Source organism: Geotrypetes seraphini, chromosome 13, assembly GCF_902459505.1.
Source record: "Geotrypetes seraphini chromosome 13, aGeoSer1.1, whole genome shotgun sequence".
In the NCBI taxonomy this organism is placed as follows: Eukaryota; Metazoa; Chordata; class Amphibia; order Gymnophiona; family Dermophiidae; genus Geotrypetes; species Geotrypetes seraphini.
The window spans coordinates 162669-284564 of record NC_047096.1 but is presented as its reverse complement, the minus strand read 5'-3'; the positions used below and the strand labels follow the sequence as shown (position 1 = coordinate 284564).

The 121896-nt window shown below is 43.7% G+C and overlaps 1 protein-coding gene across 1 annotated transcript; it reads left to right on the top strand.

The window, feature by feature from the left end:
• The first annotated feature begins 16178 nt into the window (after nt 1–16178).
• SLC6A17 (solute carrier family 6 member 17) lies at nt 16179–105142 on the top strand. The gene is made up of 12 exons (XM_033918436.1): nt 16179–16212; nt 39794–40158; nt 50723–50880; nt 61157–61283; nt 67546–67727; nt 74519–74629; nt 75012–75253; nt 79576–79768; nt 83176–83368; nt 84593–84752; nt 93607–93769; nt 103034–105142. The coding sequence occupies exons 2-12, from the start codon at nt 39873–39875 to the stop codon at nt 103400–103402; spliced, it is 2184 nt and encodes a 727-aa protein (XP_033774327.1). The 5' UTR covers nt 16179–16212; nt 39794–39872; the 3' UTR covers nt 103403–105142.
• The last annotated feature ends 16754 nt before the right edge of the window (nt 105143–121896 follow it).

The following is a 121896-nucleotide window of genomic DNA, read 5'->3' as shown; positions in this document are numbered from 1 at the left end:
TCCTATCGCTTTCTTCACTTCTTTAGTTATCCACGCCGGGTCTTTTGTTCAGTTCTTTTTGCATCCTTTTCTAAATCTGGAGATATACAGATTTTGCGCTTCGTTTACCATGTCCTTGAATAGAGACCAGGCTTGCTCCACAGTCTGCGATTTCTTTAAACTGTTCCTAAGTTTCTTTCTTACCATTTTTCTCATCGCTTCATAGTTGCCTTTCTTGAAGTTGAAGGTTGTCGCTGTTGTTCTCTTCCCCTTCGATATTCCTACTTCAACTTTGAACTGGATCATATTGTGATTGCTGTTTCCTAACGGTCCCTCTACTTCCACTTCCTTTGCAGGTCCTCTTAGCCCATTGAGGATCAGGTCCAGAGTGGCATTCCCTCTTGTCGGCTTTCTGACAAGCTGCTCCATAAAGCAGTCCTGTATAGTCTCCAGGAATCCGGTTTCCCTAGCACATTTTGAATATCCAAGACTCCAGTCTATCCCAAGATAGTTGAAGTCTCCCATAACAATGGTGTTACCGTTTTTGCATTCCTGCCTCATCTCGGCTTCCATTTCTTCATCGTTTAAGAACATAAGCAATGCCTCTGCTGGGTCAGATCTAAGGTCCATCTTGCCCAGCAATCCGCTCACGCGGCAGCCCAACAGGTCCAGGACCTGAGCAGTAATCCTCTATTTATACCCTTCTATTCCCTTTTCCAGCAGGAAATTGTCCAATCCTCTCTTAAATCCCAATTTACTTCAGTTTGCCCAGGTGGACGATAGTACAGGCCCATCTTTATCTCGGGCCCATTTCTTTCTGGTATTTTAACCCATAGTGATTCCAATTTGTCGGTCGTCGTCGCTGTGTCCACTCTGGTCGAGTGTATGTTATCCTTTATGTATAGAGCTATTCCGCCTCCTTTCTGATCTGACCTGTCTTTGCGATAGAGCTTGTACCCCGGCAGTACTGTGTCCCATTTGTTTTCTTCATTCCACCATGTTTCAGAGACCCCAAAGATGTCTAGGTTCTCTTTTTTGGCCATGACTTCTAATTCTCCCATTTTGTTCCTTAGACCAGTGATTCCCAACCCTGTCCTGGAGGAACACCAGGCCAATCGGGTTTTCAGGCTAGCCCTAATGAATATGCATGAGAGAGATTTGCATATGATGGAAGTGATAGGCATGCAAATTTGCTTCATGCATATTCATTAGCGCTAGCCTGAAAACCCAATTGGCCTGGTGTTCCTCCAGGACAGGGTTGGGAACCACTGCCTTAGACTCCTTGCATTAGTATACATGTAATTTAAGTCCTGGTATTTTCTTGTCTTCATTGCATTAAGCTAAAGGTTATTAATGATAGGACTGCTATTCGCGAGGGCCAGTTTGGTCACTAAACCTGGTCAGTCGACACTGAAAATTGCCAGTTATCTTTATAAATGGTTATCTCACACCAAATATTTGCATTTAGCTGTTTTAGTGCTATTTAACTGGTTAGCACCATATCTATCCAGTTAATTAGCACCGAATATCTGCTAGATTATGTAGAAACCACATCTGTATTTTTAGGCTCAGGTTTATTGAATTTGATTAACTGGTTAGAGCAGTCTCTCGCAAACTTTTCTGACCGGCGGCACACTAAAACCAGTGCCCTGGCCGGAAGGCACCCAGAAGTCGATGTGATGATGTCACGTGCATGCGTGATGTTATTGCATCAACATCTGCGTGCATGGAGGCCAGTCTGGCAGCGACCCCACCGTAACAGGGATCCAGGAGGTACGGGGAGAAGAGGAAAAACCCCAGTCAGGAGGAGAGTCAGCTGCACCAGCTGACTTCCTACAAGATGTGCCTCTCGCTGCGAGAGGCACTTCCTGTAGGCAGGCAGCTGGCATGGACAACTCTCTTCGCCAGTGTGTCGCGGCACACCAGAATTCTCAGGAGGCACACTGGTGTGCCGTAGCACAATACACTAGCCTAGAGACAAACTTACAAGGCAGCAATTTTTAGAATTTGCTCTTTGGGTGTATTTGTTTACCCTCTTCTTTATAATTTGCCAATGGCTAGAGGTAGGGTGCCAAAATGTGATGACAGGGATTTGATCTACCTTTCTATTTAGAAGGGTTAGGAGTGGTTAGTGAGGGAACTGTGTGGAAAATAAATGCATTCAAGAAGCATTGAACAGAAATGAGGTTGTTTAGAGTTTGTTGGGTTTTAGATATCCAGTTATTTGACATTTGAATCCTGGTGAGTTATTCCTCTAATCTTTTCTTTTTTTTTTCCAAGTTTTAGTTGAAGGTTTTTCCAATACCAATGTATAAAGTACAATGAAAAATGAAGAAATGTGCTATTGTACAAAAACCATGCAAAAGGTTTTGTCCTTCCAGGTCCTCACCAAGTTACCAGACAACTTATAGAGTAGTTTCATCATAATCATAACCGCCATAATTACTATGCTTTCGCCATTGAACATATACATCCCAGATTTTATGAAACTCCTTCAATCGGCCCCTCCTATGAACAGTCAACTGAGATATTAAATGCACACAATCTACTTTATTGTATAATGATGTCATGTTAGGTGTATGGGGTGTCTACTAAAAGCTTTGCAGCCATAAAAATATGAACAGCTAGGTGATGAGTCACTTTTGAGATGCCCTTCACTGGGAAGTTCCATAAACAGCATCCTGCCTTCTTGGGATAAGATACAACAGTCTGGTAATTTAACAAGAAGGTATCTCTGAAGGAGTAAATATACGGACAATCCCACCAAATATATATAAAACAAGATGGCGGCCAGTTAGGTCATCAACTGCTGTCTCCCTCATCCTATTTTTGTTTTTGTTTCTATTTTGCCTTATTTCTTTTTCTTTTGAATTTCTTTTTTACTGGTATTATTTTTGTTTTTGTTACTTTCATTTGGGACTTCTATTCTTGTTTATATTTGTTTTTAAGCTCATTTCACTGATTCTACAGTTTGACAGTTGCTCCGGTTCAACAGCTGAGGGGGTCTCTTACCTGCGGCTCGACTGGTTCCTTGGTGGCGGTTGAGTGATGTTGGATTGGGTCCTGATTCTTTCATGGAGGATGAGAAGAGGTCTGGTTTCGGCTCTTTGTATACTTCCGTTTCACTTCATTTGTTGAAGTGCTGTTGGGGAGGAGGACGGCGTATCGGAGTGGACTTGGAGGTGGTGCTATTAAGGAGAGGGCGGCCTCAGAGGGATCCCCAGCGTGTGCAGCCGAGGAAGCAGTTGTTCTGCCCGGAAAGTCGCATTATTTGTTGGAGGGACCCTGGGATCCTAGGTGACAGCCGTTGGATCTGAAGATGATGGCAGTTGGTCGTTTAAGGCAGTGGATACATCGAGATGATAGTGGCGGCTATCCAGCTGTTTCAATGGTCACCTGATCCTTACAACTCGTCTGCATTTGCCATTGCCGTACCTCCGATCCAAATGTCAAGCCTGTATTTTGACATTGTCCTGAATCAGATCCAATTTGACTAGCCTGCAATTTGGTATTGCTCTGACTCTGATCCATTTGTCTACACTGACATGTAATCTTTATGATCATTTTCATCAGAACATATTGGCTGATTGGAATTTATTTTATCTTATATATTCTTTATTTTTATTTTTATTTGTATTATTTTATTTTTACCTTTACTACTTAATCCTAATTTAATATACTTACTGAATACTTGTTAGAATGTTCATATTCTCGTCTCTATCTCTATTTCTGTCTTTTATATTATATATACACGGTATATATAGATTTTGCACCTCAGCGACTGTGTCCTTAAAAAGGGACCACGCTTGCTCTATTGTTTTTACAGCACTTATCCTCTTTTTAATCTTCTTCCCCACTATGAATCTCATCCCTTCGTAATTCCCTTTTCGGAAGTTCAGTGCCATGGCCATCGTTCTGGATCGTTGATTCGCCCCCCCATGACCAGGTTGAAGCAGATCATATTGTGATCACTGTTTCTCAGCATCCCTTCTATTTCGACATCTCGCGCCAGTCCTCATAGTCCATTTAGAATTAAGTCCAGAATTGCATTTCCTCTCGTGTTTTCCTTGACAAGTTGTTCCAGGAAGCAATCACCCACTGCATCCAGGAACTTGGTTTCCCTACTGCAGCCGGAGGTGCCTAGGTTTCAGTCTATCCCTGGGTAATTGAAGTCACCCATGATAATTTAATTGCCTCCCTTGCAGTTGTATTTAATCTCAGCTCTCATTTCTTCATCAATTTCTTCGGACTGCCCTGGGGGACGGTAGTAGATGCCGATCTTCATTTCCGTTCCTTTTGTTCCCGGAATTTTCACCCATAGAGATTCTAACTTATTCTTCGTTTCCGGCGTGTTCTCTCCGGCAGACTCTATTCCCTCTTTGACGTACAGGGCAATGCCCCCACCTTTTTGACCCACTCTGTCTCTGCAGTATAGCTTGTATCCCAGTAGCACAGTTTCCCAGACGTTTTCTTCGTTCCACCATGTTTCCGTGATGCCGATGATTCAAGGTTATCTTTTTGTGCCATAGTTTCTAATTCACCCATCTTATTCCTTAGACTCCTTGCATTCATGCATGAGTTTGCGGCATGTTACTTTCTTGCACTTTCTTCCCTCTTGTGTCCCTTTCGATCTGTCTGGATTTCTGTCCTGTCCATGATCCGCTGAGTCTTCCCTGCTAACTTCTTGCACGGTATCCTCTGGGTATAAAGGTTCCTGAACCATCGACTCTCAGTCGATTGTTGACTTTTCCCTTCTTCCTAGTTTAAAAACTTTTCAATTTCTCTCTTGATATTGCTTCCAAGTAGCCTTGTTCCGTCTCCGCTGAGGTGGAGTCCATCCTTCCTGAATAGCTTGCTCTTCCCCCAGAATGTCGTCCAGTTGCACACGAAGTGGAATCCTTCATCCTCACACCAGTGTCGCATCCACGCGTTGACTGCTTGCAGCTCTGTCTGCCTCTTCTCATTGGCCCTGGGTACCAGCAGGATCTCTGAGAACGCTACCCTCTGCGTTCTGGTCTTCAGCTTCTTTCCTAGCAGCTGGAACTGGTTCTTCAGTACTTCCCTGCTATAGTTCCTGTTGCTCACGTTGTTTCTCCCCACATGGATCACCACTGCTGTATCGTCCTCTTCCACACTGTCGATGATCCTGTCGATGCAGCTCACTATGCCTTCTACCTTGGCTCCCGGTAGGCAGGTCACCAGCCGATCCTGTCTTCCTCCCGCTATGTGGCTGTTGACTTGTCTGATGATGGAGTCCCCCATGACGATTGCTGTCCTCTCTATCTTCTCTTGCCTTTCTAGCCACAGGTCCGTGTCCCTGGTGTATGACCATCTCTCCAGCCATAGGTCCGTGTCGTCTGTGCACTTCCATCTTCCCTCATCCTGGCATTGGCTTGCACCGGACTCATCTTCTTGTGGGTTCATTCTGCTGCTTCCAGATCTTGCTGCTGTGTCACCCATTTCTTCCTTGTGGCTGTCCTCCAGGTGGTCCTCATTCCCTTTAGGTGTATCTTGGCAGTTCCACCGTTGCTGGTGATTTTCCACGGCCTTCCTGTATGCCTCCTCAATGAACTTCTCCAGCTTCCGGACTTCATCCTCAATGGTTTCCTCTGTTTTGATGTTCTCTGCATCTCTGTCCTCCTCCTCCACTTCTCGAAGTGCTTCTAGTTCCAGTATTCTGTCCTGTAGGAATCTAAATGGTTTCTTCAGGCTCTCCAGTTCTCCACTTCGAGTGCATACATAAGACCGCCTACCAGAGGGGAGTTAGTCATACATATGGCAGACAATACAGAAAACTGGATAGCTCATCTTCTTGCTTCTGTCTGCTGCTTCCATAGCTGCTGGTGTTCCTTGTGTCTGCTGCTGGTGTTCTCTGTGTCTGCTGCTCGTGCAGTGACTTGCCCCTTCTGAAGGCCCTTCGCAAAGGGCACTCTCGCTAAGGCGAGTGCCTTTAACGCTCGCCTTCGACGCGCGCTGAACAGCTGAGTGCCAATGACTCCTCCCCTTTTAAGGGGAAGCTCCGTGACAGTGGTTTGCTGATGTCGGAGGGGTGGGCGGAGCTACCTCTCGCTGCTGCCCCTCACTCTTATCTGCCTCCTCTGACTCTTTTCCCCTCTTCTCTCCTTCCTTGGGCTCTCTCCTGTCTTCCGACTCCCTTCTCCTGCCTGCCCTGCTCTCTGGGCTCAGCTGTTCAACTCAACTCGCCGCCATTGGCTCCTCACCTTTTAAGGGGGAGCTCCAGATTGGTGGTTTGCTGATGTCAGAGGGGTGGGCGGAGCTACCTCTTGCCGCTGCCCCTCACTCTTTTCTGCCTCTTCACTCCTCTTCTCTCCTTCCTCGGGCTCTCTCCTGCCTCCCGACTCCCTTCTCTTGCCTGCCTTGCTCTCTGGGCTCAGCTGTTTTTACCCCTAAGGGAAGGAAATGTAAGTTTTAATTTATTTGAACTCCTAGCGTTATGAGATCTGTGTACATTCCAATCTAAAGGAACCAAAGTAATAAAAATGCCAGACACTTAAATTGAATTCTAAGATACACTGGAAGCCAATGTAATTCCTTGAGCAATGGGGTTGCGTGATCGAATTTACTCTTACCAAAAATGAGCTTGGCACTGTCTGTTTCAATGCATGTGGTCATACCTTCATGTATATTTATATCTGTTTATTTCTTTTGATATCCATCTGAATAAGTTCTTATCATGTGTTTTACACAGTTGAGTCACAATTATGAGCACATGCTAATATCCAGAATAACTGCCTCTGGCAGCAAAGGACAGCAGCCAGATGCCATGGAAATGATTCAATAAGAAGCTGGCTAGTTTCTAGAGGTATCTGAGCCATGCAGACTGCAGTGCGTCCAACAGTTGCTGACTGGCGCATGGTGGTGAATGTCGATTGAGGTGGTCCCAAATGTGTTTGATTGGTTTAAGGTCTGGAAAATTTGGAGGCCAAGGAAGTAGCTGGAAGTCTTGGTCATGCTCTGCGAACCACTCATCGGAGAAGGCAACTCTCTGCTAGTTGGTGCAAGTCCAATGTTGATACTTCTGTGCAAACTGCAGATGTTTTTTTGTGATGAACATTCGTGAGCATGGGTGCAGTCACCAATTTTCTGCTTCAGAACCTCATTCGCAACAGGGTTTGCCATATAGTCATTTTGGACACACATCTGGAAGCCCTCTGGTTCATTTGGATGGTGAGTTGCTGCACAGTAGCATACCAATCAGCTTTCACCAACATAGAAAACATAGAAACATAGAATATGACGGCAGAAAAGGGCCACTGGCCCAACAAGTCTGCCCACTCTAAGGACCCTCCCCCCTAAGCACTTCCACAAAGTGAACCCACATGCTTATCCCATTTTTTCTTAAAATCGAGCACGTTGCTTGCCTTAATTACCTGAAGTGGAAGATCAACCACCCTTTCAGTGAAGAAATACTTCCTAGTGTTGCTATAAAATCTCCCACCCCTGAGTTTCAACGGATGCCCTCTTGTTGCCGTCTTGTTGCAGCTGACGTTCACCTCTCACATTGATGGCTCATGCTGCCCTACAGTTACCACGTTAGGTCATTGAAAAGGTTCTATTTGTCCACTCAGTACACTTTTAAAAAAAAAATTGTTCTTTATTGCATTTCAATGATTATATGATCACAAACATTCAATATAACATTTAAGTCTTTACAAAAAATAATTTCAAACAAGCAAAATATTTTTACATTGCTCAATTGCTAGTCCACAATATGTAGGGGAGATAGCTTTAAGAAGTCAGATTAATCAAAATCAAATCATCACAAGAAAACTAATTGGCACACCTAGCTCTCAACTCATGAGCCTTCCTCCTGAAAATTAGCGGGGGTACTTGCAGAAATCACATCTTTAACCATAATAAACCTTGAAAGCTGTGAAGACTCAAAGAAAATATACTTAGGGCTCCTTTTACTAAGCTGCGCTAATGGTTTTAGCGTGCGCGCTAGATGCTAACGCCAGTATTAAGCTGGTGTTAATTCTTGTTGTGTAGTGTGGGGTTAGTCTGCGCGGCAATGCTGCGCATGCTAAAAACGCTAGCGCACCTCAGTAAAAGCCCTGACCTCCTTGAAACTTAACTTAACATTTGCAGGGAAATCTAAGTACAAAGGTACCCCCCAGTTTTAAGGGTGACGGAATAATCTCGCGCCAGACACCAGTGCGCCGACAAGCCAGCACTGACAATTTGGCACAAGAAAGAAGTGTGCCACGAGAAAATTTTAAAGAGCTCCTATGGGGGGGAATCCCCCCACTTTACTGCATCGTGTTCACGCTGCCGTGGGGGAGGGTGGGGGGGTGCAACCCCCCACATTATAGAGAAAATGGAACTTTTCCCTGAAAAAAATCTGAAAAAGTTCTGTTTTCTCTATAATGGAGGGTTCCAACTCCCCCAAATCCCCCCAACAGCAGCGCAAACATGCCCAAATCATCAGCTTTGAAACCAACAATTGAGATACAGGAAATGGCTAGCGGCACTGACTCCTGGTGACCTCCACGGGCAAACATTGGAGGACCCCCCCCCCCTTTTTCAATCTCTTCATCTTCTTCTTCTTACAAACAGGGCAGCTATACATCAACCCCTCAACTCACCCTACGGAACAGATTCCAGATTCTTCAGGAAGGAACTGCCGATGAGGAACAGGAGCAGGCCCAACACACAGCTCCATCTCCAGGGACAACTGACCGGCTCCCCCCAAAGAAGCGCAGAGTAATAGAAATCGGGGATTCCATGCTGAGGGGCACCGAGGGACCAATTTGCAGACCGGATATGCAATCTAGGGAGGTCTGCTGTCTGCCTGGAGCCAGGATACGAGATGTTACCGCCAGTCTGGATAGATTACTCACGCCCCGAGACCACTTTCCTATGCTTCTTGTCCACATAGGAACCAACGACACTGCCAGGAACACACCGGAGACCATCACCAGAGACTTTGGAGCACTGGGTGAGAGGCTGAAGCGGACAGGAGCGCAGGTGGTTTTCTCATCGATCCTCCCAGTTAGAGGCAAGGGAAGAGCCAGAGATGAACGTATCCTGAGGACGAACGAGTGACTACAGGGATGGTGCCGGGATATGAACTTCGGATTCCTAAACCATGGGGAAGCGCTACAAGGACTTCAGGGACCAGACGGACTCCATCTGACCAGTAGGGGTAAGAACGTCTTCGGACACCGACTAGCCCGCCTACTTCACAGGGCTTTAAACTAGGTAAGTCGGGGGAGGGTACCCATTCACATATTAGTGCAGAAAGGAATTATCCTGATGAGGTGAGTCAAAACTCCGCTTCCATGTCCAAGGTAAGTACTCACATTGCAAACAGTTCTTTAGGAGTCACACCGACTCGGGTAGGATACACCTCACAGGGACTTAGCAAACACAAGATATGGAGGGCCATGTATGTCAATGCACACAATTTAGGTAACAAAATTCTAGAATTAGAGACTGAAATAAGGAATGCCGACCTAGATGTGGTGGCAATATCTGAAACTTGTTCACGGACTCACATGGGTGGGATATGGCTATACCGGGCTACAATCTACTTCGTCAGGACAGAGAGGGCAGGTTAGGAGGGGGGGTAGCTCTATACATTAAAGAGGACATCAAAACCACCATGATCACAGATGTCAAGTACACCGGGGAGTCCCTCTGGGTAAACCTGGCAAGAGGCAGAGAAAAATGCCTGTATCTAGGTGTGGTATACAGACCCCCAAGACAACTGGAAGACATGGACGCAGAATTAATTGAAGACATAGAGAATATCACTCTACGAGGAGAAGCTGTACTGCTAGGGGACTTCAATATGCCTGATGTAGACTGGAACTCATTTTCAGCGACAACCAGCGGTAGCACGAGGCTCTTAACCTCCATAAAGGGAGCACGTCTCAAACAAATGGTAACGGAGCCCACTAGGGCCCAGGCAATCCTCGATCTGGTACTCACAGACGGAGAAAGCATCTCAGAGGTCTCAGTAGGAGATACGCTAGCCTCCAGCAACCACAACATAGTATGGTTCAACCTTAGGAAAGGCTTCCCTAGATCAAACACGAAAACAAAGGTACTCAATTTCCGGGGCACAGACTCCGCACGCATGGGAGATTTCGTCCATTGGACGCTGCAGGACCAAACGGAGACCGTTGATGTAGAAGCTAAGTGGTTAACACTGAAATCAACCATACATGAAGCAACTAGCCGCTTCATAAAATCAGTAAATAAACGACAAAGAAACAATAAACCCCAATGGTTCACCGCGGAGATCTCGCACCTCATTAAGGAGAAGAAAAAAGCGTTTCTCTCCTACAAGCGCACGGAGAAAAGAGAGGCAAAGGTAGAATATAGGACCAGGTCTACAGCGGTCAAAATGGCAGTTAGGGAGGCAAAACTTTGAGTGGAAAAAATTCTGGCAAAAAACATTAAAAAGGGGGACAAATCCTTCTTCAGGTATATTAGTGACAGAAAAAGGAACACAGGCGGGATAGTACGCCTTAGAAGACTGGACGGAAGTTACGTGGAAGCAGATTCTGATAAAGCCGAACTACTGAATGAATACTTCTGCTCATTCTTCACCTGTGAGGCACCGGGACACGGTCCGGAGTTGAAGGCAACACAAAGCACAGAAGACCCATTTCAGAATTTTGAGTTCACACCAGGTGAAGTTTACAGTGAACTGGCAAGACTCCAGGTGAACAAAGCCATGGGACCAGACAATTTGCACCCAAAAGTGCTCAGAGAATTGAGCGATGTCCTGGCGAAACCATTGGTTGAGCTATTCAATCTCTCCCTAAGTAAGGGGAAAGTTCCCCTGGACTGGAAATTAGCTAATGTCGTTCCTCTGCATAAAAGGGGTTGCAGGGCAGAGGCTGCGAATTATAGACCGGTGAGTCTCGCATCAATAGTGTGCAAACTCATGGAAACACTAATTAAAAGCAAATTGGACACGATCTTGAATGAAGGGAATCTTCGGGATCCCAGTCAGCATGGATTCACCAAGGGTAGGTCCTGCCAATCCAATCTCATCAGCTTCTTTGACTGGGTAACAAGAAAGTTGGACTTGGGAGAGTCTTTGGACGTCGTGTACCTAGACTTCAGTAAAGCTTTTGACAGTGTCCCACACCGCAGGCTGCTAAGCAAGATGGAATTGATGGGGTTAGGAGAGACACTAACTGCATGGGTCAATGATTGGCTGAGTGGCAGACTTCAGAGGGTGGTGGTTAATGGTACCCTCTCTAAAACATCGGAGGTGACCAGTGGAGTGCCGCAGGGCTCGGTCCTGGGTCCACTCCTTTTCAACATATTCATAGGGGATCTGACTCAAGGGCTTCAAGGTAAAATAACACTATTCGCCGATGACGCCAAACTATGTAATATAGTAAGTGAATGCAGTTTACAGAATTATATGGCGCAGGACCTGCTTAAATTGGAAAGTTGGTCCTCAACCTGGCAGCTAGGCTTCAATGCTAAGAAATGTAAGGTCATGCACCTCGGAAGCAGAAATCCATGCAGGACGTACTTCTTGAAAGGAGAAACTTTAACTAGGACTTCAGCAGAACGAGATTTAGGAGTAATCATCAATGCAGACATGAAAACTGCCAATCAAGTGGAGAAGGCTTCATCTAAGGCAAGGCAGATATTGGGTTGTATCAATAGAAGTTTCGTCAGCCGAAAGCCTGAAGTTATAATGCCGTTGTACAGGGCCATGGTGAGACCTCATCTGGAGTACTGTGTGCAATTCTGGAGGCCACATTACAGTAAAGATGTGCGCAGAATTGAATCGGTTCAGCGGACGGCCACCAGGATGATCTCGGGGCTCAAGGGTCTCTCGTACGAAGAGAGACTGAACAAATTGCAGCTCTACACTCTCGAGGAACGTAGGGAGAGGGGAGACATGATCGAAACATTTAAGTACCTCACAGGACGTGTCGAAGTGGAAGATGATATTTTCTTTCTCAAGGGACCCTCGGTCACAAGAGGGCACTTGCTCAAACTCAGGGGCGGAAAATTTCATGGCGACACCAGAAAGTATTTCTTCACAGAGAGAGTGGTTGATTATTGGAACAAGCTTCCAGTGCAGGTGATCGAGGCAGACAGTGTGCCAGACTTTAAGAATAAATGGGATACCCATGTGGGATCCCTACGAAGGTCAAGATAAGGAAATTGGGTCATTAGGGCATAGACAGGGGGTGGATAAGCAGAGTGGGCAGACTTGATGGGCTGTAGCCCTCTTCTGCTGTCATCTTCTATGTTTCTATGTTTCAGTAAAGTGTGTGTGTGGGGGGGGGGTTTCCCACTCACACCCCGCTTCGGAGCTCTTTAAAATTACGTTTTTCCACAGCGCGCTTCTTTCTTGTGCCAAATTGTCAGCACTGGATTGTTGTTGCGCTGGGGTCTCGTACGTGACAGACTATGAACTGTTTTAAGACCTCATGTCTTAAAAGAAGAAATTGCTTCCTCTTTTTGGGGGGTAACTCTGGAAACGTCTAGATACATTCTAACTTTCTAATTCAAAAATAATTTATCTTTATATTTAAAGAAAATTCTCAAAAGTCAATCTCTGTCCAAGTCCAGTGCTAACTGAACAAAGAGTGTAGCTACTATTATCTGCTCTGTCTCAGAACTTTCCAAAATATTTGTTAAATTCAACTTGTCCAAAGCTGGAGTTTGTTGATCTTCAGGTTTTTTTCTCTTTCCTTCTGGGAGATAGTAAAATTTTGAAACTGGAGGGTAAGCATTTTGAGGAATTTTCAAATTCTCAGTAAAATATCTCTTGAACATGTCAAGGACTGTTATTAATTTTGGAAAATTAATTAATCTTAGGTTATTTCTTCTTGATAGATTCTCCATTTCTAGTTTAAAGCTAATATTTCCATTTTCTTTCATCAATAGTTGGTTTTCTATCCCTAGTTTCCACTTTTTGTTCCACTAGATCTGTTTCAATTTTTTCTAGTCTTTGTTCAATACTCATTGATTCCAAAAGTAATCCAGAGCAGTAAGTGGTTAAATTTTTCATCTGAGTTCCCAACGAGAATTGTAACTCAGAAATTGCTTCCCAGATAGAGTTCAGGTTTATAACTGGAGGTTTCTTTAAAGAAGCAATCTCAAAATTTACCGCAGACACTTCAGAATTCACAGTACCTGCTGAGGAAATTATTGAAGACTAGTGTTTAAGTCCATTACATTAACGGGTGCTAGTAAAGCCTCCTTTCCCTCACATGTCCCCTATTTTCAGCACCAGCTCCAGCTCCAAACCCATTTTTATCCCCCCCCCAGCCCCCTGCTCCCATATTTTCCCTTTCAGTCCTAGCCCCCTTTTCTCACCAGCAGCATTTCCCTCCCCACCCCACTTCCCTGTGCAGTAGCAGCATACCCTCCCCCTCCATTTCCCTGTGCAGCAGCAGCAGCAGCATTTCCCTCCACCACCCCACTTCCCTGTGCAGCAGCACCTCTTCCCTGCTCCCCCTGTCCAGCAGCACCTCTTCCCTGCTCCCCCTGTCCAGCAGCACCTCTTTCCTGCTCCCACTGTCCCTCTTCCCTGCTCCCCTGGTCCAGAAGCACCTCTTCCCTGCTCCCCCGGTCCAGCAGCACCTTTTCCCTGCTCCCCCTGTCCCTCTTCTCTGCTCCCCCGGTCCAGCAGCACCCCTTACCTGCTCCTCTGGGTCCTGCTCCCCCTGTCCCTCTTCCTTGCTCCCCCTGTCCCTCTTCCTTGCTCCCCCGGTCCAGCAATACCTCTTCCCTGCTCCCACTGTCCCTCTTCCCTGCTCCCCCGGTACAGCAGCATCTATTCCTTGCTCCCCCCAGTCCAGCAGCACCTCTTCCCTGCTCCCCCAGTCCAGTAGCACCTTTTCCCTGTCTCCCTGTCCCTCTTCCTTGCTCACCCGGTCCAGCAGCACCTCTTCCCTGCTCCCCCGGTCTAGCAGCACCCCTTACCTGCTCCCCCAGGTTCTGCTCCCCCTGTCCCTCTTCCTTGCTCCCCTGGTACAGCAGCACCTCTTCCCTGCTCCCCCGGTCCAGCAGCACCTCTTCCCTGCTTCCCCGGTCCAGCAGCAACCCTTACCTGCTCCCCGGATCCTGCTCCCCCTGTCCCTCTTCCTTGCTCCCCCGGTCCAGCAGCACCTCTTCCCTGCTCTCCCAGTCCAGCAGCACCCCTTACCTGCTCCCCCTGTCCCTCTTCCTTGCTCCCCTGGTCCAGCAGCACCCCTTACCTCCTCCCCTGGGTCCTGCTCCCGCTGTCCCTCTTCCTTGCTCCCCCACGGTCTAGTAGCACCTCTTCCCTGCTTCCCCTGTCCAGCAGCACCTCTTCCCTGCTCCCCCTGTCCCTCTTCCCTGCTCCCCCTGTCCCTCTTCCCTGCTCCCCCAGTCCCTCTTCCCTGCTCCCCCAGTCCAGCAGTACCACTTACCTGCTCCCCCAGGTTCTGTTCCCCCTGTCCCTCTTCCTTGCTCCCCCAGTCCAGCAGCACCTATTCCCTGCTCTCACTGTCCTGCTTCCTTGCTCTCCCGATCCAGCAGCACCCCTTACCTGCTCCCCCAGGTTCTGTTCCCCCTTTCCCTCTTCCTTGCTCCCCCGGTCCAGCAGCACCTCTTCCCTGCTCCCCCTGTCCCTTTTTCCTGCTCCTTCAGTTCAGCAGCACACCTTACTTGCTCCCCCTGTTCCTCTTCCCTGCTCCCCCAGTCCAGTAGCACCTCTTCCCTGCTCCACCAGTCCAGCATGGTCGTTTGCAGCCTGGTGAGGATCGCGGCCGGCTTTTGCAAACCTCGCAGACTGCTCTACATCTCGATAGCATGTTCCCTTTGACGCGATCACGTACGTCAGAGTTAATGTGCTACCGAGGTGCTGTGTGGCCTGTAAAGTTTGCTACAGCCAGCCGCTATCCTCACCAGGCTCCTTTGAAGGTGTCGGCAGCGGTTGGTGAGTGAGGGCGGGAGGGGGGGAAGCTCCGGAATGTTCCCTGCCGCTGTGTTCTATAACAGAATTCAGCCATGGAACAGAAAACACGGCGGCAGGGATCACGAAACCCTAAGTGCGCATGCGCACTTAGGGTTTTATTATTATTGATAAGTTCTGCTGCTCCTCTGCCAACTCCAGTTCACGCGGTGAAAGTTGTTCCTTGAAAACAACTGAAGCCCATTGTGCAGCAAAACCTTCACCTTCTTTGCTGCCTGTCAACATCGCTGCCTCTCACTTGCTGTGCTGAACACTAATGGCTGGGAGTGTGGCTGCACCAGCGTTTTCTCCTCCAGAGAGAGGCTGACCGCCACGAAAGAAACTAAAGTGTCCTCTGACCGACACTCGCCTCGAACTTCTCATTCGGTTCCCCTCTAGGTTGTCTCTTGATGAAGGCATCCATCAGACCTGATTGCAAAGATACTTGCCTGGGTTCAGAAGGGAAAACCTTGCTCTTTGATTTTCGTTTGACCATCAAAATTAGGAAACAGGTTCGGCAGCGTTCCACCGAGATCGATCAGGGCGCCATCTTAGCTAGACTCCTGCCCTCACGGTACACTTTAACCACATCAGCCCGTGAACAGTTCACAAACTGCACTGTTTCTGAAATGCTGCTGCCCTTGGTAGCTGATGATTGCGCTTTATTCCCCATGACAGCCACGGTTGCTATATTGGCAATTTGCTGGCATACCCACCTGCATCCCTGACGTCAGAAGTCATAATGTGACTTGACTATGTAACATCTAATGATCTTAAGGTAACATGCCAATGTGTTAAAAGTGGTGGCCAATCTGAAAGAAAACCAAGCTACAGTGAGAGTCATAACCAGCACAGATAAGAGATGATGATATCACTGAACAAGCCATTGGTGAGGCCTCACCTGGACTATTCTATTCACATTTGGAGGTCCATTCTCAGTAAAGAGAGAAGGAGGCTAGAGGTGGTCCAAACTAGTGTGGAGAGGAGGGAGATATAAGAACATATGAATAGCCTTACTCTGTCAGGCTAATTGTCGATCAAGCCCAGTAGCCCATGCTAGCAAGCAGAGAGATACTTTTCATGCATTAATGCAAGAAACTGCAGAGGTGCTGCAATGGCAAACGCAATGAAGCACTAAGCAGACGGGGGCTCCTATTGGGCAGCTTCTTGAGCGCTCAGCCGCGAGGGATGGAACGCCAGAGACCCGGGCTGGCTGACGTCAGGGGCAGGCGCGCGCGCATCGCACGTTTTCGCTGCTCTTGGATGCTGTGGGATTTTGGCCGCCGGAGCTCAGCCCTGCCAAGGTGAGAGGCGCTTGCGAGGCACCGGGGAAGCTCGGAACTGCCTCCTCTTGCATGCAGCTAGAGGCGGGAAGGGTCGTCGAGACCTTGACGGGGATGGGGGTGGTTGTCGTGCCTTTTCGGATCGTGGCGGTTGCTTGGTGCCTGCTAGCGCGGTTTGACCTTGCGAGCAGGATGAGGGAAAGAGCACCGGTCTCCATCCCTAACAGATGCAACGACATCTCTGCAAAGTCCCCTCAGATCAAAAAAAGTTTGCTTGTAATTAGTCTCCTCTTTTTGTGCTGTATTGTATTTAGAGTTTCATGAAAATCGATTTGGTACCTGGTTTTTACTTTGACACATTGAATTATTTTGAGGCTTTCGTGGAAGTTACTCACTTGAAACGGAATTATTCTGAGGCTTCCCTGGAAGTCACCCTTCTGAAACATTGAATTTTATTCTCAGATTGTGCAGGAAGTTGTGCCTTCTAAACATTGAATTATTCAGGTTTTGCAAAGAAGATTACTCTTCTGAAACATCTAATTATTCTGAGGGGTTCTTGGAAGTTACGCTTAAAATACATTGAATTCCATGCTACCAAGCCCAGTGGGGAAGTCTGTCTCAGTAGCAGACTATGGACTTTTTCAAACCAGGATTTTGTAGACTTCAATCATATTTCTCCTTGGCTACCTCTCCTCCAAGTTGAAGAGCCCTAACCACTTTAGTCCTCATATGAGAGGAGTTCCATCTCCTTTATAATCTTGGTCACTCTTTGAACCTTTTATAATTCCACTATACAGTATCTTTTTTGAGATACGGCAACCAGAACTGAACAGAATACTCAAGATGAGGTCGCACCATGGAGTGACACAGAGACATTATAATATTCTTAATCTTATTTATTATCCCTCTTCCAATAATTCCTACCATCTTGTTTATTTGTTGTTTCCCCCCTCCCCCTTTGCTGCTGCCACACATTGGGTGGAAGGTTTCAGCGTATCATCTACAATGACATCCAGATCTCTTTCTTGGGTGCTGACCCCCAAAGGGGACCCTAGCATCTGGTAACTATGATTTGAATTATTCTTCCCAATGCACATCACTTTGCATTTATCCACATTTAAATTTCATCTGCCATTTGGAAGCCCAGTCCTCCAATTTCCTTCCTGCAATTTTTCAGTTCGCATGCATTTTAACAGCTTTCAGCAGTTTAGTGTCATCTGCAAATTTAATCGTCTCCATTGTCATTCCAATTTCCAGATCATTTCTAAATATGATAAATAGCACATTCCAGTATAGATCCCTGTGGCACTCCACTATTCACCCTCCTCCAATGAGAAAAATGTCCGACTATTTAGTGTAAAGTCAAACAAAGAAAAATCAGAACCATGGTCCAACCCCTATGGCGTACCCCAAGGATCACCTTTATCTCCCACACTCTTCAACCTCTACATTGCATCCCTCAGCACCTGCCTAGACAAATTAGGCCTAACCTCCTATAGCTATGCAGACAACATCACCATTCTCCTTCCTTTTGATCAACCAGCGCCCTTCATGACAGACACACTACACAGAACACTAGAAACAATAGCAACATGGATGAAAGTGCACAAATTGAAACTGAATCTGGACAAAACAAAATTCATCCTCCTTGAAAATAACAAAACCCAAACCATAACAAACCTAGTAATAAATTCAATCACATACCCCATTCAACCCATTCTAAAACTTCTGGGAATGCTGATAGACAGAGGCTGTACCATGCAGCCACAAATCAACAAAACAATACAGAAATCATTCGCAGTCATGAGAAACTTAAGGCAAGTTAGAAAATTCTTCAACAGAAAACAATTCCAGCTCGTGGTCCAGTCCTTAGTCCTGGGTCTTCTAGACCACAGGTCTTCAACCGCCGGTCCGTGGACCGGTGCCGGTCCGCAAAAAAATCTTGCCAGTTCGCGAAGGATTTGGTCCCCGCTGCAATGAAAGGCCGGCGTCAGCTGACTTGCAACTTCCTGTTGCAGTCGCTGTGCCGTGACTGCTGCCTTTGCCGTGACTCCTGCCTTCCACCGCGTTTGCCTTTCTGCCTTGTCTCCGCACCTCCAGACCAGCAGCAGCAGCTCTGTGTACTTTTAACTTCGGCACAGAGCTGCCCCTAAGCAGTAGTTTAGCGCGGTTTCATGAGGCAGCCTCGGGGCCTTTGCTAGGCCGGCCAACATTGCATCATCGAAGCGGGCCGGCCTAGCAAAGGCCCCGAGGCTGCCTCATGAAACCGCGCTAAACTACTGCTTAGGGGCAGTTCTGTGCCGAAGTTAAAAGTACACAGAGCTGCCGCTGTTGGTCTAGACTCTTGCGCCACTGAAGGAAGGCAAAGAGCAGCTTCCTGGAGGTCTTCCTTCCTCTCGCCTTTGCAGGTCCCTTTTTTTTTTTCCTTCAAATGGCAACGGGCCCCAGCATCGACATCAATCAAGTAAGTTCCACTGTTCCTTGCAAGCGGTTCTGCTCAGCCAAAGCTTCCCCTCTGACATGAGCCACCCTCAGGGGAAAGAAAGTGACCCGCAAAGGTGAGGGGAAGGGGGGCAGATGATGGAAGTTGGGGGGGGAGAGAGAGAGAGAAGGGGCAGATGATGGAATGGAGGAGATGAGAGAGAGAAGGGGACAGATGATGGAAGTGAGAAGAAGGGAGATGGATGTCAGTTGAGAGGGGAGAGCAGATGCTGAATGGAAGTGGGGAAAGAACACATACTGGATGGAAGGAGGAGATAAATAAAGGGGGAAGAAAACAGAGTTAGTAAGATAATGGAAGGGTGAGGGAAAGGGGTGACAAGCTGTGGGTAGACACAGTGAAAAGAGGGAAATGGGACTAAATAGTAAGAAAGAATTTAATTTAGATGGAGGCAGAAAATAGAGAAGGAAGACCAGAGAAGAAAAGGGAAGAGAGAGCAGAGAATGATATCAGATCTGAGTGGAGGAAATGAGAAGAGAGAGATGCTAAAAACCTTAGGGGGGAGGGAAGGACAGAGATGTCAGACCATGAGGGGAACAAAAGGAAGATGATGGATACCAGACCAAATTGGGGGGGGGGGGGGCAGGAGGAGAGATGGCAGGGAAAGACAGACAGTGAATGGAAGGGGCAGATGCTGGACTGAAGAGACAGAGAAGGTTATCATGCCGCTCTGGGCCAGGGTACGCCCTCACCTGGAGTACTGCGTCCAGCACTGGTCACCGTACATGAAGAAGGACACGGTACTACTTGAAAGGGTCCAGAGAAGAGCGACTAAAATGGTTAAGGGGCTGGAGGAGTTGCCGTACAGCGAAAGATTAGAGAAACTGGGCCTCTTCTCCCTTGAGCAGAGGAGATTGAGAGGGGACATGATAGAAACATTCAAGGTACTGAAGGGAATAGACTTAGTAGCTAAGGACAGGTTGTTCACCCTCTGCAAGGCAGGGAAAACGAGAGGGCACTCTCTAAAGTTGAAAGGGGATAGATTCCGTACAAACGTAAGGAAGTTCTGTGGTAGAAAGCTGAAACGCTCTTCCAGAGGCTGTTATAGGGGAAAACACCCTCCAAGGATTCAAAACAAAGTTAGACAAGTTCCTGTTGAACAAGAAAGTGCGCTGGTAGGGCTAGTCTCAGGGTGCTGGTCTTAGACCAGAGGGCCGCCGCATGAGCGGACTGCTGGTCATGATGGACCTCTGGTCTGACCCAGCAGTGGCAATTCTTATGTTCTTAGGGCAGACACTGGCTGGAAGAGAGTGAAAAGGCAATGAAAGCAGAAACCAGAGACGACAAAAGATAGAAAAAAATAATTTTATTTCTATCTTGTGATTCAAATATATCAGATTTGAAATATGTATCTTGCTAGACATAACTGGGGAGTGCAAAGCCCAGGCAGTGCTTCTTTAACTTCCAGCTGGCTTAGGGCTCTCTCTGACTAGAGGGCAGTTGCCCTAGTTCCACTCCCCTAACACCATTCCTGTCATGTGTGACTGTGGTATTCTGTTACATGATATTTGTGTAGCATTCTGTAATAATTTGGCTTATTCAGTTTTCTTGATAGTAGAAGGGATATATGTGAAGGGGAGGGGAGACAGGGGTTTTGTTGATCTTTGCCCTGTATTATTTGTATTTATAAAAGACAATTGTATAGAATATTGTTTCTTTTTATACTTTAATAAAATATGTTCAATATAAAATCATAACTATTTGAGGCTTGTTCGGATGGGATCAGATGGTTTGTGGGACCGACCTCATGGGGACGGGGCGGCGATGGTTTTTAAAAAAAAAATTCAGTCTTAATAGTTTGCCGGTCCACGAAATAATTATTTTATTTCCGCCGGTCCATAGGTGTAAAAAGGTTGAAGAACACTGTTCTAGACTACTGCAACATCCTGTATCTCCCCTTCCCTACAACCTTGATAAAACAACTACAAACAGTACAAAACACAGCTCTGAGACTTATCTACTGACTGAGGATACACGACCACATCACATTGGCTTACCTCGATTCACACTGGCTCCCAATACAAGCAAGAATACTATTCAAATTCTACTATTAACTATTTAAGACCATAAACAGAGACTACCCAGCCTACTTGAACAACCGACTAATACAAACAACCACAACCAGACATAGGAGGACCCACACTCCATTCACACACCCTCCAATCAGAAACGTCAAATGAAAAAAAAATGTGTGATGGCCTCCTGGCCACTCAAGCTGTAAAACTAGACTACCAATTCTCCAATTTACTGATCATGACCCCAGACTACAAAACCTTCAGAAAAGAAATAAAAACCCTGCTATTCAAGAAATCCTTAAAGCCAAACTAACACAGCAGGAATCATCTCAATCCCCAATAGTAACCTTCTCCACTCCATAATACCACTAGAAATGTCCAGATAACTCCTTATCTATTCCTAAATATTCAGATAACTCCTTATGTAATCCGCCTTGAACCGCAAGGTAATGGCGGAATAGAAATAAGTATTGCCGCTGCTGGATAAGACCAGTGGTCCATCATGCCTAGCAGTCCGCTCATGCAGTGGCCCTCAGGTCAAAGACCAGCGCCCTAACTGAGACCAGCCCTACCTGCTTATGTCTGTGTTCAGCAGGAACTTATCTAGCTTTGCCTTGAATCTCTGGAGGGTGTTTTCCCCTATGACAGACTCTGGAAGAACGTTCCAGCTCTCCACCACTCTCTGGGTGAAGAAGAACTTCCTTACGTTTGTATGGAATCTATCCCCTTTCAACTTTAGAGAGTGCCCTCTCGTTCTCCCTACATTGGAGAGGGTGAACAACCTGTCCTTGTCTACTAAGTCTATCCCCTTCAGTACCTTGAATATTTCGATCATGTCCCCTCTTAATCTCCTCTGTTTGAGGGAGAAGAGGCCCAGTTTCTCTAATCTTTCGCTGTACAGCAGCTCCTCCAACCCTTTAACCATCTTAGTTGCTCTTCTCTGGACCCTTTCGAGTAGTATCATGTCCTTCATGTACGGCGACCAGTGCTGTACGGACTATTCTAGGTGAGGGCGCACCATGGCCCGGTACAGTGGCATGATAACCTTCTCCGATCTGTTCGTGATCCCCTTCTTTATCATTCCTAGCATTCTGTTCGCCCTTTTTGCCGCCGCCGCACATTGCGCGGACGGCTTCATCGATTTGTCGATCAGAACTCCCAAGTCTCTTTCCTGGGAGGTCTCTCCAAGTACCCCCCTTGACATCCTGTATTCGTGCATGAGATTTTTTTTACTTACATGCATCACTTTACACTTATCCACGTTGAACCTCATCTGCCATGTTGATGCCCATTCCTTGAGCCTGATTATGTCACGTTGCAGATTTTCGCAATCCCCCTGCATCTTCTCTACTCTGAATAACTTCATATTGTCTGCGAATTTAATTACCTCGCTCATCGTACCTATGTCCAGATCATTTATAAAGATGTTGAAAAGCACGGGTCCAAGCACCGAGCCCTGCGGCACTCCACTGGTGACGCTCCTCCAGTCCGAGTATTGTCCATTTACTCCCACTCTCTATTTCCTATGCTCCAGCCAGTTTTTAATCCACGTGAGTATTTCACCCTCAATTCCATGGCTCGCAATTTTCCGAAGTAGTCGTTCATGTGGAACCTTGTCGAACACCTTCTGAAAGTCCAGATATACAATGTCGACTGGGTCGCCCTTATCTATCTGCCTGTTTACTCCCTTGAAGAAGTGCAGTAAGTTTGTCAAACAAGATCTGCCTTTGCTGAAACCGTGCTGGCTGGTCCTCATCAGCCCATGTCCATCAAGGTGATCAATGATGCGGTCCTTTATCAGCGCCTCTACCATCTTTCCCGGTACCGAGGTCAGACTCACCGGTCTGTAGTTTCCCGGGTCTCCCCTCGAAGCTTTTTTGAAGATTGGCGTAACATTCGCCACATTCCAGTCCTCCAGAATCTTTCCTGATACGATTGACAGATTGGCTATTAGTTGAAGCAGTTCAGCTATGGTCCCTTTCAGTTCCTTGATGACCCTCGGATGGATGCCATCCAGTCCTGGGGATTTATCGCTCTTAAGCCTATCAATCTGCCTGCATACCTCTTCTAGCCTGACCGTTAACCCTGTCAGTTTCCCATTTTCACTCCCAGCATATAGCCTAAAGGGTTCCGGTATGCTGTGTATATCCTCTTCGGTAAATACAGACATAAAAAACGTGTTCAGTCTGTCAGCGATTGCTTTGTCCTCCTTTAGCGCTCCCTTTATTCCTTGGTCATCCGACGGTCCCACCACTTCCTTTGCGGGTCATTTCCCTTTGATATATCGAAAGAACTGCTTGAAGTTTTTCGCCTCCTTGGCTATTTTCTCTTCGTAGTCTTTTTTGGCCCCTTTTACCGCCTTATGGCACCTGCGTTTCTGCTTATTCCAGTTTTCATTTGTTTTTGATCTTTTCCATTCCTTAAATGAGTTATTTTTGTCTCTGATCGCTTCCTTTACCTCTACAGTGAGCCACGCTGGTTCTTTATTCTTTTTCCTCTTTGATCCCTTGTTGATACACGGTATATATATATTTTGCGCCTCGGTGACCATATCCTTAAAAAGAGACCAAGCTTGCTCTAGCGTCTTTACAGTGTTTATCCTCTTCTTAATCTTCTTCCCCACCATGCGTCTCATCCCTTCATAATTCCCTTTTCGGAAGTTTAGCATCGTGGCCGTCGTTCTGGACCGATGTTTCGCCCCTGTTTCCAGGTTGAAGCGGATCATATTGTGATCGCTGTTTCCCAGGGTCCCTTCTACTTCTACATTTTGTGACTATCCTCGCAATCCATTTAGAATTAGGTCCAGAATTGCATTTCCTCTCGTGTTTTCCTTTACAAGTTGTTCCAGGAAGCAATCGTCTACCGTTTCCAGGAACTTGGTCTCTCTAGCACAGCCAGAAGTGCCTAGGTTCCAGTCTATCCCCGGATAATTGAAGTCATCCATGATAACTGCCTTGCCTCCCTTATAGTTGCGTTTCATCTCATCTGTCATTTCTTCATCAATTTCTTCGGACTGCCTTGGGAGTCAGTAGTAGATGCCTATACTTGTTTCCGGTCCATTGGCTCCCAGAATTTTGACCCATAGAGACTCTAACTTATCCATCTGTTGTGGCATGTTCTCTCTAGTAGATTCAATTCCCTCTTTAATGTATATGGCAATGCCTCCTCCTTTATGAGTCTCTGCGGTATGGTTTGTATCCCGGTAGCACTGTGTCCCAGACATTTTCATCCATCCACCATGTTTCCATGATGCCGATGATGTCAACGTTTTCCTTTTGTGCTACAGCCTCTAATTCACCCATCTTACTTCGAAGGCTCCTTGCGTTCGTGTACAAACACTTGAGTTTGCAGCCTGTTCCCTTCTTGAGTGTCTTTCCCTCTTGTGCCTTTTTGGTCTGTCTTGTCTGCGATCTGGTGAGTCTTCCCCTCCATTTTCCTGCCCATTATCCTCCGGTATACCAGTTCCCGAACCATCGACTCTCTTTCTTGGTTGAGTTTGCAACCTGTTCCCTTCTTGAGTGTCCTTCCCTCTTGTGTCCCTTTTGGTCTGTCTTGTCTGCGATCTGGTGAGTCTTCCCCTCCATTTTCCTGCATGGTATCCTCCGGGTATACCGGTTCCCGAACCATCGACTCTCTTCCTCGGTCGACTGTCGGCTTTCCCCCTTCTTCTTAGTTTAAAAACCTCTCAACTTCTCTCTTGATATTGCTTGCAAGTAGCCTCGTTCCATCTCTGCTGAGGTGAAGTCCGTCTTTCCTGAATAGCTTGCTCTTCCCCCAGAATGTCCTCGCACCAGTGCCACATCCATATTTTTTAATTAGGATTTATTTATTGCCTTAACCATACCAATTCCTAATCCACAAGAGAACATTGTCTCATATCTCATGAATCTTTAATTTTCTCAGGAGCATCTCATGAAGAACTTTATCCAAAGTCTTCTGAAAGTCTATGTTAACTGGCTTTCCTTTATCCACATGTTTATTCACACTTTCAAAGACATGCAGCAAATTGGTGAGGCAAGATCTCCCTTGGCTGACCCCATGTTGGCTCTGTCCCATTAAAACATATTTGTGTATGTGTTCTGCAATTTCAGTACATTGGGATATAACATACAGTCTAGGTTAGGGGTGCCCATCCTGGGCTATGCGATAAACTCGTGTTGCCTTTGCATTCTGTTCTTCCTGCTTCCCTGATGCCAGGCCAGGTGCATACAAGTGCCGGGCCCACAGCCTTCCTTGCCGACACCAATTCTGAAGTCAGAGAGGAAGTTCTGGGCCAGCCAATTGCTGCCTGGCTGGCTCGGAACTTCCTCTCCAATGTCAGAATTGACATCGGGGAGGAAGGCTGTGGGCCTGGCGCTTATACGCGCCTGGCGTTGGGGAAGCAGGGAAAAATCGTCGGCGGTGGCTTGGGGGGGCAGGGAGAGAGAAAGACAGAAAAAGAAGGGGGGCAGGGAGAGAGAAAGAAAGGCATACAGAAAGAAAGGGGGGCAGGGAGAAAGAAAGAAAGAGAGGGAGGGGGAAATTTTGGGTTGGATAGTATTGCCGTATACTGAAGAGTACCAGTATGACTGTTTATGTTTTTGGGGTAGGGATTTGGCTATTTTGGATTTGGTGTATTGGTTATATTGTTTTTATTGTTTTGTGCTTTATTTGCCATTGTGAAAATTCAATAAAACTTGTTAAAAAAGAAAGAAAGAAAGAAAGAAAGAAAGGGGGAGGGGCAGGGAGAGAGAAAGAACGTCAGAAAGAAAAGGGAGGGGGCAGGGAGAGCGAAAGATAGACAGAAAGGGGAGGGGGCAGGGAGAGAGAGAAAGAGAGACAGAAAGGGGAGGGGGCAGGGATAAAGAAAGAAAAATTTGGACCCATGGAGGGACAGAGAGAGATATTGATTGGGGAAAGGAATGAGGTCTGGAGGAGAAGCAGCATGCAGGAGGCAGAAAGAAAGATATATTGGATTTACAGTCAGAAGAAGGAAGTGCAACCAGAGACTCATGAAATCACCAGACAGCAAAGGTAGGAAAATGATTTTATTTTAAATTTAGTGATCAAAATGTGTTCAAATTTATATCTGCTGTCTATATTTTGCACTAAGGCCTTTTTACTAAACAACGAAAGCAGTTTTTAACGCAGGGAGCCTATGAGCGTCGGGAGCAAAGCAGGGCATTCAGCGCAGCTCCCTGCGCTAAAAACCTCTTTTGCGGTTTAGTAAAAGGGGAGGGGGTATATTTGTTATTTTTGTATAGTTGTTACTGAGATGACATTGCCTTGACCTCTTTGAAACCCCCCCTCAATATAAATGATAATTAACATTTTCTCTGCGTAATGTGCTTTGTGTTTTTTACAATTTTATTATTGGTAGATCATTTTGACTTGGTTATTTTAAAAGTAGCTCGCAAGCCAAAAAAGTGTGGTCTAGGTGATTTATCACTCTTTAATTTGTCAAGTTAGCGCAGTATGTCTTCCATTTTCCCCCAGATTTCTTTCAGTTCTTCGCATCATCCCCTTGAAAATCATTTCCAGTTCAGTAAAAATCAAAGCAAAAAATTCATTCAGTCTCTGCTTTGGCCTTATCCTCCTTTTTGCTTTTTGATGATCCGACAGATTCCCTCCCAGGCTTTCTGTTACTATGAGTTTTTCCTCTTTGGCAAGTTTCTCTTCGTATTATTTTTTAGCTTTCTTTATCAATGCTTTGCATCTAGTGTGCCAGTGCTTCTGTTTCTTCATTTTTTCATTTGGATCCTTTTTTAAAGGATGTTCTTTTGTCTCTAATAACCTCTTACTTCACTTTTTAACCATGCTGGCTCTTGTTTTCTCTTCTTTCCACCTTTGTTAATACATGGAATACATGTGGTCCAGGCTTCCACAATGGTAAGGGATTGGACAATTTTCTGAAGGAGAAAGGAATAGAGGGGTACAGATAGAGGACTAATACACAGGTCCTGGACCTGTTGGGCCGCCGCGCGAGCGGACTGCTGGGCACGATGGACCTCTGGTCTGACCTAGCAGAGGCACTTCTTATGTTCTTAACCTTTCTGCTGATCCTTTTAGCTTCTTTTTAACCATTTTCTCATAGACGCCTTTCTAAAATTAAATGCTGCTACAGTATATTTCTTTAGTGACATCAGCTCAGATTTGATCATGTTATAATAACATAAGAACATAAGAAATGCCTCTGCTGGGTCAGACCTGAGGTCCATCGTGCCCAGCAGTCCGCTCACGCAGTGGCCCAACAGGTCCAGGACCTGTGCAGTAATCCTCTATTTATACCCTTCTATCCCCTTTTCCAGCAGGAAACTGTCCAATCCTTTCTTAAACCCCAGTACCGTACTCTGCCTTATTACGTTCTCTGGAAGCGCATTCCAGGTGTCCACCACACGTTGGGTAAAAAATAACTTCCTAGTATTCGTTTTGAATTTGTCTCCTATCAACTTTTCCGAGTGCCCTCTTGTTCTTTTATTATTCGAAAGTTTGAAGAATCTGTCCCTCTCCATTCTCTCTATGCCCTTCATGATCTTATAAGTCTCTATCATCCCCTCTAAGTCTCCTCTTCTCCAGGGAAAAGAGACCCAGCTTGAACTGCATTATCTCCTCCTTCAACCGCACCAGTTCCCACTTCTTCCACTTTGCCTTACTTGCTGCATAATTTATCACCACTCCCTGCAGAATAGCCTTATAAGCATCCCACCATATAGCTACAGCTTTATAAATGTACCAGATATCAAGATTGTGTTCTTTTTTTTCTTTTGAGCAGAAAATGCTTACTAAATTAGGAGGTAAATATAGAAGTTCTTCTTCACCCAGAGAGTGACATCTGGAACGCTCTTCCGGAGGCTGTTATAGGGGAAAACACCCTTCAGGGATTCAGGAAAAGGTTGGATAAGTTCCTACTGGAACAGAACATACGCAGATAAGGCTAGACTCAGATAGGGCAATGGTCTTTGATCTAAGGGCTGCCGTGTGAGCAGACTGCTGGGCACAATGGGCCACTAGTCTGACCCAGCAGTGACAAATCTTATGTTCTTATCCATACATTAAATTTAAAGTTCTATAGGTTGTTTTGGTGCGACCTCCACTTACCTGACAACAGAAAGAGAAAACTGTACTATTATTTCATATATAGAATTGGAGACAAATTGACCCTAGTTCTTGTTCCCAGAAAAATACCTACCGTATGTGTATATCAGATGCCTGATAACACAGACAAAAGTTGTGGAGTTATGTTCTCTTAGGCTTGCTTCCTTCCTTAGCTGATATCATGATTGTTGCTGCTGTCCAGGTCTCAGATTTAGCACGTCTTATAAATGTTTGTTAATTCAGCCTCATTTGTGTGTAATTAAGGGAAAAAATACAATTCAAGCCTTCAAAAAAAACTTCCTTAAATTAGAACATTTTACAGTGTATAAAAATATAGAAATAGGCCTCAGTCCTAAGGCCAGATTCAGGACCATAGACAGCAACATCCATTTTCATAGGTAGTTTTCTTAGAAGGCTTTCACTGATGTCCACACTACTGCTGCCCGATTCAGGAAAAAAAAATTTGATTCGATTCAGCCTATTGAATCGATTTTTTTGATTCAATTTTCCTACCCAATTGGTTGTTTTTTCAAACATCCTGGTGGGTTTATTTTATACCAAAAATATGAGGAAACACCACTTATGAAGGAGCTACAACCACCAGAGCTTATTTTTCAAACTTTTTTTATAGAACTTTTTTTCAATTTTTTCACAAGAATTATACTAATTCACTCAGGAAAAAGCCTCAGAATAGGAGCCCACGCTCAATCCTGTTACAGATTTAACTTTCAGCGTGGTTGTTTTGCTCCGTGGTTCCAATCATAGGCTAAAAACCCCCGAGATTTTTAATAATAGATAATTCAGATCATTTTTATAATAAATATCTTTACATACTTTTAAATAGTTTTAAATATTTAAGATTACTGCTATGGATGCGACACTTCCTTAGTCTGAAAAAGCTAGCAACTAAGCACTTATCTCAGCGTTTGTTTTATGTGCTGTCATGCTGTCAAATTACTGCCACTGCCTGCCAACGTTTCGTGGATATAGCGTTTAGTCCACTGCTTCAGGGCTGAAGGCAGAAGCATTCAAGCATCTAAAATATAATAGAAAAAGAAACAGGCTTAGTAGCATTTCTCATCTACATTCACCTAAAACAGAGTATAACTTACTGTTCTCAGCTGCAAAGGATTTTCCAAACCGAGGCAAAATGGCCCCGGCATTCATTTTATACTTTAACAGTAACGTGCTGACAAGAGACGTTATACTACGTGCTGACGTCATCGTTCCAGACATTAACCCTTACAGGGAATACAGTTGAATGAATCTATTCACATTATCATTCAGTAAAAATGCTGCCACTCTACATTCTTATTGAGACCACCAGGCGCTAGAGAACCCAGTCGATCAATCCAACGTTGTTCCCGCTGGGCTAGATAGCGTTTAAAGTTTCCCCCTCTACTACTTTGATGAACAATTTCAATAATTGTGGCTTTGAGAGAGAAGAAATCATGAGATAAGTGCTTAGTTGCTAGCTTTTTCAGACTAAGGAAGTGTCGCATCCATAGCAGTAATCTTAAATATTTAAAACTATTTAAAAGTATGTAAAGATATTTATTATAAAAATGATCTGAATTATCTATTATTAAAAATCTCAGGGGTTTTTAGCCTATGATTGGAACCACGGAGCAAAACAACCACGCTGAAAGTTAAATCTGTAACAGGACTGAGCATGGGCTCCTATTCTGAGGCTTTTTCCTGAGTGAATTAGTATAATTCTTGTGAAAAAATTGAAAAAAGTTCTATAAAAAAAGTTTGAAAAATAAGCTCTGGTGGTTGCAGCTTCTTCATAAGTGGTGTTTCCTCATATTTTTGGTAGAATCTTTTTCAGAGCCACTTTGGGTGATAATTTTTGAGGGGTTTATTTTATAGTCTCGTCACCCCTTTTATAGCCTCTTCACCCCCTTTGCCCTCTCCTACTCACACTGGCGCTGTGGTGTAAACAAACAAACAAAAAGACTTTTCCACTCTGTTAAATCCTAGCTCACGTTCGCGGTCTAACACCAGCTCTGGCAGGATACACATTTCAAATCTGACATATTGTAATCACAAAACAGAAAATAAAATTATTTTTTCTACCTTTTGTTGTCTGGTTGTTTTCTGATAACTTGCTTGCCAGGGTCTCCTGCCCATTTGTTGTTTCCTTATTTCTCTGTGATAACCATCTATCTTCCATCTCTGCCCTCACCTTCTGTTTCCCTTCCCTCCCCTGGAGGTCTGGCATCTTTCCTTTTTTTCATCTCCATCCCCACAGCTGCAGCGATAGACCTCCACCATCCCCAGATCCACCATCTCTCCTTTTCTCAATTACCCTTTCATCCAGCATCTCTCCTTCCTTCCCCACCACCCCAGGGTCCACCAGCTCTCCCTTTCTCTTCCCAACTACCCTCCTATCCAGTATCTCTAAACCCACCCCACTCCACACCATCCCTTGTGTCCAACTTCTCTCCCTTTCTGTTCCTTCCCTCCTTAAATCCCATTGTCCATCATCTATCTTCCTCTCCTCTGTTTTTAGACCCATTATTTCTTCCCCCTCTCCCTCCCCCCCAGTCCGGTATATGCACAACTTTTTGAACCCTCCTTCCTCCGTGTACTTCTACACCAGGGCCCCCCTACCCCTGAATGCATGCCCCCCCCCCTTGTCCAGCATTTGTTCTCTTTTCTTCCAGGTCTTTCTATGCCTCTCTCTCCTTCCTCCCTCAACTGACTCACATGCAAAAACAGGAAGCCAATGGCGTGACTTGAGAAAAGGTGTGATGTGGACAGCTGTATTTTGGACCAAATGCAATCCTTTCATGCCTAAAGTAATACTTAGAAACAGCGAATTGCAATAATCAAGTCTTCTTGTAATCATGGACTATCTTGATCAGATTGTATTGGTCCAAAAATGATCTTAATTGACGGACCATGTGCCACTGATAAAAAAAAAAAAGCATTTGTCCAAGGCATGTAATGCGTGCTGGGTTTAGCACGCCTAACCATTCTGAAACATTACCTCCTTATGGTGAAAAGGAAGCAGCATATTTTCCCAAAGTATAGCACCTATCTGAAAGTTGCACTGACTATTAAAACCGCGCGCTTGTCCATTTTCCCATGTGAACCTCAGGAGCCGATTACTGCAAGAGCAGAGACTTATTAGTAAATAGAGTCGTTGGATTAAATTAAATTCGAGCGAGAAAGAGACAACTGCCACACGAGAGCAACAAGTTGAAAAACAGCTCACCAGCGCACAACCCTCTGCACTGGGCAACCAGACTCACGCACCGCAAAGCATCCGCCTGGGTTGCCCTCTCTCACCATGGCAATGCTCTGCCTGCCTCCTCCACCCAATTGTCAGTCAGGTCTCACTTCCTTCCCCCAGCACGCCTTCACCATTGGACGTTTCCACCATTTGCAGCCGCAGGAGAGGGACAGTGGGAGGCATAAGGTCATCACTCTCTCCACAGTGGCAGCCGTTGGTGTGTGAAGGAGCTGCGGCAGGAGCAGGATGACAGGAAGGGAGTGAAAGTGACACCAAGCTCAGCGCTGCTGCCACAACCATCGCTGCGCATCACGATCTATGTCATCCGACCTTGTTGGCCTTTTCCTTCACTTTGGCCTGAAGGGTCGTTGTAGGAACGTTTTGCTTTGGTATCGGTCTTGTTATCCTTGGCTGGTGACTCAGTCACTGAATTGGGAGGCCAGTTTTTTTTAAAAAGGAATCGATTCTAATCAATTCACCCAAAGTAAATTGGTGAATCGATTCGAATCAATTCACCCAAAATGAATTGGTGAATCGATTCGAAACGTGAATCGTGCAACACTAGTCCACACAGCAGTGCTCATCATAGTCAATTCTATTATTACTCAAGACATATTTCATAACTAAAAATGAAGTCATACCTTGATATGTTCCCTGATAATTATAGATGTCTCGTGGTTTATGGTGCCTGAACTCTAAGATTCATCATCTGAACGGGTTTACAATTGTAGCATATGTTAAAGTTCAGTTCTTAGTAAGCAGAAAAAATTGTTTAAAAAGATGTTAACAATGGATAATTTGCTTTATACTTCACTGTTTTCCTTAAAAATGATCAACGTTCACACATTAGAGTCTTGCTTTCATCACACTGCTATTTTAAGCTGTGCTAGGCCTTGGTTGCTAGGCTACAGTACTGAATGTGTGTGTCCTCTATGACTGAAGAAGGTTTTTAGGTAGCTAAATTAAATAACTTACCTATTGCTTCTTTCTATACCTATGTAAACATGGGTGGAGACTATCTACACAGTTTCTGAATGTTTGATAAGGCATAAAAACAATATATTTTCATATAGACACCAAGGGTAGTCACCTGTTTTGTATCTCTCTAGTTGTAAGGCTCTTATGTTTCTGGCCTTGATGTGAATATAGAAATAGCTGCTAATGAGTGAATTCCAGGGATGCTTGGCGATTGCTTCAGTGTGACTCATGAACCTGCAGGATGATTCCGGTTATTTCCATGCCTGCAGTATTCACAGTCCTTCTATTTAACTTATTCATAAGAGATATGACGCAAGGACTTAGAGGAAGGGTATCACTGTTCGCCGACGACGCCAAACTTTGCAACATAGTAGGCAAAAGCTTATTACCTGATAATATGACACACGACCTACTGTTGTTGGAACAATGGTCAACTACTTGGCAGCTAGGCTTCAATGCTAAAAAATGCAAGATAATGCACATGGGTAAGAGAAACCCGCGTAGAACTTATGTACTAAATGGTGAGACCTTGGTTAGGACCACAGCAGAACGCGACCTAGGGGTGATCATTAGTGAAGACATGAAGGTTGCCAATCAAGTGGAGAAGGCTTCCTCCAGGGCAAGACAAATGATGGGGTGTATCCGCAGAGGTTTCGTCAGCAGGAGACCTGAAGTTATGATGCCGTTGTACAGAGCCATGGTGAGGCCTCACTTGGAGTACTGTGTTTAGTTTTGGAGACCACACTACCGAAAGGACGTGCTGAGGATCGAGTCGGTTCAGCGAACGGCCACCAGGATGGTCTTGGGGCTCAAGGATCTCATGTATGAAGAAAGATTTAAAAAAATTGCGGCTGTACTCACTTGGGGAAAGAAGAGAACGGGGAGATATGATTGAAACATATAAGTACATCATGGGACGCATCGAGTCAGAAGATGATATCTTCTGGCTCATGGGACCCTCGACCACCAGAGGGCATCTGCTGAAAATCAGGGGCGGGAAGTTTCATGGCGACTCCAGGAAGTACTTCTTCACCGAAAGAGTAGTGGATCATTGGAACAGACTCCCACTCCAGGTGATAAAGGCCAGCAGCGTGACGGATTTTAAGAGAAAATGGGATACTCACGTGGGATCTTTAAGGGAGTAAATTCAGGGGAGGGGATACTTGGAATGGGCAGACTTGGTGGGCTATAGCCCTTTTCTGCTGCTTTTTTCTATGTTTCTGCTGTCCAGCTCCTGTCTTTTACTGAGGTTTATAGATTTTCATAGTAAATAAACTTTGTACCCAAATGGACAGAGACCATATACAACAGTAGCTGAAGCAGCAAAAACATATCCATATCCATATCAATATTTGACCTAGAGACTAATACCGACTTCTCTAAACTGAAGAGGCTGCAGAGGAAGACAGGACAGTTACTTACCGTAACAGGTGTTATCCAGGGACAGCAGGTAGATAGTCTCACGAATGAGTGACATCACCGACGGAGCCCCGGTATGGACCACTTTAAAAGTGCATCGCCACTTTAAATCTTTAGATAGTTTGCGATATGACAGAACATATACAAATGCATGGATTAATGAGAGAAAGCCAATTTGGATTTAGTCAAGGGAAATCTTACCTCACCAATCTACTGCATTTCTTTGAAAAGGTGAATGAACATGTGGATAAAGGAGAGCCGGCTGATATCATGTATTTGAATTTTAAAAAGGCATTTGACAAGAAAGACTTCATGAAAGACTTCTGAGAAAATTAGAGAGGCATAGATTATGAATTAAGAGCTTGTTGAAAAACAGAAAACAGAGTAGATTTAAATGGTCAATATTCTTAATGGAAAAGGGTAAATAGTGGGGCTCTAAAAAATACCCTTCTCAAATGTAATTTCAAAATTCTTAGTCCAGATTATTCAGAGGTGCTAATCCGCTGTGAATAGCTCCTAAATATTTAAATCATTTTTAATTACTATCAGAGGGGCAGAGCCTCAGATCCCCGTGTGTTGTGTATGCTTTACAATCACACTAGAAAGGGAATTAACCTCACTGGCTCATGCTTCCCTCCTGCCCTGTTGTTAACCAAAAATACTCAGAGTTCTTAGAGAAACAAGGACTTAACTTTGAATCCCGGGCAGGGTGTGTTGAAAGTTAGCAGTGAAAATTGTTATTCAATCTTTCCTGCTGTCTCTGCTAGTCCTCTCGCCGAGGACTAGCAGTATATGTTCTTTCTCATCCTGTATAGAATTTTGGTAAATAGTGGGGTTCCCCAGGGGTCTGTGCTGGAATCGCTGCTTTTTGATATATTTTTGAATAATTTAGAGATGGGAATAGCTAGTGAGATAATTAAATTTCCTGATGACATGAAGTTATTCAAAGTTAAATCGCAAGAGGATTGTGAAAAATTGCAAGAGGACCTTGTGAGACAGAGAGACTGGGCATCAAAATGTCTGTTGATGTTTAATATGAACAAGTGCAAAGTAATGCATTTGGGAAAGAGGAACCCAAACTATAGCTATGTGATTCAGGACTCCATGTTAGGAGTCACTGCCCAGGAAAAGAATCTAGGTTTCATCGTTGAGGATATGTTGAACCCTCAGCTCAATGTGTGATGGCGGCTAAGAAAGCAAATAGAATGTTAGGAATTATCAGGAAAGGAATGATGAAAGATGAAAATGTTATAATGCCCTTGTATTGCTTTATGGTACTGCTACACTTCGAATAGAGTGTGCAATTCTGGTGCCGTATCTCAAAAAAGATATAGCGGAATTAGAAAAGGTACAGAGAAAACATAGAAACATAGAGCATGAAGGCAGAAAAGGGCCACGGCCCATCTAGTCTGCCCACACTAATGGCCCACCCCCTAACTATCTCCATGAAGAGATCCCACATGCCAATCCCATCTTTTCTTAAAATCTGGCACGCTGCAGCCTCAATTACCTGTTGTGGAAGATTATTCCAGCGATCAACCACCCTTTCGGTGAAGAAATATTTTCTGGTGTCGCCATGAAATTTCCCACCCCTGATTTTCAAAGGATGCCCTCTTGTTGCCGTGGGTCCTTTAAGAAAAAAGAGATCCTCTTCCACCTCAATACGGCCTGTGACATATTTGAACGTCTCGATCATGTCTCCCCTCTCTCTGCGTTCCTCGAGTGAGTACAGCTGCAACTTACCCAGTCGTTCCTCATACGGGAGATCCTTGAATCCTGAGACCATCCTGGTGGCCATTCGCTGAACCGACTCAACTCTCCGCACATCTTTTTGATAATGCGGCCTCCAGAATTGTACACAGTATTCCAGATGGGACGACTTCCCTATGAGGAAAGGCTAAAGCAGCTAGGGCTCTTCAGCTTTGAGGAGAGACAGCTCAAGGGTGATAAGAGGTCTACAAAATACTGAGTGGAGTGGAAAGGGTAGATGTGAATGACTTGTTTACTCTTTCCAAAAATACTAGAGGGGGCATGTGATGAAGCTACTAAGTAGTAGATAACAAGACTAAGAATGTTATAATGCCCCTGTATAACTCCATGGTGCAACCTCATCTGGAGTATTGCATTCAATTCTGGTCTCCTTATCTCAAGAAAGATATAGTGGCGCTAGAAAAGGTTCAAAGAAGAGCGACCAAGATGGTAAAGGGGATGGAACTCCTCTCGTATGAGGAGAGACTAAAACAGTTAGGGCTCTTCAGCTTGGAAAAGAGATGACTGAGGGGAGATATGATTGAAGTCTACAAAATTCTGAGTGGAATAGAACGGGTACAAGTGGATCGATTTTTTGCTCCGTCAAAAATTACAAAGACTAGGGGACACTTGATGAAGTTACAGGGAAATACTTTTAGAACCAATTGGAGGAAATTATTTTTCACTTGGAGAATAGTTAAGAATGTGTTGCCAGAGGATGTGGTAAGAGTGGATAGCGTGGCTGGTTTGGGGAAGGGTTTGGACAAGTTCCTGGAGGAAAAGTCCATGGTCTGTTGTTGAGAAAGACATGGGGGAGGCACTGTATCAGTGACATGGAATGTTGCTACACCTTGGGTTTTGGCCAGTTGCTGGTGACCTGGATAGGCCACTGTGGGAGCGGGCTACTGGGCTTGATGGACCATTGGTCTGACCAGTGAGTCTATTTTTATGTTCTTAGATTTAAAACAAACCGGATAAAATATTTCTTCAGTCAACATGTAATTAAACTCTGGAATTCATTGCAGAAGCATGTGCAGTTACCTTAGCAGGGTTTAAAAAAGGTTTGGATAAAATGTCTATAGTTTCCAAAAATACACACAGAACCCTAAGCAATTTAAATTTTTTGATTATTTTTGATATTTTTAAATTATTTTTTAAATTTCAGGTGAATGATCAGTTTCTAGGGAACCATCTTTGCAATCAATTTTTAGGTCTCCACCAAGGTATGTCCCACAGGGAATGTGCACCCTAGAGCACACTATGGGTATTACCCAAAAACATCATCTGTATTCACCCAAATTTATGTTTTAGTTTTCAAAAGTGCTGTGTGAAATAAGAAACTTAAAACATTTGAGTCTATGTCACTTATTCCCATATTGGTATCAACGAGATATAATAAATTCTCATCATCTGATCGCAGCTGTCCATATCTCATCAAGGGGGGGTGCCTTGGTTGATTGCCCTACAGAGTACTGTAACAATTCCGGATTTGCATGACTAGCGAAGGAAGTGGGCTCCTAGCCATAAATCTCCCGGCACAGCAAAGTTTGTTTCTTTTTTTCTGTGCTGCACTGTTCTAGCTGTAGACTTGGCCACAGGGGTAGGGCAATCTGGGTCCAGCATTTCAACATCAGGAGAGCGCAGTGCAGGGTCCCTGCTACACCGGCTAATAAATTTTGATGGATCTGACTACCAGAACCATTGTCAAACCTTTTCTAATACTACCAATGTTGACCACATTATCTTGCAATAAATTCCCCAGTTTAAGTGTATAATGTTGGATAAAATGTTTTAAATCTGCCACTTTGTAGAATGTCTCTCAGTTCTGGCCCTATTTGATAGAGTAATTAATGGCACCACCTCATTCGTGATTTTATAACTGGCTATCACAGTCCTCTCACTCGTCACTCCAAGCTGAAGAGGCCTAATTAGGGATGGCTGTTGTTTGTAATACTGGAAATGTCAGTGACATATCCCATGCTGTTTGCTCTTTATTAACAAACAAAAATAAGCAGGAAAAAACATAGAACACTGAAACTGATGACAGACAAATATGATGGAGTAAATTCTCAAAAGGGAAAGGGACTTGTATACCGCAGTTTACATATATACATGTACTTATTTTGTATATGAAGCAATGGAAGATAAAGCGATTTGCCCAGGGTCACAAGGAACAGCCCTGGGATTTGATCCTGCAACCTCTGGGTGCTGAGGCTGTAGCTGTAACACTAGACCACTCTTCACCAAAATTTAGGTACCAGGATGAAATGCTATTACCATAGGTTCACAGTTCTGCATCAGACTTTAGGAGTGAACACCCAATGGATGGTGTAAACGCTAATTAGGCGTGTAACTGCTAGTATTCTGTAACGCACATGAGTAACTCCCAGTATCACAATTATAATGAAAAACGCCATAAAATCGCCATTCTAATAACATCATCATAATAAAATATTATAACATTAAGGACATTGTTTGGACGTCTAACTCTCATGTAAAACCCAATTCTCTAAAGGACGTCTAAACGGTGCTGAGTGTGATTCTACAAAGGATGCCTCTCTTGGATGCCTAACTTTAGGCGCACTTTGCAGAATCAGGGCCTAAATGGAAGTGGAGATAATGCTGATCCCTGCGGGACTCCACAGCTAAAAGGGTTTTGAGTACTGTACTGTACATCCCCTTTCAATATATAAGTCCTATTGAATAAAAAGGACTAATCCTTGTCCTCTAACTCCCATGTAGAAGATGAGTCTGATCAACCACTATCTAATGCCTGCCAGATCTCACTAAGAACTGCAGCCAATATGGTCTCTGTTCTCTGCCCCCTACAAAAACCGATCGCTTGGGATGGAGAGCATTAGTGCATTCCAGATATGAATCTAATTTCTCCAGTACTATTCTCTCCACTACCTTCACTGGGAGACTAAAGTTATATATAGGCCTATAACTTTCCATACCACCTGGATCAAATGAACGTGCCTTAATTATTGGGCATGCAGTAGCACATTTCCAGTTCGTTGGTACTATTCCTTCTTCTAGACCAGGGATGTCAAAGTCCCTTCTCGAGGGCCGCTGTCCAGTCATGTTTTCAGGATTTCCCCAATGAATATGCATGAGATCTATTAGCATACAATGAAAGCAGTGCATGCAAATAGATCTCATGCATATTCATTGGGGAAATTCTGAAAACTCGACTGGATTGCGGCCCTCGAGGAGGTACTTCAACACCCCTGTTCTAGACTGTTGTTAACCATAATAATAGTAGAGTGGATATCTCAAGACTAGATATTCTCAATCAAGCTGGTGGCAAGAAGTCTACCATGTTTGAATAATGTGTAACATGTAGAATTAATTTATCCTAGCCATAGAGCAGGATCTAAATTCCTTCAATGTTGACATGGAGATTACTTCCTTTTCTGAGTCATCTAAAGCCATGGCCATGGAGATTTGTAAATCAGTAGTTGCATGGAGGTTACTGACTTTTTTTCTGACAAAACTGTCCTAAATCTCCCGGGGTTATCTTACTTTGAGTTTTTTCAAAATTAGCACCTGTTAGTTCCCTTACTAAAGAAAACAATGAATTTTATATATTGTTACTTTTCATTAATCAAACGTGAGCAATAATCTTGTTTTGCCCTTTTTCCATTGTAGATTATAATGCTTTTGTAATTGTCTACATTCAATGAGTACTGATTCAGTTTTATGCTTCCTCCACAATCTTACTACCTCCTCATAAGACTTTTTACAAGCTAAAGTCCCTCATTGTACCAACGACGATCCATAGTTTAGTTTTTAATGACTTTTGGATACTTTAATGGTACACATTTATCTTGTATCTCCACTAAATGCTGGGACCAAAGCTCAGCTTGCTTTTCTACTGTCTCATCTAAAAATCCTGGGGTTATTGTATTATAGATAGGAGGAATTAAAGCAGAATCTGCCTGTCCCCATGCTTTTCCTAAACCACAGCCTTTCGTGTTTACCTTATTCAGTCATATCAATATTTAATAGACAGGTAATGAGATGATGATCTGACCAAGATAGTTGAAGTGTGATTGTTGCTGTTGTCTGGGTCTTGCCACATCTGGGGCGAGACCCGGACAACAGCAACAATCTTGGTGCTAGCCAAGGAAGCCTAAGAGAACCGAGTTGAAGTATTTTCATTTCAGTGAACAAGTATTTTTCTTTTGCAGGTACAAAAATCAAATCTAGAGTATGGCCCATAATCCATTGTTTCATTTCCAAATCTGACAAAAATTGTACAAAATAGATTGAGCAAACATTGGAGGGATCCTCAAAGTGTACGTTAAAGTCCCCCTTGAACCATTAAAGTCTGCCTTGAACCGCAAGGTAATGGCAGAATAGAAATCTCTAATGTAATGTAATTATGATAATGTCTGGGTAAGTCACAATTAAATGTGCTATAGTTTGACATTTTTTTCCCTGGATAATCCTGGTGGATAGCACAATAAACCAAAGTACATATTTAGGGATCCCAAAAGCTTAAGAAGAAGTACTTCCTCAGATATAATGAAAGTAGAAAGGAGGAGAAAATGAGATGAAGGAGAGAGTGGGTCATATAGAGGATTCTATTGTTAATCTGTCTTTGATGTTTATCTTTTGCAGGATATATTACATGCGACAGCAGCGATCATCTCTCCTCACACTCCTACCCTGCCTCTTTCAAGAACAGAACCAGGCCTAAATGCCTAAACACAGCAAAGTGACTCAACGTGAACAGAGCATTGAGCATGTCACGGAGTCTGTTGCTGACCTTCTGGCCCATGAGGAACCGGCAGATTACAAGCATAGTGTCTTAAGTGTAAGCGGTGAAACTCACAGCAAGGACAAGGAAGTGGAGGAGGATTCAGACTCAGAAGACAGACCAGCTTGGAACAGCAAACTACAATATATTCTGGCTCAAATTGGCTATTCTGTTGGGCTTGGAAATGTCTGGCGTTTTCCATATTTGTGTCAGAAAAATGGAGGAGGTGAGTGGGTATTTCTGCCCCTTCATCTGATTCATGACCTACATCACAGCTCTTCATATCCCCTAGACTGGGATAAATAGATGCTTCAGTGAAAATTAGGGACAATATTCATCCCATGATGGTAATCGGCCTCCAAGCCACTTCCAGTGGTGGGCTGAACTAACCCGTGAATATTCTTTGCTGGGACATATATAGCTCAGAGTAGTGAACAGTTGAGTATGTGTGCTGACCTGGATATTCAGACCAATGACTGGATTAACTTGGCACATATAGTTAGGATAGCCTCTTGATCTGCTCATTTGCCCATTTAGTGGATTGAATATTGATGCCAACCAGCTAAATGCTGGCTCTGTCCCTGGACCACCCTTAATCTAGCCAGATATCCAACAACATTGCCCAGTTAAGTGCCGCTGATTTCCAGCAGTTGCCAGTTCAGTGGGGTTTAAGTAGTAACCCCTTATTGTTTTCTCCCAGCTCTGTTCCATGAAGTCTCTCTCTGCTGACTCTTTGGGTATCTTAGCATTAGCCAGTCAATATTCAGTGAATGTTTATAACACTGGCCACTGACGTTGAATTAGATCAGCTCCTGTCTGGATACTGGCATTGAATTTCTGGGTCAGTGGTAGGCACAGGTTTACCCTGGTAGTGCCAGTATTCAGTGACACTATCTGGATAGCTGTCCAGTTAACTTAGGACAGTCTTTTTTCTCTCCTAAGTTAACTCGGTAACTATATGCTTACCATAGAAGAATATTGGTGGAGCCTAGATAGCTCCTGGCTCTATCCTAACTCCACTCCAGGCTGCCCTGACACTAACCAGACTACCTTGGCATTCTACCTGAATTTTCTGCTACACTGAAAGTCCTGGTTGGACCTGATGAGCACAAGTTAGCTGGTAAAAGCCACCCTGACCCCAGAATCAAGAAGCATCATTTTCAGTAACGGAAACAGATTGTAGCTTCTGAAAAGGGCATTGTATTGTGTCTATAAGGAGTGTCTATTACTGGTGCTGTTTTACCTGGTTGCTTTTTCGTGATGTCTGTTGGCCAGTTTATTAAAAGAACCCAAGAATTAGAACCTTACAGAGCAAAGCTGGAGACTGCAGGTTCTAATGAAATTGATAAACAAAGAACTTGTTCTCCACAGAGGTAGCAGAGTGGGAGACAAAAGTCCAAGAAGTTCTGGTCCAGACTAAACAGCTGTATAGCAGCAAAAGAAGAATAAAAAGGTTTCCCTATACTTTGGATCTCTGCTATACGGGTGTCTTAGTGTGTGTGATTATGGCACTCTGATGTTGGTATATGTCCTTACTTATCCATTTAAATTTCTTTGCCTATGCTGCTGATATGTACTATTCGGAAATATACTACTTTTTGGGATCAACACTATAAGTTAGTTTTCTGCTTGTATATTTCTCCGAAGAGGGCATATTTATCTCACCTTCGTGAAAATGCAGCCTGTTTGAGATGCCAAACTCTTGAAGCGGGTTTGGGACATATGTTTTGTACTTGCCCTGCTATTCAAGCTAATTGGAATGCTGTTTTTGTCTTTGTGGAGCGCATCTGGAAAATCTCCATTCGTCGTTCTCCTTTGCTATTATTTGGGACTGTTCCTCATTTTTTCCCTCGAGTGAGGGGCGCTGCTGATTTTCTGAAATGGACTGTTTTGGTGGCCCTGAAATATATTTTGACCCATTGGCTTGAAGAAACAGCTCCTGATTATTCTTTTTGGCGATGTCAGATGATTACCCTTTTGATGTGGGAACGGAGAGATGTCGGACCTTTCTTCTCTCCCAGGCCGGGTCTTTCAACGGACTTGGGAACCTTTCTGGACAACAATGACCCCGCTGGCCCGAAGTCGCTTGCTAAATTGTTGAATTTCTGTATTTTGTTTTCCTTTGTTTCACCTGGTTAGAAAATTTTTCTGGGCTGAGATGTGCTTGGAAGGAGGACCCTGGGAGGGAGGGGGGTTATTTATTTTGGGGTGGGTTGTGTTGGGTTATTTATAAGTATATGTTTTGTTATTCAAAATGCTGAGCTTGCTTGTTATTGCTTGGTTACTTGTTACTTTTGTTGAGCTCAATAAATATATTTGAATAATATTTTGTGACTCCTGAAGCAAGTAAATCTGTCGAAACATGGCCTATGTCAAGTTGAGGTGAGGCGTGGCTTGGTGGTAGACCTGCTGCTTCACCACCCTAAGGTCATGGGATCAATTCCAGCACTACTTCTTGTGACCTTGGGCAAGTCACTTAATCCTTCATTGCCCCAGATACAAAATGGATGGATTATGCCACCAAGTTGGCAACACACAATGAGGAAGCCACCCCGTGTTGTTTCCTGGCAGAATACAGGAGTGGTTTGCCATTGCTTTCTGCATACTGTGTGGCTCCACTATGTTGCTGTTGCCCAACATAGGGCCCCTCAGCCTACAGCACCTGGTATTCCCAGGAGGACTCCCAGCCAGGCCTGACCCTGCTTAGTTTAAGAACAAAAAAATGTGTTCAGTTTGTCACGATGGCTTTCTTCTCTTTAGCACTCCCTTTATTCCATGGTCATTCAACGGCCCCACTGCTTCCTTCGCAGGTCGTTTCCTCTTAATATAATCGAAAGAACGGCTTGAAGTTTTTCGCCTCCTTGGCTATTTTTTCCTCATAGTCTCTCTTGGCCCCTCTTACCGCCTTGTGGCACCTGCTTTGATGTGGTTTGTGCTTTTTCCAGTTTTCGTCCGTTTTTGACCTTTTCCATTCCTTAGAAACATAGAAATAGACGGCAGATAAGGGCCACGGCCCATCTAGTCTGCCCACCCCAATGACCCTCCCCTACCTTTCTCTGTGAATAGATCCCATGTGTCTATCCTATTTGGCCTTAAAATCAGGCACACTGGTGGCCTCAATCACCTGAAGTGGAAGACTATTCCAGCGATCAACCACCCTTTCAGTGAAAAAGAATTTCCTGGTGTCCCCGTGCAGTTTCCCGCCCCTGATTTTCCATGGATGCCCCCTTGTTGCCGCGGGACCCTTGAAAAAGAAGATATCTTCTTCCACCTCGATGCGGCCCGTGAGATACTTGAATGTCTCGATCATGTCACCCCTCTCTGCGTTTTTCGAGTGAGTACAGCTGCAACTTATCCAGCCATTCCTCGTACGGGAGATCCTTGAGTCCCAAGACCATCCGGGTGGCCATTCTCTGGACCGACTCCAGTCTCAGCACATCCTTACGGTAATGCGGCCTCCAGAATTGCACACAGTATTCCAGGTGGGGCCTCATCATGGATCTATACAATGGCATAATGACTTCAGGCTTACGGCTGACGAAACTCCTGCGTATGCAACCTATGATTTGCCTTGCCTTGGATGAAGCTTGCTCCACTTGATTGGCAGTCTTCATGTTCTCACTGACGATCACCCCTAAGTCTTGTTCTGCTTCAGTTCTTGTTAGGATCTCGCCATTAAGGGTGTAAGTCTTGCATGGATTTTGGCTGCCCAGGTGCATGACTTTGCATTTTTTGGCATTGAAGCTGAGTTGCCAGGACCTAGACCAGCGCTCCAGTAGGAGTAGATCGTGAATCATGTTGTCGGACATTGAATTTATGTCTGTTGTGCTTTTGCTCACTACATTGCTTAGTTTGGCGTCATCGGCGAATAATGTTATTTTACCTCGCAACCCTTCTGCCAAGTCTCTTATAAAGATATTGAATAGGATCGGGCCCAGGACCTTAAACGAATTCTTCTTGTCTCTGATTGCTTCATTCACCGCTACAGTGAGCCACACCGGTTCCTTGTTCTTTTTCCTTTTGGATCCCTTGTTGATACACGGTATATATAGATTTTGCACCTCGGTGACCGTGTCCTTAAAAAGGGTCCAAGCTTGCTCTAGCGGTTTTACAGTGCTTATCTTCTTCTTAATCTTCTTCCCCACCATGAGTCTCATTTCTTCATAATTCCCTTTTCAGAAGTTCAGTGCTGTGGCCATCGTTCTGAATCAATGTTTTACTTCCGTGTCCATGTTGAAGCAGATCATATAGTAAGAGTGGGCAGCCAGGCCATAGACTCAGGTACAAAATAAGTGCCTGTATACAAGTAAACTGTTTTGAATGTGTCACCACAAAAAGGCGGTACACAAGTTCAATCCACTTCCCTTTTATCTGCTGTCCATATCAGAGATTTTTATTGCATTCAGTAAAGGCTTTTAAGGTATAAAGCTCCTTGCAACTTTTCTTAGTTGTCACTACTGATTTTTTTACAGGTTGTCATGAATAACATGGGTCTCAGTTTCAAAGCACCTTAGTAACTTTGTGTGTCTAAGTGCTGTGAAAATGAGCCCCCATATCTGTTGTCTCTTACTGAGATGGATTACTTTCAATAACAAGTTTCAAATTTATTATAAAGTTTAATTAATCGCCTATTCCAAATTCTAAGCGATGTACAAACTGATAAAAATTACAGAGTTAGGGGAAACAAACATAACTAACAAAAATACTAAATCTACTAAACATTAAAAAAACTAACTTATACAAACATAATAAAAACACAAGGAAAGGCTAGGGGGGAAATACAATTTGATTATAAAGAAGAACAATTAAGGTTAAAAACAATAGGAAAGGGAAAACTATCAAAAGATATATAGATGAAATGAGAGTCATAAGCAATTCATTTAGTCATTGAATGCATCTTTAAAAAGAAAACCCTTGAGTTTGCTCTTAAATTTTTCCAAGTTCTTTTCCTCATCAGCAGGTATCACCGAGGGCTCCTGGGATCAAAATGCTCCAGCCTTCAGAGGGAATACAAATAATCTCAACTAAACATAAAAAAGTTTTAAAAAATAATTTTTGTGCTTAGTCAACCTTACACTATCGCATCTGGCAACAGTGTCATTAGAACATCATAGCACCTCCTGCCTTCCTAGCCTGTATGATTCTAAAGTCTGATGTCTATCAGGGAAGCCTTAAAGAAACAAGATGTCTCTTGTCGGGGAGGAAATGATTTTGTAATATACGTCTGCTGACTGTATGTGATAGATTGTTTCTGTGTCTGATAAGATAACGTAAGAACATAAGAATTGTTGCTGCTGGGTCAGACCAGTGGTCCATCATGCCCAGCAGTCCGCTCACACGGCGGTCCTCTGGTCAAAGACCAGCGCCCTAACTGAGACTAACCCTACCAGCGTATGTCCTTGTTCAGCAGGAACTTATCTAGCTTTGCCTTGAATCACTGGAGGGTGTTATCCCCTATATCAGCCTCTGGAAGAGCATTCCAGTTTTCCACCACTCTCTGGGTGAAGAAGAACTTCCTTATGTTTGTACGGAATATATCCCCTTTCAACTTCAGAGAGTGCCCTCTCGTTCTCCCTACCATGGAGAGGGTGAACAACCTGTCCTTATTTACTAAGTCTATCCCCTTCAGCACCTTGAACGTTTCGATCATGTCCCCTCTCAATCTCCTCTGTTCGAGGGAGAAGAGGCCCAGATTCTCTAATCTTTCGCTGTATGGCAGCTCCTCCAACCCCTTAACCATCTTAGTCGCTCTTCTCTGGACCCTTTCAAGTAGTACTGTGTCCTTCATGTACGACGATCATTGCTGTACGCAGTACTCCAAGTGAGGGCGCACCATGGCCCGGTACAGCGGCATGATAACCTTCTTCGATCTGTTCGTGATCCCCTTCTTTATCATTCCTAGCATTCTGTTCGCTCTTTTTGCTGCCGCCGCACATTGCACGGACGGCTTCATCGACTTGTCGATCAGAACTCCCAAGTCCTTTTCCTGGGAGGTCTCTCAAAGTACCGCCCCCAGACATCCTGTATTTGTGCATGAGATTTTTGCTACCAACATGCATCACTTTACACTTGTCTACGTTGAACCTCATCTGCCATGTCGCAGCCATTCCTCGAGCCCGATTATGTCACGTTGTAGTTCTTCGCAGTCCCCCTGTGTCTTCACTACTCTGAATAACTTCATATCATCCACAAATTTTATCATCTCGCTCATCGTATCTATGTCCAGATCGTTTATGATGATGTTGAAGTGCATGGGTCCAATCACTGAGCCCTGCGGTACCCCGCTGGTGATACTCTTCCAGTCCGAGTATTGTCCTTTTACCCCCACTCTCTATTTCCTATGCTCCAGCCAGTTTTTAATCCACGTGAGTATTTCACTCTCGATTCCATGGCTCGAAATTTTCCGAAGTAGTCGTTCATGTGGAACCTTGTCAAACGCCTTCTGAAAATCCAGATATACAATGTTGACCGGTTCGCCCTTATCTATCTGTCTGTTCACTCCCTCGAAGAAGTGCAGCAAGTTTGTCAAACAAGATCTGCCTTTGCTGAAACTGTGTTGGCTGGTCCTCAGCAAACCATGTCCGTCAATGTGATCAATGATGCGGTCCTTTATCAGCGCCTCTACCATCTTTCCCGGTACCAAGGTCAGAATCACCGGTCTGTAGTTTCCCGGCGTAACATTCGCCACCTTCTAGTCCTCTGGAATCTTTCCCATTTTGATCAACAGATTGGCTATTAGTTGAAGCAGTTCAGCTATGGTCCCCCTCACTATGAGAAGGTGGTGGTATTTACTCAGATTCATGGTATATTGAAATGGAAAAATCGAGTGGATTAGAGTGATGACTCTGGACTCTAAAATGGCAAAACAGAGACTGGGAGCTGCTTGCTTAAAACATACCGTGCCTTTAATGATGGTTGCTAAACTGATTCCAGCCGGTGTAGCGTTCCAGTATTTTACCACCTGATTATCAGAATTGGTTCACCATGGTCTTTTCTGAGCTTCCTAGTTGCCTCCGACTCTACCATGCAAATGTTTACAACGAGGTCATTACTAGTAAAATGGCAGTAAAATGGGCTCATTAATATTTAAATGAGCACTCCTGGTGATTTTCTATCATTATTGCCAAAGATCATAAATAATTCAATACTGAAAAGAATGGTAAGGCTGAGCTTTCATTCAAAATAGAAAACTCATTTGTGGTGAGACCTCAGAAATTCATTCTCGAACTCACTATAGGGCATCCTAAGCTGATCCATTCGGGGGATTAATTTATCAGTCACCGGTCACCAACCTTAATGCAAAATATCATAAACATTCTTTGAACATTATAAGTGTGGAACTTAGCTTCAAACAGCAATGAAACTTCGTGATCATGATCGTGAATTTCTGAGGTCTCACCACAAAAGAGTTTTCTATTTTGAATGAAAGCTCAGCCTTACCATTCTTTTCAGTATTGATTAATGAATTATTTATTTATGATCTTTGGCAATAGTTATTTCACCCCACATTTTTGCTGTTTATCATTTATGATTTTTCAGTGAGGTTTTTTTTTGTCTTTTTTGATTCTCTATCATTTCCAGGTGATTCTCCAAATGAAGTGCTGGCTTTTGGGACCAAACATTACCGGATGGTCTGGGGGTGCCGATACTGTGAAAAGTGCATCTCAGGCATGTGTTTCTTTCTGTAGTTCATGATAAAAATGAAAAACACACTTTGTTGGAAGCCGACAATTGCACCTCCCCTCCCTTCCCCTCCATCCAGTAGCATTAGCGTGCCTAAGATTGACACAATGAAGTAGCGTTGCTGTTGTTCTCCACCCCTCCTATCCACCCATACCTCTTTCCATTGACTATTCTGACGCATGTGTTGATGGCTATCACCAAGGACTGATCTCATGTAAATTTGGTGAACTTCATTTGCATGGGCAGTTCTTTGAGAAAGGCTCGTCTTTTTTGAATCGTTAGATTTATGGCCGCCACAGCAACCCATTGGATTTTACCGGCAATATTAGAGAATCTGGCCCTGGATCTTTTTCTTTAAAATACAAAGACCTTTACCATTAATTAGACAATTTTTCTATCTTCAGTCTCAGCTGCCTCTAACATCACTTCTCTCCTCTTCTCTCTTCGCTGTTGTAATTTTGTAAAGGCAGGGTATCAAATAAAGTAAACCATAAACCCAAACCTCATGAATTCAGTTCAGACGGTACAGTCTTTAAAAGCCACACCATGTGTGAAATTCTTTCTTTTTGAGTTGGCTCAGTGGAGCTGATCTGTACTAGGTATGGCACTCCTAGGTCCCCTTTTACAAAGCAAGGGCTGTGATGCACGTGATTCACTACCATGGCTGTGTAAAAGAGGCCCTTAGTGATCTAGTACAGAGCTGCTTTATCTTCGGTCCATGGATAGATTTCAGGGGCTATATGAAATGGGATGGAAGAAAGAACAATTTTATTTTCACTAACCTCTAATACAAATTTAGCTTTATTCAGTAATGAATATGAGCAACAAAGTCATGGATGGCCTCTAAAGTGCAAAAATATTGGTATTGAAAAGAGTGTTTCTGATGTTATTTAATTTAGTTTAATTGAATACAGACATTAATATTCCACTTAACCAAAAGTTCTAGGTGGATAACAAATATAAAGCCTAAGAATACATCTCATCATCTCATCAAATAGTTGCATCAGATACATCTATTCACAGAAACAAAGACTGAAATATATTGAAATAGCAAGTACATATTCCTCTTCTATAGACGATCAGGTAAAATATTTTTGAAACGGCAGCAAAAAAACATAATAATAATTTTTTTTTTGTATACCGCTATACCAAAAAAAGAAGGCAGATAAAGACCGCATGGCCCATCTAGTCTGCCTAACCATGCCATCTACTATTCAATCCTCTTTCGTAGAGATCCAACATGCTTGTTCCAAGCTTTCTTGAATTCAGATACATTTTTGGTCTCTACTACCTCCTATTGGTTTTAAAAGTATTTCCCTGTAACTTCATCGAATGTCCCCTGGTCCTTGTAATTTTTGACAGATTGAAAAATCAATCTACTTGTACCCGTTCTACTCCACTCAGGATTTTGTAGACTTCAATCCTATCTCCCCTCAGCCGTCTCTTTTCCAAGCTGAAGAGCTCTAACCTTTTTAGTCTTTCCTCATATGAGAGGAGTTCTATCCCTTTTATCATCTTGATCGCTCTTCTTTGAACCTTTTCTAGTTCCGCTATTTCTTTCTTGAGATGAGCCCAGAATTGAATGCAATATTCCAGGTGAGGTTGCACCATGGAGCGATACAGAGGGATTATAACATTCTTAGTCTTGATAACCATCCCTTTTTTAATTATTCCTAGCATCTTGTTTGCTTTTTTGGCCGCTGCCACACTTTGGGCAAAAGGTTTCATCTTATTGTCTACAATGACACCCAGATCCTTTTCTTGGGCATTAACCCCCAAGGTGGATCCTAGCATCCAGTAATTGTGATTTGGGTTATTCTTCCCAATGTGCATCACTTTGCATTTGTTCACATTAAATTTCATCTGCCACTTGGATGCCCAGTCTTCCAATTTTCTAAGGTCTGCCTGCAAATATTTCACAATCTGCATGCGTTTTAACAACTTTGAACAGTTTAGTGTCATCTACAGATTTAATCACCTCACTCATTTCAATTTCCAGGTCAAGTTCTCCTGACAGCACTGGAGCCTTGTGGCTTTCTGACATGGCATCAGCATTCTTGGAACCCATCTTGCACTAACTTTGGACATACCCAACTTTTCATGAATTATTTTCCAAACTGTACATGCTAGGAAGCCCATTTCTTCAGCTATTTAGGAAACCTTAATCCCTGAGAATATTCACCAACAGCAGAATATACAGAATTTCAAGAGATTACTCAACGGCATCTGTTTTGTCAGATGAAATACAGGGACTAAGATTGAATAAATAAGAAGAGTAGAGATTGATGATAGTAGGGTACTGGTCACTGATATTTTATTGTCTGGATTGTTTTTCCTGTTTTGTAGTTATGTTTGTCATTGATTCGACTTATCTGTTATATGTAATTTTACATTTTTGTATGTAAGTGTGTAACTCGCCCTGGATAAGGGCGGGGGTATAAATAAATAAAACAAACAATAAGCAGTGGATTTCCCCAAGCCTAAGGACTTCCCTTTTAAGAATTTATCCAAACCTTTTTTAAACCATTCTCCATTGATGGTTGTTGGGAGATTGTTCCAGATCTTGGTACTGAGGGAGGTGAGAAGTGAATTAAATATGCATTTATATTCAATGCCTTTGGTGAGAGGAAAGGATCAATTGAAATATTTTTGAGCTTCATGGTCAACGTTGACCTATGAGTAGTTCTGCAGAGTTTGCATTTAGGTTGTAGAACATTACACATGATCGATTTAAGGTAAGGTGAATTTAGGCGTTCAGATCCTAGCTTTATAAAATGAGGATTTAGACATCTATGCAATATGGATGTCTAAATGCTGGTTATCCAGACATCCAAAACATGAATAAAACTTCTCGAGTAAGAGGCCATAGTCTGTCTAATGACTGTCAAACCTGCTGCTGAAAGCCAACAGCTGAGGAGGGAATCGAGCCTAGGGCCCTCTGTGTGGCAGCAGCATTGTCATTGATCCATAGAGTCTAATGGCCTCTTGAGCTCTGATTCTTTCCTTTCTGACACACTTCATCAGGTTCTGTTTTCTTTTGCTCTCACTTCTGTATCTTTGGGTTTTTTCCTTTCTTATCATTCTTTTCTCCTCTTCTTACTCCACAGGTGCCTTCATGATTCCCTACTTTGTTCTCCTGATCGTCATTGGAATCCCACTGTTCTTCCTGGAGCTGGCTGCGGGTCAAAGGATCCGTCGTGGTAGCATTGGTGTTTGGAATTACGTCTGCCCTCGACTGGGTGGCATTGGATTTGCCAGCTGTGTGGTAAGTGTTGTACTGAATTAGAAGAGTACAACATTATTTACTGAGTGTATAACTTTTCATGAATTTTGGTTAGGGTTATGAAATGATTCCAGGCTATAAGGAACAAACTGAACCAGTACTAGATTTCATAATTGAATTTAAATGTTTTCTGAGTTACAAAAATCCATAACCTTCAGCTTTTGACGGATATTTATTTATATAACTTATTTATATAACTTATTTATATCACTTATATTTCACTTGATCTAAATATCCTCAGTGGATCACATAAGATGTATACATAATATACACAAAGCACAGTGAAAATATACAATCAAAACAGACTAACAAGCAAAATCTCAGCATTAAAGACTCCTTTTACTAAACTTCAGTAGAGCTATTTACCGTGGGCCGGCGAGGTAAATGCTCTGACGCTCATACCGCAGCTTTGTTAAAGCCAGTGTAATGCCTCAAAATGAAAGTGAATATACTGATAGTTCAAACACTAAAGGAATCCTCTCCATATACGCTCCTAGAAGCTGAATACTCCTTATAGATAGAGGATTCCACAACTTAGATCCCACTACTTAAACCATTGATGCTCAGTATTCTTCCTAGCCTTACAAAGACAGGACTTACAGAAATAAATAAATGCACAGGAGTCAAGTCTCTTTCAGCTGAAAAGAAGCTCTGGAATAAAAGGGTATAAGATAAAGCTGAAGGGAGATAGAGTCAAAATAAATCTAAGGAAATACTTCTTTATGGAAAGGGTGGTGGATGCTTGGAACAACTTCTTGGTGCAGGTGGTGGAGATGAGGACTGTATCTGAATTCAAGAAAGCATAAGACAGGCATGTGGTATCTCTTAGGGGATGAAGAGTTAGTGGTTGACATGATCAGCAGACTGGAGGGCAATAAGGCCTTTATATGCCATCATCTTCTATGTTTCTATTAAAAGTCACTTTCAACAGATTTCAAAGAATGAATTTTACAGGTGCCTGTGGTTCAAGCCAACAGATGTTACAAGAAGTAAAAGGGACACTTAGGGAGGACAAAAACATAACGGAGAGACTGAATAAATTCTTTGCTTTGGTCTTTACTGAAAGGGCTGTAAGAGATCTTCCTGTACAAAAAAAAAAAAAGAAGACGGAAGGTGAATGTCCTATGAAGATAATGTCTAAAAACACCCAAAGTAGGGAAGAACCAATGGCCGTCCAATATACAAAAGAAAAGCAGAGGCCAAATGTTGACGTTTTATTAGATGTAAAAAGGAGGTAAACATTGACTCAACATTGAGCAATGTTTTAGCAGCACAAAGCCTGCTTCAGGAGTCAAAATATCTGTGTCCCAAGTTCGTGCCCCACCTACCTGCTTTCAAGCCTTTGTCCCAAATTCCTCCCCTCCTTTCTCTCTCGATCATGTCCCTTCTCTCCTTTACTTGCTACACCGCGCTCACTCCCTTCAGGCCCATCCAGTTTTGCTGCTCGTTCCTGCCTTCAACAGCATAGAGATGCATTGAAGGCAGTGGCTCTTACACACTGCACGTGGCTGACCCACAAGCCTTCTCTCTGATGTCAGCTCTGACATCGGAGAGAAGGCTTCCGGGTCAGTCACATGCAACCTCCAAAAGCCGCTGCCCTGTGTAGCTGAAGGCTGGAAAGAGCTTCCCTGAAGGAGGTAACTGGGCTCTCCCGCTGATCCGGAAGGCTTCCCTCTAATGTCAGCTTTGACATCGGAGGGAAGCCTTTTCAGATCTGCTTAAGCAGATGGGGGAATGCAGGAAGGAGGGCATGGAATCCCCGGTGTAAAGTTTGATAGTGGCCCCACAATGTTAGGTTGTAGGGGTTATGTTAGGCGCCCTTACCAAACACCAAGTCCCGGATTCAATACCCTCACAGAAGATTCACCAAGAGTAGAATCAAATAAGAAACACAGCCAGAGGTGATTGCATAAAGAATATATTATAGAAATAGGCTTACGGAAAAGTAGGATTCATAAAAATTACAATTACAGAGACTGCTTCTGTGTTCTTGTGAATGAGAGAGAAATAGGGGCTTGGGGAGGGTGATGTCCCAAACTTCAGGTAGAGAGCAAGACGAACAAGAAGCGCAAGACCAGCTAGAGAGGAGGGGGATGTTGCAAGGGGGCTTTTATAGTTTGGAAACTTATTCTAAATATAAAATCTATTGAGCTTCAATAGAAGTTAAGCATTCCCATCCTTAGTAAACTTGTGCTAGACAGGAAAAGAATAGACGGAAGTCAAATGTAATTTCCAGTATATCTCTGACAATAGTTTCTGATTAACCTTAGTTATCTGTGCACCTGGACCGATTGTATATCCTAGGCTGTCCATCCTAAGCATCAGACATTAACACATCTTCTTAGCACCTCTTAGAGCACCTTTTTACTGCCAGGTCCTCTAACCACTGATTGAATTAGGGTTATTTGAAACAGTCTGCCTGGATGCTTACTCTATGTGATCTATGTGCATCAACATCCCAGAGTCAGATTTATATAATTTCCCATAGGCCTTTGTTGACATTGGTTAGGGCAACCAAAAATGCAGCTTGCTAGCAATAACTATGCTGACACCCGGTAGTAGCGCTTTGGTGGAGGGGGTGGGCAGGAAGGAGGGCATGAGATCCTTGGCAGCAATTAAGGAGAAAGGGGGATGGGAGACCTGTGCAGTGCCACGTACCCCCAACAAGCGGCTCACGTACTCCTAAGTGTACACGTACCGCATATTGAGAAACTCTGGACTAGAGGGTGGGGAGACAAAGAAAGAACAGAGCACAAGCTGGATGGAATTAGAGGGTGGGGGAAGAAGGAGAATGGAGCTGAAGATGGATGGGAATTGGGGGTGAGAAGAAAGGGAGGAGGAAGGGAGTTGGGGAGAAGGATAATTGAGTTATGGGAGTAGAGCAGGGAATTATGGAGTGGGGATTTTGAGGGAATAATTAGGACTTGGCAATTGATGAGTACGAAAAAGGGTGTAAAATTGGGAAGAGGGGGAGCAAAAGAGATAATTTTGGGGGGAAGGTTGAGACAAGACATGAATCACCTGGAAGACTGGAGAGAGAATGATAGGCTTGAAAAGAGATGGGAGGACTGAGGAGGGATATGAGAGGATGGGGATGAATTTCTGAAGGGGTTGAGTGAGGGTGAAAATGGAGATAAAAAGATGGTGAAAGAGTCAATAGCAAATGAAATAGAGAGTAAGAAATAGAAAAATGGCCTGGAGGCAGGGAAGGAAGGAGAAACAAGGATGGAGCTGGGGCTTCTGAGGGGTTGCGAAGTGATAGGGTGAGCGCAGAGGATGGAAATAGTGGACTAGGAAGTGAGTTAAGATGGGGGATATTTCAGAACCGTTCCCGATCTGCAGGGGTACTCGCCAGGGGTGCCCCCTTTTGCCTTTGCTATTTATTTTGACTTTGGATCCTCTTATTCTGGATATTCAGGGCAACCCGGACATCATGGGGATGGTGGTGGGGGCTCATCATTTTAAAGTGGCGGCCTTTGCCAATGACCTTTTGGTCTATTTGACAGATCCTCGGACCTCCCTCCCTGCCCTATTGGAAAGTTTTCACGAGTACGGGGATTTTTCCGGTTTCCGTTTGAATCATCAAAAGTCAGAGGCTTTGGCGTTTCTGGACTTTTTGCGGGTAGACTGGGGACCAGATTTTCCTTTGCAATGGGCGGACCACTCTTTTCGGTATCTTGGCATATTACTGTCAGTGGATGTTACAGCGTTGTACCGTTTGAATGTTGATCATTTGTTGCAGGAGACAAGATGCTTTTGCGTTGCTGGATGAATCTCCCTCTCTTGTTGATGGGCCGTGTTCATCTCTTTCGGATGATTATCTTCCCTAAATGGTTATATTTATTGCAAACGCTTCCTTTGTTTCTTTTGAAAAAGGATCTCCTGAGTCTCCAGAAATTGGTGTTGTCGTTTTGTTGGGGGGGCAAGAAAGGTAAAATGCACAGTTCTTTTCTTCAGGGGTCCTGGGCAGTGGGTGGTTTGGGACTTCCTTTGGTTCATCTTTATAATTTGGCCTGCCTGCTTCGTCATCTGCGAGACTGGCTTTTTGCCGGTTCTCAGTATACTGATCGTGAGTTGGAAGCAGATTCTTTTTTTCCTTGGGCTCTGCCTTATCTTTTACATTGGGATGGGAAGGTGCGGTTGGGCCCTTAGGCTCGTAGTTGTTTGGTGGAGCTGCTTCGCCGGGCTTGGCGGTGTCTTTCTCGGCTTTGGGGCCATTCGTCTTTTAGTTCTGTTTTGCTGCCCATAGTGGGCAACGCGAACTTTAGTCCTGGACAGCATAATGTGGTTTTTAAACATTGGGCATGGAAAGGGCTCCGAACTTTGGGGCAGTTCCTTCAGGTGGATGGCAGTGTTGTTTCTTTCCCGGCTCTCCAGGCGTCCTAGTCCTTGAGTGCGACGGATCATTTTGCTTATAGACAGCTTTCCCATTATGTAGCCTCTTTACCCAGGGAATCTTTGACCCAGTCTTTTGCTGTTACATTGCAGGATTTTTTTTTTTTGATACTCTGTGGGACTGGCTTTCCGTTTCTCAATATCATCGTAGATTGGTGGCTTTGTAGCCAGGGAGGGATTACCATCGGCTCTTGACTTTATGGGCCCGGGACCTAGGTTGTCGCCCGCGGGTGGCATCCTTGGCCCCTTTGGTGCAGCAGATACCCAGGGTGGTGCAGAGTACTGAGCTCCAGGAATGTCAATTTCGGGTTCTCCATCGGGGTTATATCTCCCAAAAACAGGCCTTTCATTTTGGATGTGCCCCTACCTCTACTTGCCTGAAATGTCGCCGGATTGATAATTCTTTGGCGCATGGTCTGTGGTCGTGTGCCCCTATCTCCGCCTTTTGGCTGGAGGTCAGGTGTTATTTGGAATCTTTGGTGGGTTATACACTCCCCTCGACGGTGGAAGGGATTATTTTTCTGGCTGCCGGCCATCTGGGAGGACTTTCTGCAGGCGACTGTTTGCTTATTCGTAAGGGTTATATTGTGGGGAAGAAATGAATTCTCAATCACTGGCTTCAGGACTCCCCACCCACCATCTGGTATTGGCGCAACAAATTATATCTTTTAATGGTCTGGGAATCTATGTCCGCTCGGTTTTCTCGTTCCCGGTGTAAGCTTTTTCTATCAGTTTGGGCCTCCTATTTGGATACTTTACCCCCTATGATAAAAAGCCAGATGGTCAATCGATTGCAGAAGCCAGTAGTTCTTTCCTTGCCAGTGGGTTGAGAGTGGGGTCTTGGGGGGTGGGGGGTGGTGGTGGTAGGGGGGTATTTGGGCTGGGGAGGGTGGGCGGGGTTCTTTTTGGGGTGTGGAATGGCTGGGTCCAGGCTATCAGAACTCAGGCCTGGACTCTCCCTGTATTCATGGTTCTTCTGTTGGTTGTTTGATTCTAGTTTTGTATTGGAAAATATGTTTTCTGCTTATTGCATGTATTTTGTCTTGTGAATAAACAGTTTCTACAAAAAAGATGGGGGATAGAATACTGGGGAAGGAGAGAGACAGGAGGCAATGAGAATACTGTGGAGTGGATGGAGATGAGAAGTGAAAAAGAAATTAATGACTAGAGGGTAAAAGAAAGGTAGAATGAAGATATAAGCAAAGCAAATGGATAGGTATAAATGTAGAGAAAGGGAAACCTGGAAAATGTTTTGGAAAAGAGCCTAAGATCAGCCCAATTTAAAGGAAACATTTCTCAGACAACAAAGGTAGAAACATTATTATTTAATATTTTGTAAAGACCGAGGTGTGTCTGTTTTGGGAAATGTTGGTCTTTTCTCTTTTGCAGAGTACAGGAGAATTGTATATATGTTTGTTTGTCTTTGTGGTTCCCCCTTATTTAGTATCAGCTGAGGTTCTATCTGTGTGACTGAGGTAAAGGATTGTGTCTCTGTAGGAGCTGTAATGGTACATAGTTGTCATAGGCGGGTTGGAGCTGTTATGGTTTAGCAAATTTCCTCAATAGCTTTTGAATGTCTTTGCAAAGTGTCTGGCCCTATTCTTGAAAGCAGTACCTCAATATAAAAATACTCCCATAGACACGAAAACCATCTGATTGAAACAAGGTATCTGGCCGTGGAAGGAAAGTGTGCTGTTCTGTAGGTGAATATTTTTTATATGGGGGTTTATATTGAGATTTTATCCCAGGGTGGGAAACCTGGAGCTCATCATTAAATTTTATGCGGTCCATGCGAAATGGACACAGGAAACGGCATTTTTAACCAGCATTTTTGTGATTTAAAATAATGTAGAGCAACATAGCCTCTCTAGCACTTTGTTTCCATCATTTTTATGTAATGTAATGTAATTTATTTCTTATATACCGCTACATCCGTTAGGTTCTAAGCGGTTTACAGAAAATATACATTAAGATTAGAAATAAGAAAGGTACTTGAAAAATTCCCTTACTGTCCCGAAGGCTCACAATCTAATTAAAGTACCTGGAGGATAATAGAGAAGTGAAAAGTAGAGTTAGAGGAAAAATAAAATAAACATTTTAACAAGACAGCATTGATCTAAATACTTTGGAAGGTAGAAGAGAGGAGAGAAAGGAATAGATGCAGAAGGGGGAACCGTTGAACAGTAGAATTCTGGAGAAATTTAATTAAAGCTTTGCTCTGCGCACATCCAGTTCTGACATGACATCATGTTTGTTGCTTTTACTCCTATCTGCTTGTTTATTACCTGCTAGGAATACCAACATTCATGTGGCCCTCTGTGTACAGAGAAGAATTTCTTGAATAATGGAATCAATTACATTATAATGGTTGTTTTACCTGGTAGCTGAAACTAGCTGGAGGGGGAAGGTTTATCTATACAAGTGCCTGGTATCCTCTATTGCTAATTTAAACATGGGGGTGGAAGGGGGTGTATATGATGCCACTTTCACTTGTCACCCTCCATAACTAGCTGATCCCTCTGTTGCTACTTCTATAGTGCCACTAGACATACACAATGCCATACATCAAAACACAGAAGAGACAGTCCCTGCTCAAAAGAGCTTACAATCTAGTCAAGACAGTCCAACTGGCCAAGAAGATGCATTAATACACAGTGCTCAGAAGGAATGAAAGACAGATATTGGTCTAGAGACGCCACTGGCTAAGGGATGGCACCCCTGCCACGATGACTCCCACTGGACCACCAGGTATTTAGGTATGCCCAAGGGCTGCCAGCTGATGGATGGGAAGAGGGGACATTGTTGGGAGGGGAATCGTGGGGGGGGGGGGTTAAAGAACATAAGAGTTGCCTCTGCTGGGTCAGACCAGAGGTCCATCGCGCCCAGCAGTCCACACCCGTGGCAGCCCATCAGGTCTACGACCTGTTAAGTGGTCCCTGCCTTTTCCTATAACCTATCTCTAAATCTATCTGTACCCTCTAATTCTATCTGTACCCCTCAATCCCCTTATCCTTCAGGAATTTATCTAAACCTTCCTTGAACCCCCCGTAGCATGCCCTGCCCTATCACAACCTCCGGGAGCGCATTCCATGTGTCCACCAACCTCTGGGTAAAAAAGAACTTCCTAGCATTTGTTCTAAACCTATTCCCTTTCAATTTCTCTGATTGCCCCCTTGTACTTGCGGTTCCCCACAGTCTGAAGAATCTGTCCCTGTCTACCTTCTCTATGTCTTTCAGGATTTTGAAGGTTTCTATCATGTCTCCTCTAAGTCTCCGATTCTCCAGGGAGAAGAGCCCCAGCCTTTCTAACTATACCTTTTATCAATTTAGTTGCCCTTCTCTGGACTCCCTCAAGTATTGCCATGTCCTTCCTGAGGTACGGTGACCAGTACTGGACACCAGATGCGGGCGCACCATTGCCCGATACAGCGGCATGATGACTTCCTTTGTCTTGGTCGTGATACCCTTATTGATGATACCCAACATTCTGTTTGCTTTCTTGGAGGCTGCTGCACATTGTGCCGATTCTTTCATTGTTGTATCCACCAACACACCTAGGTCTCTTTCAAGGTTACTTACCCCTAGCAGTGATCCCTCCATTTTGCAGCCCTACATGCATGACCTTGCATTTCTCTACATTAAAGCTCATTTGCCACTTTTTTGCCCATTCTTCCAGTCTCGCTAGGTCCCTTTGCAGGTCTTCACAGTCTTCCGTGGTTCTAACCCAGCTGCAGAGTTTGGTGTCGTCTGCAAATTTAATAACCTCACATTTCGTCCCCGTCTCCAGGTCATTTATGAAGATATTGAACAGGAGCGGTCCCAGTACCGACCCCTGCGGAACTCCGCTCGTGACCCATTGCCAGTCTGAGTATTGGCTCTTCACTCCAACCCTCTGTTTCCTGCCCTCCAACCAGTGTTTAATCCATCGGTAGACATCCCCTTTCACCCCGTGGTTCCCCAGCTTCTTGAGCAGCCGTTATGCAGTTGGCTTGAGATTCAGATGGGGCTGTAAACCTCTTAAGTGGTCCTAGCTGAATACCGGCTGGGCCTGCATAAGTTCTGGGCAGCCAGGCCGCCATATCCTTGTATTGATATTCAGTTCTTAATCCTGGACATGGTCCAGTACTGCATATCAGTGCATAATTTAGCCAGTTATGATCAGTAATTTTAAAAACGCTGACCGCTTGTCAGCTAAATATTGGGGGGAGGGGCATTATATTTGTATTTCTAAATTCTCTGGAGGTAGGAGTGGAATGAGGTAATAAAATTATAGGTGACACAAAATTATTCATAGTCATTAGAACAAAAGAGTTGCCATACTGGGACAGACTGAAGGACTATCGAGCCCAGTGGCCAATCCAGGTTAAGATCCAAAGGAGTAAAACAGATTTTATGCTCCCTAACCTGGGAATAAACAGTGGACTTCCCCAAGTCCATCTTAATAATGGCTGAAAGATTGTGAGGATTTGCAGAATGATCACACGAGAATAGGAGATGAGGCAGATGAATGGCTGATGAAATTGAATGTGGACAAGTACAACGTGATATAGATAGGGAGAAATAATCTCAAAAATAAATACAAAATACCAGGTTCTGAATTCAGAGTTACCACCTGAGAAAAAGATCTTAGAGTCACTGTGGACAATACATTTAAACTTTCAGCCAAGTGTTCTGCAGCTGTTAAATAAAGCAAATACAATGCTTGGGATTATCCAAAAAGAGAGAGAGAACAAATCTGAGAATATTATTATTCCACTTATAATTCTTTTTACCCCTCCTCGTGTTAACTTTCCTTCAATGTATTTCTTCTTCTACAAAGATATTGTAACTTTTCCCTCCAATCCCCACAACTCATGTATGTTTACTCAGTAAGTTTTAATTTAAAGTCATTGTATTTGTCTCCCAACTTTATTCGAATTGTACATCGCCTAGGTATTTAATAAGCGATGTATCAAGCACTAATAAAATTTGAAACTTATACGTCTCTGGTGCTTCTGCACCTTAAATACTATGTGCAGTTCTGGACACCCCATCTCCAAAAGAATGTAAAGGTTCAGTAAAAGGTGACAAAAACGATAAAGGGAATGGAACACCTCCCTTACCAAAGAGTCTAAATGAAATAGGGCTTTTCAGCTTGAGAATAGAGTGAGAGGGCTGTAAAATGAGGGGGTGCTGAAAAGTCCTCAGGCCAACCAACCAACTTCCTCCATAGCCCCAGGTACGTTAGATAGATTGTGAGCCCACCGGGACAGATAGGGAAAATGCTTGGGTAAGCTAATAATTCTGAGCGTTATTTTGCCACTGTAGCTGAAAAGAGAGTGTTATCTTATTTCGTTAAGTGTCAATTTGCAGAAACGAAGGGTTAACGCCATCAGGAAACGCTTAACTATTTCAAATGTATCCCTGACACATTTTCTTTAGCTTCAACCATTTGCAGATCATTTTTCAGCGCAACAGAAGAGGCGAGTGAGATGTGGAATTATTCTATTTGTTTAATAAACACAACTGTAGGTTGGAAATCAGACATCTCACTCGCCTCTTCTGTTGCGCTGTGTTCAAGCCAGGCTTGGAGACTTGAACAGAATGGGCTCCCTCTCCCAGTATGACTGGGCAAGGGATTCCGTTCTGTAAATTCAAATGAACAGACATGGAAAAAGCCGTGTAACAATCAAATTCATGTCTGGGGAGAGGCATGCAAATTACCCATTTGAGGCAAGATGTCTTCTTTCTTTCTGCAGATCATTTTTTCAGCCATCTGTATAGCTCAGAAGATGTGGCCCAAGTGCTATTCAGGTCAATGCATCACCCACTTTGCAATCCTTCTGTAGTCATCAGAAAAAGCTTTTTCTCTCTGCTTTCCTAGGTCTGCTTATTTGTTGGCCTCTACTACAATGTAATCATCGGCTGGAGTATATTTTACTTCTTTAAATCCTTCCAGTATCCCCTGCCGTGGAGCGAGTGTCCCATTGTAAGGAATGGATCCATGGCTGGTGAGTGCATTCCTTAGGTTTTCTTCTCACTATGGTTCATATTGGCATAGGCATTGGAATTGGGGGGGGAGGGGCACGTGAGCTCTGGCCCATCAAACGTTTCCTACCAATTGACCCCTTCTCTTATCTGTAGAGCAACAAAGCTTGTCTTTCCACTGCCATCACGCTGCTTGTCCTTGACTGGCTCTGACCACCAACACTGTGTGGTTGTTAAAATCAGGCCAGGAAGTACATGTTCTCCAACATTAACAAGTGGTGAGAACCAGCCAAGGGCAGACAGCAGAATGACAACTCCCATTGCTCTGCAGTTGCTTTAAAAAAGCTGGGATAGGTAAAAGAAGGGGCTGATACTGGCAATAGGGCTGGGTCCTACAAGGGGGCAAGTGGAAGAAGGGGACTGGGGCTTGAAAATAGGTCTGATGTAGGGGCTGCGGCTGGTGTAAGGCTTGTAATGGCGAAAGGGGGTTGATGCTGATAGATGATGGGGTGGCAGAAGAAGTCTGATATGGGGGGGTGCTGGGGAAGGGTCTAATACTGGAGTAGGTTAAAAGGGGTTCAGAGAGAATAAAGGGACTGAGGTGAGGGGTTCATTAAGAAATCTAATGCTAGGCCTGGGAGAAGGAGGCTAGGGTGGAGAAGGGGACAAGTGGGAGACATGAACTTGAGATGTGCGGAGAGAGTGATGGACAGGAGAAGGATGAGTATTATAGATACTTGGGAGCAGGGCTGTGGAGTTGGTAGATAAATACTCTGACTCCTCAGTTTCTGGTACCCACGACTCAGATTCCAGGTACCCAAAATTGTCTCCGACTCCACAGCCCTGCTTGGGAGGCAACAAGAGCATGTATAAGAGAATGAGAAGATGAAGGAGCACAGAAATGGATGCTAGGGTTTAGGTGGAAGAAAGGTAGGGTAAATGAATATTGGAAGAGGTAGGTGGGTAGGAAGGGGAGATGGAAGTTTGAGAGAAGAGGTAGATAAGAACATAAGAATAGCCTTACTGGGCTGTGAAGAGGGTGAAGGACAAAGGAAGGGGCAGACATTTGAAGATGTGAGAAATAGGGGAAGTAAAGGGGGATTGGTGAGAGGATGGAAGGCAAAGATAAATGAAGCAATTAATAGGGCGGAAATTGGAGAAAGGGAATATGAGGCTAGGGAAAGAATAAGCCACGGATGAGAATGGCTTCCCAACAAGAAAGTGTCCTGTGTAAAGTCTCACAACACTGACACTTCTCAAATGATATTCCTATAATAATGGGAAGATTTTTTTGTTGTCATCAATATCAAACAACTCAGCAAAAATGATGAAAACAAAAATCTCTCTGTTAACTGAGGAATTGTATCCACGCTGCCTTCAAACTTCTCAAATGCTGCATGTTTTTGAAATTCAATCAGAAAACATATATCCAAGTTTATTAGTTTTTAATATCCCGATCATAAAATGAATATCTGACCGGTTTACCATTATAAGTAAAGAAATTAAAAAAAAACAAAAAAACAAAACATAATTTAATATAGAATAGAGAGAAATAAAAAAGAGTGTAAAAGAGTAGATAGAGTGAACAAGTATGACATTTACAGACAAACTAGAAAGTGAGGAAAGATGGGGAGGTGGGAAAAAGTTACATAATTAAAGAAGAAAAAAGGATATAGAGGGGAAAGGGGATGACACATAAGGGGTGGGGGCATAATAAAGAAGAAGGTGGACTGTTCTAAAAAATTCATTGTGAATTTTGTCACAACCCGGGCTCCTGTAAGGCGCAGCGAGCACCTGGCAACGTGACCAAAGCTTAAACCCGGCGTGTCCCTTTCCACTAAGGGATCCTTCAGGTCTTTAAAACAGGCACATTCTAAAACTTGTAAGGTATAAAGGAATCTTAGTCAGAAATGGCAAAGCAAAACTAAACTTTATTTCAACCACTGGTTGAATAAACCAAGATACAGGCAACAGCCTTGTAGTTCAAAATGAACTGATAAGAACATAAGAACATAAGCAATGCCTCTGCTGGGTCAGACCTGAGGTCCATCATGCCCAGCAGTCCGCTCACTCGGCGGCCCAACAGGTCCAGGACCTGTGCAGTAATCCTCTATTTATACCCCTCTATCCCCTTTTCCAGCAGGAAATTGTCCAATCCTTTCTTAAACCCCTGTACTGTACTCTGCCCTATTACTCCCTCTGGAAGCGCATTCCAGGTGTCCACCACTCGTTGGGTAAAGAAGAACTTCCTAGCATTCGTTTTAAATCTGTCCCCTTTCAACTTTTCCAAGTGTCCTCTTGTTCTTTTATTTTTCGAAAGTTTGAAGAATCTGTCCTTCTCTACTCTCTCTATGCCCTTCATGATCTTATAAGTCTCTATCATATCCCCTCTAAGTCTCCTCTTCTCCAGGGAAAAGAGACCCAGTTTCTCCAATCTCTCAGCGTATGAGAGGTTTTCCATCCCTTTTATCAAGCGTGTCGCTCTCCTCTGAACCCTCTCGAGTAACGCCATATCCTTCCTAAGGTACGGAGACCAATATTGGACGCAGTATTCCAGATGCGGGCGCACCATCGCCCGATACAATGGCAGGATAACTTCTTTTGTCCTTGTTGTAATACCCTTCTTGATTATGCCTAGCATTCTATTTGCTTTCTTAGCGGCTGTTGCGCACTGTGCCGTCGGCTTCATTGTCATGTCCACCATTACCCCCAAGTCCCTTTCTTGGTTGCTCTCATTCAATAATATCCCTCCCATCGTATAGTTGTACCTCGGGTTTCTGTTTCCAACATGCAATACTTTACATTTCTCAACGTTGAACTTCATCTGCCATCTCGCCGCCCATTCCCCCAATTTGTTCAAGTCCCTTTGCAATTCTTCGCATTCCTCTTTAGTCCCAGCTCCACTAAATAGTTTTGTATCGTCCGCAAATTTTATTATCTCACACTTCGTGCCTGTTTCTAGATCATTTATGAATATATTAAATAGCAGCGGCCCGAGCACTGAGCCCTGCGGAACACCACTCGTGACCCCCATCCAGTCCGATATTGTATGAAATCAAAAGGTTCAAATAATATAATCTGGGTCAGCACTACCTTGTGTATAGCCCTCTGCTTCTGGACTTTAATCAGTCAAGAAATACAGTCCTCTTCACCAGAGCAGTAATAATCAGGTAAGTAATGCTTTAATCAAACAGTCCAGAACTCATAAGAATCACAGCATTATTCAGAGTCCAAAATCAGGCAAACGTTTCCCTCTAAACGTTGCTGTAGCAATCAGGCACAGCTGTTTATTAAAAAATTTGATGACACGCCTATCATAAATTCTAGGCAAGAATATAATAAAAGTAAATGGGGAAATGCATAGATTGACACAAAATACATATATGGGCAGGGTCTTAGGCACCTGGGCCAATCAGGCCCTAGGCCCTCCCTAGTGCATCCCACATCACCGGGAAGGGGCAGGCCTGCTAGCCGGATGGAGGGAGGACCTGGCCATCCGGCCATCTTTTAAGGTTAGTGAGGGGGCTGGGGGAAAGGGGGTTCAGGAGAGGGGTTGTGTTGATCGGTGCAGGGTTCGGGGGGGGGAGGTTAGCCGGCAGGAGGGCTTGGGCTCCCTCCTGCTGGTGATCGGTGCGGGGTTTGGAGGGGGGAAGGTTGGCCGGCAAGAGGGCTTGGACTCCCACCTGCCGGTGATCGGTGTGATTCGGGGGTGAGGGGTGTTTTTTCCGGCAGGAGGGCTTGGGCTCCCTCCTGCCGATCATTGTGGCAGTTTGGGGGGGGCAAGAGAGATTGGGCATCGCTCATGCCAGAGTGGTTAGGAAGGATCGCGGCAGGAGAGATTAGGCATCTCTCCTGCCGTGATCATTACTGGTATGGAGGGGACGGGTTGCCTGGGCTGCTGAACTGATTGTGGCAGCTGCAATCAGCTCAGTGGCCTGATTCAGAACTTATACCTGTTTTGACTTGGTCTAAGTCAAAATGTATAAATTCTGTATGGCAACCTGTCAAACCATAGAAACATGTCGGCAGATAAAGGCCAAATGGCCCATCTAGTCTGCCCATCCGAAGTAACCATTATATCTTTCTCTCTCTGTGAAGATCCCACGTGCCTATCCCAGGCCCTCTTGAATTCAGACACAGTCTCTCTTTCCACCACCTCTTCACCCAGAGCTCTACACCCGATGGCTATGAAATACATACATAAAATATAATATGAAATTCATGGAAAATTCTTCACACAACTGTATACTGATGACTGCTAGAAGACTCTTCACATGGCCTTACACCTGGTGACCATTGGGAAATTCCTTACATAGCCCTACAGCTGATGACTGCTGGAAAACTCTTCATACAAACTTATATCCTGGTGGCCACTGGGAAAATTGCATCCAACCCTGTATCTGGTGGCTGCTAGAAGAGGGAACAGAGTAGCGTTCAGTTGAAATTCCTGAAAGACTTGTTCTTGTCTAGACTTCCTTCAGGTTCACCAGATAGCTATTTCCAGACTTTTTTGTTGACCAGTGATCTCCATAGCTCTATTTTAGGCCTATAATCTCAGCTCTCCAGAGTCAGGGGTTCAGTTCTTGTTGACCCTGGCAATTGAGCAGAACTAGCATGAATTTCACAAAGGAGAACCTTGCCTTACTGTTCTGTGAGATTTGTTTGAAGGTATTAAATCAGCCTGTGGATAAATTTCAGATGGTTCATGTACATTACATTACAGATTTCTATTCCGCCATTACCTTTCGGTTCAAACGGATTACAAAAAGAGTTATGGAAGAAGGGTTACAATGTTAGATCAGAGAAGGTTTCCAAGAGAGGGAAAAGTAGGATCTGGGGTTAGGGAGGGGATGGTAAGAGGGGGGTTAAGCTTTATCGTGGTATTAAGCTTTATTAAGGGATTTCTTGAAGAGTATTGTTTTTATTTCCTTTCTGAACATCTTGTAGTCTGGGGTTGTTGTCAACAGGTTGGAGACTTGGTTGTTTATCTTCGCTGCCTGAGTGGCCAGTAGTCCGTTGTATAGTTTTTTCCGTTTTACTTCTTTGATTGGGGGGTAAGTGAATGGGGTGTGTGTTTTTCTATGCCTGGTAGAGGTGGTTTGGATGAGGCGGTCGTTTAGGTAGGTTGGGCTGTCTCCATTTATAGTTTTAAATAGTATACAGTAGAATTTAAATTGTATTCTTTCCTGGATTGGAAGCCAATGAGAACTGATTCATGCCTCAGTAATGTGATCATGTAGAGTGTCAAACTCATTTTTAAAAAGTTCCTCACGAGAGACACCTGAGGAAAATAAAAATCAGAGGTAATGCTCTACTGTAGATTGAACTCAAAGAAAATTCAAAAAAAGAGAAGAAACTCAAACAATGGTAATAGTAAATCTTCCCTGACCCTATAACAGGGGTGAGAGGAAGAGACGGCTCAAACCAACAATAGATAAATTATTAATAATAGTGATGAATGGGGAGCCCTCAGTCACACAGCTCGCAATGGGGTTTTACAAAGCCCCTAATGCACCAGCTGTCACATATAATACCCACAAGGGTGTAGTCTGTGAAGTGTAGTCTGTGAAACATCCCCAGGCTCACCTGTAAGTGGTCTAATGTGTACTAGTGCACAAAACAATGTGCTAATAGTGCAAAAATAATAATCAACAAAAAGTGGTAAGAACTGTCTCTGCCTTTCATCCGAGGGTGCAGAAGCGACCAAAATCAGCCAAAAGGTATAGGCGTGAGGAATAAGCAAACAGCCTGGTCAAAGGCTCAAGGCAGCCAAAAGGCTTATCCAAACATGTCTGTCCGGATCCCCTTCCTCAAGAACCAACTGCTGTATGCTGTGACCCAAATCACTCAAGCACCCGCCAGAATGGAATAGTTGAAAATGGCCACTGTAGACTGAGACATGGTTAAAAGATAGAAAACAGAGAGTAAGACTAAATGGAATGTTGCTATAGGAAAAGCAGGGACAGATAGACATAGAGATAGGTACAGGAAAGGCAGGGACACTTAACAGGTCAATCATGGGCCGCCACAGGTGCGGGCTGCTGGGTGCGATGGACCTCTGGTCTGACCCAGCGGAGGCAACTCTTATGTACTTATGTACTCTTTGGGTTTTTGCCAGGTACTAGTGACCTGGATTGGCCACCATGAAGACGGGCTACTGAGCTAGATGGACCATTGGTCTGACCCAGTAAGGCTATTCTTAGGTTCTAATGGTCAATTTAGTTAGGCTTGTATAAAATGGTAATGAACATTGATGCTGCTTTTTCTCATTTTGGTGCATTTTAGTGGTCGAGGCAGAATGTGACAAGAGCTCCGCCACCACATATTTTTGGTATCGAGAGACCCTCGATATCTCCAACTCCATTGCAGAGGGAGGGGGGCTGAACTGGAGGATGACACTCTGCTTGTTGTGTGCTTGGATCATGGTGGGACTAGCCATGATTAAAGGAATTCAGTCTTCAGGAAAGGTGAGATGCATGAATAAGAACACATTAAAAAGGGTACAGAAAGAAGGCGATAGATCCAGATGGCCAAAAAGACTAACAGTCAAAAGGACCATGATCAAATATATACTTAAGGGTTTTGGGGTGGGGAAGGGAGCTAGAAATGTTCAGTTAAGAATGAAAACAGATAAAGAGAAGGGATTCTTTGAATTGCTTAACACAATTTGTCAATATTACATTACAAGAGGCCTATAAACTATTTCACATATTGTGTTAACTCCTATTCTTAAGTCAATAGGAGCAAATCTAAACCTGAAAATTTTAGACCAATAGCAAGTATGCCCCGGATTGCTAAATTGTTCAAATCACTGGTCAATTATCAGTTGAATAAATTTGCTACTAAAATTGGAGTATTATATTACACTCAACATGGTTTTAAAGCCTTTCATAGTACTGAGACATTATTGTTAGAGATGGTTTCAGCTGAGTGGGAGCACTTAAGCATGGGGTGACAGGCAGTAGTACTGCAGTTTGATGTTTCCGCTGCGTTTGACACAGTAGATCATCATTTAATGCTTTATAGATTGAGTAAGTTGGGTATTTATGGTAATGTTTTTCAATGATTGAAATGATTTTGGAAGGAAGAACATATCAAATAGTAAGAGGCACTGAATTGTCTGAAAAATGGATGTGGTCTGCCTCAAGGTTCACCCTTATCACCTTCTTTATTTAACATATATATGAGTGAATTAGGAAAATTCTTCTCAAATTTAGGTTACACAATACATATTTATACAAATGATGTTTTTCTTCTCATGAAAGTAACTTTAAATGTCCCTGAATATATCAGTCAAGTTATAAGTACAGTTAAATTATTGGGCTAGGAAAAACTTTTTAAAATTGACTACAGCTAAGACAAAACTTATTGGTTTTAGAAATTACGAGAGTATCTGTATGAATGAAGTTAGTTAATATCTGGTAACATGTTGAAAATAGATAATGCATCTAGAATTTTAGGTGTAATCTTGGATTATGATATAGAATTAAATCATCATATGAGAATGCTCTCAAAAAATATTTTTCCATCTTTGACAAATGAAAGTTATAAGATCTATCTTGTCACAATCCAGTTTTCGAGTACTTTGTCAATCGATATTATTGCCATATTTGGACTACTGCAATTCTATTTACTGTGGAGCTTCTGAAAAGGTTCTTACTAGATTACAGTTCTTTCAAAGTACAGCTGCTAGACTAATCTTTTCAACTAGAAAATTTGAAAGGGTTTCACCACTGTTGCTTAAATTGCACCGACTTCTGATTACATAGTAACATAGTAAATGACGGCAGATAAAGACCTGAACGGTCCATCCAGTCATTAAAAAATACATGATTAGATTAATTTGTCTCTTCTTTGATATTTCTGGGCCATAGACTGTAAAGTCTGGTATTGTCCTTGGTTCTAAATGCTGAAGTTGCCGTCCAAGCTCACTCCAACTTATCCAATCATCATCCCATTGTTTGCAGGACATTTACCATAAAGTCTGGCTGGTAACATCCTCCTGTTCCATATTAGTGGAGTTCACATTGATGCCCTCTCCAGCCCATCCTACACTGAATCACCATATATGGAACACAGCCTGTGCAGATCTGTCCAATACTGACCTTAGTTCTTTACTTTATAGCCTTCATTTTCTAATTAGAGATCCTCTGTTTTTATCCCACGCTTTTTTGAATTCCATCACTGTTTTCCTCTCCACCACTTACTTCAGGAGGGCATTCCAGGCATCTACCACCCTCTCCGTGAAGAAGAATTTCCGAACATTGCTCCTAAGTCTTCCTCCCCTTAACCTCAAATTATGCCCGCTAGATTTACCATTTTTTCTTCTCTGGAAAAGATTTGGTTCTCTATTAGTGCCTTTCAAGTATTTAAACATCTATATTATATCTCCCCTGTCCCTTCTCTTCTCCAGAGTATACATATTTAGGTTTTCCAATCTCTTCTGAAGTAAAGCCGCTTAGTTTACCTCATTGGAATGACTATGAGACGGCATTGTATTTTCCAAAACAGACAATATGTTTTATTGTTAGTATAAAAACTTACAAAATTACAGCAGCAAAGAAATATCAGAAAAATATTATATTGTCAGTTCAGAATATGCAATGGAGAGTAGGACTTACACCAATTATGTCGTGCAGGGGGCTAGCAAGTCCCTACCGGTATAACTGGGCCTCTCTCTGGCGTTACCTTTGCCCGCATGGATTTTTATAAAGACAGTTTCTTTGTTCCAAGAGACACATCCCCAAGCTCTGGTCATGTACTTCCCTATTCCATATTGATGCAAAAATGCTTACCTATCTATCCCACCCTCAGTCCATTCCTCCCTTAACCCCCCTCTCCGAGGGTGGCCAGGACAGGAACATTGGGGCACTTCTTGAACTTTCTTTACCTTCACATAAATCTCCATGTCTGGCGTCCTTATCAACTTTTGGATGCTGACTTGTGGGTTTTACAGTACTGTATGTCTTCAGGATGACGTCCTTGTAAACCAGCGGTCTCAAGCCCGCGGGCCGCATGTGGCTCTCCAAGTTTTATTTGCGGCCCGCAGTCTGGACTGGCTCATTCTCTTCCTTTTGGAGCAGCAGCGTGTCTGGCCAGTTCGTTCCGTTCAAAGCCGCGGGTTGGCAGCTCCTTGCGCTATCCACTCCTGCATCGGAAGCCTCTCTGACATCACAACATCAGAGAGGTTTCAGACGCAGGCGCGGATCTCGCAAGGAGCCGCCACCCGCGGCTTTGAACGGAACGAGCCTGCCAGACATGCTGCTGCTCCAGTGGCGTACCAAGGGGGGGGCAGTCTGCACAGCTGGCCACCCTCCACTGTTCTCCCTAGAATGCGGCTCGTCTAGAGCAGTGGTGCCCAACCTGCTTCCCTTCCCTTCTCACCGCTGCCATTGGGGCACCATGCTCTTTGATCTCCTTGCTTCTCTCGCCGCCCGACCTCAATTCTGCCGTCGAGAGGAGTTTTGGCTAGCCAATCGCTGCCTGGCTGCCCGGAACGTCCTTTCCGACGTTAGAATTGACGTCGGGTGGCGAGAGTTGGTCGGCCCTTTGGAGAAGAGAAGCGTGGAGATCTCGGCCTGTTCCCGATGCCGGCAGCAGCCTATTCCCCGGAGGCGGTGGCATGAGGGAGGGCAGGAAGGAAGAAAGAAAGAAGGGGGGGGACAGGGAGCCAGAAACAAAGCAAAAAATGGGACACGGAATCAGAGAAAGACTGACATAGAGAAAGAAAGAAAAAGTTGGGGGAGGGAATGAGGTCTGGAGGAGAGGAAGCATACAGGAGGCTGAAAGAAGGGAAGAAATATTGGATGCACAGTCAGAAGAATAAAGTGCAACCAGAGACTGATGAAATTACCAAACAAAGGTAGGAAAATGATTTTATTTTCAATTTAGTAATTGAAATGTGCCAGTTTTGAGAAAGAAAAGATATTAAACTTTAAATGTGAGTGCTGCAGAAAAAATAGAGTACTTGGAGGGCCGCAGAAAAAATAGTTAATGTCTTATTAAAGAAATGACAATTTTGCATAAGGTAAAACTGTTAAAGGAAAGTTTTATAAACTATAAAGAGTTAAACTCATGCAAAATTGTCATTTCTTTAATAAGACATTAACTATTTTTTTCTGCGGCCCTCCAAGTACCTACAAATCCAAAATGTGTCCCCGCAAAGGGTTTGAGTTTGAGACCACTGTTGTAAACAGTCTTGTGCAGGAAGCTGAAACAAAGATGCAAGAGTGGCATTCCAGAACCCTGGCCAGGCCTGGTTCCAATGGCTCACATCAAAGACAGGCAGCAAATGTCCAGCCTGAGTTTTAAAAGTCTTCACATGGGTATACAAGCCCCCCTCTTCTCCTTCCTTCGGGGGGGGGGGGGATTGTTTTTTTGTTGTGGGCTTTTATGGCTTTCAGGGTGCCTTGCATATGTTGAATAGTCCTGCATGTGTGGTACAGAAATGATAATGTGTCAGCACAAATAAACAATGGCCACAGGACCTTGAAGAAGTATCCTCTCAGCAGGAAATGGAGACAAGAACTTTATGCAAAGGCCAGCAGGTTTAGCATTTCAAAAGGATACATGTCTTTCACAGATAGCAAGGTACAGGCTGTTTACACAACCAGTTGGCTTGTAAAGGAAAGACTTTCCAGGTTGTTGAAAAATGTGGTTTAAAGTCTTTAAAGTGTCCAGCATACACAAGTTTGTCCAGCATACACAGGTTCTACACATCACTTCTCATATTTCTTTTGGTTCCAACCTCTTACCATTTTCATCGCCTTCCTCTGGACCACTTCAAGTCTTTTTATATCAAGGACGTGTGCTAGATGTAATTTATTTAAATTTCAGCAAAGCCTTTGACATGGTTCCTCATAGGAGGCTCTTAAACAAACTCCGTGGGCTGAAGTTGGGGTCCAACGTGGTGAACTGGATCAGAAACTGGTTGATGGACAGACGCCAGAGGTAGTGATAAATGGAATTCGCTCAGAGGAGGGTCAAGTGAGTAGTGAAGTGCCTCAAGGCTCGGTGCTGGGACTGATTCTGTTCAATAAGTTTGTAAGTGACATTGCTAAAGGGTTAGAAAATAAGGTTAACCTTTTTGCGTATGATACCAAGATTTGTAACAGAGTGGACACCTCGGGGGGAGTGGAAAACATGAAAAACAATCTGCAAAAGTTAGAAGAATGATCTAGTATCTGGTAACTAAAATTCAACGTGAAGAAGTGCAGAGTGATGTATTTGGGGGGGGTAGAAATAAGAGGGAACCGTATGTGCTGGGAGGTGAGAGGCTGATAAGCACAAATGGAGAGAGGGACCTAGGGGGTGATTGTTTCTGAGGATCTAAAGGCATCTAAATAGTGTGATAAGGCAGTGGCTGCAGCCAGAAGGATGCTAGGCTGTATAGAAAGAGGAGTAACCAGCAGAAGAAGGGAGGTGTTGATGCCCCTGTATAGATCGTTGGTGAGGCTGCACTTGGAGTATTGTGTTCAGTTTTGGAGGCCGTATCTGGCTAAGGATATAAAAAGACTTGAAGCGGTCTGGAATGATAAAATTCTGTCAAATAACTTTTTGTACTGACATGATTTAAAAGAAGAGTAATTAAATAGGTTTATTCTACCAGTGCTCCTATTAGAACTATTCATGGAAAACTGGGAGGCAAGGTAATCAGGTAGCATCCCAAAAACTGCTTTGTAACTAATGCAGGAAAACTTGAATAGAACTCTGGACTCCATTGGAAACCAGTGAAGTTTTTGATAGTAAGGGGTAATGTGTTCCCATTTTTTTAGACCAAAAATAAGATGGACCGCAGTGTTCTGGATTAATCTTAGTTTTTTGAGTATTTTTTTGTAAGCCTCTAAATATATAATGTTACAATAATCCAAAATATGGCCTTTAAATCCTAATACCCCTTTAATATCCAAATTTATGGAATTCTGTCAATTAGGAATTACTCATGGTCATACGACCTCACTGTATTATAAATTTTTTATATCATTGTCTTTAACTTCTACTACGTGAACTAAACGAATTTGGACCTCTGAATCTTCCTGGTCGGGATCTGATGACCAATGGTTAGATTTTTTCAAATATATACAGCTTCCTCCACTATCTACCAGTTTAATGCAATCATTATAATTTTTTTTTCTATAAGGCGTATTGGACTCCTAGTAGACTGCATAGGGCTCATCTAACGGATTCTAATGTATGTTGTAATGGTAACTTAGGTGACCTTAAACATATGATTTATGATTGCCCAATTGTTCAACCATTTTTTAGATCTGTCTGGAATAACATACGTACCATACTTCCTATTTCCTCTCAACTGTCTGTTGATGTTATTCTCTTTCGATCTCTTGCTTTGCCTGATACTCTAGATAAATGGCATTCCAAGCTATTTGATGCTCTAATACCTATTACTTTACAAATGATTCTATCATACTGGAAATCTGCCCAACTATTATATATCTCTTTTTAGTGGACTACGGTCCTGATGATTTATAATTATGAATGTAAAGTTAATTCCCTCACTAATAAGAGCATATGGTTGTCAATAACAAATGTCTCTTCTCAGACCTGAATTTTAGATACATTTCAACTAGGTTATACATTGGGTACAATATTTAACTCTAATGTTTTTCCTATTGTTAGCTTAGATTAATTTGTGGTATTATACCTTAATATCCTGGTCTCCATAGGAATTGTTTTTATATTAGAGTAGATTACAAGGATGCTTGTTAAAAGCATCTGTGATTTAAAGGTATGTATTATTTGTACTATAAAATTTCCTTTTGATATATTTATTTAATTAATGATACATTTCATATGTTAAAATTCCAATTAAAAAATTTTAAAAATGAAAAATAGTAGAATATAAGATATTAGATTAGATTTTGGATTTATGTCATTTTTTCGTTGTTGCTTAAGGTGAGTTATATTTAGGTACAGTAGGCATTTTCCTGACCCTGGAGAGCTTACAATCTAATTTTGTACCTGAGGCAATGAAGGGTTAAGTGATTTCTCCAACATTCAAGGAGCCACAGTGGGATCTGAGTGGTTCTCAGTCTGCTGTTTTCACTATTAAGGTGTTGAGTTAAAAAATATAACATTTAAGGGTAAAGTCCATGAGATAGCGGATGAATGTAAGAAAGAAAAGGGGAGAGCAGATAACCTAAGAGAGGAGGGGATTTAGGTAAGACAAAGAGGTTATGGCACAAGAAAGATGCACTAGGGTTGAAAGAAACGGTGGAAAATATCTCTCCTTGTTTCCTAGGTGATGTATTTCAGTTCCCTCTTTCCCTATGTTGTTCTGGTTTGTTTCCTTGTTCGTGGGCTACTTTTGAGAGGAGCTGTTGATGGGATTCTGCACATGTTAACTCCAAAGGTGAGTCCAAGCATCCTCTGCTCATGAAGCAGGACACCACACACGCAACAAAGCATGCCTCTGTGTCATTAGCTGAATAATTATAAAACGGTTTTAAATTTAATTGTGAACTGCTCTGTTGACATTGGAGAAAGGATGGTATGCCAAGCAAAAATAGCGATAAAAGGATATTTTTCATGTATATTTTCTTTTTTCTTTTTTTTGCTGTCTCTGCTCTTTCTCTGATTTGATATTTGTCTGTCTGTCTTTACGATTTTTGTACTCCATGAGAATGGCCCCCTCCTCTGTACATACCTCATTCACTACCTTTTCTTCACACTGTCTGTCCTAATGGTTTTATTTCTCTCTTCATGTTTCTTTCTTTCGTTCTATTTCTTGGCAGGTAGAAAAGATGCTCGATCCCCAGGTCTGGCGAGAAGCAGCAACTCAGGTCTTCTTTGCTCTGGGATTGGGATTTGGAGGTGTCATCGCATTTTCTAGTTATAATAAGCAAGACAACAACTGTCATTTTGATGCTGCTCTTGTCTCCTTCATTAACTTCTTCACATCAGTCCTGGCAACCCTAGTGGTGTTTGCTGTGCTCGGATTCAAGGCCAATGTGATGAATGAGAAGTGTGTGGTGGAGTAAGTGATTCAGTTCTGATAAGTAGATTAGATTCATGAAGATGAACTAGGACTCTTTCAGCTTTGAGGATTCATTTATTTTAATTTGGAAATGAGGGATGGGGTAAGAGACATCTGTACCTGCCCAGGATCTCACCTTTTGTACACATCTACTCTTTGGCCCTCTTTGCCCTTCCCCTCATCTCCTCTCTTACCTCTGGTCAATGATAAGTTTCAAGTTTATTTAAAATTTCATATACTGCCCAATAAGCCTTCTATGCGGTGTACACTTTCTTAAAAACATATATGAAATAACAATACATCATTTAAAACAATAATAGTTATTAAAAACAATTTAAAAACAAACAGAAACAAAAAGGGAAACAGGGTAGAACTACAATTATCAAGTAAAAAGAAAGAACATATAGGGAAAAAACCAAAAGGAGGAGTGTCAGAAGGTAAAATAAAAGTATGTAGCCCAGAAAAGGACATTTAGGTCTCGAAAGCATCAAGAAAAATAAATGTTTTTAATTTCGTCTTAAAATGGTGAAGAGTTGATTCTTCCCATAAGTGGGCTGGAATATTATTCCAAAGAGATGGAGCGCTGACAGAGAAAATGGTAGACCTCATTGTGTTGATAAACTTCAAAGACGGGATAGATAAAAGATTTTTAGAAGATGATCTTAAAATCTTAGAAGAACTATAGGGTATAAGAAGTTTATTAATAAAATTTGGGTTGACTATTTTGTCTAGTTTTAAAGGTTAGTCCAAGAATTTTGTATGTGATTCTGTGTTCTACTGGCAACCAATGAGCTTTATAAAGGAGGGGAGTGACATGGAAGAAGTTACTTTCGGTTCTGTGAGCAGGTACGCATTCACAGATTCTGTGGACCATCTTCCTCTCTTCTGCAAGAGCTTATTATTAATGAATCCCATGCAAAGAGAACCACACAAAAACCCTCTATTAGAAGCTGACCAAATTTCAGTTTTTGTTTCAGCACTGAAACCAGCCTGAAATCCATATTAGGCCTTATTAGGTCTCATTTTGGTTTCAGTTGAAAATACTGGTGCATTGTTGGCTGAAACTGATTCTTTAGGCTGTGTCCCATCTACCATCCCTGGAGGAGCCATGTCCTTCCCTCCATCTCTTCTCCCTGAACAGGAGGAGGTTTCCTCTCTCCTCCCACCCACTGCCGAAGAATCTTTGCTTCCTGGACCCACCTGTGAGCCCCCCTCGGGCCTATCTTAAGCACTGCCTGCCACAGAGAGGCTTCAAAGGTAGTGGGAGGCATTGAATGGGAGTCATTGCTGCTGCCATGATCCATTGAACCAAGCTCTTAGGGAAGTGAGAAGAAGAGAGGAAAAGGAAGGGAAGATGCAACACATGAGGAGGAGAAAGGAAGAAGTGTTGGACATGGGATGGAGGTGAGGAAGGGAGAGATGCAACAAGAGTTGTCAGTGGGGTACGTGAGAAGAGAAAAGGGAAGGAAGAAAAGATGCTGCATATGGAGGGAGAGAGGGAAGAAGTGTTGGACATGGGATGGAAGAGAGATGCAAGAAGAGTTGTCAGTGGGGGAAGGGGAGGGGAAGGCAGGAAAGAAGCTGCATATGTTGGAGAGAGGGAGAGAGGAAGAAGTTTAGACATGGGGAGGAGGAGAGGAAGGGAGAGATGGAACAAAATAGTGGAGAGGGGTAAGAAACGGAGAAATCTTGCATATGGCATGAAGGGGAAGGAGAGATGCATGGATAAGGGAAAGGGAGAAATGAGGACATAAGGGTGGAGGAGAGGGAGAGATACTACATGGGGAGTATAAAAGAAATGTTGCACATGATGATGGAGGGGAAAAATGAGAGAAGCTGGATAAGGGGATAGAGATTTTGACCCCGGGCACAAAGCAGGGGGGAAAGAGAGAGAGATGCTGGACAGTGGGAAAGAAATAAAAATATTGGATATGACAGTTGAAGGGAGAGAATATTGCATGGGAGAGGGAGAAGAGAGATATTGGACCCAGGGTGCAAGGGAGGGAGAGAGATGTTGGACATGAGAGGGAGGGAGAGATTCACAGGAGGTGGAAGGGAAAGAAAAGGGAGATGTTGGATCCAGGAGCAGAAGGGAGTGATGGAGAGATGCCTGACAATGGGAGTGGGAGAAATGGGGGACAGGAAGATGTCGAGTTATGAGGATGGGGAGGGAAGGAAGAGGGAGCAGATGCTGGGCTATAAGGACGAAGGAAGAAGATGCTGAGAATGGTAGAACCCTGAGGGAGAGGCAAGGAAACGGATGAGAGGGTATAAATATGGTCATGGGGAGTACAGTGAAGATGAAAAGGAATGGATGGCTGAGGAAGGAAGAAGATGGGGAATGGGAAATTTGATAGGTAGCTAAAAAGTAAAATAGGCGAAGAAAGGTGAGAAATAGGCAGAAAAGAGATAAAAAGGAATGATGTAGTGAGATAATAGAGGACAAATGGACAGCAGCCACTTGAATGAGAATTAGCAGACAACATACAGGAAAACAGAAAAGAGAAATTGGAATAAACATAATGGAAAAATAAAACATTCAGAAAACACAGGTTAAAAAAACACATTTTATTTTGAGTGTTTTAAATGGAATATGGATTATAATTAGCAAAAATATTGTTTAAATGTTGACAAATTTGCTAATTTTGGGAGCAGAATTTTGAAATATTTTGCACAGAATTCCACCAGAAGTAATTAACATTTCTATTTTTGGGCTATGAGCTCAGCACACCCTTACATGGATCTTTCCTGTGTGCTAAGACCATTTCTCATGTGGCCATATAAAGAAATGAACATGGGAACCCTTACCACTTCCTGGATAGGGCTCACATGGCACACACACACAAAAAAAGATCATTAAAAAAATACTGTGAGCTTAGCAGATGCAAATTTATCGGGTTCTGTGTTAGGCCAGTTTTGTTGTGTTAGTAAAAGGGCCCCTATATTTGATATTAATTTTTATGCTTTGTTTTACTTTCAAAAATATGTAAAAAAGTAAGGGCCTCATTTACTAGCCCGAGTTAGTACTTTTTCACAGAGAGGGAAATGGACGCCTTGAACTCCCTTCCAGGAGAAGTGGTAACATAAGAACATAAGCATTGCCTCTGCTGAGTCAGACCAGGGGTCCGCTCCCGCGGCGGCCCCCCAGGTCCTTGACCTGAAAGTGTTCCCTACCTAACCTAAAATATCCATACCCTATTCACTCAATGTCCTGTAAGGTAACTCTATCTGTACCCTGTAATCCCCTTCGCTTCCAGGAAGTCATCCAGTCCCTTTTTGAACCCCAGAATTGTACTCTGTCTTATCACCTCTCCGGGAAGCGCGTTCCAGGTATCCACCACCCTCTGAGTGAAGAAGAATCAAAAACAGTGAGCGATTTAAAAACATGCGTGGGACAGACACAGGTGATACTTAAATAGAGCGAACTAAGGCTGAAGCTGGACAGTTTTCTATGGTCTGTGTTCCATAAATGGCAAAAGAGAGATGAGGCTTTGACAACTCTAGTGTTTACATCACTTTATTGTTACGTATTGCAAGTGAGGGAGGGAGAGGGGAAGACATCGTTACTGATAAGTTGGGTTGATAGATGGTTATAACCTAGACTTCATCATGTTTGGCTGCTTACTATTGTGGACTTGCCAACCAGTGTTTAAGCATGAGTGGCTGAGGCCTGCAGAGAGTGATGGCTGCTTTGTTGGGTGGACTGAATAGACCGTCATTGGCTGTGTCACTGTGTATTTAACACAATTTAACAGAAATTATGTTATTGTCAATGAGACCTATTTATTCAAAATACTCATATAACACATTACTGCATCTTAATGTGCATTAAATTGTATTAATATTTTAACTCAGTTTAGTAAAGGAGGCCCTAAGTTTGTTCTGTCTTTAAAATTTGGGGCTGTTATTTTTTTGACTTCCCCAAAGAACTTCACATTTTTGTGAGATTCCATTTTTCAGTTTCCAAACTGTTCCGTGTAACTGAAATTCTGATGTATTTTCCAACAATCTAATTTTGGAGTTGTTGTGTCTGGTATCTCAACAGTCCCCTGAGTCAAACTTAGCTTTTTTTTCTGTGCCACTGTCAGAGAAAAACAGTACCAGTTTGGTCTCCTATGGAGCTGCTTTGATGGTGCCTTTGTGTGGAATATCTCAAGGATCTCTCAATTATATTTAGTGAAAGGACTCCTAAATCCTTCATTTAGTAGAACTGCCTCTCAAAATTACTCTTATTAGAGAAGCCTTTTGCAAATTAACTTTCAGTGGAAAAGCTCTATAGTTTTTCCTTTTTCTTATGGGATGCTATAATTTTCTCTTCATAGGAATGCTGAGAAGATTCTAGAATATTTGAACTCACACGTCCTGAGTCATGATCTCATCCCACCTCATGTGAACTTCTCCCACCTGACAGCCAAGGATTACAGTGAAATGTACAATGTCATACGGGCTGTGAAGGAGGATCACTTCCAGGAGCTGCGCTTGGATGCCTGTTTGCTGGAAGATGAGCTCAATAAGGTGTTCAGTAACTCCTTTGAGCATTTAGGGGGAGATGAGGTGCACTAAGGACCTACACCTAGCACCTAGATCGGTACACCTAGCCTAGGGGTAGGCAATTCCAGTCCTCGAGAGCCACAGGCAGGTCAAGTTTTCAGGATATCCACAATGAATATGTATGAGATGGATTTCCATGCAATGCCTCCTTGAGATACAAATCTCTCTCATGCATATTTATTGTGGATATCCTGAAAACCTGACCTGCCTGTGGCTCTCGAGGATTGGAATTACCTACCCCTGACCTAGCCAATCTAGGCGCCTAACTTTATTTTTTAAATTTCTTAATTGGTGCTGGTAATTGAAAGTGCTATTAAAATCAAGTTAGAAATGATTTTAAAAAATTAATTTGCTGCTAGGCGCCTACCACTTTGAGGTAGGCATCTTCACTTAGGCACCTAATGACAAGTAGGTGTGGTTAGGGCAGAGTCTGAGCAAAGATTAACAGGTGCACTCATTTAGGCCAAGAAAACCTTGGATCAAAGCCTACTGGTGCGTGAGAATACTTAGGCACTGCTATGGCACCTAGCGGTTGATTGACAGCCATGACAAACAGCACCTAGGAATTAACGCTGTTATTAGAATAAGAGCCTAAGTTCAGATTCTATATGTGCTGTTATAGAATGCTCCACAGGAAATAGGAGATACTATTTTCTCATACATGAAAGCAGAAAACAACGAAGGTGAATGTTCAATTTCCTTTATTGTTTGAAATGACTCCACACGATCGTGTTTCGGCCCAAAGGAGCCTGCCTCAGGAGTTTGGGTTTTGATGATGAGTCAATGAAATGAATATTCAAAATCTTCTAATTCAGATGCTCTAGTGAATTCTTGCTAAAACGACTCACTCCAGCTCCCACGAGACTAGCCGCAATTACTAGGCTGCCTCACGTGATCCTGACGCCACAGCTCATATGACTGCAAACGCTACTGAGATAACGCCGAGATCGACTGTCAGAAAAAGACGAAGAACGTTTAATAGCATTTGCGGTCATATGAGCTGTGGCATCAGGATCATGTGAGGCACTCAATGAAGTTACAGGGGAATACTTTTAAAACCAATAGGAGGAAATATTTTTTCACTCAGAGAATAAGCTCTGGAACGCGTTGCCAGAGGTTATTACATTACATTACACTGATGTCTTCTATCCTGCCAATACCTTTCAGTTCTAGGCGGTTTACAACAAGAAATTAGCCTGGTCATTTCCTGGGAGATTACAAGGTTGATAGCTATAGTATGCGTCGGGATCTGAGAATGGTTGATACGGTTTGGTTAGATCATTTGACACATTTCTTGAATAGTATGGTTTTCAGTTCTTTCCTGAATGTTTGTAGTTGGGCATCGTGGTCAGCAGATTTGAGAGGTGGTGGTCTATATCACGGGCCGTATCGAGGTGGAAGATGATATCTTCTTTCTTAAAGGGCCCTCGGCAACAAGAGGACATCCGCTGAAAATCAAGGGTGGGAAATTTCATGGCGACACCAGGAAGTATTTCTTCACCGAAAGGGTGGTTAATGTTTGGAATGAACTTCCACTTCAAGTGACTGAGGCCAGCAGTGTGCCGGATTTTAAAAAGAAATGTGATACACACGTGGGTTCTCTAAAGAGGTAAAATCAAGGGGGGTGGGTCAATAGAGTGGGCAGACTTGTTGGGCTATGGCCCTTTTCTGCCATCATCTTCTATGTTTCTATGATTCTATTTTTGCTGCTCTGGTGGCTAGTAGACCGTCATATATTTTTTTGCTTTGCATGCCTTTGATTGGGGGTGGGTAAAACATGCTTGAGTTCTCCTTGATCTGGATGTATTTTTCCAGATTAGGCGGTTGTTCAGATAGCTTGGTCCATTTCCATTTAGGGCTTTGAATAGGGTGCAGTAGAATTTGTGTTGTATGCGTGCATGTAATGGGAGCCAGTGTAAGTCTTGGAAAGCTGAGGTAATGTGGTCGTATTTTTTCAGCGAGCAGATAGCGTAGCTGGTTTTAAGAAAGGCTTGGACAAGTTCCTGGAGGAAAAGTCCATAGTCTGTTATTGAGAAAGACATGGGGGAAGCCACTGCTTGCCCTGGATCGGTATCATGGAATGTTGTTACTCTGGGGTAGAAAACTGGAACGCTCTTCCAGAGTCTGTTATAGGGGAAAACACCCTCCAGGGATTCAAGACAAAGTTGGACAAGTTCCTGCTAAACTGGAACATATGCAGGTGAGGCTGGACTCATTTAGAGCACTGCTCTTTGACCTGGGGGCCACTGCGTTGGTGGACTGCTGGGCAGGATGGACCACTGGTCTGACCCAGCAGCGGCAATTCTTATGTTCTTTTTGGGGATTCTATTTAAAATTTTGCTACTCCTTGGGTTTTGGCCGGGTACTAGTGACCTGGATTGGCCACCATGAGAACGGGCTACTGGGCTTGATGGACCATTGGTCTGACCCAGTAAGGCTATTCTTATGTGCTCGGATCTGCGTTTTGATGTCTATCACTCTATTTATTGCTCAATAAATTGTTTTAAATATTAATAAAGCTATTGTTTTACTTACTTACAACCATTGTTTGTGGCTGTATTCCTGAGAGTTCACGCTATCACAGAAGCAGAGACCAAGAATTCAGTCTGAGACATAATGGGTACATGTATTAATTTACCAGATTAATAAAGGCTAGAGAATGGCACGGGGATAAATTTTTTCCCATCCCTGCCAGTTCTTTTCCTTTCCTTGTTCCATTCCTGGAAGCTCTGTTCTCGTCTGCACAAGCCTCAAACTCTTTAAAATCATAAGTGTTCGAGGTTTGTGCAGTTAAGACAGAGCTTACAGCAGGGGTGTCCAACCCGCGGCCCCAGTCGAGGGCGATGCACTGTTTTCCTGTGCTGCCCCCAGGTGTTTACCGTCTTGCCGGCTCCTTCCTCTGTCTTGCTGCAGCGTTTGTGCGGCCCCAGAAACATTTTTTTCGGCCAATGCGGCCCAGGGAAGCCAAAAGGTTGGACACCTCTGGCTTACAGGAATGGGACAGGGACAGTGATAAAACTCACGGGGATGGTGAAATTGAGTTCTCTAATAAAGGCCTCATTTGGTAAATTAATGATCATACTAATAGTGGAGGAAGGAGAGCGAATGCAGCACCAGTGTCTGCAGTATTGGAGAGGGCAGGGCCTCTGACCTGTTTCATGATAATGCTTATGTTTGGAACTGAATTTATGTGAAAATTAATTCAATTGTAGTTTTAAAATTGCTAAAGCATTAGCATAAATTGGACTTTCTATATATATGTGCTTGACCATGACAGAGTCACCGTGAGCATTAAGTGGCAATAGAAAGCTTCATTAGTCGTCTTAGTGTTGCCTAAATGTAATGATTCCTTTCATCCTTCTCCCGTTCAGGCTGTGCAGGGAACAGGTTTGGCTTTCATTGCATTTACTGAGGCAATGACCCATTTCCCAGCCTCTCCTTTCTGGTCTGTGATGTTCTTTCTGATGCTCATAAATCTGGGCTTAGGCAGCATGATTGGAACCATGGAAGGGATAATCACTCCTATCAGTGACACTTTCAAGGTGCGCAAAGAACTCTTCACAGGTAAGTGCTCCTCTCCTGCTCACCAATCAGAATACCACTTTCATCCCACAATTCCATCGCCACCAATTACAGAACCTCTCTGTCTCCACCAATCATAGAGCCCCACCATCACAGAATCTCTCTCTTAATAGCAAGAGTTGTCCTCGCATCTCCTAGCCCATCAATCACAAAACTCCTATAACTCTAATTAATATCGGACTTAACTCTGCATTGACCCAGGTGCAAAAAAACATAGACTGTGATTCCAGTAAGGGCAAAGGAAGTACTTGTATGTAATGTGAAAACAACTTTGGTTGTACCATAGAAACATGACTACAGATAAAGGCCAAATGGCCCATCCACAGCATCCACTATCTCCTCCTCTCCCTAAAAGATCCCACATGCCTGTTCCACGATGCTGGAGTTTCCTTTCAATAGAAAGACTCACCTCATGCGTATTTATGCCACAATATATCAAGAATCTAATAAATGTAAAAACCTGCTTCCACCGGTCCCAGAAACCAGCCCTTCCCCACCAATTACAGGGCCTCCACCTCAAATCACAGAACCTTGACCCATTTTCACTATTTACAAATTCTCTACAATCAGAATCCCTTACATCTCTATGAAGTACAGTGTCTTCCACCTTCACCTGTCACAGAGTTCCTTCCATCTCCATCAATCACAAAAAACCCCCAGCAACTCCCCACCAGAGTATCTCCCATCTCCACCAGTGAGAAAGCTTCTTTCATCTCTATCTGTGGCAGCATCTCTCCCACTTGCTCCAGTCAGAAGGCCTGTACCATTTTAACAAATTCAGTGCTCTTTTGTATTCATCAATCACAGCTTGTCCCAGCCCTCCACCATCATTAGGCCTCTTGTAGCCCACCTATTTGAGTTTAACCACCTTTACCAATCAGTGTCTCTCCCACTTTTACTACTATAGAATCCTGTCATAGAGCCCTTCCCATATCCACAAATTCTTCAGGTTTTTCACTTCCGTCAATCATGAGGCTTCTCCACCCTCCACCCCCCATTTGAGCCTCTTCCATCTACTCCAACCACAGAGCTCCACTGGCTTGTACCAATTGAAGAGTCTCTTCCACCCCTTCCAATTACAAAGCTTCATGGACCCCCATTAATTACAGTCTGTTCATTGCATGGGAGAGAAGAGATGGTACTGTATTTAAAGTAATAGGAATGATCTTGTTTCCTTGTCTTCTTTCTCTCTTCCGAATGCTGCAGTCAGCTGTTGTATTTGTGCCTTCCTACTGGGTTTGATCTTCGTGCAGCGCTCAGGAAATTACTTTGTGACCATGTTTGACGATTACTCAGCCACACTGCCTCTCACTATTGTGGTCATCCTAGAGAACATTGCGGTTGCTTGGGTTTATGGGACAAAGAAGTAAGAAAACCTCACACATCTATAGCTGTCATCAGGGCCAGCCTAAGGGTATCTGATGCCCTGGAAAAAACTTCATCCATGCACGCACCCCTCCCCTCCCATAGTCTAGCATCTTCCCCTACCCTACCCCCCCCCTATAGTCCAGTATCTTCCCCTTTCCTTGCTTGCCACCTCCCATGTCCATCGTCTTTCCTTCCCTGACCCCATAGTTCAGCAACTCCCATTATCCTCCATATCCAACATCACGCCTTCCATTCCAAAGCACCCCCAGTAGTCAGCATCTGGCCTTATCCCAGGACAAGCAGGCAGGTATTCTTACTAGTGGGTGACGTCATCCAACAGAGCCCCGATGCGGACATCTCACAAGCATACTTGCTTGTAGAAATTTTAGAAGTTTAGAGTTGCCTGCACCGCGCATGCATGAGTGCCTTCCCGACCGATGCACCGGACGCGTCTCCTCAGTTCTTACTCTTCCGCGGAGCCGAGAAGTCCATCTTCGACTCTCTGCGCGAAGTCCCTTCACTTTGCCTTCTGTGTCCGAGGTTTTGGGTTTTATTTGCTCATTATCATTGGTTCCCATTGTGTTTTCTTGTTTTTCAAAAAAAAAAAAATAATAATTTCTTTAATTCGTTCGACCGGGCAGGCCGCGTGGCCATAGCCCCGCAGCTTCAATCTTGCGGCGGAACTTTTTCGGCCTATGTCCCGGCCTGTCACCGGTTTTAAAAAGTGTGTCAAGTGCCAGCGCGCGATTTCATTGATGGACCCTAATCGACCCTGTATTCAATGTCTCGGGCCTCAACACCTTCCGAAATCATGCCGGCCTTGCTCCACACTTACAGCACATGCTTTCAAGCGTCGCTGCATCTTGTGGGAGTCGCTGTTCAGCATGGAGGCATCGCCGGAGCTGCCCTCATCGCAGAGCACCGCGCCTTCGGCTTCGACCTCTTCGGTCTCGAGTCTGCTCAAGCCTGCCTCGTTCGTGCCGGCTTCGACTCCGACGCCTGCTGTGGTGCCTTCCGCTGTCTCCTCAGGTCAGGTAACGCAGCCTCCAATTCCTCCAGTGGTGCTCAAGGAGACCAAGCCCCTTGGCGGCCAAGATCGCGAAGTCCGTGCAGGAGGTCCCATTGCAGATGCGGATCCCTCTTTGCCGGCTTCGTTCCATGCCATGATGGAGAAGTGATTTGTCGAGCTCTTTACTAAGATTGGGCCGACCCTTCTCTCCCAAATCCAGCCTGGGCACGCTGAGGCCTCCCGCGAGGTCGAGCTGCCTCCGGTGCCTCCTCGACGCACACTCTCGCTGCTGGGAGCCGAGTCTCGGCGAGTGTCTGGTCTGGCTTCGGGACATGCATCGCAAGGAGTAGAGTCTTTGCCCATGCTGCCATCGATTCATTCGATGCATGGCGCTGAATCCTCCACCCTGCCTGGAGCGGAACCTTCATCCTCGATACGGAGCCTCAAGCCTTAGGGGGTGCCTCGAGGGGCTTCTTCTCAGTCTCCTCTGCTTCGATCCACTGCCTCCAGCCCCATCTACTCGCTGGATGCCTCGTCTGGGCCACGCTCGCCTCGCCGTTCGAGACCTGCTTCTAGACACAGTTCGGGTCATCGCTCGAGACATTCATCGAGGCATGCCTCGCCTCGTCGTAAGCAGCCCTTTAGGGAGTATTCTCCAACAGCTTACTCGCCTCCTCCTCCTATGCCGGAACTCGAAGACATCGTGTGATCGTTCTCTCCCTGCCGATCCTCGGCCTCTGCGGATCAGGACGCCTCGACTTCATCGAGCCCTTCTCGAAGGCCCGGCTCTGGCTGACCAATTATCTTTCTCATCTTTCCTGCGTCAGTTGGCGGTGGATCTTAATATTACCCTGGACTCGGGTTCCAAGTTTTCTAAGGAGTATTTGGAGACGATGCATCTTCCCCAACCTCCAGCTGAGTCTCTCCGCCTGCCTCTGCATAAGCTTCTGGACCAGACCTTCATGAGATGTTTCGAGACTCCTTACTCCATTCCCGCTGTCCCCGAGAAGTTGGATGCCAGGTACCGCATGGTGCACCATAAGGGCTTCGACAATGCACAGCTCTCTCACCAGTCCCTCTTGGTTGAGTCCTCCTTGAAGCGGTCTCATCCCTCCCAGGTCTATGCCTCCACTCCTCCTGGCCGGGAGGGCAAGACCATGGACAGATTTGGCAGGCGCATCTACCAGAACTCGATGATGGCCTCTCGAGTCCTGAATTATAGTTTTCACTTTGCGACCTACTTTGAGTTTTTTCTCTCAATTTTACAAAAGTTTCTGCCATATTTGGACTCTCAGGCTCGCTTCGAGTACTCGGAAGTCCTAGCGTCGTTGTCCCAACTTCGTCTGCAGATGATGCAATCGTCTTACGACGTTTTTGAACTCTTTGCAAGAGCTGCTGCTTGTTCAGTGGCCAAGCGACGTCTGGCATGGCTCCAAACAATTGATATGGACCCGAATCTCCAGGACAGACTGGCGAACGTTCCGTGTGCAGGAGCCGACCTATTTGACGAGTCCATCGAGGCAGCGACGGAGAAACTGTCGAAGCATGAAAAGTCATTTCAGTCTATTCTCTGCCAGAAGCCCAAGCCTGCTCTTGCTCGTCCGTCTCGCCCGCCTATGATCTATCAGCGGCGCTACTCACCGAAGCAGGCGCCCACCATCTGCCAACCTGTGAAGAGACAGCACCAGCAGAAGCCCCAACAAAAGCCTTAGCCTTCTGCTGTCCCCAAGGCTCCTTAGCCTTTTTGACTGTCTTGTAGAGAGCATAACTTCCATCGTTCTGCCCTCCCCGGTTTTTCCCATCGGAGATCGTCTCCATCATTTTTATCATCGATGGACGACTATTACCACCGACCTCTGGGTCCTTTCCATCGTAAGAGAGAGATACTCTCTTCAGTTCCATCAAGTTCCTCCGGAACATCCTCCAAGAGAGTATCCTTCCAACTTAACCCAGACTGCCCTTCTTCTTCAGGAAGCTCAGGCTTTGCTCCGGCTTCGTGCCGTCGAGCCGGTCCCAGTGGACCAACGGAACAAGGGTTTTTACTCCCGGTACTTCCTTGTTCCGAAAAAGATGGGCGACCTGCGTCCTATTTTGGACCTCAGGGTGCTCAACAAGTCTCTGGTCAGAGAGAAGTTTCGTATGTTGACCCTGGCTTCTCTCTATCCCCTCCTCAAGCAGAACGACTGGTTATGCTCTCTGGATCTCAAGGAAGCCTACACTCATATTCCCATCCATCCGGCCTCCCGTCAATTCCTCAGATTTCGGGTGGGACATCTTCATCTTCAATACAGAGTGCTCCCATTCGGCCTGGCTTCTTCTCCCAGAGTCTTCACCAAGTGCCTGGTTGTGGTGGCCGCAGCACTCAGGAACCATGGTCTGCAGGTGTTTCCCTACCTCGACGACTGGCTCATCAAGGATTCCACGTCTCAGGGTGTCGTCCAGGTGACCCAGAGGACAATCTGGTTCCTGCAGAGTCTGGGATTCGAGATCAACTTTCCCAAATCCCATCTGCAACCTTCCCAGACTCTTCCCTTCATCAGAGCTGTTCTGGATACTATTCAACTCAAAGCGTTCCTTCCTCCTCAACGCCTGGCAGCTCTTCTTCATCTTTATCGCTCAGTCTCCTCTCGCCCGTCCATCTCAGCGAGACACATGATAGTGCTTCTGGGCCACATGGCCTCTACAGTACACGTGACTCCTTTTGCCAGACTTCACCTGCGGATTCCTCAGTGGACCCTGGCATCTCAATGGTCACAGATCTCCGACCCTCTGACTCGACACATTCAGGTACTCCTGCTCTGCTACAGTCTCTTCGCTGGTGGATGCTCTCTTCCACTCTCTCCAGAGGTTTGCTGTTTCACATGCCTCCCCATCAGTAGGTCCTCATGACTGACTCCTCGAACTATACTTGGGGGGGCTCATCTGGACGGTCTCCGCACCCAGGGCTATTGGACGAGTGCGGATCGTCTGTGCCATATCAATCTACTGGAACTCAGGGCGATTTTCAATGCTCTCACTGCTTTTCAGCATCTGCTTCACGACATGGTGGTCCTCATTCGCACGGACAATCAGGTCGCCATGTATTATGTCAACAAGCAGGGAGGCACGGGTTCGGCCTCTCTCTGTCAGGAAGCTCTGAAAGTTTGGGATTGGGCAATTCGCCACAACACCTTCCTCAAAGCTGTCTACATTCAGGGGGCAGACAATGCCTTGGCGGACAACTTGAGTCGTCTTCTCCAACTTCACGAATGGACTCTCCATTCCACGCCGCTTCATCACATCTTCTCTCTGTGGGGAACGCCTCAGATAGACCTCTTTGCAGCCCCCACAATTTCAAACTGCCTCAGTTCTGCTCCAGGATCTACACTCCTCTTGTTTCGAGGCAGATGCTTTTCTTCTGGACTGGGGGAATCTCTTTCTGTATGCGTTTCCTCCGTTTCCTCTTATTCAAAAGACTCTGGTCAAGCTCAGGTTTCCAGATTCATGAAAGGACTTTTCCATGTCAATCCTCCCTTCAAACCGCCTCCAGTGGTTTGGGACCTCAATGTTCTTTCTCAGCTTATGAAGCCTCCATTTGAACTTCTTAACAAGGCTCCTCTGAAGTATCTCACTTGGAAAGTGGTGTTTCTCATTGGCCTCACTTCTGCTCGTCGAGTTAGTGAGCTTCAAGCATTGGTTGCGGATCCACCCTTTACAGTGTTTCATCATGACAAGGTGGTCCTTCGCACTCATCCCAAATTTCTCCCCAAAGTGGTCTCGGAATTTCATCTGAATCAATCCATTGTTCTTCCTGTGGTTTTTTTTTCCAAAGCCTCATTCTCATCCTGGAGAATCAGCTCTTCACACTCTGGACTGTAAACATGCTTTGGCTTTCTACCTGGAACGCACCAAGCCTCACAGAACTGCTCCTCAACTTTTCATCTCCTTCGATCCGAACAAGTTGGGACGCCTTATCTCTAAGCGCACCATTTCCAACTGGATGGCGGCTTGTATCTCTTTCTGCTATGCCCAGGCTGGATTACCCCTTCACAGTAAAGTCACAGCCCATAAGGTCAGAGCCATGGCAGCCTCTGTAGCTTTCCTCAGTTCGACACCGATTGAGGAGATTTGTAAGGCTGCCACTTGGTCCTCGGTTCACACCTTCACTTCTCATTATTGTCTGGATACTTTTTCCAGACGGGATGGACAGTTTGGCCAAACAGTATTACATAATTTATTCTCCTAAGTTGCCAACTCTCCCACCATCCCATTGTGGTTAGCTTGGAGGTCACCCACTAGTGAGAATACCTGCCTGCTTGTCCTGGGATAAAGCAATGTTACTTACTGTAACAGGCAGCTATTCTCACCTCCCACCCACCTCCCCTGCTAGCTATCTGAACTGAGGAGATGCGCCCGGTGCATCGGGCGGGAAGGCACTCGCGCATGCGCGGTGCGGGCAACTCGAAACTTCTAAAGTTTCTACAAGCAAGTATGCTTGTGAGATGTCCGCATCGGGGCTCCGTTGGATGACGTCATCCACTAGTGAGAATAGCTGCCTGCTGTCCCTGGATAACAACTGTTACGGTAAGTAACATTGCTTTCTCTGCCCCCTCCCTAGGTTTCCCACCCCCTTCCACCACATCCAACATCTTTCCCCTTCCACCCTATTTCCATGCTCTATCTTAAGCCCAAGGCTTTATCAAAAGAAAATATAGCATGGTATGAGGCTTTTGAACATCCACAAATGCTCAAGCCCTGACGCATTTTGCTGTCTCTGATAGAAGCTGACAGGGTTTAAGCATGCAGAGGTGCTCAAAGGTCCCTCTGCTGCGCTTGTTCTGTATCGTACCCCTGAATTCTGCCTCTGTAGGTAGATACCTAATTTTCCTGGTGGTAAGGCTGGTCCTGGATGTCATTTTATCTTTGGGTTACCATGTCTGGACAGTCCTGACTTTGTGTGTGTTGATCCTGGCTTCTACAGGAAGTGCTCTGATGCTGTTTTTTATTAGGCTTCTTAGCTGCTTAGCAGTACTCCAGAAGTTTTGTATATGTGTGTTTCCAAATAGCACTGTACACATGCAAGAAGCCAACCAGGAATACTACTACCATATTTCCCTACATATAGGCCATCCCCCATGTATATGCCGCAGGAAATGTTGATTTAGGTTTCTAAAACTCTTAGATAAGCCGCCCCATGTTACAAGCTGCTGCTTATAAAAGAGTTTTAGAAACCTAAATAGGCCTATACATGGGGGTGGTCTATTCCAGTACATCATCCCCCCCCTTAAATACCTTCTCCAAACACGCTGGCTGCCGCCTCCAAACACGCAGGACAGGAGCGATGTTTGTGATCTCAAGCCTCGCTGCTGCCCTGCACAGTGTGAGGCAGCCAACGTGTTTGGAGGAGGTAGGTGTGGCCGTCAAGCAGGTATTTGTTTGTTTCTTAGGTCAAATATCTGGTGAACATCTTTTCTTTAATAAGATTTTACAAATCTGTTTCTGCAGGGCCTCAGAACAATGTTCCCACTAAGCTGTGCTGGCATGTGCTAACACGCAAATTTTAAGGTCGCAGCTCAGAAATTTCTATAGTACTGAATGCTCCCGCTTCTGTTCCATATACGCACACTTTCAGTGACACCTGTTCCCAAAGCTGTGCAGCCTTTGGCCTTCCTCTGGGATGATGCATTGCTTCATATATAGGCTGCCCCATTTAAGCAAGGCGCACCCATTAGGCCAGTTTGCAAAATCTATGTATAAGCCGCAACCTATATATGGGGAAATACGGTACTACTATTAATTATTTCTATAGTGTTACCAGAAATACGCAGCGCTGTACAGAGTCGCAAAGAGCTTACAATCTAAAGAGAAACAGGATGTCACGGATACAGTTAAGGGGAACGGTTAATCTAATGCCAGTGTAGCTCAGCAGCACTCCTTTGGCTACTTGAAAAGTGTCCTGGACTTATAGTTCCAGCAATAAGGCATATCACTTCACTCACAAACCTTCATCCTCACTTTAGCTTCCTCCCTTCGTCCTACCTGACTTGTTCTGTCTCCGCTGCATTTCTCTCATTTCAGCTCCACACACATTGCTTCTCCTGGCCTTGATTTTCAAGCATAATTTGTTCCAGAAGCATGCTCGTAAACCAAAGCGCTCGCATATCAAAGCGAGTTTCCCCATAGGAAGTAAGAGAAGCTCGGATGATTCGTTCCACATCCCAAAAATAGACAACCCCCCTCCCCGAGGCCACAGGTGCTGCTCGCTTCCACCCCACCCTGGGAACCGGCTTCTCTCCCCCCGCGGCCCACCCCCAAACCCTTACCTCCAGCAGACACCGGCACGCACCAACCCACAGGACATACGTGTGCCAGTGCTGAAAGAGCCTGCTGAGATGCTTTGTGCATCAGCGCATGCTCAAGGCCTTCTGGCTCCCACCCACTCCGTGCCGGTGTCCGCTGGAGGTAAGGGTTTGGGGGTGGGCCGCGGGGGAAGAGAAGCCGGTTCCTGAAGTGGGGTGGTGTGACACGCTCGCTTATCAAGTCAACGCTCGGTTTGTGAGTTAAAGTTTGCTCATCAAACTAAGGTTTGACTGTATCTGACTCATTCACCCAAATTAATTAACCTTTCTCCCCTATGGGGATCTTTTAGTAAGATGCGCTAGCCAATTTAGGGCACCTTAGTAAAAGACCCCCTGTGTTAGTGTGTGTGGAATGGGTCATGTGTTGATAATAGTGTCCAGCTGTCTCTGTCTAGATAAATCATATACATTCTCCTTATCCTCCCAAGGTAGAACTAGCTTAACCATTAAGCAAACCAGGCAATTGCCTAGGGCAGCACTTCTGGGGAGCAACAAAGATCAGCTGCAATCACAGTAAAACAACAGGTCCTGACAGGCAGCTCAGAGAACCCTCAGCCACCACTAACTTGTACCCACCAGGAAGGGAGGTGAGATAGCCCACTTATCTGTATAAATAGCCTTTTACCCCAGTAAATGGATTTTAGAAGTTGCCCTCAATAATAGGTACCATCCTACACAAAGTTTCGTATTAAAAGTGTGATTGCCATCTCTGCATTTGAGCTCTGGGATGGGTGATAGGGTAATCGTGACTGCAGTGATAGGGTAATCGTGACTGCCGAGTTCAATTATGAAAATATAAGGGCAGGGCATAGAGACATAAAAGATAAATAGGGGAGGCCAAAGACCAAAAGGCTGCCCAAGGATTCTAGTACACTTTTTCCTCCCTATTCGCGGGGGTTAGGGGCAGAGCTGGCCCGTGAATAGGGAAAAATCACGAATAACTTTTGGCCAGCTCTGACCCACCCCCGGACCTTATCTGGTGGTCTAGCGGTGACGTGGGGCAGGAGCGATCTTCCTACATTCCTGCCCCGTGCAGAGCCGTGCTGTAAGTTCAGGTGGTCTCACGAGATTACAACAGGAACTCCCTGTTGTAATCTTGTGAGACCATGGGAACTCACAGCATGGTTCTGCACGGGGCAAAAGTGTAGGAAGATCGCTCCTGCCCCGCGTCACCACTAGACCACCAGGTAAGGTCCATGCTCCGATCGCCCCCACGCCACCTCCGATCGCCTCCCTCCATCTCTGATGGCCCCCCTCTTCCTCCATTCTCCCCCCCGCTGCCTCTGATCGCCTCCCTCCAAGTCCCGGGGCTATTTTTTTCAATGCCAACGAGCGATTCTCAGGGGGGGGGCTAAGGAAAAAAAACACGAAACCGCAAACATCGAAGCCGCAAATAGGGAGGGGGAGGTGTACTCTTGCACTGGCCCTATCTCTGGAATATTGAAATCATTCTTTTCTTGTTCTCACATACTAACACGAGGGTTTTTCTCTCCATTTAACTCTAGATTCATGCAGGAATTGACAGAAATGCTGGGGTTTCGCCCATATCGATACTATTTTTATGCATGGAAGTACATCTCACCCATCTGCATGGCAATGCTATTGTCAGCCAGCCTTATCCAACTGGGGATTAGTCCTCCGGGGTACAATGCCTGGATAAAAGAAATGGTTAGTATGGATCTTGAGTGCATGTCTGTAGATATTCACTTGTTCACTCTTTCCAAAAACACTGGGACTAGGAGGCATGCAATGAAGCTACTACGTAGTAAATGTAAAACAAACTGGAGAAAATATTTCTCCACACAACGTGTAATTAAACTGGAATTTATTGCCAGAGAATGTGGTGAAATCAGTTAGCTTAGCAGGGTTTAAAAAAGATTTCGATAATTTCCTGAAAGAGAAGACCATAGGCCATTATTGAGATGGCTTTGGGAAATCCACTTCTTAGTCCTAGGATAATCTATTTTACTACTTGGAATCTAGCTAGGTACTTGGGACCTAGGTTGGACACTGTTGGAAACAGGAAGCTGGGCTTGATGGACCTTTGGCCTGTCCCAGTATGGCATTTCTTACATTTTTTATGTTTATTACCTAACAGCTCTTTTGGCATGTTCCTTTGGAGTTATGAATGTAATTCTTCAACAAATTACTTAGAGATAAAGATTCTGTCTCAAACTTTTATCTTATCTTTATTTATGTCATTATGTGATCATGTGACTGGGCCAAGCAGTAACACATATCCACCCCAGGCACATTTGTTCTCTGTAAAACACACACATTGTTCTTAAAACATGTGACCAGGTCTTTCCAACTCCCTGGTTATACCCCCCTCAGCCTTAGACTCTGCCAGCTCATCCAGCTACCTCTTGTGGGGCCACCGCCAGTCCCTTATTCCCTGGCCTCTTGGGTCCCCACCACTGACTCTTTCTTCACCAGTTCCTCTGCCGGTCATCAAGTCTGAGTCCCTTTCTTGATTCCTGGCTCTACTAGCTAGCTAGTTCCTCTAGCTACTTTTAGCTCTTTCCTACTGGTGTATAAGTCCCCATAGACCCTCCCACCACCAGGCTTCACTCCAGGGCCAGATCTTTCTACCAGTGTATAGGTCCCCACAGACTCACCCACCACCAGGCTTTCTACTGCTGCACCAGTAACCCCTTTCAGGAATTGTCAGCAGCGGTCTTCAGAGTTAGGAGCCACCTTGCCTTCTGAGTTCTCTGTACTGGGAGCTGTTCTTTTCAGCACTACAATCTACTCAGGGTGAGTGGACAGCTCCCAGCAGCACTTGCAGCTCTTTCAGTTCTATGCAGATTAGCTCTTCTCTGGCTCAATGAGCTCCACTGACTAGTGACAGGTACTCCATCCTGTCTCACATAACCTTTTACATTAATCCCAATACAGTACAAGTCTAAAACTCTGGGCTGCTCAGGAATTTTCTGCATTCTCAGGCAGTACCTTTCAAATTCATCTAATCTCTCTCCCCTCTGTGTCATGTGGCACTATCTCAGAGCCAATGGAAGATTAAGATATGAAATTGGACTTTTTCTTTTTGGAATCAAGGACATAGCCAGACCTGCCATTTTGGATGGGTCCACTCTAATCTGTGAAGACCTTTCTCACCCCCAGCTCCTATATACATGCAGTTTTTAAAATAAATCTCTTCCCTTCCATCTCTTCTGCCCCTACTTCTGTCTTCCTCTCCCAAACTGGCATCTGATCCACCTGTGGCCTGCCTCTGTCCATTTCTTTCAAGGCCCCCTCCCAAACTCTGGGTGTACCTCAGAGATGTTGCCAGTGACGAGTCTTATAGACAACCTGCCTCAGCTCTACAGGCTTCCCTCTACTGCAGCCCCACCTGTGAAAAAAACAGAGTGATATCATTGAGTGCAGTGACATGGTAGAGGGAAACCTGCAAAGCCAGTGCAAGTTGCCTAAAGATGTTGACAGCTGTGATTCCTAGGAGATGGGCTGGGGCTCAGAAACAGACAGATACCAGGCCAAAGAGGGAAAGAGACGAGTGAGGCATCACCATTGAGGTGTTTTGGGGTCTCGTGAGTCACTAGACTGGGTGGGGCTATGCCAGTGCTTGGAAGAAAAGCCCACATTTCCTAAAAGAAAAGTCCATAAGCCATTATTACAATGGGAAAATCCATTACTTATTCCTAGGATAAGCAGTATAAAATCTGTTTTACTCTTTTGTGATCTTGCCAGGTACTTGGGACCTGGGTTGGCCATTGTTGGAAACAGGATACTGGGTTAGATGGACCTTCAGTCTGTTCCATTACAGCAACTCTTATGTTCTTATGTGAGCCAAGTATAGGAAAGTCAAGCTATTGTGACATCACTGCTGAGTTTGGTCTTAGGCATTGGTGGAATGAGGCATTATGACATCACAATCTCAGCTCTGGAATGCTGCTATTATTTGGGTTTCTGCCAGGTACTTGTGCCGGGATACTGGACTTGATGGACTTTTGGTCTGTTCCAGTATGGCAACTCTTATGTTCTCACCATATCATTGGGACAGCAAATGGCGTGATTGGCCTTGAATCTTTGATCCAAGCTCTCACTGGACAACATGATCTTTGTTCCATAATATGAGTGGCTGTTTCTTATAGATTTTTGAATGCTGATCACAGAAATATTAATATATTTCTTTTCTACACTTAAGACTCCTTTTGCAAAGCCATGGTAGAGGTTTCTATGAGCGTCGGAGCATTTACCTCGCTGGCCCACAATAAAAACCTCTATCTCAGCTTTGTAAAAGCTGGTGGTAGTTTACTGTTGCTCCAAGAAGATGTCTGTGAGATGTCTCTTAACTTACAATATTAAGCTCAAAACTCCAGGTAGAACTGACATTTCAGCTCTCATGTTGTGGCTTTCTTCAGGTTTATCTGTCTATAGATATATAGTGGGACCTCAGACCTCCTGAGCAGACGTGGCGAAATCTGGGAAACTGCAAGAAGGATAGTTATCTTGCCACCTTTAAGTGAAGACTCAAACCTAGCATAAGTTTAATATAGGTTTAATATTGTATAATTGTTATTTAATATTGTAAGTTATAGCATTTGTTGGAGCCAGAATCTACAACACTGCAAGCCGCTGTGAAGTTTAGGTCTTTTCAAAAGAGACTCACCTCACAGTCGTACGCTTTCCTGCAGCTCAGACCAAGACTCCTGAAGAAGGTGCAGTTTTTTTCCGTACTGAAACACTTGCAGTGTCGAGTCGTCTATTCCTGCTCTCAATAAAAGACTTTGTTGGGAGACATCTCGCCCTTCCCACTTGTTTTTTCTGTGATCTACATTCTTGAGGGAACCGCCCATTGCTTTTTGTTCTTTTGTAAGTTAAGAGACACCATCTCACAGACATTTCACAGCAACTACAATTTAACCCCCCCCCCCCTTTATGAAGTCCTGTTTGCGTTTTTTATTGCTGGCTGCGGCAGTAAAAGCACCAACACTCATAAAAAGGGGGTAAATGTAAAAAAGTGTATGATATCTGGTTTGTCCCTTTGGTGTGGTATATTTAAAAATGAATATATTTCTGTAATGAAGGTTTTTCAGAAATTTATTGACAGATTCATCAACATAACATCACTGTTCAATATAAATATTTTATGATGTCATTTATCCCTATTTTTATGCACAGCAAATATGGAGAGTCCAGCTTTTGTCTAGATTGCCAGTTTAATTCAAAATACCGTCCATAGACTTCCTTCACCAGCAGAGTGACGGTTCTGCTTTGTGCTTGCAGAAAGTGTCAGCATGATTAAAATATTTACATCATTTATCCATTTAGACCCGGATTCTCTAACTGGCGCCATAAATCAGCGGCCACCAATTGCAGGTCAATCACACAATGGCGACGTTTAGAGAATCACGCCTCTGGCAAAGGTAGGTGCTAGAAATGCAGGCCAGGGTTTTCCAGAATGAATCTCTAGTTTGGTTTTGTTGAAACTTTCCTTCAGCTTATAGCTGTTTGGTAAATTAAAAGCTATTTTTATCAACTGTGGAATTCCAGATTAAATTTAGACCTACTATAACCTTAAATGGCATGCAATATTCAATTCATTCCTCTATCAAGATTTGGGGAGTTAAAAAGATATCTATTGGACATGAGAATAATTCTCATAATAATAACCTGAGACTGATTCATTTCCCCAATTAACCCTTAGGGAAATGCTATAAGGATATCTATTGGAAATATTGGAGGTCTCGGAGGAAACCTTACCTCCGTTCTCACAAGTATATTACCTGCCTAATAGGAATCAACCTCAACAACAAAAGAAAACTGATCAAGAACCATTGAATGTCTCAAATTTATTGGAGACGTCAGATAAAGAGGTTGCAACACCTGCTACATTAATTCTAACTGTAGCTCTTTCAATAGATAGAGCTTGGATTTTCAGACTTTTCTTTAAAAACAGACAGACAGAATTTCTAAGACTCAAAATATAGATGTTTCCTGACCTTTCACGAGAGACGCAAAAGCGTCAATGTGAATTTTTTTTTCTGAAACCAGGGGTCATATCTTTGGGGGCCACATTTTACTTAAGGCACCCTTGTAAGTGTATCATACACGTAAATGTTTTCTTTGAACCATATCAATTAACTCCTTTTTTGACGTTATCCCATCTGGAGGGAGAAAAATCTTGAGCTCTTTGGATTTAAATATGATATTCTCTTCTCAGCTCTATAGCCTTTAGCATGTCTTTATTACCTATTTTTGTATTTCTTTAGTTTCTCGCTATTTGAATATCTTGGATCTTTATAGAGAACTTGAGCATAGTTAAGCCAATTTTATTTTCTTGGTTTAATTGCTGTTAAAGCCATATATGTGTAATGTGAAGTGTTCGGGCTAAACTGCTTTCTGTACAAGTTGCGATACTTGGTATTTAAGTTAAAAATCAATAAATTAAAAATTAAAATTAAAAAAAAGATTTTGGGAGTTATCTTTGATCAAAATCTAACTATGAAGAATCAGGTTATGCAGTCGTACACAGGGGTTTCCATATGCTGTGGAAACTACATATCCTTAAGCTTATTTTGATCCCTTGGCATTCAGGTTTTCGGTCCAGTGTTTGGTGCTGAGTCATTGTATATCTCGCAGGTACGAAGAAAAACATCCTCAGATTGCACATTATTCAGAATGCCGCAGTCAAACTCGTATATAGATTGAAGAAGTTTGATCTTGTAATCCCTTTCTATCATGAGCTTTATAGGCTCCCAATAAAGGCAAGTGAAATTTTAAATGAGGCTGTATCTACTAGTCCTGCCTGATTCAGGGAAAAAAATTTTCAATTCGATTCAGCCTATTGAATCGATTTGATTTGATTTTCCTGCCCAATTGGGTGTTTTTTCAAACATCCTGGTGGGTTTATTTTATAGCCTCTTCACTCCTTTTATAGCTTATTCGCCCCCTTTGCCTTTTCCTAACCATACTAGCGCTGTAGTGTAAACAAAATAAACAAACAAAAAAGACTTTTCCTCTCTGTTAAATCCTAGCTCACTTTTGCGATCTGGCAGGATACACGTTTCAAATCTGACATATTGTAATCACAAAACAGAAAATAAAATTATTTTTTCTACCTTTTGTTGTCTGGTCATTATTCAAATCTTGTTGGTCCCCGGCTCTGGTTGTCTTCTGATAACTTGCTTGCCAGGGTCGTCATCTTTCTCCGTGCTAACCATCCATCTTCTATCTTTGTCCTCCCCTTCCCTCCCCTGGAAGTCTGGCAGCTTTCCTTTTTTTTTGTCTCCATCTACAAATCCATCTTTTCTCAACTACCCTTTCATCCAGAATCTCTCCCTCCTTCCCCACCACACCAGGGTCCACCATATCTCCCTTTCTTTTCCCTCCTATACAGTATCTCTATCTCCCCCTCCATACCATCCCTTGTGTCCAACTTCTCTCCCTTTCTGTTCCTTCCTCCCCTAAATCCCATTGTCCACCATCTCTCTCCCTCTCCTCTGTTTTTAGACCCATTATTTCTTCCCTCCCAAAGTCCGGCATATGCACGTCTCTTTGAACCCCCCTCTTCCCTCCCTCCGTGTACTTCTACACCAGGGCTCCCCCCGAAGGCCTGCACCCCCCGAAGCCCTGCATCCCACCCCTGAAGGCCTGCCTGTCTCCCCCCCCCCCGAAAGCCTGCATCCCACCCCTGAAGTCCTGCACCCCACCCCTGAAGGCCTGTACCCCCCCCCCGAAGGACTGCGCCCCCCCTCCCCAGAAGGCCTGCGTTTTCCCCCTGGCCTCCGCACCATTTACCTACAAGCAGCAGCCAGCAGAGAAGATCGCTGGGGCTAGCGATATCTGCAAGCTGCTATAGGTCTTTGGAGCTGTTTCCTCTGCTGCGATCCTGCCTCTGGCGGCAGAGAAAACAGCTCCGAAGACCTAAAGCAGCTTGCAGAGATCAGTAGCCCCAGCGATCTTCTCTGCGGTCTGCTGCTAGTAGGTAAATGGTGTGCGGGAGGCCAAGGGGAAAGCCAAACACCAGCGGGAGGCCAAAGGGGAAGCCGGACACCAGTGGGAGGCCAGGGAGGAAGCCGGACACCAGCGGGAGGTCAGGGGGGAAGCTGGACACCAGCGGGAGGCCAGAGGGGAAGCCGGACACCAGTGGGGGCCAGGGGGGAAGCTGGACACCAGCGGGAGGCCAGAGGGGAAGCACTTCTAGACTTACCCTCCCCCTCTAAAGCAGGTGTGGCAGAGGCCGGCCAGCAAGAGGCAGCACTGCTGCTCCCGCTTTAGGGGGCGAGGGGGGAGGGTCAGTTACCAAATCAGGAGGCCGATTTTTTTTATTTTTTTTTTAATTGACTCGAATCGATTCACCCAAAGTAAATCGATGAGCCGATTTGAATCATGAATCGGGCAGCACTAGTATCTACTATAAAGTCGCTCTCAGTCATACTCCATGTTATCTGACAGATTCCTTTATTAACTGAGAGGTATCCTAGAAGAACTCATGCCCTTTTTATATTTCCGTTGGTTTTCCTTTCAACTTTCATTCTTACCGACATTTTAGAAAACAATTAAACACTCATCTTTTCATAAAGTTAATAGGCTATTAGAATCTATTTTATTCTCCTTGTCCTTCCATGTGTATGATGATTAATCTTTTGTGAACCACCTAGAACTATTTGGTTAAGCGGTCTAGAAATTTATTTATGCTTGTCTTTAAAGCACATCTTAGTATGGCCATCTGATACCTGGTGGAAAAATTGACATCATGGGGCTGATATACTGGAGTTAGCGAGAAAACACCCTCCAGGGATTCAAGACAAAGTCAGACAAGTTCCTGCTGAACAAGAATGTGCGCTGGTAGGGCTAGTCTCGGTTAGGGTGTTGGTCTTTGACCAGAGGGCCGCCACGTGAGCGGACTGCTGGGCATGATGGACCACTGGTCTGACCCAGCAGCGGCAATTCTTATGTTCTTATGACTCTTGCAGTAAGTGACAAACAAGGAAATTCAATGCTGGGCCATATCCGGCGACCAGCATTAACTTTCTGGTCTATTTTTAGCCATGTTTAACATAGCTGGTTAGCGCCAGGCATAAGGAGCAGCAAGAGAGAAGGGATGGAGTTGGGAGCTGGCTGTAGAGGAGAAGGGTATAGACAAGAAAGACTTGCCTTAGAAGCAGAGTTCCCGGGGCGAAGTATAGGGAGAGATAAGAGAGGAGAGAGATTGAGGAGCTGCAGAGTGAATACTGCAGACCCTCAATATTTTTTTTTTTTTTGGGGGGGGGGGGGGTTAGGGGCAGAGCCGGCCTGCAAATATTGAAATAGCATGGATAACTTTCAGGGCTGGCTCTGACCCACCCCTGCCTCCCTCCTGCATCTCGGACCTTCCCCAGACCTTACCTGGTGGTGTAGCGGTGACTCAGGGCAGGATCGATCGTCCTACGCTCTTGCCGTGTTTAGAGCCGTAATCAAAATGGCTGCAGTGAGTTCTCGTTGTATTCTCGAGACTACAATGGGAACTCACGGCAGCCATTTTGATGACAGCTCTGCATGGGGCAGGAGCGTAGAACGATTGATCCTGCCCCGCGTCACCACTAGACCACCATGTAAAGTCTAGGAAAGGTCCAAGATGCAGCGTTTCTTTAAAAAAAAAAAGTGCGAATAACCGAATCCACGGATACTGAAACCGCGGATTCGGAGGGGGTACTGTACACTTGTATGTTAGTAAGAGGAGTTTGAACTATATGCGGAGCTAATGAAGAGACTTAAGGAGAGGGGTAATGTGAGAAAGGGGTGGCTCGGTGGTTAAAGCTACAGCCTCAACACCCTGAGGTTGTGGGTTCAAACACCGTGCTGTTCCTTGTGATCCTGAGCAAGTCACTCAATCATCCATTGCTCCAGGTATATTAGATTATGAGCCCACTAGGACAGATGGGGAAAATTCTGATTATAAACCACTTAGATAACCTTGATAGGCCGTATATAAATAATAACGACTGGCGGACTACGAGGTGTGCAGCTATTTAGTCATCTAGGAGCCATTCCTGGCTACATAGCATTGAATATCCTGCAGCATATTTTCCTGGATAACTGTTGTGATGCTCCAGTGGGCAGGTGCAGAACCTCTTCAGACATCCCAGCTCTGCAATGAGCTGCAAGTGGAGTTCACAGAAGACATTGAAAACAGGGTTTTTTTTCACTTGGGTGGGGGATTTTTATCAGCTGGTTCTGTGGTTTCTGCAATAAACGGGTGCATTGTTTTGTTTTATTTTGTAAAATTGCATTGGGCTGCAATGTTAAGTGATCTATTGTTTATCTTTTTAAAATTTTTATTTGTAGCCTTTCATTTCATGCATTTCTTTTCTATGGAATCTAATCCTAGTTAAGTCAGTCTTTCAGTGCACATAAATCCCTTCATTAACTTGATGATTCTTTTTGTATTTTTCCAATATTTGGCTGGCACCACAAATTACATTCCAGACTTGAAATGTGGCTTATATTATAAGATGAGTTCATCTTTGTTCCTGGCTTCCAACCTCATTCCACATATATCTACTCATGGCCAGCTGTAATTGCTCTCCTGCCACTATGGCCAGAACTTTTCCTAAAATAAAAGTTCACAAGTCATTATTAAGATAGATTTGGGAGAATCTACTACTTATTGCTAGGATAAGCATCACAACTGTTTTACTCTTGGGACCTGAGTTGACCATTCTTGGAAATAGGACCTTTGATCTGCCCCAGAATGGCAACTCTTATTTTCATATGTCCTGTTTAATTTTCACAGGTCCTGGCCCATTTATCTACTTATGAGCCTACAATAGCATAGAGTTTCGTAGATTTCACTTTGCATAGCGGGCTTGGAGTATGAATCTTAGCACTTTTGAGTCTCAGAATCTTAAAGTGTGAATTTTTGCATTCTTCTGTTCTTGAATTTTGCCCACCCTAATTCACCAGTAACATCATTTTGCCCTTTTCTAGGCTGGAGAGATGTTTCTGAACTACCCTCCCTGGGCTCTGGCAATGCTCATCTCTCTTATCATCCTGGCAATTTTTCCAGTGCCCATGGTCTTTATACTACGTCAGTTCCACTTGATGTCTGATGGTTCCAACACACTGTCTGTATCCTACAAGAGGGGTCAGATGATGAAGGATATCTCAAACTTGGAGGATAATGACGAAACTCGGTTCATCCTGAGTAAAATGTCCAGTGAAGCCCCTTCACCTATGCCCACTCATCGCTCATACCTTGGTCCTGAAAGTATCTCTCCCATGGAGATGAGTGGTATTTCCAGTGGACGCTATGGCGGTGGCTATCTCCTTGCAACCAGCCCAGAATCTGAACTGTAATATTTGCTGTTGCCATGATTAAGTCTGGGCCCGCTCCACAGTGGACAATTCCTAGAGTTCTCACTGAAGGATAAGCACAAGATAAATATTTTCAAAAAATGGAAGTTGTATTCTGTTCCTTGAATCTACTTTTCCTGAGCAACTATTTCCATGTTCTCCAACCATTCCAGCTCATCCTAGAATGTTCCTCTCCTGTTGCTTTGAATACCAACAGCTGGATTCACCAAATTTCCCCTTACAAGACTGGAAAAAAAGGAACTTATGAAAAATGCAATAAGATTAAAAGAATGTCTGTTTTCTTCAAAACCAAGCAAAAAAAGAAAAGCACGTGAGTCGGGAGATATAAGGAGACATTTCCCACATCCACAATCAAATTAAAGAAAATTCTACTTGGCTGAAAGTGATTCTCATTCATCTGGAAAAAGGATACTCTGCTGCACAAACCAACCCTCCTATACGTGTTACTAATTATGTTATAATATTTCACTCCTCTATAGGCACAAAGTATCCTTTATTTCTTCATGGTCTTGCTGAATTTTGTGAACAGAAAGTGACATTCTGCTGGTAATCATGGTGAGCTTGGGCCATAACTCTCTTAAAAGTGAATGTAATATACCGTATAATACCAGGAAGCTTGTCTTTAAATTCACATTGGTCACACGAAGTGCAAGCTGAGATATCTACTTGTGTTCAGAGTATACATTCTAAGAATAAAGATCCAGACACAAATTAGGGAGCCATGTCATGAGATTCTGAGGAAGTAGATCAGGAAATATTTCTTCATGAAAGGCTGATGAGACAGTAGAATGCCATCCTGGGGCAGCTGGTGGTAAAAAGGAGCGATACAGGATCCTTAGTAAAAGCGGAGGGCAAAATGCATAACCAGGCACCCTTGCCTGATTCAACAATGTGCATTTGACTGTCAATGAGGGGAAAAGAGACTAGGGGATGTGGGTGTGTGTAATGTTACAATCACCCATCAGCTGCAAGTTCTCTTACAGTCCTTGCTGAAACTCTTAATTGGGTTTGTCTGGCAGGTTACATGGGGGACTCTGGCGCACTATTCAGAGAAGTTTTGCTAGCCATTTAGAGTTTCGTAGAACTTTGGAGTTAGACAAGAGACAGGTCAGTGTTGGAGAGAGCTAAGTGTTGGACCGTATACTCTCAAGGGTAAGGCCTAGCCTTAGCATTTTGGACAGAATAAGTGGGTGGTCTTTTTCTGTGTTGTATGCAATTCAAACATGTATCAGGCATATGCTGGATGTGTACATGTTATGGAAGTGCATGGTTCAGGTTTGGGTATGTTAAAACAGGCTTGAGCATTCTTCTGGTTTGTGTGTGTAAATGTGCCTAAGATGACAATGGTAGGAAATGTAGAACTCTGAAAGGGTCGTATCCATTCCACACATAAGAACATAAGAATAGCCGCTGCTGGGTCAGACCCGTGGTCTATTGTGCCCAGCAGTCCGCTCCCGCGGCAGCCCCTGTGACCAGCATACGTTCCGGTTCAGCAGGAACTTGTCTAACTTTGTCTTCAATCCCTGGAGGATGTTTTCCCCTATAACAACTTAGCTTGGTTTCTTTATGCAATTCTGTGCACAGAAGCAGCCAGCCTATGTTAAAATGAGTTTTGTGTGCAGTCTAACGGGCCACATCGAGGCGGAGGAAGATATCTTCTTTTTCAAGGGCCCCACGACAACAAGAGGGCATCCGTGGAAAATCAGGGGCGGGAAACTACGAGGTGACACCAGGAAATTCTTTTTCACTGAAAGGGTGGTTGATCGCTGGAATAGTCTTCCACTGCAGGTGATTGAGGCCAGCAGCGTGCCTGATTTTAAGGCCAAATGGGATCGGCACATGGGATCTATTCACAGGGCAAAGGTAGGGGAGGGACATTAGGGTGGGCAGACTGGATGGGCCGTGGCCCTTATCTGCCGTCTATTTCTATGTTTCTATGTAACTATGCACTGACAAAAGGAAACAACTGTGGAACTGATGATCTTGATGCAAACTTTATTCAGAAACTCTTCATATACAAGGTGCAGTTCATAAAACCAAAATGATCTCACACAGTAGAAAAGCTCTGGTATAAACCCGACATGGTCCGTGTTTTGGTCAGAAGTGACCTTCTTCTGGGGTCCAGTGCACTATGAACCACAAAAGATGTTATGCTAATGAGCAAGACAAAATGCTGTGTAATTGTGAGCGTAGCTGATTAACCCCCTCTTTTACTAAGGCGCATTAGCCAATCTAGCGTGCTAAACACTAACGCATCCATAGAATATAATGGATGTGTTAGCATTTAGCACGCGCCCCTTAGTAAAAGGACCCCTAACTAAGTACTGACATCAGCTCACAGCTCATTTCAATCTCATGGTAATGAAGGCATTAACTACTAGGATGGGATTTGACATACCACCTTCCTGTGGTTACAGTCAAAGCAGTTTATATCTTAGGAGAGTTAAGAGTCACAAGGAATTGTAGTGGGAATTAACCAAAGGCCGTGTACAAGTTGTTGGCTTGTTTGTTTTTTAACACGGGGGTCTCAGAAAGAGTAATAAGATTAGCTAGCTCTTCTGTGGTCAGCGTTAGTGAAGATTTCATGCCTTATTTCTTTATTGTGAGCAAAAAGAACCTCCAGCTTTGTTAATAGCTTTTTGAAGGGGATGAGTTAAAAAAAGAGTCAAGGAGCTAAGAGGAGGTTTGCTGGGACAGAGTGAGTCATTAGAACGGTACTTCCACAGATGTTCAACTGGGTTTGAATGGACAGAAGAGGCTCCACTCAGAGGACCATAGTTCCAGTGTCTGCTTAGTGCTGAGTAGTCGGCACTTAGCTAACCAAGCATATAGGAATGCGCAAAAGCCAGTACTCGATACCAGTAACTTCTGGATCAATAGCCGATTCAGGTCAGTACTAGAGCCCAGGCTTGATTCAGACCAGTGCTCAGTAGTTTTAAACTCACTGTTTGTGTCAATTTCTTTTCAACAGCAAAATGAAATCTCCAGACACTAAACCAAAGTTGACTCATTAATTACAAAAAGTGAGAATGTGGTGGCGGAAAAAGCCTCAGTGTCATAAGTGAGCGCAGTCCTGTGCAACATTGAAAAATGAGCTCTGTAAAAACACCCTACTAGGCATAAAAAACCCTTCACTTCTTTTAAACTTTCTGTTACAGTAAATACTGTAGCATTCTACAAAAGTTTTAAATTACTATCTGAGGCAAAGCAAAATCCCCTGATGGTGACCATTAGCCCTGAAGCAAAATCAGGGGATCTTATATTGCCTCGGATAAGCGCTAGTTTAGTTTAAAACTTCTGTAAAATGCTGTTTAGTCTGTATGTTTTCTGAGTAGATAGAGAGGGGTATTTTTGATATGACATCCAAATCTGAGTTTGGACATTTTGTGGAATATGCACAAAAACCCAGTAGTAAACATGACCCATCTATCTTTTAGTTTTGAAAATGGCCATTTCTTATATGTGCTTGTCCAAAAGAAAAATGCACAAAAACAAGCCTTTGGAATGTAGGAGTGATCAGTAGTTTTAGCCGATTGACCATACAGACATCCCAGTGCAATGAAATTTGCATCTCACCATAATCCCCCCCTAAACCTACTGGAACCAACTCTACACTACGTCACACCAATTGCCTGCAGATGTGGATTTGGAAGGCTCACATTTTCCACCATCAGTGTAGTACTTAAACTGGGATATAGACCCCAGTCCCCCATCTCTGTAGCTCTCTAGGGGCTCTTTCAGGGACATGCTTGCTGCTTTGATAGGACTGGCTATAACTTCTGCAGCTATTATACTGTTTCATTCACATATTTGGATGGGGGAGGGGGATATCATGCCTTCATCCCTCCAGTGGGCACCTTTTAGGCACTTATTGTTAAAACCGATGTCCAAATTGTGCCCTGGATGTTTTCTAAAATGTTTGATTATTGCAGAAAAAAATCTAACTCATAAGCTTGCCTTGTCCCATCGAAACCACACCTCCAACATGCCCCCTTCAGATTTAGACACTGCAGACAACCATCATAGAAATGAGTTTTGAAAATAATGAATTGAAAGGTTTTTGTGAGAAAAATGTCCATCTGCCCCTTTTTGTACATTTTTCTTTTTTAAAAATGAGCCCCATTGCGTGTTTTTTGCTGTATATTTGTATATGTCTGCATGAATATGTGATATAATCTTCATCTTAAAGCAACCACTCAAAGACTTAGGCAGTGCTGCTGTGTGTATTCTGTTTTCACAGACAGACTGCTTGCACCAAAATCGTCATCGGTCTCAAAATTTTTCCAAATTGCTTTTAAATATACTTTCATTAAATTAGTCAATCTTTGCTCTTTAAATTCTCTCAACTCTGGAATGATCTCCCCTTTTTTTAAGGAGTTCCAATTCGTTTCAATTTTTCCGTAAATCTTTAAAAACTACTCTATTTGCCAAACATTTTGAAAACTAATTTTTTTGAAATTTTGCTATTATCTTCTATTTATCATTTGTAAATCATTCCCTGTTTATTTAATTGCTGTAAACCGAGTCGAGCCTTCTTAGAATAATGACTCGGTATACAAAGTTAAGCTTTAGTTTAGTTTAGTTTAAATAGATACTCATTTATAATGTGGCTAGGGGATTGTATTCCAATGTAGGACTATGTTTCGCCGAAGCTGTTCCAAGGAAATTATCCGTATAAGGCATAAATAAGCATTAGTATATACTACACTCTATAACATTTAATAAAAATGATAAATGCTTAGAAAAGTCAGTTTTTAATCAGTGAAATATCAAATATCACCTTAGTGTGCCAGTTCAATGTTTTCTGTGTCTCTATATTAAATCAGGAAACATGGCTGCAGATTTTTTTTTCTTTTTATTAAATGTTATAGAGTGTAGTATTTACTAATGCTTATTTATGCCTTATAGGGTATTACCTTGAAACAGCTTCAGCGAAACATAGCCCCATGTATAAAGCACAGTCCTATGTATAAAAAGAAAAAAAAAGCCAGTCTATGAGTGGTTGCCTTAAGGTACTGTAATGTGAAGATTGTATCTGCTATCTACCTTAAGAAAGCTGATTGAAAAGTTTAATGCCTTGACTATATGTGCATGAATATGTGTGCATGTAATTATCCCAGGATAAGCAGGCAGCCATATTCTCACAGATGGGTGAGGTCATCCATGGAGCCCGGTTTGGACAGTGCTAACATGTACTGTCACTTTAAGCTTTTAACGAAGATTCGAGACACTCCGCACTGTCGTCAGTTCTATGCCCAAGTGAAGAAGCCAACTAGGAGAGGTGGGTGGGCTGTGAGAATATCTGCCTGCTGTCCCTGGATAGCACATGTTACAGGTAAGTAACTGTGCTGTGTGTGTATGCATATATATATGTGCGTCTGTTTGTTTTCTGAGTACACTTCTCCCTCTGTATTTGCAGGTTTATTACTCGTGACTTTGATTATTCATGGTTTTTGTCTTGTTGGCTCCTCCCTGAAATTATGTCATTCCAGAGTGCCAATAAAAAGTTTGGTGCTTTTTTCCCAGCACTTTTTTCAGCATGTAGAAATTTGCTTTTTTCCAGCACTTGCTTCAGCATGCAGAGAGAAATTTGCTTTTTTCCAGCACTTCCTTCGGCGTGCAGAGAGAACAATTTTATTCGCGATTTCATCATATTCACGAGGGTTTTTAAAAAGAACCCCACGAATAACATAGAAAAAGTTATTTGCGATTTTTCCTTATTCGCGGGCCGGCTCTGCCCCTAACCCCTACGAATACAGGGGCAAAGTGTATATATAGTGTGGATGTTTTGTTCTATGTGTGTAGCTGTGTGTCTACATCTCTCTGTTATATTCTTTTCCTCCCTTTGTTGCTGTTTTCATTTTCTCACTCTCCTACCATCCTCATTTCATTGTCCCAGTAGGTTATTATGGAGATTGTTGCCTCTCTCCATACTACCAGTCAACACGTTCCAGAGCTTAACTATTCTCTGAGTGAAAAAATATATCCTCTTGTTGGTTTTGAATTTATCTCCCTGTAACTTAATCAAGGGTCCCCTAGTCTTTGTAATTTTTGATGAAGTAAAATAATGATCCACTTGTACTCATTCTACACCACTCAGGATTATGTAGACTTTCATCGTATCTCCCTCAGCCATCTCTTTTCCAAGCTGAAGAGCTCTACGAGAGGAGTTCTATCCCCTTAATCCTCATGATCACTGTTCTTTGAACCTTTTCTAGTTCTGCTATATCTTTCTAGAGATAAGGCAACCAGAACTGAATGCAATACTCAAGGCGAGGTCGTGCCATGGAGCAATACACAGGAATTATATCATTCTTAGGCTTGTTTACCATCCCTTTTTTAATAATTCCTAGCATCTAGTTTGCTTTTTTGACCGTCGCCTCACATTGGGCAGAAGGTTTCAGCATATTGTCTACAATGATACCCAGATCCTTTTCTTGGGCACTCATTCCAATGGTGGACCCTAGCATCTGGTAGCTATGATTTGAGTTATTCTTCCCAATGTGCATCACTTTGCATTTGTCCACATTAAATTTCATCTGCCATTTGGACGCCCAGTTTTCCAATTTCCCAAGGTGTGTCTGCAATTTGTCACAGTCTGCATTCATTTTAACAATTTTGAACAGTTTAGTGTCATCTGAAAATTTAATCACCTCACCCATTGTTCCAATTTCCAAATCATTTATAAATAAGTTAAATAGCACCGGTCCCAGAACAGATCCCTTCGGCACTCTACTCTTTACCCTACTCCATTGAGAAAAATGGCCATTTAACCCTACCCTCTAACCAATTCCTAAGCCATAATTGAATGTTGCCTTCTATCCCTTGATTAATTTTCTCAGGAGCCTCTTAGGAATTTTGTCAAAAGTTTTCTGAAAATCTAGATGTGCTACTTCATCCGGCTCACCTTTATCCGCATGTTTATTAACTAACACCTTCAAAGAAGTCAAACAAATTGGTGAGGGAAGGCCTCCCTTGGATGAACCCAAGCTGACTCTCTCCCATTAAATTATGTCTGTCTGTTCTACAACTTTTTAGAATTGTTTCCACTATTTTGCACAGCACTGAAGTCAGGCTTACCAGTCTATAATTTCCTGGATTTCCCTTAGAACCCTTTTTAAAAATTGGTGTAACACTGACCACCTTCCAATCTTCAGGTACTACAGACAATTTTAATTTAATCACCTCACTCATACCAATTTCGAGGTCGTTTATAAATATGTTGAAGAGCACGGGTCCAAGCACCAAACCCTGTGGCACTCCGCTCGTGACGCTTTTCCAGTCCGAGTATTGTCCATTTACCCCACTCTCCGTTTCCGATCCGCCAACCAGTTTTTTATCCATATGAGTATGTCACCCTCGATTCCATGGCTTGCAATTTTTCGTAGTAGTCGTTCATGCGGGACCTTGTCAAACGCCTTCTGAAAATCCAGATATACAATGTTGACCGGCTTGCCCTTGTCTATCTGCCTTACTCTCTCGAAGTTGTCTTTCCCAACCCCCTGAGTCTGTGCATCTATCCTTTCATGCCTTTTCTACCCCTAGCCTATGAGCATCTGTTCTTCCCTGCCTTCCCAACCCCCCTCCAGTCTATGCAACATATGTCCTTCTTGACTTCCCAACCCCACCAGCCCATGCAGCATCTGTCCTTCCCAACTCCCAGCCTGTGCAGCATCTGTCCTTCCCAACCGCCCCCCACAAGCCCATGTTCTTCCCTCTGTCCCAACCTCAGTCAGTCCCCCCCCCCGGGGGATCCTGTGGCACGACCTCTCCTGCTCCCAACTCCCCCACCTTACCTCCTCCCCGCTGCTGTACTTTTAAATCTTCGGGCAGCTAGCAGCATCAACAAAGTGAGCCTGCTGCTGTTGGCCTGCCCTGGAAGTCATCATTCTGCAGCATCCTGCCTATACAGGAAGAGGAAGTTGCTGTAGAATGACGACTTCCGGGGCAAGCCAACAGCAGCAAGCTCACTTTGTTGCCGTTGCCAGCTGCCCAAATATTTAAAAGTACAGCGGCAGGGAGTAGGTGGGGTAGTCGGGAACTGGAGAGGTTGTGCCACAGGATCCTGCAGATGGGAGAGGGGTGGGGCTGAGGTTGGGAACAGAGGGAAGAACCTATGCTGCATAGGCTGGGGGGTGGGTTTGGGAAGGCAGGGACTCTTCTGACTGCCAAATTTATGGAGAGACCATGCCCCCACCAATTCCGACACCTATGCTATACCCTGGATTCACTAAAGACCAATCTAAAATAGCTCCCCCTTTTATTGGTTCCTGCCTCAGTTCTCCAAGAAGCAGTCATTTATGATATCTAAGAATTTTACCTCCCTAGCACACTCTGATGTAACATATATCCAGTCAACGTTGGGATAATTGAAATCACCCATTATTATACAGTTGCCCAATTCTCCAGCTTTCCTAATCTCTGAAAACATTCCTTCATCTGTCTGCTCATTTTGTCCCGGGGATGGTTGTATAACCCTACCTTTATATTCCTTCCCTTCACACATGGAATTTCTATCCATATGGATTCCACGCTGCTATCTATGTCATACAGAATGTTTATTTTGTTTAATATATAATGCAACCCCCCTCCCATTTTATCTACACTAACCTTGTGATATAATTTATACCCAAGTAACACAGTGTCCCATTGATTGTCCTCCTTCCACCATCTACTACTAATTCTACTTATCATTTCTATAGCGCTGCAAAATATACACAGTGTTGTACATTAAAACAGTCCCTGCTCAGTAATCATACAAGCAAGACAAGTAGGGGGGTTAGGGAGTTTCTCAGGCTTTGGTAATTTACAAGAAAGTGGGGGATAGGAGTTAAAAGCAACTTAAAAAAGTGGCCTTTTAACCTGGATTTGAATACTGCCAGGGACAGAGCTTGACCTATTGACTCAGGCAGTCTGTTCCAGGTGCAGCAAGAGAAAAGGAAAGTAGTCTGGAGTTGGTAATGGAGGAGAAGGGTGCAGATAAGAGAGGCTTGCCCGATGAACGGAGTTCCCAAGGAGGAGTATAGGGAGAGATTCTGAGGAGTTGCATATGGAAATGGATAGGGAACCAATGAAGTGACTTGTTACAGAACTGATAATGACAAACTTATGGGCAAGATGATTACAATAATAATAATACTAATAGTAGAAATATTATATTTATTTCTCTGCGTGTGTGTGTATATATATATATATATTCTAAATTGTACTGTATAATTAATTTGTACTAAATCTGCGTTTCAGCTGAAATGTTGTGCCAAGTTGAAATGCTTTCCCAGGTTAGTGTTCTTCACCTATTCAAGTGGAAACTCTTAAAGGGATCACATACTCTGTAAATTCCAGGAAAAAAGGTGCCCTGGGAACATTTCCTGTTCTTTGCAACACGTAACCTCATACTTCATGATCTGTCTGACTTAGGTTTCAACACTGTGTCCATAAGCCCCTAGAATAGGTCCCATAGTCCTTATTGGAACATATAGCATTGTATTATATATCACAGTAACTCTGTATGGGAAGGAACACTACAGGTTAAATTGGTGTTTATGAATATTAGAAAGGTGTTTCATTTGCTAGTGATGGATTTCTGACAGTTCCTTCTTCCAGAATCTGACACTCTAAAGATGTGTTAGTAAGATGAGTTGTGACAATTCACACTGTATTAGTTGTGTGTGTGAGAGCTCACACACTGGTGAGATGAAAAGGCCAATGTCTGAAATGTGTCTGTATTTGTCTCCTCTCCTCTCCACAGAAAATCTCAATGGAAAATGTAGCCATAATCTCAATATTAACAGTAATAAACAGAAACAAAACAAAGAAAAGAAGTTCATCCCTTTTTAATTGGACTAACTTGAAGGTATTGCCTTCAAAAGCCAATCAAAAAAGAGATTGTTAGTCGAATAAAAAGGGATCATCTTTTCTTTGTTTTACTTCTAAGTGGCTACCAGAGCATTTTTATTCCAGACGGATCAGATGAACCACCAAAAGCAGCTCAGGAAAACAAATGTATGTCATACTTTATATCTGCTCTCACAGTTTAACACTGATGGCGGTGCACTGATTTATCCCCTGTCCACTCTCAGAGCACATTTACTCCAATGCACTATTTCCACAATCACAGCACAGCGTTGACAATGCATCAATCTATATAGCCACTCGTGGTACTCACATCCACTACTAGCAAAGCTACAACACCGCTGGTGGTACCATGGCCATGTTTATATTCAGGATCACAGCATAATACTGACTGACAGCACAACACAGGCCGTGCCATGGTAAATCCACAGCACAGCATACCCCACCGTTTTCCTCTCTGATAAGAGGTTGTTACAATTCAACACAGCTCAACATTCACTAATATATGCTAACACCTTCCCCCTCTTCAACAAAACTGTGCTAGCAGTTTCTAGCACAGGGAGCCGCACTGCTCCTGACGCTCATAGAGTTCCTATGAGTGTCGGGAGCAGCGCGGCTCTCTGCGCTAAAAACTGTTAGCACAGTTTTGTAGAAGAGGGGGCTTATGTGTATAGAGAAGGTGAAATGTTACACTAGGAAGTATTTGAACCCTTCCTGGCGAGTACTATCTGTAATGTGTTTAGACTATTTGTATTATAATCTTACCTTTTGAAATGTATAATGTATTCGCCCTCCGGCATTTCACTTGTCATCTGACATTTCTTTCTACCCAGTTATAACTGTGTAATGACTATTTTTCAAGACTTACTTGTAAGATATTTGTTCCAGTCGTTTTGCTATTCTTATTAAGTCTCTATAGCTTGGGTATAGATACAAGACTGGAGAACTCATGTTACCTACAACAGAAGTGACGGCTTTCTTTCTGTCCTCAACTGTGGGTGGCAGCAGCTTCAAGAAGAACATGTTTTGGTTGGCCAGGCCAGGTTTTCTATGATTTTAGTGATAACATTGAGAACATGTAAAGAACTTCAGTCTGAGACTTGTGTACATTAAACCTGTTCCTCTACTTCAAAATAGTCCAGATGCAAGAACAATAAAAGCTTGTTCTTATGGAAAAATCATTTCTTGACTTTCTTCTTCATGAGCCTGCTCAAAGAGCCTACATAAAACCTCTCTCTCGCTCACCACTTTGTTCCTTCTCTGTACTACACAAAACAGAGAAGAGTCCCGGCTTGAAAGAGCTTACAAGAGGTCTCTCTATACACAGTACTCAGGAGGGGAATTACAGAGGGAATGATAAGACAGATATTGGCGCTTAGTAGGTGGGTTGGAGTTAGGAATTGAAAGCAGCTTGAAAGAAGTGGCCTTTGAACATGGATTTGAAGATGGCCAGAGACGGAGCTTGATACCAAGTCAGGCAGTTTGTTCCAGGCGTATTCACTTGTTTAGTCCATCCACCCAAAAGAGCCCAGAACAGGTTACAGAAGTACACACACAGCAAAGTCAGAATAAACATGGAGAAAATTATTTGAGAAGCGAGTGGTGCAAAGACTGAGTTATGATAAATTGAGAACATCAGAGATACAGTAGGTGATTTTACATCCTACAGTAGAGATAAACAGCCAAGATGCACATGCTTTAGTGCAGGGATGCCCACACTTTTTTGACTCGCAAGCTACTTTTAAAATGACCAAGTCAAAATGATCTACCAACAATAAAATTTTTAAAAAACACAACGCACACTGTACGCATAGAATTGTTAATTATCATTCCTATTCTGGGGTTTTTTCAAAGAGGTCAAAGCAGATGACTCTATGCACTGTCACCTCAGTAACAACCATACAAAAATAGACAAATACCCACCTCCCTCCCTTTTTACTAAACCACAATAGCAGTTTTTAGCGCAGGGAGCTGCGCTGAATGCCCAGCGCTGCTCTCGACGCTCATAGGCTCCCTGCGCTAAAAAACACTATTGCAGTTTAGTAAAAGGGGACTATATTGTAAAATATAGACAGCAGATATAAATTCAGACACATTTTGATTACTAAATTTAAAATAAAATCATTTTTCCTACCTTGTCTGGTGATTTCATGAGTCTCTGGTTGCACTTTCTTCTGACTGTGCATCCAATCTTTCTTCCAGCCTGTATGCTTCCTCTCCTCCAAACCTCATTCCCTCCCCCAACTTTTTCTTCCTCTCTCCCTGCCTTTTCTTTCTTTCTTTCTTTATGCCCCCTTTCTTTTTTTCCTGTTTCTCTTCTTTCCTTCTGTCTCCCTGCCTGCCCCCTTTCTTTCTTTCCCCTGCCCTTCCCCAAGCCACTGCCATCGGGGAACAGAATCCAAACCTCCACCAATGGATAACAGGCCCCGACGCCAACGCCGCCCCATGCTCTCCCTGCTTCGGGTCGACCAGCATTCCTCTCCCCGACATCAATTCTGCCGTCGGAGAGGAAGTTCCGCCCAGCCAGGCAGCGATTGGCTGGCCCAAACTTCCTCTCCGACAGCAGAATTGACGTCGGGGAGAGGAAGACTGATCAGCCTGATAGATCGCCAAGGCAAAGTGAGTCCTGGGTGATCGACACACTTTGCCTTGGCGAGCTACCCGTCGATCGCGATCGACCTATTGGGCCCCCCTGCTTTAGTGGGTATAAACATCTGAGAACACTAAAAGACTATAGTAGGTATGAACATCCAAATTATTCTAATTTACTTTTACATGTTTTGGTCAGGAACTCAGTATTATGGCCTAGTTGATGAGTTTGAGATAGAGAGTTGCGCGGGGACAGAAATCCCATCCGTCCCCGCCAAAATCCCACCCGTCCCCGTGAGGAATCCCTCCGTCCCCACCCGTCCCCGTGAGGAATCCCTCCGTCCCCGCGAGGAATCCCCTCCGTCACCATCCTTCCCTATAAACTTCAGAAATAGTTATTTTATTTAATTATGCTACTGAATTAAAGGCTCTGGTAGAGACCCATTTACAAATAAGCAAAGAGACTTTATTAATTTGGAAATATTAATTGGGAAGAATACATACTTTGTAAATGGGTTTCTACCAGAACCTCTAATGTAAATATAAAATATAAATACTCAGCTGATGAGAACCCACAAACTGTCAGCTGAGGACTTCCTTTGCAGTTGGCCGGGGGTCCCTTTTGCCAAGCTTGGCAGGCAGCAGTAGCATCCCTGAGTCACAGATGCTGGCACCTCAGTGGCTCATGGATGCTGCCAGTGACTGCTGCGCTTGGTGGAGGGGAGTTCTGGCCATCTCTAGAGGAGGTCCTCTGCTGGCGGTGCTTGGGGATCCCCACCAGTCACAGCAAGGGTCAACAAGTACTTCAACACTGTAGAAATAAAACCAGAAATGCATTTCCTTTTCTTTTGAACACAAAACAAAGACATCTGCCATATACATTTCCCAAAGCTAACATATTTTAGTCAATAAATTCCGTTTTTTACCTTTGTTGTCTGGAGACTTATTTTTCCATAAAGTTGGTCCCAGTTTCTTTTTTCCGCTTTCCCATCTTCTGTAAATTCTTCTGTTGCTGTCCATTGTTTCCCCTACCATGGTCCAGCATTTATCTCTTTCTCATCTTTCGTGCCTGCCCACCAGCCCCATGCCCAACATTTCTCCTTCTATCACCCCTCTCCAACACTATGCCACATCTCTCCCTCCATTCCCTTCACCACTGTCCAATATTCCTCCCTCTTGCATCCCTTTCAATCTGTCCCATTGTTCCCTTGCCACATTTCTCACTCTCATCTTTTTCTTCCCTATCACATTCTGTACCTTCCTCCCTACGACCAAAAATTCTCCTCTTTCTTCCATTTGCCGTGTGTACACAACCATCTCTCTTTCCCGCTCATTGACACACCCACACCCAATTCTCTCTTTCTAATCCCTCCCCCACCTCAGCATCTCTTTCCCTCCCTTCCTCTCTCCCCAGTTCATGACTTCTGTGTCCAAAAATGCACTCCCTTCCACCACTTCATTCGAGTCCAGATAACAGCAGGGGTTGGAGGCAGCCTGCAGCAAGCCATATGTAGCCGACCCAGAAGTCTTCCCCCGAAGTCAGAGCTGACATCGGAGGGAAGGCTTTGCATCAGTCTAGCGGTGGCTGAGGTGTCAGGTGGGAGGGGGTAGATACTGGATGTAGGAGGTGAGAGGAGACAGACTGTAGATAGAAATGGGGAGGGATCAGACACACTGGATGAAAGGGGAAAGATAAGACAAGCTGGAATGCCTGGGGAGAGAGAAAAAGACAGATGATGGATGTAAAGAAAAGGAGAGGGGAGGAAGATATTGAATGGAAAGGAGGAGAAGGGGAGGATACGGATGGAAGGGAGGAAAGAGAAAGATGGAGCAGACACTGAATAGAAGGGGGAGAAAGAAATGAAGCAGATGCTGGGCTGAAAGGGGGGAAAGATGGGCAGATGCTGGATGGAAGGGGGAGAAAGAAGGGCGGATGATGGATGGGATGACAGAGGGGGCAGAAAGGAGGAAGAGAGGAGACAAATCAGATGCTGGGCAGAAGCAGCAGACAGAGGGGCAGATGCTGGATGGAAAGAGGAGGGGTAGATGCTGGATGGAAAGGGACCTCAGGTCAGCATCTGAATGGCCGTGCAAGTCTACATGGGTCCAAATGGTGCCACACACTGCTAGACCCCCCCCCCAGTCCATTGTGCTTTCTAGAAGCCAGTATTGTGGTGCAGCCTGGTCCCTGCTAGGTTTTCTCCCCTAGATTGGGACAGACTGTGATTTTGCCAGCAGAGGCAGAGTGGTGAGCCTGCTTCAGGGAACCCAAGGAATTTTGCAAAAGATTTTCAATGGTGGGCGAAAAAAGATTCTGAAATAATACAAAATTTAAAAAGATTAAATTTTATTGAAACTTAAGTTAAAACAAATCTCATTGAATGCTCTAAAATTTATGAATTTCTAAATTTCTCTTGGCTAAGGGCATGGAACTCACCAGAGTTGGAAACAGATATCTCACATAATGTACAAAGCTTCTGTTCTTACAATGTTACAAAAGCGGGAAAGCCGCCAGAAATTTAAAGGCCTTAAACATGGGCACATTATCAACCATTAATACAAGGGATCAGCTGATAAAAATAAAAAATGAAAAAGTAAAAATTACAAATCAAAAACTAGCATCATAAATACCGACTTCTATAGAAAAGCACGCCACTCAATCTCGCTATTTAAATCTCTCGGGTGTAGGGTGTTCAATTTAAAAATCCAATTCTGTTCTCTAGCATACAATCTGGCTTTTAAATTGCCTCCTCGCGGTAACACCGGGGCTTCCAAAACAGAGAACCGTAGTGCTGTTGGCTGATGATTTTCTGCTACCCAGTGTGGGGTGAGGGGAGCTTCCATAACTCTTGTGGAAATTCTGCTGATGTGCTCACTGATCTGAGCTCGGATACTTCGGATAGTATGTCCAATATATAACAGCTTACAAGGACATTGGACAATATACACTACTCCACTTGTGCGACAGTTAGTAAAAGGTATGTTCCATCACTGAAAATTATAAACACCAGACGGCAGTTTATATTTTCAGTAACAGCACCACAGACCTGGAATGCTCTTCCAATTTTTTTACGAAATGAGCAAGACTTGGTAAAATTTAAAAGTAATTTAAAAACATTTCTTTTTAATGATGCTTTTAATACTTAATTTAATAATTTTTTTAAATCAGTAATTTTAATAGTTTACACCTTACTACTTAAATGTTTTCCCTATTATGTTTTTCCTTTGTTTTGCTTTCACTTAACAAATGTATTTCAATACCCTTCTTACCTTATGTAATGTAAATATGTATTACCCAATGTAATTATTTATAGTTTGTACTGTTTGTTTTTTATTGACTATCTTTTTAATATGTACATAGCTTTGAATTTGATTAAGCGATTAATTAAGAAAAATAATAAACTTGAAACTTGATTCATTTGGGAAAGAGGAACGCTATACTGGCAAACTGTACACAAAGAACATAAAGAATGAATGCCTCCAGAGGATGTCAAAGTGCTTTTATCTGACAAAAATTGAGATCTTGTGAGGCATTGTTTTAGATTACGACTCCGGGAGTAAGCGAAATGTGGTAATTCTTGAAACGCAGCATGATGTTGTAAAATATCCCAATGAGAATTAATAATCTGCTTGATCTTAAATGCATGTTGTGAGTAGGGAATAACACAAAATAAAGATGATTCAGTGGTGTTATTATTTGAAGAAAAAAGAACCTCTCTTTGGGCATCCAATGCTCGCTTGAACGCTTTTTTGATGACTGTACTAGGGTAGCCGCGCTCTCTGAAGCGATCTCTCATATCTTCAGCTTTATTTAAAAATTCCTCTTGAGAGGAGCACAAACGGCGTAACCTTAAAAACTGCCCAGTAGGTATATTATTACGTAAATGTCTCAGATGGTGACTCTCATATCTTAAAAGATTGTTCCGGTCCGTAGATTTTCTATAGATGGTGGTATAGAAGCTACCATTGTTTAGTGTGATATTAATGTCCAAAAATGGTAAAGAACAGATGTTCGAATTGATAGTGAATTGCAGGTTGGGATCACCATGGTTTAGCCAACACAAAAAAAGAGGATGACTCAGTGGCTGTCCCCAACCACACTGCAAACACGTCATCTATATAACGTTTCCACATCAATAGCTTCACAAAGTATTCAGAAGGGTATGGATATCGTTGTTCAAAAGCTACAACGTATAAACATGCTATTGTTGGTGCCATCTTGGTGGCCATGGCTGTGCCCTTAATTTATAAAAAATAAGATTGATCAAATTGGAAATAATTTTTACTAAGGGCTACCTGGGCAATAATAACTAAAAAATCTATCCGTTGAGCAGACAAACCCTTTTATTGAAGATGTTGTTTAACTACATCAATGGCTGCTTTCTGTGGTATGTTTGTATAGAGTGCCTTGATGTCAAAAGACACTAAAATCACATGAGAGGGAACTTCTTGAAAAGTATCCAAAAATCTGATCATGTCGCCTGTATCTTTGACATATGATGAGATCTGTGGAACTTGATCTTTTAATTGAAGATCTATAAACTCAGACAAAGGCTCCAAAATAGATCCTATACCTACCACAATGGGACGAGCAGGGGGATTCACTAAAGATTTATGGATCTTTGGAACAAAATATATAACTGGAGTCACCGGACATGGGCAACGCAAAAATTTATATTCCCCTTCTGTAATGGTCCCCGATTCAAGAGCTTGTAACAAAATATGTGCAATGACTTCAGACAATTCAGTAGTAGGATCATGATCAACTAATTGATAATACAGTGCGCTTCCTGGATGTATGCAGTGGTATTCATTACTACAATACCTCCTCCTTTATCTGCAGGGCGTATCACTATATTCTCAACAGATGACAAAGATTTTAAGGCTGCCCTCTAAGAGGGAGTTAAATTGTCCTTAACATGTGTCGGTTGTGATTCCAATCTGAGAATATCACGCTCAACCATTTCTTCAAAAACCTAGATATGAGGGATACGTCGGAACATGCAAGCCAAAAGATAAGTTGCTGTGTTCCTTATGTTAAGATACGACGTACACAGTTTAAGAACTTTAGCCCTTTACTTTTTTGAGCATTCAAAGTTAACATACAAATTCATTGGTGATAGTCCTCTTATGCGATGATTGGGCGGTGAGGTGGTAGTGCCGGGGTTTTTTCCCCGTTTACCACCTCCATGATTCTGAGCATATAGTTATCTAACACTATATATACCATTGATACAGCACATCTATAAGCACCAGCTAGAGTGATTTCTTTGTTTGCATATACGTACCTTTATCACTCTATTTTTGACCATTTTAAGTCAAACCCCTCTGTTTGTATTTTTGACAGGATCTTAATGGTCAGCTTGGGTTATGGATTGGTAGCTTGGGAATCATATAGCCTGGTACCAATGTCTTAAAAACCAGGACTAGCGCTTTCAAGTTTCAAGTTTATTTAAAATTTCTTATACCGCCCAATCAGCCTTCTAGGCGGTGTACAAATTTGTAAAAACAGAAAACAAACTTTAACTAAAATACAAGTTTGAGGTGACAATATATCACCAAACTGTAACTATAAAAACTTTTAAAAACTATTAAAAACAAAGACAAACAAGAACAAAAGGTAAAAGGCAAGAACTACATTAGGCAAAATAAAAGAGAACAATTAGGGAAAAAACAATAGGGAGGGCAGCTGTTAATTATATTTTCGCTCAATTGCCCTTAAAAGGACAGTTAGATCTCAAAGTCATCAAGGAAGAGAAATGTCTTTAGCAGTTAAGATTTTATTCTTTGTGTAAATAATTTGGAATATTATTCCAAAGAGAAGTGGCAGTAACAGAGAATATAGTAGACCACATTGTATATTGTGACAGGGATCCAGCTAGGCCTAATAAAGCCAAGGGAAAAGCTCCTGTAAGTATCACTAAAGTTCCAGTGACTAAGTTGAAGAAACATCCTGGGTATAGTGGAAATCCTGTGCACAATGTCAAGAGTGAGCCTGCCCCTTTAAAAGTTCACAGAGCTCAGGCAGGAACTAG

Excerpts from the sequence above, each read along its gene's own strand:
- SLC6A17 (XM_033918436.1), top strand. The coding sequence starts at position 39,873 with ATGCCTAAACACAGCAAAGTGACTCAACGTGAACAGAGCATTGAGCAT. Across the intron at positions 61,284-67,545 it reads AAGGAATGGATCCATGGCTG|TGGTCGAGGCAGAATGTGAC; the intron begins GTGAGTGCATTC and ends GGTGCATTTTAG. Across the intron at positions 84,753-93,606 it reads TGGGTTTATGGGACAAAGAA|ATTCATGCAGGAATTGACAG; the intron begins GTAAGAAAACCT and ends ATTTAACTCTAG.